The 125,352-nt window shown below is 34.4% G+C and overlaps 3 protein-coding genes and 1 long non-coding RNA gene across 5 annotated transcripts; 2 read left to right on the top strand and 2 right to left on the bottom strand.

Moving 5' to 3' along the window:
- The first annotated feature begins 24,848 nt into the window (after nt 1–24,848).
- Nucleotides 24,849–26,205, top strand: LOC141481505 (uncharacterized). The gene is made up of 3 exons (XR_012465027.1): nt 24,849–25,020; nt 25,331–25,406; nt 26,074–26,205. It is a non-coding gene; the product is annotated as an uncharacterized lncRNA (long non-coding RNA).
- A 16,908-nt stretch (nt 26,206–43,113) lies between these two features.
- Agpat1 (1-Acylglycerol-3-phosphate O-acyltransferase 1) lies at nt 43,114–118,504 on the top strand. Its single transcript, XM_074173007.1, is given in 6 exon segments — nt 43,114–43,477; nt 43,529–43,662; nt 81,550–81,731; nt 115,953–116,010; nt 116,013–116,117; nt 117,237–118,504. Coding segments are annotated over 6 exon segments (834 nt in total). The 5' UTR covers nt 43,114–43,292; the 3' UTR covers nt 117,407–118,504.
- Nucleotides 53,177–55,720, bottom strand: LOC141481459 (uncharacterized). Of its 2 annotated transcripts, XM_074173009.1 has the most exons (3): nt 54,560–55,720; nt 54,279–54,500; nt 53,967–54,221 (listed from the first exon to the last, which is right to left on the bottom strand). In XM_074173009.1, the coding sequence occupies exons 1-2, from the start codon at nt 54,728–54,730 to the stop codon at nt 54,312–54,314; spliced, it is 360 nt and encodes a 119-aa protein (XP_074029110.1). In that variant the 5' UTR covers nt 54,731–55,720; the 3' UTR covers nt 53,967–54,221; nt 54,279–54,311. The 2 variants fall into 2 exon arrangements, with proteins under 2 accessions (XP_074029109.1, XP_074029110.1); XM_074173008.1 differs by lacking the exon at nt 54,279–54,500 and having other exon boundaries at nt 53,177–54,221.
- Nucleotides 60,319–61,940, bottom strand: LOC141481460 (uncharacterized). The gene is made up of 3 exons (XM_074173010.1): nt 61,228–61,940; nt 60,917–61,003; nt 60,319–60,829 (listed from the first exon to the last, which is right to left on the bottom strand). Exons 1-3 carry the CDS (start codon nt 61,478–61,480, stop codon nt 60,717–60,719), a joined length of 453 nt encoding a protein of 150 aa, XP_074029111.1. The 5' UTR covers nt 61,481–61,940; the 3' UTR covers nt 60,319–60,716.
- Nucleotides 118,505–125,352: the final 6,848 nt, after the last annotated feature.

Consider the following 125,352-nt stretch of genomic DNA (forward strand, 5'->3'; position numbering starts at 1 on the left):
GCTGAAAAAATGGATAGAAAAGTGACCCCTGAGATCCTGGTAGTCGAAATGTTTTTCGAAGCGCAAGGTATAGCGGACTGTAACAACCGTATAAAAAAAATAAATCCAGAGATTCTTATGTAATGTATCACCATGTTAAGACAATTACGAATTTGTGCATATATGATTATTAATAAATGCATTTTGTAATATACCATCAATTCCTTGCGTTATTGATCAGATGGCATTTGAAGTTACTATGATAGAGGGAGTTGAAGAAATAAACAACTCTATATTAGTATAGGCAATACTCTCATCGATTCTAGATATTTCATAGAACTAGAATTTCCGTAACCATTAATATCCACAGGCTTGAAGTGAATATCGTTCTAGTAAATACCCAATTGAAAACAACTATACACCGACTGATACCACGCAGGATATTGAACTATTTGCCACAGAGATTTATGCAAGGTACTTCACTGAGATTAGTTTCGAATCTTGTAGACTGTACTGCTCTGATGATAAGTAATTCCCTCGAAACCGGTCTGTTCATTATAATGATCAGCCTTTTGAATTAATCAATATTTCTAACAAAAAATTTCAAAATAACAGAAAAATATAATAAATCCCATCACAATTCAGATTACCCAAGAAAAAAAACAAATTATCTAATAGACAACGCTTCAGTATAGGTGCATTTGTTCCTAAGCTGTCGACTATATCGTATGTCACTTACACATCTAGTCAATTTTTTAACCCAATCAAACTTCACAGATATTTCTCCGTTTGATATCCAAACAGTCCAGAATTTATATTTTGGGTTAGCAGCCTTCAGAATATTTAGTTTCCATTTACTCAAGTCATCCCCAAACCCTACGCCGCTGGACTTCAACATCTTCCAATTTTCAATAACTTTTTGTTTGTTTCTCATATTTATAAAACGGACTAAGATCGCCCGTGGTTTTTGTGTTAGTTCAAAGAACTAATTCTGTGATGTATTCACATTAATTTTCCCTTTCAAAGTTTTGTTAAACAGATTATTAACTACCTCGTCAACATTTTCTCCTTGCATTTACTCCACACCAAATATGCGAATGGAATTGGTTTGGTGAATCTGATCATTCTCTATAATTTGTTGTCTGAGAATTTGATTTTCAGAACTCAGTGAATTTGTCTTGGCCTCACATTTTTTCAATTTCTCCTGATGTTCACTGAGTATTTCATTCAACTGTTGACTAACATTCTGTTACTGAGTTAATGAAAGACTGATCAGAAAGAAGGGCTTTTGTAGCTTCTTCAATGAGTTTTTGAAAGTCCTATTCATTTTGAGCCGTAATGTTAAGTAAATACTTTTAGATAACGTACGTACTTTTTCGTGATAATACGGCCAATCAGCGGGTCACACACCAAACACGTCTACTCACCAAGAATGCTCATATTATGGCGATGAATGTTACAGAATGAGTTCTTTCAACAGTCAATATATCCATTTCAATCAGTTGAAATGAGAAATTTCCAAACAAATATATTTGAAAATAATGGTTTTTCATTTCCTATTCATAATTTTAGCGAGTAGCATTTTCTCAGGGGTGACCAAAACTCTTGATCAGTTTTTTCAGCGTTTAGATAATGTGAAGTTCGACTCACTGATATTCAGTGCTAGGAAAAGAGGGTAACAAAATGAACACAAGCAATTCTGAGCTACACGTAAGTTACATCTTCAATGACTTTCCGAACTTCAGGTTCTTATTTTATGATATCCAAACAATCCAATATTTATATTTTGTGTTAGCAGCCTTCAGAATATTTAGTTACCTCAATCTCTACGCCGCTGGACTTCTTCCCACCTTCTCCATAATTTCATGTCATATATGTTGGTAATTGGTAATAAGGAAGAAATAATACAATTTTCTCAACTATTTATTTTATATTTCGTGAAAAATTATATAATTTGTAATTAATCAATAAACAATGAATATGAATCAACTAACATTTAATCATATCACACTGTATACATGATCGTAGTGGTTGAGAGGAAAAAATTAAACAACTTATTCAGTATCTAGCCAGAAGAGGTGGATATAATGAGATTCTATTTCGAGATATTTATTATCTTATATCTGAATACTGTATCTCTCCTCCAAACAGTTTTGAAATATTTATTGATTACACCAAATAATTGCATATGTTTTAAATATTATTCATGTCTGAAACAATCGTCAAAATATTGAACAAAATGTAGTTTGAGTTGCTTTTTATGGTCTTCACAGCTACACTCAACTTTCATTATTAAAGCATGGAATTGAAATTATCACCATGTTAAATGCTGGAGTTGTTTCGAAAAGTACCTCCCACAGTCCTTTAATAACAAAAAAAATTGATAGTATGTTACAAAATGTATTCATTATTGAATTTAACAAGAACCTCTTGATTTATCTTATCCAATACGGTTGGTACCGTCCGCCATACCTTGCGCTTCGAAAAACGCCTCGACTTTCAAAAGTGCCTCTGTCCGTTTGAGTAGGCCGTTGCTTTAATCCATCCACATTGATAAATAATTGTGAACTGGCATAATTCAAGTTCGGTGTATCGTATTTACGATTCAAACCTTTACAGTCACATCCCCGCATGGCGACTCGACCACTAAGGACACTACGTCTTTCCATAGATTGTACAAATCTACTACCATTGCTGACTCCTTGTATACTGTTAGAGCTGAAAACATTCCCATTGATTTTAATTTGCGGAATTCGCGACAAATCCTCGAGAACGTTATCAGATTCCAATGTTATGGAGGAAAGCCCTTTTCTCAGATTCTCCATTTTGTCGCAAGGCACCTGTCCTTCCAATATATTTTGAAAATGTGTAAAATGTGACATGATATCATCATTGAAGAGATCTGTCCTGATGAATATTTTACATCTTCGTTCTCCGGCTTTTTGCATGTCAACCTTTTTTACGTTGATTAGGTTGTCCATTTTGATTATTATCTTTTCGATCTCACCGTTTTGTTCGAAAGGTTGCCCTAGCTCCTCATCTTCCGTTTGGAAATGCATACCTTCAACAAATACTTTCTTATCGTCTGCATTAACAATGTAATCTTCGAGAACGTTATTAGATTCCAATGTTATGGAAGAGAGCCCTTTTCTCAAGTTCTCCATTTTGTCGCAAGGCACCTGTCCTTTCACTATATTTTGAAATTGTGTGAAATGTGACACGATATCATCATTAAGGAGATCTGTCCTGACAAATATTTTACATTTTCGTTCTTCGGCTTTTTGCGTGTCAACCTTTTTCCCGTTGATCAGTTGGTCCATTTTCATTATTAACTGTTCGATCTCACCGTTTTGTTCGAAAGGTTGTCCTAGCCCCTCATCTTCCGTTTGGAAATGCATACCTTCAACAAATATTTTTTTATCGTCTGCATTAACAGTGTAATCCTCGAGAACGTTATTAGATTTCAATGTTATGGAAGAGAACCCTGTTCTCTGGTTCTCCATCTTGTCCCAACGCATCTGTCCTTCCACTATATTTTGAAATTGTGCGAAATGTGACTTGATTTCATCATTGAAGAGATCTGTCCTGACGAATATTTTACATTTACGTTCTTCGGCTTTCTGCATGTCAACGTTTTTCCTGTTGATTAGTTGCTCCATTTTGATTATTGTCTGTTCGATCTCAACATTTTGTTCGAAATGTTGTCCTAGCTCTTCACCTTCCGTTTGGAAATACATACCTTCAACAAATACTTTTTTATCATCTGCATTAACAGTATAATCAGTAGCATTCATTTGTGAATTTACAATTTGTTGATTTTGTTCTTCCACAGAAGGTATGTATGGTGTGTAATTCATTATGTATACGAATGAATAAGTTAACTGATTAACTAATTATATTCAACACTCAAAGTGCACAAGAAAGTTAACAAGAATGAAATGTATCTGTGTATCTCTCACTTTTATAGATAATACCCAATTAACATATTACCTGTAGAATCATAGACCAATTGGAATCAATCAAATTCATAGGTTATCCCCTTTCTTGTGGGCATATGCTAGGCAAAATTACCTGAATGATCCTTCATTATAATTTCCCAATTTAATATCATCAATGTTACTATTTGTACCTGAAAATTGGAAATTGTTGGAAATGAAATATCCATTGCACGAAGTGATACATCTACGTTTAGTTTTCATTATTGTTTTTATATAATAAAGGGATATATCAACAATGCCATAGCTGCCTCCCAATTCGATATAGAAAAATGTCCCGAGTAAAAGTCATGTTTCAAAAAATTCATCAGGGTTCAAGGTGTTCAGTAAATGTGTGATTTACAAAGGTTGTGTTTTTTTTAATGGGATATCCTATATATTCACACTTGGTTATTTGATCCAAACTAGGTGGTTCAGCAGTTTTGACAATTATTATTACAGAATGAGTTCTTCCAACAGTCAATATCTCCTTCTCACTCAATATAAATGAGTAGCATTTTCTCAGGGGTGATCAAAACTCGGGATCGGGATTATATAATTTGTAATGAATCATAATACAAGAAATATTAGCAAATGATCAATCACCCGGCTTCGAACATTTCGAATGATATTTATGTTGATACGTAATGAATCACAATACAATAAACGTGAGTCATATAAAGATCTCAGGTAATGAATATTTCAGTTTCAAACGTATTTAATGATGGTTCAGTTTTTCATCTCAGCAATCAACAAACGAATCAGTTGATCCAGTGAAATCTCCGGAGAAAATGACTGAATGATATCGGATACTCAACAAATAATATCATTCGGTTATTTTGATAAAATTCTATATCATTATGACCCCATGTAAGACTGTGGTATTCGGGATGATGAATCGTTTGTTGTCGCGGTATGATAATGCAACTTTGTTTTTCAATTCAGTGTACATACGCTTCTAAATGAGTTCTCTCTGAAGATCAATCTTTCCTCTTACAATTTTTGATAGTCTTCACATGCCAATTCATTTTTTACAGACCGTTTGACTCCTTCTGCCTTCTTGAATTCACTATTGGCAAATTTCCCATATAATATGTTTCAGCACTTGTGCCATAGACGCTAATTATTGGATCATATAGAAACTTATCTTTGAAATGACCCGAAACTGAATTTGTGACTGTAATTTGGAATTGGATACCGATATGCTAATTGGATATTTCAAACTTATATTAATTTTGATGACTTCATTAAAATTGTCCGTATTTACTTTTAGAATGATGAAGTCGGTATTAGTGTAAAGAGACATTTTCACCAAATTGTTGTTTGATACATATATACAAAAATCCTACATTACCGTTTTAGATAATTCTCATATAAAAAATCCCGATATTATTATAACGGTTTATCATAAGGAAAAGTAGTGGATGAACAATGTATGTTCTAGCACACTTCAAGGTCGTGCGTCGCTGGTAAGTGTTTCAGAGAGAAACTTTAATGATTGGAAGAGAGAAACGTGTGACGTTATCGATACAGGACGGAATGAGTATCGGAGAGATTCAAGCGTGCCCCCTTTGGTACTCCGCATCTTCGCTCAGGCCCTCTTGAGACTCCGCATCACCCCTCGGGCCCCCATGTCACGTATCAGTCACGTGCTCCTAATTAAAAAAAGTTGATCGGTATGAGATTTGAACCCAGGTTGTCCGCGTGATAGGCGTTGTCCTTAGAGCGCCCGTACACGAGCCACATTTTGCATTTGAATCAACCACACAATTTCAGTCGCGTTCCAGCGAACTCAAGCCGCCCATGAGAAATACTGTACTACACGTACACGGGCGTTCACAAAAGTCAAAACATGCGTCTGCAGTCAACTTGCTGCTGAACTCCGCCGAGATGTCATCGCGGCATCCGCCGTACACTGACCACAAACTTGTTGTCGTACCCTCTCGTATTTGTCTCACATCATTCAAGTTTTGATGTCAGTTGCCTCAACTGTAAGTGCAGTTTTTATGAACGCAAGTCGACCACAAAAATGTGATTGGGTCCAAGTGCAGTCAACGTGGCCACAATGTTGTTGTTGCCTCAACTGCAAATATGTGGTCCGTGTACGGCCGAACTTAGCCTCGACACCAATGTAAGATATTGGATATGATTGCGAATGGTTGGTATTTATAGCGTTAGTTTTGTCAGGACTGAAATTGACTCATTTTATATACTTGATGGCATTTTTTTGATTTCCGTAGAATGTTAGGGTAATTTTAATCGTCATCTCCTTGTAGAAGATAGGAAAATATACTTAGATTTGGGAAATTATGACTGATGACATAACTGATATAATGTCAGTATGACATCTCCTTAAATAATGATTGAAACAACAACGACATTTTGAATGAAAATCATTTATTTCTACAATGATAACATTCTATTTGTGAGCTCACAGGACCATAATACATTGTTTTTTTTAGTGATGACGCAGCTGATGTGGGTGGTGGTACCTCATGTCGATAATGGATGAAACATGCCAAGCATCCAATAATTCCCAAGGTTTAGCATTCTCAATAAAATAGTCGACTGATAAGGTTTTCAATTCAACATCGGTTGAATCTCGCAAAGATTTATCTCCAACCATTTTTTCAGACATTATGGAGCAGAAACTGTAAGCATAGTTGTCCGCAATTACTCTGATCAAAATTTTGATACTGATCATTGTTTTATGTAATCGTTATATCCCTTCCGAAATATCTTACCAATTCCATTGGAGGTTTGAGATTATCGAAACTATCAAAATATTGTACAGCATTGCCGTTTTTAATGGAAGCTACGCAATAAGTGTTTGCATTCAATTGAGAATCCAGGTTCAATACAGCACATTCTCGCAGCGGAGGTCCACGAGTTGGCAAAGTGGCACGCATAAAGACTACACCAAAATGTGGAATTCTCAGTTGACGGGCACATTTTTGAATTTCCGAATCGTATAGTGGTAGCTTCAATTGGTTTTTTTTTGCTTTTTCAAGACCTCGCCCTTTGCGTTGATGTTGTTTCTTTAGGACCAAATCCTCGAGGTGTTTTGCGAAGGTATAAACCGGAACCTAAATGTTCCATAGCTTTATTGTGATGTTGATCTCCTTCGGGTTTCTTTTTTGCATTTTTAGAATCCATTATGGTTTTTGCGATAGCGCCTGCCCCACCTGCCACCGAACCCAAAGTTGATAGGGCAGCGAATATTGGTATGAGTGGTAGGATTCCTCCAGATTTTGCTTCGAATGGTATTATTCTAGGTATCCGTATGTTTTTACGTCCTCCAGCTTGATTCAATGTCATTTTAGCAGCTCGCAAAGCCGAAGCACTAGATTTATCAATATTGATAGAATGTGGTTTCCAATTGTTAGTAATTTTTTTAAGCATATTACGTCGAAAGGACAACCCCATGAATGAAAATCATTCAATAAAACAAGACATTACCCATTAAAAATTTAGAATTTTTGAATGAAGCCAACAATAGTAGTATGGTTGGGAAGCACGGTATATTATTGCCCAATTCGTTTCGTGCACTAATTTGTGGGCCGAGTGGTTTTAGAAAGACAAACGCTATCTTAACATTGCTATTCCATCCGAATGACGCCAAATTTGAAAATATCTACGTATTATCAAAATCATTATATCAACCTGAATATCAAGTGGTTCAAGAAATTTTCAGTAAACTCAAGGAGTTGGGATATTATCCGTTCAGGGAAAATGAGGATATCACAATCCCTCACGAAGCCAAATGAAATTCCATATTCACTTTCGATGATGTCGCATGCGATGGCCAATAGAAAATTCGTGAATATTATTCTGTATGTAGGCATAAGAACATTGACGTCGCCTATCTTTGTCAAACACATTGAAAAATCCCCTAACGATTGATACGAGACAATTGCGATATGATTGTACTTTTCAAACAGGATGAAATGAATTTGAAACATGTATTCGATGAATACATGTACTTTTATGAATTCAAGAGAATGTGTGCCGAATGTTGGCAACATCGATATGGAACCGTTGTAATGATGAAAGATTTCGATGTGAATGGTAGACATTATCGTCAAGGACTCCACAAATATATGAGTATACACAGTGTGTGATGTAGTATCATTCACCATCATGAAACCGTTGAGTAAAGAAATTGATGTTATTCGAAAGAATAAAATCAACGAAATTGAACGCATCATTCGAAATAAATATTTGACTCTGAAATTGGGTAAATCCGAAGAAGATGAGTCATTGCAAAGATTTATCAAACCTCTGTCTATTCATTGAGGAAAATAGCAGATAAAACACAATCAGCTACTACCCCATTTAAAACTTAAGCAAAAACCGAAGTTAGACTAGAGACAGTGGAAGAGCCTGAAACGACTCCATTCCAATCCCTCGTACATGTTACAGGTACAGATGAGGATGATGATGATGATGAAAACGTCTTTGGTGGGTATGCAGAAGACAAACAGGTCGACAGACAGGCATAAATGAACAAGTTTTAGAAGAATATATCGATCAAAAACATTGGGGAAATGAAAAGGAAATCGACAAAGTTAACGGTCCCATATATGATGAGGTATCTTCAAAATGGATCCTAGGCCAAAAGGAAATCGATTTTGACAAGCGTAGCGGATACATAAAATTGACTGGGTATTACTGGAAAGGATCACCCGGTATATATGAACTGTTATTTCTCGACATGCCTGAAAATTATAATACTGATGATTTGAATGTATACAAAATGATTTTGGATTTATCGAGCGCTCACTAGAATTCCGCTGGGCATCTTAAAGGCACTCAGAGATACATGTACACCAACATAATCAAACAGTTGTTTCCTACAGCAGTAAAACTGGTACTGGGTTTTTTCAACCTGAAATACCTGTCACTACTACTACTGCGACGACATCATGTCTACCTGTTGCAACGACGTTCAATACGAAACCCATTGAATACATTTATTGGAACGATCCCAACGAGCTATGCGAACGTCTCAAATTATTGCTAGCCTCTCGAGATTCAGGAAATACTTCACACAACAATGAAATCATTGCCATTTTGAATGAACACAAAGAGGCAAAAATAATTCTATAAGATACACCACGTTCCCCAATACATTAGAATTTTCAAAATAGTTATCGATAAGTTTGGACGTAGCGACAGCAACTGAAAACGAAAATTGAAAACGCCCTCTGGAGGATGTTTGTTGCGTTACACATCTGATGGTAATATTCATTGTGGTGATGTGAAATTATGTCATGTGGAGAGCCCCAACACTGATAACGATGTTGCTAATGAAAAGTATTTGGATGGAACCGATAAAAAACGTGCCTTATTTACATATCAGCTAGCTAAGCAACACGAAAAAGAAATGACCCAAGTAAATGAAAAACTAACCAAATTTCAAGGTGACATCTCCAAACAAATCACCGAAATGAATTCAAATATAGCCAAGGTACAATCTATTATCAAGGAAATCAACAAGATACAATATCTAGTTTGAGCATTACCATAATGAAAGAGCGGGTTCTCACATCTTTACCATCAGTCGTCATGACTTCCAAAGACAAGATTTAGCTTGTAAACGAACCACATAAACCAATTAGAAAAAATTATCCTCGACGCCGTACAGTTATCAAAGGAATAGATAACTTATGGCAGATGGATTTGGCTGAGATGGGATCATTCGCTCACCAAAATCGAAATTTCAAACTGATTCTAGTCGTCATGGATTGTTTTTCGAAATTTGTGTGGACTCGACCACTGAAATCGAAAACGGGAGAGGAAATTACCAAAACGTTTGCAGATATCTGCAATCAGATCAAGGGAAAGAATTTTACAACAATAAATTTAAAACTTTGATGAAAAAACATTGAATAAGTCACTACAATACGTACAATGATACGCGACACTCGAAGACTGGCATACAACCATCGAAAATCACCAAAACCAACGAAAAACAAATTCCCAAATCAACATACACCCACCTGAAAATAGCTGGACCGAGGAAATTCAAAGTCGATGATGTACTGTAATACCTAGCAATGTCAGTATTTTAAAATATAGAATCATTTGCATGAAATCCACAAATTTCACCGGCGACGTTCGAAAAAAAAATTATCGCTTTGAGAAAAAAATAAACAAAAAATAAAACGAATTCAGTCATGAAGGAAATAACAGTTTAAAATTTATCGGCTAACTAGCGAGAAGGAGAAAATGTTTATGTAAGAACACTTGTGGGTCATATATTATTATTTCAAATACGGGACCGGTGGACGGAAATCTTGAATAAAATAAACAGCCTAGGTCATACAGACTTGTAGAGTGCCGACAGTAATATAAACAAAAGGCTTTCGAAGTTTTGCTGAGTGAACCATTTCGTGGGAAGTCGGAATTCTGAGACTTGAAACCGAGCTTAGCGTCCATTAAAAAAAAGGCGGGGTTATGGGTTGATTAATCATGATCTCGACTAATTGAAGTTGACCCCGAGAGAAAGAGAGCCTCCCGGAATTGGTCGAGGGAGGTGACGAAGATTTTGGAACAGGGAAACGGATCTTGAAAAAGTGGCCGGCGAGAGAGGCAGTGGGAAAAGAAAAGTCGTGGACGGAGGTCTTTAAGCGAGGGGATAGAGCGGAAAGAACGCGCGGTCGAGCGTCTTATTTGAGCGATAATAAGTAATGTTTTAAAGATTTGAGAAATAGCGCGATTTATAAGGGTTCATTAGGGAAATAAAGAAGTGTTAATCTGAGCGTATATCTGGCGGATTTATAGTGAAATTTCGAAATAATAATTTTGTCTACCGTGGCCGGTAAAGCGAGTGAATTCTCTCCGTGAAATGAGGTTTTTCCACGACATTGAATAACGGTTTACTACATCCACTCGAGATCGAAACTTTCGGATTAGCCGAGGAAAAATTTGAAAAATAGTCGTTGGTGAGATTTTATGTACTTGTCTGAATAACATTTGTATGAATTTTGGGAAGGAGTTAGCCAAAAAGTAGTATACAGAGTGGCGCAAATGTTTTTCGTGTGTTTTGATTCTATTAAAGTTTCAAGCCAGTATTAAAATGTCATAGGCTGGTCGAGCTGAGTATTTCAATCACTCTCCGTATACGATAGCATAGTCGGCGAAGGCACACAAAAATAGATGTTGACGTTAGGACGTAAAAACTAGTAGTACCTTCAGTACACGGTTTAGTTGTTTTTTTAGTTGTTTAGTGTCTTGCATACCAGAAATTTTCGTTTAGTTTATCATCCACCGATTCTTATTATTACATTTTTTTGTTGTGTTGTTGTTCCCCAGTTTTTTATTTTTTTATTATTCAATATAATATTTTATTTACAAAGTCGAGTTTTCTTTCAAAACCCCAACTTCGTAACCTCCTAGAAAAGAAAAACAAAAGCTGCGAACTCTCAAAATTCTAAGAAAAATCTACTTAAGACCTTTTCTTCGTGCAAAAGGGCGAATTCATGTTTTCTTTCGATCATAGCCTACTAATCCAAGAAAAAAAATTTGATGTGAAGTTAGTACTTCACAGAGTCCAAGAAAAAGAAACCCAAATTTTACAGTACGAATCAGTAAGGCGAAATACGTTTTCGATATATATCTCGTGGAAAAAGTCTTAAGGAAGAAAGATAAAAAAAATTACGTTAAATGGCTGGGTTTGGATAACAAACACAACAGTTGGATTGAAAATGTCGATTTTGTATAGAATCTTTTGTAAAACAAGCACACTGACAATGTATTTTGTGAAGAAATATTTGTGTGTTTAACAAACGCACAATATCTGAAATGGACCACGTGATCTGAAGCTATAAGAGCGCATGCAAACACAGATGAATATTCAGTTTGAAGACGAAAATGTCTCTCGATAGTGGTTACAGTAGTGAAGTTGAAGTAATGTTCGGCAGTGATGGTGAAGAGGAAGATTAATCTTCCTCTTGAAGATGATCACTTGATGATCGAAACACGTGTCGAGGTGTTAAAAATAACGATTTGGTGTTGGGGAAAAAACTCCAGTAATATTCGATATTTTTGAAAAAATAATGAATTTTTCTCAAGTAGAATTGATTATTTTTTGAATTCCTCATTCAATTTGGAATGAAATAATATTTCTGAATTCTGTCCCACGATACTTCGTTTCTGAGTGGAAAAATAAAAACCGTTGTATTGTTTGAGAAAGTATTGATTTTTTTTTAATTGGAGTGTTCAGTCTCCATGGTCAATTTGATGCTAGGGTGTTGAGCATTCATGTGGTATAAAAATAGGTTCAGTCTGTCTCTCACATATCTCCAGATGACGAAGATGTCATCCGTGTATCTTAGCCAAATGGTTGGTTTGAAATTGAAATCGTCAATTGCCTTCTTTTCAAATTGCTCGACGTCAAAGAAATCTACAATTCAATAGTGACATGCGTTCAGCCATTACCATCGAAATTTTCTACGGGTGCGTTAAATGTTTGTTTGCTTTTATCGTGCAGCCACTTCACAGGTAAGTTTGGAATTGAGTTTTTTTGTAACCATTCACCACAATTTTCATAATCAATTTCTAAATGGCAATCCCTTTATTTTGTGCCTTATTTTAATATAAGCCGACAATTAGTTATAAAGCCCTTGTCACCTCCTGCTTGGACAATGATGAGTCTCGGTCCCTTCGCAATATTTTTAAATAACCCTCTGGTTGATTTATCCTTCCAGTTCTTGAAAGATCTATGTCTACTATGAAGGTACGTTTCATCAAGAAACACAATTGGTCACTGTTGGTTACGAAAATAATTGGTAGGTACTACAATTGCTCTAATGTTTAATTTCTCTACTAAAATGTTTCTTATTATTTTGAGTCCTTCTCCATTTGGAACCTATTTTCTTCAAAACTCTACGAAGAGATGTTTCGGAAGCTACAATTCCTGATGAGTCATTAATTTTGTGTTGGAACTTGTTCACGACAACCTTCCGTCTTATGAAAGTCGTAAATGATCCATCTAATATTGGAATACTCCTACTCGGGAATATCAGTTACTGGTGTTCTTATAGGCCCCTATTTTCTTGGGGAGGAAAATGTTACTTCTCCGTTATTTGCAGAAATCAATTGCTCTCCTTCTTTAACCACTCTTTCAATGGTTCTTATTGAAATACCTGATACAAAATAAAGATTAGTGGTGAAATAGATAGTTTTCAAATTGATTTACTGTTACCTGTAGCGAGAGATGTTTTATTTTCCACATTTTATAAGGTAACCGACTCACACTCAACACTTTCATGATAATTGAACGCTTTAGGAATTGTTTCACGTGCCTGACTCTTGATGACTAGTTTTTTGTTAAGCGATGACATTTTTTCAGAAACAGCAGAAATTATTCAGACAATATTAAATGCCAACAGCATTGGAGGACAAGTAGTGATAGGCACCTGTACACAGCATTTGTATGTATTGTAAGAGCTTTAGTGTAATTGATTTAAATTGTTTTAGGATTCTAATTGTTAATTTGCCAATAGGATATTATGTACCAAAGGGTACAACCCCACAGGAGTTGATAAGTTCAAGTCTGCTAACTTTTTTGCGCAGTTTATGTTTTGAATATAATTTCGCGTAACTGATTCATTCATAGAATATCTTGGTGAAAAGTTAAGATCCATACTTCACATCTTCTACAAAATAAAAAGAATTCTTGGAATAAAGGATCATATAGTATTATTCAAAACTCTAATGGCACTTCATTTCAACTACGCGATATTTGCTTGGGTTGAAATTCTTCAAACCCATAATCAACCATTAGGAAACCTTATGAAGCGATTTTTCGAAGTGATTCTGCCTAAACCTAGTACATATTTGTCTGAGAAACTATACAGTGAACTTGAACTTCTTGACATGAGATTAACATACTTTTTCAGTGTTGGTCTTCATATGTTCAAATATGATATACCAATCAATATTTTGTCAAGTCGATATAACAGATTTGTTTTATCGTTTATAATTTTAACTTATTACTGTACTGTTCATTTCAACTTTTCAGAATAAGCAGTGTTTCTATTTCAACAGGAGCATTATTATTACTGTATTGATCAATGAATGTATATTCAATGTAAGTAAATATCTTCTGATATTTATTATTTTCTTGTTGATTCTTTCATTGGTTATTATTATTTTCATCAGTTGTACTATAATATGCCTGTTTTGATATTTTTATTACTATATTCCTCTACCCTATAACTTTCAAGTTGCTATTTCAACAACACGTCTATTTATGAAAATCCAATCATGATATATTTATAAACGTATATACTTTAATGTCGAACTTCTGCAATTTTTGACACTTGTGAGTATATTGACAACGTTTGTCTGACCTGTTACTTGTCAAATAAACCTTATTATCATTATTATTATTATTCGTATACACACATGGAATACACATAACACTTACCCTCAGTTGGAGAACAGGAATAACAAATTGTAGATTCGCAATTGTATGCTACTATAACAAATATTTCCGCCTCTGATGACACTGGTAATAAAAAAAAGCAATTTATTTCCAACAGGAGTACCCAGTTACAGGAAATGCTATTATTACAGAGTATATATGAAATAAATATTAAAAATAATGGAATATAGAAATGTATAAAAGTAAATTATAAAACAAAGTATATATAAAATATTCGTATGAGTAGAATTTCAAAAGAGAAATGAAAAATTGAGTATATAATACAAAAAGTTATAAATCATGCAATGTAGTAGTACAGACACGAACGTTATTTATATTATCATTAAAAGTGATTGTGGATACAAGATACCAAGGCGTTCAGAGAGTTGAGATGAATATCGCAGTGTTTACAGATTTTATTGAAGCTACTGCACATAAAATTCAATGGTGATCGTAGCATAACATTTGTGCGTGATGCTACGCAATAGAATTTCAGATTGTGTCGACCTTCACTTCTTGGTACTAAGAAATTGATCTCGGGTAAAAGAACCGTACTGTCAATATTGTTGTTTAGTAATTTATGCAAGAATTTTATACCAAGGATAACTCTCCTATTTTCCAAAGATGTCATATCAAATCGTATCAACAAAATGTCATGATCGATGCCTCTCGTGGGGTATTGATCATCAACTTTTAGATATAAGTATTTTAGGAACTTTCTTTGCACGTTCTCAATTGATGTTTTTGGTAGTTGTAAACTGGATTCCATATCACAGAGCCATACGCTAACTCAGATCTGGCAAACGCAAAATATAGCAATTTTAAGGTGGCAATACTTTTGAAGTTTTTGCCATTTCTGTAAATGAATCCACATCCTATTTGCATCAGCAGTCATATTCCTTATATGTGTTGCAAATATTAATTTACTGTCGTATGTTATACCAAGATATTTTATCTCATGTACGCGGTTGATTGTAGTTTTGATTGAATAATCGTACATTAAAGTTGTAAATGATATTATTTAACATTTTGATACGTTCAGTGTAGACGATTATTATCACACCAAAGTTTGATTACATCTAATTCATGTTGTACACGTTGGCAGTCAATGATGTCGTCGATTTTATAATATAGTTTCAGGTCGTCTGCAAATAGTAGGCTCGGAATATTCAAAGAGGTTGCCAAGTCATTAATAAACATTAAAAATAAAAGAGGTCCAAGATTAAAACCTTGTGGTATCCCAGATGTAACTACGTACTGGGCCGATTTGAAAGATTCATATTCGAGGAATTGTTTTCTGTTAACTAGATATGATTCAATTAGAGTATGCAGTTGGTTAGAGATTCCCAATTTTGTCCATTTGCTGAGGAGAACATAATGGTTCTATTTGATCGAACACTTTCTGAAAGTCTGAATAAACAACATCGACTTGTTTTTGCTTGTCCAGGTACGTACAGAGATACTGATTTGAACATGCAAGATTTGACATACACGATCTTTGTTGTACAAAACTATGCTGAGTAGGAGAAATAACTTTTTGAATATGGGAATACATAACATTTTGCACACATATCTCGAAGAGTTTAGAAAATTTACATAAAATTGAAATTGTCCTGTAATTTGTGATATCGCTAGAGTCGCTTTTTTTTAAATCGGACAAATTCGACCCGTTTTCCACTGCTCAGGGAAAGCACAAGTTGATAAAATTAAGTTGAATATGCCTATTAGAGGTATAGAGAGAACGTCGATACAGTCCTTCATCACAAGACTAGGAACATTGTCAACGCCTGCGGTGGGTTTATTCCTTAATTTTTTTGAAGCAGTAATAATATCGATTTTAGAGAAGGCAGGGATGTTTAATGTATCTAAATCAGAATCATGAGAATTTTCACGAAGCATATTCTCGTCCGAAACCAAGTATACACTTCTGAAGTACTTGGCGAATCCATTGACAATATCCCCAGGCTTATCAAATACATCATCATCAAGTTTCATTATACCCGGTATACGCGAATGACCTTTTTAACTGTGTATGAGAGAGCAGAAAGTCGAGCTCTGAGATGAAATATTATTTTCAGCTAAGTTTGTAAATTGACTATATGCTGCGGAAATTTACGTGTTTGAAAGAAGATGCTGTGTAATTTTTGATATAATAAATCACATGGCGAGTCGATATCAGTACATTCAGAAACGTCACACCATTCGGTTGTTCTGATCAGTTCATGCATAGCTGGAAAGATTGCTTTGCGAAAATTAAATTGCTTGATAGCATCTGTTATATTAATAGCAAAGTCATTGATATGAGGAGTCCGACAGTTCAACGTATGGAATTGGCCGCGGTGGTAGTGCGCCCGACTCACGATCGGAAAGCCGTGGGTTCGATTCCCGCCTCGACCAGATATTTTCCTCGAGAGAATTTATCTGGTTGAAGCTGGGATGATTCTACAACCGTGTTAGGAATCACACGTTAAAAGGTAAGACCTCGTTAGTCCTTAGCTCGCACAAGTTTCTCAACTTCTGAGAGTTGTCGTTCGTATAGCCAGTATACAATAAAAAACTAGAGATACCTATGTTATGAGAGATAATAAATAACTAATCCAAAAATATAATAGATAAGCTAATGATTGATACTCAATATGTAATTTTTCAAACCAGTGAGAAATTCTTAAAGGAGTTGGACAAAGCTGAGGTCGGACATTAATAATATATCATTTGTGACTTTCAACATCGTAAAGATTTGGGTACCTTGAGTCATGGTGACTAATAGAATTTCGCAAAAAGGGGTTAATCTTGTAATCTCAATAGGGTTTCTTCTTTTCATCAAACTACGTAACTGAGGACAGTTGAGATAGTTATTATAAATTTAGTAATACATTGCGATTATTATGTATAACTTTCTATTCTCTAAACTCAAAATTTCAAATTCGTTTCTGAGATCATTAGTTCTCATACAATAATAATCTAGGTAGACTCCCTAATTCCTAGAATATGAATGCCGTAGTAGTCTTTTTTGAATTTTTTCCAAATTATTTTCATTAATGAAATGATACGGGTGCCAAACGGCTGCACAATATTCGAGTTTGGGTCTCACCAGAGCATTATGTATCCTAATGACTGTTTGGTATTTTCTTTGCCTCAAAACAAAACTCAAACTCCGTAAACACTGCGAGACTACTATTTCAATGTGATTTTTGAACGACAGGGTTGAGTCATATCGTACCCCCAAATCTTTAACATTACTTACTCAGCGGAGCACACACCGAACACGTCTTCTCACCACGAATGATCATATTATGACAATCAATGTTACAAAATGATTTCTTTCAACAGTCAATATATCCTTTTCAATCAATTAAAATGGGAAATTTTCAAACATGAAAATTTCCCAATTGAAAATAATGGTTTTTCATTTCCTATTCGAACTTCAGTGAATTCTTATTTTGTACTAGAGCGAAGAAGTTATCAGGTTCTATTTTTTCCATTCCTTGACATATATCTAGATCACACAAATATGAAGGAATGAGATCTGCACACTTGACAACATCATCACTTATTTCAATTATCTCTCTTCAACTTTTGTATGACACACATCTTCCTCCCACCTTCTCCATAATTGCATGTCAGATATGGTGGTAATTGGTTGTAAGGAAAGAATGAAATAACTTGCTCAAGTATTCACTTTATATTTTGTGAAAAATTATATAATGTGTAATGAATCGATAAACAATGAATATGAATCAACTAACATATAATCATATCACACTTTATACACGATGTTAATCGGTTGAGAGGAAGAAATGAAACAACTTATTCAGCCGATATTAGCAGGAGACGTAGTTGTTTACCGGCAGACATTTACCATATATTAAGATTCTCGAAATATACTGTATCTCTCTTCCATACAGTCTTGAAATATTTATTGATTACCTCAAATAATTACATATGTTCTAAATATTTTTCACTGTCTGAAACAGTCGTCAAAATGTAAAAAATTTCTAGTTTAAATTGCTTTCTTTGCTCTTCACAGCTACACCTAACTTGCATTATTAAAGCACGGAATTGAAATTATCACCAAAAACTTGGATACTGGAGATGTTTTGAACCCTATCTCCCACAGTCATTTAATAACAAAAGAAATTGATAGTTTTTGAGAAAGAAAGCTTTTGGCTCTCTACTACTACATCTTGATACAAAAAAATGATGAGGGAATCTTCCAAAGAAAGGAAGGAAGTAATCAATTTGAAAATAAGTAACTCTATACATGGAAGATTCCCTCATTTTTTTTTGTATCAAGATGGAGTAGTAGAAAGCCAAAAACTTTCTTTCCCAAAAATTAATCACTCCTAAAAATATATCCCCTTCAATTCAAATAAGATTTCTTCAAATCAAATAGGTGAATGAATGTCATTACGATGTCATCGATGACATGAGCAGATCAAGCTTATTCCGTGACATTAAAAATCGTAATTCATTAATGAATTGTGTGTATTTTCTATAATGTTATCCAATTTGTTACCGAAGAGCCTTGGGGCAAGTGTCTTAAGGCGAAACATCGATGTATACCTGTGAGGATGACAGTGTTCCATGTAAGTGCAATTTGTTACCATTTATTCAAAGTAGAACTCATGTGAATGATATCTGATTTTTATTAAATGAGAAATTTTCAAACAAATATCTTGGAAAATAATGGTTTTCCACTTCCTATTCATAATTTTAGTGAGTAGCACTTTCTCAAGGGTGGTCAAAACTCGGGATCACTTCTTGATCAGTTTTTTTAGCATTCATATAATGTAAAGTTCGACTTATTGATTTCTATTGTAATCATGTGAGAAAGTATAGTGAAAAGTAAAGTAAAATGAAAAAGTATAGCAGTAATACTTTTGAATACTACTTAGTATATATATATATATATATATATATATATATATATATATATATATATATATATATATATATATATATATATATATATATATATATATATATATATATATATATATATATATATATATATATATATATAAAATAAATAGATAAGTACTTTCTTGGTTTTTCTCATTTTGTCTTCCATCGAGGACCGCCTGCCCGGTACTGACGATGCCCAATAGGCTGAAACAGCTGTCTACCGGTGGCTCTTAAATTGAAGTCAATATGGGAATGATCAAAAAGTACTTATCTATTTATTTTTTGATTTTCATGAAATTATTTTCCAGCAGCTTGACTGCATTAACCTTTGTAGATTATATATATATATATATATATATATATATATATATATATATATATATATATATATATATATATATATATATATATATATATATATATATAAATATAAATATATATATATATATATATATATAAATATAAATATAAATATATATATATATATATATATATATAAATATATATATATATATATATATATATATATATATATATATATATATATATTCACATGGTCGAGCTTTCGAGAATGTTTATTTCCTTCATCAAGACATCTACAAGAATTTTTAACTATTGCAACAAAATTGTGAAACAGATAGGTAGAAAATGTACTTAGGTACTAACTTGAGGTTATAGTAAAAAGTCTTGGGTGGCAATGAGAAACACAAAGTTAATACTTTTCATCATGTAGAAAAGTGTCACACATTTAATTTAAAATTACAAAGAAAAATACAAAAACTCATTTTATTTAAACATTTAAAAAAATATTTCACTGGCCCATGCTTGGCACTTACTCGGTAGCGTGGTAACAACCAAAGAGAGAGAGGAAAGAGGAAATATTTGAATTTTGATAATTGACATTCTGGAAAGACATTTGAAGTTTGATAATTTGACATAGAAAACGACAGGATTACCGAAAGCCACACCAAACCCATGGCTGACCCAACCAAAATCGAAAGTATATGTTTGACTCTGAATACAGTGCTGCCAATCACTCCCAACTGACGTAAATAGTTTTTGACAGACTCGGCACTGCGCCCAAACCCAAAACTATCTGTTGCTTGGGGAAACTGGAGGAATTAGCTCCAATTTTAAAATGTAATTGTGAATATTGCTGAGGTTGTTGTTCATTGTGTGTTTAGTGCTTTCTAAATATATATATATATATATATATATATATATATATATATATATATATATATATATATATATATATATATATTTATTTATTTTTATATATATATATATATATATATATATATATATATATATATATATATATATGTATATATATATAATATATATATTTATAATTATACGAATATGAAAGTTATTGAGTGTCTTGATATAAAAACAGAAGTTAATATCGGACATAGCACTCAAGAAAGTGGCAAAACATACTTACGAAAGTGAGGTTAAAATGAAGTTAACACATAAGTAACAAAGAGGATCCTCATATATGTATGTCAAGATTAAAATTGGTTAAAAACATGTAATATTCAGTCAGAATTTTGCAATAATGTGGGATGATTGCACGAATAATATGAAACAATGGATTTGAAAATTGAACTCAACAGGTAGTCAGACATGATTGACACAAAACATTAAGTTTGACAGAATTTCTTGTTCTGACCAATGCATTGCTGCCAATGAGATTTCACAGAACTGTAAAATGATGAATCACAGAGAGTGAAGGTAAGGCGTTTCTGTTCTGAAATTGTTAAGTATTATCAAATTTATTTTCTTCATTTAAGCAAAGGAGATAGGTATAAATCAGGCTGAGACTTTCAATGTCTGTCCTGGAATTAATAGTATTTGAATTTTTAAATATATGATACATTTCTAAGAAAGTTATTTTTTGAGTATTATTTTCCGAGTGTAAAATTTCAACATTCTCGAAGGAAAAAGCATGATCCAAATTTATGGTGTGATTAGAAAGGGTACATGACGGTTTATTACATCTTATGTCACTCTTGTGCGAAGTGATTCTGTCTTTTAATTTTCTACTCGTTTGTCCAATGTAAATCTTTTCACAACTGGAACATGGGATGGATGGGATGGAATTTTAACAATCACCTTGATGTAACGTTTAACAAAACGAAGAAATTTCTCAAAGACAATCCCAATATCAGAGTCATCAACTCTGATAAAATAAATGTCACTACCATTATGACAACTTCTCAATATGAGTCTCTAGCAAATGATATTCTCAAAGATATGAATTATTACAAAGTACTCCGTAGGGACTCTTTCAATACAATTCAACAAAAAGCCAACAAATTCATTTCCAATTTAGTCCAAAATAACATATTAACAGAAAATGAAGGCAAGACTTATAGAAATTACAATGGAGTGATTAATAAATTTTACGGACTGCCAAAAATACATAAACCCATTCTATTACTCCGTCCAATCATTTCAGGAGTTAATAGCCCCAACAGGGGAGTTGCACAATTGATTACAGATATCTTATCCATTGCTTATAATAATGATAATAACTTCTTTGTCAAAGACTCTTTTCAATTTTGCAATTTCATCAATGAATTTCAATTACCTCCCAACCACATTATCATTAGTCTAGATGAGAAAGCTCTTTTCAACAACATTTCTTGCACCACAGCCATAAATAGAATTACCAAACATTGGAATGACATTTCTAAGTGTTGCAAATTAACTCTTTCTCAATTCATTCAAGCAATAGAGTTCTTATATGACTCTACTGTATTTTCCTTTTCCAATAACATTTATAAACAAATCCAAGGCATGCCTATGGGCAGCCCAGTTTCACCCATTTTAGCACAATATGTAATGGATGATCTGGTAGAAGCGTGTATTGATAAATTATCCTTTCAAATTCCTTTTTTTAAAAAATATGTTGATGACATTATTCTCAGTATTCCACATAATGGAATCAATGAAATTCTGCAGGTTTTTAACCATTATGATGAACTGGTACAGTTCACTATTGAGGAAGAGGATTCCAACAGAAGTGTTCCCTTCTTAGATTCCCGACTAATAAGGCGAGAGGACAATTCCTCAATAACTTCGTGCTATAGAAAACCAGGATCATCTGGCAGATTTTCACACTATAACTCTTTCCATCAGGAAAAACAAAAAATAAATTTAATAATGGGGATGAAAAATCGAGTAGTGTGCACTACTCATAGCAGCCTTCGTTCACAAAATTTTAAAAAACTTGCAGAATTTTTTCTTCAAAATGGCTATCCAAAATCTCTCATTTATAAACTACTCTTCAACAGATCTTCCATTAACACAATTCTAGATAATAACAATTTGTATGAAAATAATAATTTGCATAATAATATTAATATTACTAACAATACCAATTCCCCACAAATGACATTCTATTTCTCGTTACCTCATCTAGGTAGCCTTTCATACAATCTTAAAAAAATGTTTAGTCAATTTGAACATGTGAAATTAGCTTTCAAAAATGTGAAGACTATTAAGACACTTTTTTCCAACTTGAAAGATAAAGAAGATATCATCAATTTATCCAATGTGGTTTATTCCATCCCATGTTCCAGTTGTGAAAAGATTTACATTGGACAAACGAGTAGAAAATTAAAAGACAGATTCACTTCGCACAAGAGTGCGAAGATGTAATAATCCCTTTCTAATGTACCCTTTCTAATCACACCATAAATTTGGATCATGCTTTTTCCTTCAAGAATGTTGAAATTTTAGACTCAGAAAATTATACTCAAAAAAGAACTTTCTTAGAAATGTGTCATATATTTAAAAATTCAAATACTATTAATTCCAGGACAGACATTGAAAGTCTCAGCCTAATTTATACCTATCTCCTTTGCTCAAATAAAGAAAATAAATTTGATAATACTTAACAATTTCAGAACAGAAACGCCTTACCTTCACTCTCTGTGATTCATCATTTTACAGTTCTGTGAAATCTCATTGGCAGCAATGCATTGGTCAGAACAAGAAATTCTGTCAAACTTAATGTTTTATGTCAATCATGTCTGACTACCTGTTGAGTTCAATTTTCAAATTCATTGTTTCATATTATTCGTGCAATCATGTCACATTATTGCAAAATTCTGACTGAATATTACATGTTTTTAACCAATTTTAATCTTGACATACATATATGAGGATCCTCTTTGTTACTTATTTGTTATCTTCATTTAAACCTCACTTTCGTAAGTATGAACACGTTGTCCATACCCGTTTGTTCATTCAATAATTATTGTAGAGTTCCCGATGAAGAGACAATAAACGCCTCGAAAGCTTGAACAGAAAAAAGAGTTTTACAATCTCTCTGCCTCTGACTGCTATACCCGATTCATTCCCTACGTTATTCCTTAACTTAGCCAGTCGAGCTAACCTTTCCTTCTATATACATATATATATATATATATATATATATATATATATATATATATATATATATATATATTACAATGTAGGTTTTCACGGATGGTAGAATATGATGTGTTGTTTTTCCGGGTGTTCATCCGTTGTGTACTATTCGATAGTCGACGTTTCGCCATCATCTCAGGTGGCATTATCAAGATGAGTTACTGCTTCGCTTCGAGAGGTGTAACTGATGTCAGGTTCTTCTTGTGGTAACACCATAAAACCATGTGTACCATATAAAACCATGTGTAACCATATAAAAACACCACAAGAAGAACCTGACATCAGTTACACCTCTCGAAGCGAAGCAGTAACTCGTCTTGATAATGCCATCTGAGATGATGGCGAAACGTCGACTATCGAATAGTACACAACGGATGAACACCCGGAAAAACAACACATCATATATATATATATATATATATATATATATATATATATATATATATATATATATATATATATATATATATATATAATATGTTTATTTGTCAATTGTTCACATGCTAATTTACATCGATTATATTATATATAATATACAAATAAATACAAATAAACACCAACACAGAACATCGCGAAAGCAGAGCTTGTATGCGATGAAACTGCCAAAATTTTCGATTAAAAAATATACGTATTTTATGAAATAAACTATAGCAACAAACAAAAAAGAAATACAGAAGAAATAATCTAGACAGTAAATAAAACTTTTGTATGTAGTAGTTAATAAAAATAATAATAAACAAAAAGAACTACAAACCATTGCAAACAACAGGATTTGCCAATACAAAAAAAATACTATGTTACTAGGACGTCAGGCTCTTAGTAACAAATTAATTTGATGTCGTTCGTCCAAAACGAATTTTTTAATTAATTTTTTAAATTTTTTAAAATGTTCTGCCTGTCGAATGGACTCCGAAAGTATATTATAGGCTCGACTAGCTGAATGCAAATGACTTCGATGATCAATTGTTTTGAGTGTCAGTTCTGTTTTGATCAATTTTTTTACTTTATTTCTAGTGTTATGTACGTGGTCTATATACTCGTGACGTTTATGTTTATATTGAAAATACACTAATTGTATGTAGTACAACTGACTAATATCAAATATTTTAGCCTCTTGATAAAGAAGTTTTGTAGGATACAACATGTCTCTTTTAAATATTATTTTTAGGAATCTTTTTTGTAGAGTCTCAAGTTTGGACAAATGACAGTTTGCGGCTCCACCCCATCCCAATATTCCGTAATTTAGCCTAGATTCAACCAGAGAGTAATATACAATCTTTATCACAGGTAAGTCTAAGTATCGGTTCAGAAATTTTATTTTATATAGCATAGGCCTTAATATTTTAATTACATTTTGTATATGTATATTCCATTTCATAGTATCGTCAATTGTTATACCTAAATATTTTATATATCTAACTCTATTTATTTCTATCATTTTATTGTTGACATATAACTGTACAACATTAAAATCTGGTAAACCATTTTCATAACAACTAAATGGAACAAAGCACGTTTTTGAGTAATTAACAGGTAATAAATTATAATCAAACCAGTCTATAATGTGAATAAAATCTTGATTAATTTTTTGTTGTAGGTCAGCCCATGACTCACTCTGATAAAAAACAGCCGTGTCATCTGCAAAACTAATAATGGAACCTTCAGTATTCAAGGTAAGTAAATGATTAATATAAATGGTGAACAGAGTAGGCCCTAGAACCGTACCTTGCGGCACACCATATGTTATTAAATTTTCTTCACTTGATTTATCATTTATTTTGACGTTTTGCTTTCTTCCAGCTAAATAGCTTACCATCAAATTATAAACACTGCCCCTGAAACCTAAATCCTGTAAAGTTTCCAATATCCTATTATGAGACACTGTGTCAAATGCCTTTGCAACATCCAAGAAAATGCATAATGATTTTTTGTTTGTATCTAGTGATTTATAAATTTTGCTTGTCAGAAAAGAGATTGCATCTTGTGTTGACCTATCTTCCCTGAACCCAAATTGATGTTCTGATATTAAATTGTATTTATTTAAGTATTTTGTTATACGAATTTTCAAAATTTTTTCAAATATTTTTGCAAAGTTAGAAATCAGGGAGATAGGTCTATAATTGGAAACTTCAGTTTTACTTCCTTTTTTATGTAATGGGACTACAATTGATAATTTAAAACAAGAAGGGTATACACCTTTATAAATAATATTGTTTATTAAATAACACAGTGGTGTTGCAATCTCATTTGCAATTTCCTTCAAACATTCTGCGGTAATTTCGTCGTAACCCGGTGATTTTTTGTTTTTTAAAGATTTTATGGTGTTAATAACTGTTGCAGGTTCCAAGAAAATTGAATGGGGTAGTGATTTGTAAGAATGTTTACAATTTGAAGTCCGCGGTATTTTATTAGCAAGTTCTGGTCCTACATTGGAAAAATAGTTATTGAATTCCGTAGCTATTTCAAAAGAATATATATATATATATATATATATATATATATATATATATATATATATATATATATATATATAGAAGGAAAGGTTAGCTCTCTCAGTCAAAAAGTTAAAAATCAAAAGTCTGCTTACTTTGCCAAGCTTTCGCTTCCAGTGGGAAGCTTCTTCAGGGCAGTAAAAATGAGTAAAAAACAATTAATTGAACATATAAATCGATGAAAAAAGTTAAACATTAATGGAGTATTTTGGTTTGACAAATATCATACCTTCTTAAATTAATTTTCTTGTAGATGTCTTGATGAAGGGAATAAACATTCTCGAAAGCTCGACCATATGACAAAGAGTATTCTTCAAACAACAGCCCAGTAATTTTGACTGCATCCTCAACATGTATTCCCTCGACAATATTCCAGTAAAAGATGCGGGTACCGAAAGGTTAAATAAGTCCTCTCTCTAGCTATCGTGCAAAATAAAAAAGACGTTATTTTCATGATCAAACACTTATTTTTAAAAAAAGGGAAATAGGAATGTGAAGAAGCAGATACAATATTCCTAATACATATATTTTTTCAAAAAATAGATCTCTTCACATATACCTACAGTGAAGAATTACAACCCATAATTCAACGTTTGTTTGAAGACACCTTCCTGAAACACATCAACATCGTAATACATTCCATCACTTTCACAATGGGCTCATTCAGGCTAATTTAGTTTTTTATTGAAAATTATATATTATAAAAGTAAATCATCTCTCAAGTATCCCACAAAATTTTCCGGTTTTTATGTCAATTAACAACTGAGCAAGAGCAATTGAAAATGTGATGTCACCCGCGGTACATCCTGACGTCACACCAAGCAATGAGCTTCGAGCGGTGGCCACCGGGCCTGTAAGTAGTTGGAGATTATTAATCGCTGCCATCGTTGGATTTTGTTTCATTTGCTGACTGGTTTGAAAACACCACGTGTTACATATTCACGCAGTTGATACACTGCAGTAAACAACACACAACTTGCTCTCTACGGCTTCAGTACACGTATGTATTTCGCTTATCCGCCAGCACTGGCGGCTGATGTGACGTCAAGTTTGACCACGCCCCGTTTCGGTGAACGCCACATTCAACTATTAATTTGAAGGGGAAGATAAAGAGTGAAAATTCAGATTTTTTGCAGATGTACTATTTGAAACATAAACTTTCAAATAATGAAATAAAAAAAAAATTGGTAAATGAGCCCATTGAGAAGAAAGTCCACAACGAATTGCCATTCTTAGACATATTGGTAAAGAGGACCGATACTAAGTGGGAAACATCTGTATACCGAAAACCCACTCACACGGGACAGTATCTGAATCACGAATCCAACCACCATCATTCAACTAAAACAGGAATCATCAAGACTTTATTAGACCGTGCTTTGGCCTCTGTAATATGAAGGAAGGTCTCGAGAAGGAACTAGACATCATCAAAAATGATCTTCAACAGAATGGCTACTTCAAAGCGGTGGTGGAACAAACTTTGGCTAAAAGACAGCAGGAGCATCGCAAGAAAGAGAAGCCGTCACAGCCAGTCCTTGCATTGTCCTACATTAGAGGATTATTGGAAGAGATAAGAAGAATTGGGTCCGAACAAATGTAATTCACCATTATTCAATTATAAAATGAACAATAACGTTCTCGTCTGGCTGACTCAAGTTGAATAACAAATAACTAATTGCACATCATTGATCTTCTAGCCGCCGTGTTTTTCCACCCATTTCGATAGTGACATGTTACATTCAGCCACGCTACTATTCCGCTCGATATTGAAGGGAAAACAATCAGTTGTCTCAAAGAAAAGGATACAAATGTAACTGTGGGATCATCAGATTCACTGACTCCATTTGCGAACTCGCATTCTTATAATCTTGTTCACTATCTGAGTGAGTAACCTGCTCACTATCACTTTCGTAATATATCGTGAAACACGTCGTCTGATCTACGGCATACACCCCTGTATACTTTTTTCGGTTTCTTACGTTTCTCGGAATGATATTTATCTTAGTAAGGGTGGTCCTAAGTGCATTACAGTCCATTAGGACTATGAATTGAAAACCTAACAAATGAACTCGGGATTGCTTCAGACTATTGACAGTATTTCCAATTCATATAAATAATAGCGTTGTTCCTGCTGTTTCTTCCCTTGTCGTGTGTAGGTTGAAAAACATGACAAGTCCGATTGAATTATATCCCCGTTTTTGGAGCAGAAGCCCATCAACACCAACCTTGGAAGCGTTGCTGTGAAACCCATTTCTGTTGTACCGTCGTAAAATGACAAAAAAGTTCTCATTATCAAGAGATCTTTCATATTTTCCAATGCTGTGTCATGATCTTCTTTTCACTACAACTCCAATCCCTTTCTTAGTGAGCTGGTTTATCCTAGGAACAGTCTTACTTGACGAATGTCGCAGGCCAACTTTTAACTACAGTAATTTATCTTGAGCCAGGCTTTAAGATCATTCTCTCGTATTTTGTGTCCCAGATACTCTAATCTCCTTCAAAAAATTACATATCTAGTTTAAGTATTCGGTTCGCATTTTTAGATCTTCTAGAATTTCCTTTAATAATTGAATGAAGCTTATCGATCCTTGATGAAAATCCATATGAAAACGAACTACTAGTTTACTGAACGATTTTCAGCTATAATATCCCAAGGACATTGATAACTAACGAAATAATTTTATCACAGTTTTCGAAAGCACGTTATTTGGTAACATCCCGACGCCGAAGGCGGAGGGATGTTACCTAAAATAACGTGCTTGAGGAAGTTGTGATAAAATTATGAGTTATTTATCAATGTTCGAGGGATATTCGGTGAGAAAATTTTTTGCAATTCGAACAAAATTATTTATTGAACACACAGTTATTTTAAGAACAATTCGTATAATGATATTCCGTTGATCTTGCTGTATTTGCCTCGGTTACTGCATAGGTGTTTCCACGCATACTATTGATTATTTGGTTATGATGTTCCTGATCAATATTCAAATAAGGTTTTATGGAATTTCCATTATTGTGCCCAGTAATTTTCAACAATTGCTGTTCTTGAACTCCACTCTTAGCTAGTTGACTGACTGCAGTTGCTCTATTAGAGTGATTGGTTATTTTTCTCTGTTTCGTATCCAAGCCAATTGCTTCAGCAGAAGATTTCGTCCATCCGTTGATTATATTTCTACCCAGAGGCATATTGTCATACCAGTTATCGCTTCCTGTCTTCCAGTGACGATTTGGCCTTAAAAATAGTCTATTTGTGCCTCGTTTTGATAATAATTTAATGAATAATCTGACAGGACAAGCATTGTTATCACTATTTTGAACTAACCATTTGCTAGAGGCGCAGTTCTTTGAACCCCCTTGGCAGGTTTTACTGAAAATTGGATTATATTCTATCCTATTAGTTGGAGATCCATTGTTGTCCTTTTCGATATGAAAATAATCAACTAAGCAAGCAGCACCTTCACCACCTCTCCAAGCCAATTCCACCGCTGCTATGTGATAAAATTTGCGTAGGAGTCCTATAGGGGTATTTTCATCCCAAAAGTTTATAATTTTACTCATTCTCTTCGTGCTGCGTCGCGTGCATTCCGCGCTTGTATGAATGCAACACTTTTAAAGGGGTCTAGCATGATATTATACTCCTTGTAATACTTTTCTTGTAATAATTTGCTTGTTATATTCCAAACGGTTCTAACAGTAGCCTCCTTAAACTCTGTGCTATCCTTTTTTCTCATATTAATCGCCCAATCCTTGAGTATTAATGCAAGCTCTTCGAGAGTACGATTTCCACCCAATTCATATTTTCTGGCGTCACAAAACTCCATAAATATTTTCCAAGTGTATTTTTTACTATTGACAGTATTTTTTGGTGTATTTTCTTCAATGATTTTGTCAATTGCCGCATCATTTTGAACATCAAAGCGAGGAAGTGACATTTTCGAAATAAATGGAATAAGTATAATTTATGACATTAAAAATAAAATAAATACAACAAATACAAATAAATTGAATTACTGAAATGTCAAACAACTTTATTGTGTTGGTTGCTTAGCAATGTCATGACATAAGTGATAACTACCCGTGAAAAATATCCATGGGTAGTTATCAGTGTAATGATGGTTTCATTGGTTATTTCGACACACATGACTAGAAATAGACAAATTTGATAGGATAATTTTTTTGGCAAAAAATTTTCACTATAACGAATTACAAAATCGCTTCACGTGTTCCGCTATACAATATGATATTTCCGACACTTTGAAAATCGTTGAGTGTTTGAAAAACCGAAATGCAGTGTCTTATATTCATGAAGGCTGTCAGGAAAAATGAAAGCAGTTTTTGTTTTTTCCTCTAACTATATCTGAAACTGGATGGTAGATGGAAACTGGTGAAAACCTACAGCGTTTCAACCTTACAAGGTGTTTATTATTCTTTGAAACAGAAATTGAAACTGACAAATGATGGATTTGAATCTTTAATGATAACTCTGAAGAAAGATTGGTTGAGTAACCTTTGTACAAAGGTAACTCGACGGTCATAATAAATAAAAATGAATTTCTTGAAAAGGCTACACACATTTTGAATGATAATGACACTTATAAGATTTCACCACATGATCCACCGAAAAAAATACAAAACAAGTCCAAAAATCTGATTAAAAAACTGCATGAAAATAATTATATCCATCCCAAAGGATGGAATACCTTTGGGATATATCGATAGTTTTGTTGATTCTCCCGTCTATAGGCTTTTGAAATGGATTAGCGAAATATTGACAAACGATTTCGATAAGGATGAATTTTATATGAAGGATACTTTTGAATTTTCTAATTTTATCACAATCTTTTCACAAACAATTTTTTAGGTTGAGAACGGGTAATTGTATGTCACCCATTTGTAAACTGAAATATCAGCTACTTTTCATAGTTTTTTTCCTAAACTGAAATTTACTCTTGAAATGAAAGAAAACAATTCGTTAGCATTTCTAGATACTAAAATAATAAAAGATGCAAACCGAATTTTAAAGACAGACTGGTATCATAAACGAACTAGAGAGTCAAATTATTTTTCAAAACATAACTTTCACAGTAAAATCAACATTATAGGAAATTTCAAATCAAGAGCAATTGCCATTTCCAATTCCAAATTCCATAACAAAAATTACCAAATTATTGAGAATTATCTAGTAAAAAATAATTTTCCGAAAGCCCTTATTAGAAAAAAAATTAAAGAAAGAAGTTTCTCTTCCAAAATACAGGGTTGCAACCCAAATATCACAAAATTCCATTTATAGAAAATGTATCTGGTAAACTTGAAATGCTACTCGGTACCGAACAAATTAAAGTGGACTTTTCAAATGAAAATACAGTTGGAAAGCATTTTTTCTCGATACAAAAAACAAAAACACCACAAGACATACAATCCAATATGATGGATAAATTGAACTGTGGAAGCTGTCACAAATGCTATGTTGTCAAACCAGACGGTATCTTAAAACACGAGTTTAGGAACACATGAGAGACTAAGAAACTAAATATGAAAAACCCCACAGCCCTCGTTGAACATGAAAGAGTATATGGACACATTTTGGATTTTGATCATCCAACTTTTCTAGATGTTCAACCATATTTATCCAAAAAACTCTTGAGCGAAGTGATATATATATATATATATATATATATATATATATATATATATATATATATATATATATATATATATATATATATATATATATATATATATATGTTGGCACTAGAGGTGATGTCGATGGTCTCAATACTGCATATTTCAATTTGATAAATGAAATAACTAAATAATTTACCCTTTTTTCATTCCTTTTCTTTCTGTCATTGATTAAAAACCAGACACCACCTTATCAGAATCACAGATAAAGTTATTCGTTGGTATCATGTTGATTTGTGTTGATGTTGTCTCGAAAATTTGGTTGATGCAATGTTTTTAATTTTTTGTAAATGTATCTAATATGTCTAATAGTTTTTAAAATAGTAATATTAACACGGATAAACTACTTTTCGGTGAGTAATTCAATTAAGAACTCAATATTTCTTGTAGAATTGACCCGATAATAATCGTGTATAAGTTTTGTGGGAGGTATGTTTACGAAAATCCATTATAACAGAGCCCTGAATTCGAAACGTTGGCAAGGAAACAATTGTTTTTTTAAAGAAAAATTGATCCTATTACCCAACCAATCTTTCTTCAGAAAATTATTGGATCACTAAACTAGTTAACTAATTTATTTGCGGCTGAACAACTTCTGGATATCTACTCTCTCTTTTCTCGAAAAACGGTATAGCCTATAAGTTACTTCGTATGTCGATACGATTTCCAAGTGAAGTTTCAACAACTATTGAGTTAAACAACTGTTTTCTTATATAGCCCTAAGAGCAGATAGCTGTTGATTCACAGATGTATTTAAATACCTTCAGTTTCCGTTAAAGACATATAAAGTCGCAGACCCAGGATAGGATACCAACCTGACTACAAACTATACAGCGATATTGCAAGCAGAAATTCACATTATCGATTCATATCTGGAAAAATTGGCGGAAACTCACATAAAAATCATTAAACATATTCTCGGACGGCCAAGTGGCTATGAAAGCACTCGGTACTCACCGAGTAACATCCAAGTTACTCGACAAACTGTCCCTGGGTAGAATTCCTGACTTTAATGGCCTGGAACTTGATGACTCCTGTGCAAGAGAGGGTGCTACAGAACCTGATACTGATATGGCTTTGACCCTTAGCCAACGAAGACTAAGTAACTGGACTGTACCTATTTTATATATTTGATTAAATCTACTAGAATTAGCCCTACTCCTACTCCTATCCTAAGGCATTTATACTTTCTCCGAAGTATGTTCCCGGTAGCCGGTCGGGTTGACGTGGGTGGTTTGGTCTACTCACTCAATCAACCGCTGTGTGAACTGCTGGTTCAAGCCGCGAGGCCTGACAATCGATTTTCACTTCCTGTTGGCAACACGTGCTAAGAATCACACGTTAAAAAATAAGACCTCGTTAGTCCTTAGCTCCCACAAGTTTCGACTATTGAGAGTTGTAGTTAGTAGGGAGGCGACAGCTGGTTAACAGAAAACCAGATTTAACAGACAGAAAAAATTGCTCTTGATCATAGCTGGGGTGAACTATGTTGCCTAATTGCCACTGTTATCTGAATCATCATATAAAGAGCTTTGGACTGTGGGATCACAGTGCAAATGCCGTATTTATTTGAAAGATGATGATACAGCAGAGCACATACTTCATGTCTGCCCCTCTGCAACCAAATCAGTTTCTTATTGTTTGACAGAGTTTCATCATCGCCATCTTACCTAAGTTTTTTTCTATGAATGTTGTCGCTATTCTAAACATTCTATCGGCCTTCGGTCAGATGTAGAACAGATTCTCTGGTAACACGAATAACATGTTTCTAACGCACAACCCAAAACGGATGAGTTGAAAATATCGAGCATATATAGACTAGAATGTCGTGACTGTCCAGCAGCTTATGCAGGCCAGACATGCAAAAATTTCAGCATAAGATACCGGAAACATATATTATCGGATAAAAAATCAGCTATATATGAACATCTACAAGAAACAAATGAGACAATAAATAAAGAAAACATGAAAATTCTTCATTCGTGCAATAAAGAAATGGAGATGAATTGGTTGAAAGCATTGGAAATGAATGAATTGTACAAAAACCTCAATTTCAAAATGCTCAATGATGACCTAGAACTATGCAGCTCGCCCCTTTTGAATTTGGGAATTTTGACATCTAGTTTAGGATCCATTCAACAGTTGGTAATCTGATATATTATAGAAGATAATTAGTTATTGTAGTACTGGTATTCAGGTAACATTTGTTATTTTAGGTACATATTACAGGTACCTGACCTTATCAGTGTATTTTTTTTAAGTACTTGTTTTGACTTGATGTATCAGTTACTTGAAAATGGTCTAATAAACCGAAACCGGTCATAACCTAATAAACTAAGTAGAAATTAGACAAAAGGTATTTTCTTTTGAATGTTTGAATACACAAGTACAATTTAATAAATCATATATTCCTTTACATAGACGACTAAATTAACCAATTCAAAATCAACATATCCCAAAATACCAATTGAATAGTTCTTTGCTCACCTTGGAGAACTTTTGTGTACTGTGGTAACTACATATTATGTCATTTGTCGAACTAAATATGTTCTATGATGATGACCTCATGTCAATGTCAAATTTTCACTTCCTTCTACTCCTCGTACTCGTCTTTGAGCATGCTGGAAATAATTTTACAAAAAGGTTTGAAACAAAATATTAATGTGTTAAACCCAAAGGGGCACTTTTTGTAATGTTAATGTTCATGTCTACCCAGAGTCGTGTTTTATGAAGGTTTTATACTTTGATTCTACAGGATCTTCTTGTATATACTTGACGAGTAAGTAATTCAAAAAAGAATTTAAAGTTCAACATCAAACAAATTTCACGACTATTACTTACTTGCAGGTATCGCACTGATTGTGGCGTAAAAGCCGAAAGCACTTTGCAATTTACAAATAAATTATTCACACGAAATACGTGTATGCAGCTTTAACAAATCTCACCAAAAATAAAATTCACCACTGAAAGGGTGGTAAATAATACAAAAAATTACCTTGGCCTAACTATTTCGAAAATTTATAATAAACATGATTTTGAAATTTTCCACAAATCATATTATACAGACACTGTCATACATAATTCCTCTACACCAACTTACCAGCATAAAGTGGCTTCACAGTCCATTGAACATTCCACTGTTGAAAAGTAATATCCAGTGAGAACTGAGTTTCATCAAACAAAACACTGTTACAATGGTTACAAAGTAGATACTACCGACTCTATTCTTTCCAAAAAACACAAAAACAAGCCATGGACCAGATCTACACAAATTCTAGAAACGATAGCGTTCCGATACAGGACATTGTCATATTTTGGTGAACTCACCAATAATATCGCCCATTTTTGAATGATTGGACGTGGCTTAAAGAAAAATAATAATTGAAGTTAATTTATTAAAAACAATAAAGACAAAACTTCTGTAGATCAGAAGTATATGAGTTGACTTCAAGAGCCACAATATCGAAAGAAAGGCACGAAACCGTGTTGACGGTTTCGTGCCCCCACTGTCCTCGAAGCCATTGCTAGTTCACCGGAAGGTAGAGGCAGTAATGCATTTGCTTTCCTACACTCTATTCTGTCGTTAGAGTATTTCAATTAGAGTATAGTACTCTTGGTTGAGGTACTTGAAGAAGGGTTACCCTTAACTCGCAAACTCCAAGCAGAACACATGGATGTGTTACAAGCTTCGCAACTTGTAGCAGCTAAAATACAATGCAAACAGGAAAAACGAGACAACAGCTCTGACACCTTTGAGAAGCTTTATAACCAAACGGCTAATTAGGCGATAGAAATGGGCACAGTAATTCAAATGCCTAGGACAACTATCTCGACAAAAAACCGATCTAATGTACAAACAGACTCACCTGAGGTCTATTTCGCATGTAAGTGTTCATCTCGTTTCTTGATATCGTTATAAATGAACTGATGGCAAGGTTTCTCAAAAAGGAGATGGAATGTGTAGGCAAGCTGCAACACCCGATATACATGATGCCTACATTTGTGACTTTATTCAAATTATTCAGATACAAAGAAGATTTATCATGCTTTTTGACCTTGAAAGATGACTTGCAAATTTGGAAACGAATGTGTAAATCAAATTCCGAAAATAAGTTACCTAGACACCCGGCGCAAGCTCGCAAATTTACCGATTATCTTCCAAACATCAGAATATCACCTAAGCTGTTGTGCACTCTTCCTGTGACTCCTAATACAGCAGAGTACTTTTTCAGCTTTGAGTCGTTTAAAAACATATATACTCAATACATATCTACCAATACAATGAAAGCTGAAGAAAACTTGGACGTATACAAAAGAGAGCACGAGAGAAAATTAACTCTGAAGGTGTTATAAAAAATTTATATATCAAAAATATTATGTTCATATTATGAAATATCATTATGTTCGACCATTAATGAATTTGAGTACTGAAAAGTCATTATATTCTACTTTCTAGTTCATTATGCTTGTATCTGAATTTTCTTATTAGTCAGTGGGCTATGCTTGAAGACTGGCAGTAAACAAACTAAAGAAATGAACTTCAAACGTACAAATCAGTCTCGAATATACCTACACAGTAGGTTGAATGGACTGACGTCTATCAGAAAACTACTACTCCCCTGGCTAACGCCGTTCGTAGTATTAGCCAGGGGAGTAGTTAAATATCACTGGAGTTTTTCCCAACACCAAATCGTTATTTTTATCACCTCGACAGGTGTTTCGATTACCAAGTGATCATCTTCAAAGAGGAAGATTAAAACTTGAAACTAATGCGAGCTAACCCTATTTATGCTATAAAGGTAACCCATACAGGTAAACCATCCAGGTGTACCAACCATACAGGTATACCAACCTAAATAAATTTCACAATTTTACATTTTTACATTATTTTACATAACATTTTTTTTTAATAATAATTTAGGTTGGTACGACTGGATGGTTTACCTGTATGGGTTACCTTTATAGCATAAATAGGGTTAGCTCGCATTTAGTTTCTAGTTTTAATCTTCCTCTTTGAAGATGATCACTTGGTGATCGAAACACGTGTCGATGTGTTAAAAATAACGATTTGATGTTGGGAAAAAACTCCAGTAAAATTCATTACTACACCAAAGGTTCCAAACAGTGCATCAAAAGTAGGGGAGTAGTTGTTTTCTGATAGGCGTCAGTCCATTCAACCTACTGTGTAGGTGTATTCGAGACTTTGATTTGCACCTGAATTGCTTTTCACTGAATGCTAATAATGGTGAGGGTAATAACACTTGCAAAATAAAAATCATGGTGAGGGTTATTTTTAATATACATATTTTCCTTATTGTTACTTGTAATACAATATTTAAAACTAAGCAATGGTTTTAATTTTTTTTTCAAATGTTTGTTCCTGAATGCATACTACTCAAAACTTCTAAGGAATTTGTGGAGGGGTTATGTACCCATACTCTGAGTTTTAAACTGGGCCTCCTTCAAAATAATTTTCAGGATCCGCCACTGGGCTCTTTCCACAACTCTATACAGACCAAACAGAAAAAACAGTTTCCCAAAGAATTAAAGAGAATAAAAGTATCCTCTTGAAGGAAAATACCAATTCACATATGTTCATTCATGAAGACAAACCTCAAGAAGCTAATGTATGCGTTTTTGTAAAACTGTTTAGTAAAAATCTCAAAATAAAAGTATTTCTTATTATCTGAGATGTTGGTTATGTCAAAAAATTAATAATTGTGGTAATAACAAATGAGCTTATAAGAATGACTTCAAAACCTCACAGAAAAAAACTTCATCACTGACTCAATTTTCAATTTTTTTTAACTTTAAAGAGAGCTTCCTGTGTACTCAAAATAGAAGACTACGTTGAAATTAGAAAGTATGTACCTACCTGTTATCGGTTACAAATTAAAGAGGACAGCACCTACTGAATGCTAAAATTCATTAAATATCTTTATCATTTTTGTATCAAGAGCGCCGTAGGTTAAGAGTTTTTGACAAAATATTTTGCATCTGCAAGAGTTAGAAATGATCACATCAGGGATATTCTATCCATCTTGCTAGTGGCCTTGATTTCAAATCAGGTGAACACTGAGGAGCACGTAAAACAGAGAGAGAAATATTTCTCCTCAATGTGAAAATTCACTTCATTCGAAAATAAGACCCCCAGAAAGATGATTTTTCGTATGTTATATGGTTGAAATAATATATACTTACAAGAAAATATATCGGTTCTCCATCTTCATACCGTAGCAATACGGTGCATGATGGTTTGCAAATGTCAGTAGGAATAAGGACTAAGGCCTGTAGTTGGAAGGGACATCGTTAGGTCCTCCCTTATAAAGAAGCATTATGAGAGAAGTCGTCAGATTAGTATTCTGACCTTAGCTGTCAAACTGACATACAGAATATTTTTCGCTTCGATAATTTCAAAGTTTTTTCCACAAATACGACTATTTCTGGTGGATGATCAGCCATTCATCGGTAGTTACATATCTCCTATTAGTGAGTGCGTTGGTTGTAGTGCACAAGGACCCTCCAGACTTCTGGTGAGTGCGGTCAAACTATCACTTTCACGGAACTGTTCATCGCCTATCCTTGGGATATCAAAGGGTGTGAGTTTTTTGACAGCAGTATGGAGGAACTGCTTGACAGCCTGATGGCCAGGGACAGTGGTGAAGTAATTACCTTCATGGGTGTATTGCTTGATCGCCTGGGCCTGAGTCCATCAGGGCTACTAAGGTGCAGCCCCGTGGCGGCAGTGCGGAAGCCCTCTGGCCCTCCACCAGGGGCCAATGAGCTTCTCTCGAGCGTTTCGCTCTGAACCAGATGAAGAAACTCTTCATTCAGTTCTCCGTACACGAAAAGATGTTTATGGTGAACACCAACGTGCTAACTGGAACCTGTTAATGACTAGACAACCAACATTGCCTAATTCTCTTAAGGTTGTATTTTGGAATGCCAACAGTATTTCAAACAAGAAATCAGATTTTGAGAATTTTCTAATACAACAAAACATCGATGTTGCACTGGTGCAGGAAACCCACCTGCACAATGAACCTTTTGGTATTCCAAACTACCGTTTTTACCACAGAGAACGTGTTGGACGTGCTGGAGGAAGAGTTGGCATTTTTGTCAAACGTAATCTTCCTCACGTACAATTCGGCATTGACTCGGATCAGTAACATGGAACGGAAGCTGTGGGCGTTGAGCTCCAACTGAGAAGAGGTCGTCATAGACTAATCTCAGTTTACAACCCTCCGCGGAATCATCTACTCCCAGAATCACTGGATGAACTGCTGATGTCAACAAATACCCGCACAATTGCTGCTGGTAACTTCAACGCCAAGCACAATCTGTGGAGCAGACAGGCATGAGTATCGAGCGATGGATCCAGATGAGCCCACGTTCTACCGTGGGGATTTAAGGCCTGACATGCTTGATATCGCACTGCTCAGGAACGTCTCCGTGTACTGCGAAGTGTACACTTTGTCGGAACTTGACTCAGATCATAATCCAGTCATCCTGATGCTGGGTGATGATCCCCTTCTCCAGGATTAACGCATGAGATCATCAACGGATTGGAAAGCCCTCAAGGCCCACCTAGTGGAGACACGTACAGACCGTGAGGCGCTTCAAACTCGCAACGGTCTCGACGCGGCAGTGGCAGATTTCGAATTATCTGTGAACAAGACTTTCCGCGCAGCCACAACCACAGAGTATTCTCTGCGGAGCTGGAGCAGGTGGGTTTCCTGCACCAGAGTCATCCACAGGCTCGAGAAGAGGAAAACCGCTCCCTCCCCTCTTCACGGACAGCGCGGCATCTGCTACTCCCCCGCCGAGAAGGCGTTGGCCTTTGCAGTTTCGACTTAACGTTAATCTGGATGATGATATTGACCGTGATATTCGGCTGGAACACCGGGTTCGGCGTATCCTTAGGGAAATAGTTGACGACGTGATCCGTCCAGCTTCGAAGGAAGAACTGAGGGGGTACATTAGGGCCTCCAAACCCAAGAAGGCTCCGGGATTTGATTCAATCAACAACAGGTTGTTGAAGCAGCTCCCGGAGAACTTCATCATATACTTGCTGGACATTATCAACAGCTCAATCACTCTCAGATACTTCCCTCGAAGATGGAAGCATGCCGTAGTTGTCTTGATTCCGAAACAGGGCCAGAACCCGCTGTTTCCCCAGAATCATCGTCCGATTAGTCTGTTATGCTCAACGGCTAAGTTGGCTGAACGTGTTGTGCTGCAAAGGTTAACAGAAGAAGTTGAATACCGAAATGTTCTGCCTGACGAATAATTCGGCTTCAGGAGGGCACACTTCACCGAGCTGCAGGCGCAGGCCCTGAGACTGGTCAAAAATTCCATCTCAGAGCTGAACAACAGGAAGACAGGCCATCTCGTCCTCCTGGATATTTCGAAAGCCTCCGACCGAGTCTGACACGAAGGCCTGCTACACAAAATGCTCGATTTCGATCTGCCTCGGGATCTGGTCCGGTGGATTAGATCCTTTCTGAAAGGCAGAACACTTCAGGTCCGAGTTGAAGGAACCCTGTCTCCCGTCGAGAAATCGGAGTGTCTCAGGGAGCTGTGCTGTCTCCGCTACTGTACAGCCTTTACGTGAGCGACCTTCCGAGGTTCGATCACGTGAAGGTTTCCCTTTACGCCGATGATACGGCTCTCCTCGCTTCTTCCATGGGTCGGGCGTTGGCGGTCGTCTACATGCAATGCGTATTGGACGACCTCGAACGCTGGTACCTTGACTGGAAAATTCAAGTAAATCCAGAAAAAACTCAGGTGATAGACTTGGGGAGACGCAAAGTTTCTCCAGACACAAGGGTCACGATTTCAGGCAGGGAGATCAAATGGCAAACGCAATCTTAAAAATAAGATTTTACTATACAACACGATGTTCAAGCCTGTCATCATGTATGCTTCAGGTGCTTGGGGATAAACCGCCCCGTCAAGCCCCTCCATTTTGGAAAGGTTGCAAAACAAACTTCTCAGGATGCTGGTGAATGCTCCATGGTTCGTGCGGAATGAAGTCATTCGCAGAGATTTGAAGCTGTTAACTATACGGCAGTCCATTCAGTCAAGGAATCAGAGAGTTTTCGAGTCAGCGGAAACTCATGATAATCCATTAGTTAGGGAAGCTGTAGATTACACTATAGACGACCCAACTCGATTCGGAAGGCCCCGTTGCTCGGTTGAGTGAAGGCCCCACGACGTCTATTAAAATGAACAATTTGTTCATCAAAAACCCCAGTCAGGAAGGGGTACACAAGGACAGAGCGGCATAGAGGTCATTGACCTATATGTCGCCACCTGACGAATTTCAATGGAAAGGGAAAAAATTTCCAACCTGATGAAAATGAAGATGACTATGATAAGTCGTCAGATTGGCAAATGTCACTCTACTTGTTTGTGCAGTATTCTTTATTCATTCGCATTTCATTCGAATAGATTTCGACTTAGTTATACATAATTCGAATAGAGGTCGTCCTTCGTCTATCTGAAGAAATATTTTTTTTTCATTTCAAACACTAACTAATACATTACAATGTATTGCCTATTTAAATATGGCTTTAATCATACAGAAAATGTCGAATATAGGAAAGTCGAATCCGAGTTTAATGCAAATATCGAAATTTTTAATTCAATTTCAATTCAATTTTTGTTTTCAATTCGATATAACAAGTTACTTAGATATACATACATTTTTATAACAGTTATCCTTTAGTATCGGAATGTATCCGACTTTGTATAGAATTTATTAAAAAAAAACATATTTCATCTAATAAACGAATTGGTTATATATAGATTCACATATTTACAAATAACATGTATCGACTACCAGCCAGAATCTAGCGCCCACGAGCCACTATCATGCGATCTGTAGGTAACTGATGAACAATAATTGTTATTCGCCGTAGTTTACGTTGAGTGTTTATATTTCAAACGATAATTTCTTTGGCATAGAAGATGCATAATTTGTGTAATATAGAATAATATTTCAGTTATGAAACTGTATCCGATTATGAATTTGGAACAAGTAAAATAATACAAGTCGACGCGACGCTTCAAAAACAATTGTATTATATCTACAGTAAATGTAACAGTGAACACTGATGCCCGTATTCGCCGTAAGTATACCAGTAAGCGAAGTTTAAGGGGTAAGCTCGCTTAACGCTTCAGTTTTGTATTCACCATATCAAAAAACGCTTAAATGTAAGCGGCCAAATTCGGTGGCTTTATATGTAAAGGCAAGCTTATGTAGACATCATAACCTCACTTATTATTTTTAAGTTCTGGAAATAATGCACGTGTCGTTTTGCTGAAATGTTTTAGTAAACGGACTTGTGAAATTAAAATCATTTGTTGCAGAATTATGGAACTACAAGATGAAATCATGATGGAAGACAATAATGGCATCTTACAAATCACTGATTTTGGATATCCACAAAAAATTTTCAGGAGGCCCAACTATTTCGAGGAAATGGATGATATGGCCTTTCATAGAACATTCGGACTGACCAAGTTGATAACACTATATTTACTGGAGCTCATAGAAGATGCTTTAGAATTTGAAAAATATTTGTGAAAAAACATTCAATTGTTTTAACTTTTTTTTTATACAATCACATAAGATATAAATGACCACATGTAAAATAGCAAATTTATAAGTGGTTTTATAGTATTATTTTTGTTCAGCACAGCTGACCATCGGTCGAGATGCAGGTAGTCTGAGTAGAACATTTCTCTCTATAGGTGGTCAGTTACATCTTATTTTGCAATACAGGGGGCTATGACGCCTGCACTGACGCCTGTCGGATATAATCCAACGCCCTTCGTGGTATTAGCCAGGGGAGTAGTTGTTTTCTGAAAGGCGTCAGTCCATTCAACCTACTGTGTAGGTATATTCGAGACTGGCTTGAACATTTAAAGTTCATTTCTTTAGATAAGCTACGTTTATTGTTCTGTGGTGCATATCGTAAACATTTAAGCTTGGCTTGAGTTTTAAGTGGGATTACGCAAGCTTCGCTTCACAGAGAAAACAGCGAATACGGGCATAAATTGTTTAAAGCATATTCATTTGGAAACATGTAGATTACCATTGGTCAGATACATTAGACATCACTGAAAATAAACTTGATCCGCTTAGAGGCTGTTGTTCTTCGATACTGTTGTGTTCTATGATATGGTGACAGGTGACAAAAATTGTAATGCGCATGACAACTAGTTTGACCTATGATAAGGATAAGATATTTGTTTACAATAATTTGAAAATTGATTTTTTCGGGTGGTGGTATATAAATATATTATATGGTAATGTAACGAGTTAGAGCCAATTTAGTTGTTGCAGTGGTCGGTCGTATACCCTTGTGAAAAGCAACAATGACTGGTTCATACCCAGAAATTATTTTAGCTATATGTTTACTGATATTGCCATTTTTATATGAAACTAGTCATGTATTCAGATACCACCTTAAGTTTTTCTTAGCGTACTCAATTTTCATATTCAATTCTGTAATCCTGTTACCAGTGTTTTGTTTAAGGCCTCGGAATGTAAAAAATTTTCTGTAAGTTCAATCATATTTTTATAATATCTTTCTACTTTTTTATTTCTGTAGAATTGCTTCGGATTTTTGCCGTTGGATTTCAACTTTAATTGGATTGCGTTGGATTGTGAGAGGTAAAGAACACCTAGAAAAAGATCAAGCTTGTATTATAATTGCCAATCATCAAAGTTCATTGGATGTTTTGGGTGAGTGCGAAATCATATAGTTACAATAATCATTTTTGTATATGAAAAGATTGTTAAATTCACTTACTTCTATTAAATAATTCGAAGAGTCTATATAATCCATATATTGTTTCAGTTTGGTTTCAAAACACTGTTTTCGAAATCATTATATGATTACTTATGAACGGAAACTTACGACACGTAAATGAATTTTCCTGTTGGAAATTAAAAATCAGCTTCTCACAAGATGAAAGTTATTATGACTCATGGCTTATTGAAACTGAAGCATGAATCCACCCTGAATAAACACATTTTTCATTTGGATTTCAATGTAAGCTTGAATACTCTGACAGCCTAACAAAACATTCAAATATGTCACGAAAATTAAAGAAATGGGTTTTATATTGTTTTTTCTGTTGCTACACATACTTCATCCTCTTTCAAAATTATGTTCCTCTATTACAATGGAAACTAGCATCAGCGATTTTTATTTACTCATTTTAAAAAATAACTTTTTTTACCTTATAATGAGTCATCTAAAATTAAAAAAAAAATACACAAAATTCATCTTACCAAATAAATTATGGATAACATGTTGAAATCTAAAAATAAGATACAAACTTAGTATAAAAAACTTTGAGTTTTCTCATTGGCTTTTAACTTCCCATTGAAAGCTTTTATTTTTTGAGTTGCTTTGTATGCATGTACATATGCCAGTTCATGTCAAATCTTGCACCTGAATTATCAAGCACTCAAATGATTTAGCAAAGATAGTTTGATGGTGCTCGAACAAATGCTCTAGGGATTGACCATGAAAATATGATCGATTAAATGATCAATGAATCAACCAATCAAAAATACTTTATTGTCTGAAGAAGAATACATCTTATAGACGGAGTCTTATAAATATTATAGGTGAGAAAAATCTATATAAAAATAACAACTCACAATTAAATTGTATAAATACAATATATATGAACACAAAAATAGGAAATACACGGAGAAATATTCAACTATGAATTCCAAGGAAACAAAATAGGATTCGTTAGAATCGGTCAATAGAATTTCAACTACTATTTCTGAGTTTGTAATAGATAAAACATAGCATCACTAGTACCCTTATTTGCTTGGAATCCGAATTGGCGAAAAGGATGTTGAATATTACTGGAGTTTTATTACAACATCAAACTGTTATTTTTAATAGCTCGACACGTTTTTCAGTCACTAAGTGATCATCTTCAGGAGGAAGATTAATCTAGTTCAGTCTTCCTCTTGAAGATGATCACTTGTGATTGAAACACGTGTCGAGGTGTTGAAAATAACAGTTTGATGTTGGGATAAAACTCCAGTAATGTTCATTAGTACACCAAAGGTTCCAAACCATGCATCATGAGAAGGGTGTTGTTATCATTACAAAAGGATAAGATTCTGATTAGTTTTTCTATGATTTTTTAAAGGGTAAGAATAAAGGCTCTAGGCCTGTAGTAGGAAGGGATATTGTTAGGTCCACCCTTATAAAGAAGCATTATGCGAGAAATCTTTAGAAACAATGGGAACTCATCAGGTTCAAAAGACTAATTTATAAGTTGTGATAAAACAATTTAAGTTGACTAAGATAGATTTTCAAAGATTATAACAGAAATATCGTCTATACCCTTACTATTTTTGTTTTTGATATCTCTAATAACTGCTATTAATTCCTTGAGGTTTGTTTCATAGAAGGAGAAACTTTCGGATATGTCAACATTGGAAAGAAAACAGAGGATTTACAGTTGATAATATATTCTCTGTGAGATTGTCCATTATGGCACAATAGAAATCATTCAATGAATTGGGGTATAAGCAAACTTTACCTGAATTTTTACTGGCCTTTCTGAGATCATTGATGATGAACCAGCTTTCCGTTGATTTATTTTCTGCCCTTTCTAGTCTTTATTTGTATTAGATTTACTCAATATGCTTCAAAGTTCTTCTGTAAATTGACTTATATTATAGTGATTAATAGTGATTAATAAAAGAAGTTTGGGTAAGATCTATAAATGTTCTTATGTTATGTAATGATATTAGATTCTTGGTAGAGATTTCAATACCATTTGTCAACCAGGGTTTTTTGTGGAGGAAATGATTCATTCAATTTTTTTAACAACCTTGAAGGGGTGAAAATTATCTAAGAGGAAAACCCAGTTCGTTCAGTCATAACGTTGATAAAACCTATAATAGTTCTGCTTGCTAAATAAATGACCCCTTTCTTCACAATTTTGAAAGAAATTTGGATGTAAAACCTTCAACTTCATGATCTAATAGCTCAGAAGGGATAACAGAGCAGTCATTGTTTGTGTGATCTAAATTACTGCAAATAGTCTTTGAAGGCGAGTATTGAGAGGTACGAGTGGGACAGATTATCTGCATGGTTAGATTAAAAGATGTGAGGAGGAGGTGGAAATCTTCAAAATTGATATTAAGATCGCCAGTAAAAATAACTACTGGAATATTTGGTAGTTGCAAGTGTAATAATTTCAGCTGTTTTGAGAAGAATTTTATGTCTGATGAATGAGAACTATAAACACTTCTGAACAATATAGGTATAATGCAAACTTCAAAGGTTGAAGTTGTCAATGTTGATGAAGGATGATCCGTCTTAGCCTTTTTTGAACAAAATTAAAGTTCCACCATGAATGTGGTCTGTTTGGTTAAATTTGGAGATTATTGAGTATCTTGGCATATGAAACGACTACTTGACTGAGCCAGTGCTCAGTCAAAAGGACTAATTTAGAAAACTTCTGGCTTTCTAAGAAAATGAATAAATCATCGGTCTTGTTGCGTATTGATGGGATATTCAGCAGTAAGATTGTCAATTGCTGTGACGAATGAAGTTTATTAGAATTAGATGCTGAGTTGTTAGTGACCCAACAAACATAGTTTCCAGAAAATTACATCCAGTATTTTATAATTTCAAACCATATAACGATATTATTATGTAAATTTAAATGATCTTCCTTATATCAGTGAGGAGTCAAACCTTTTTTAATTTGGTGACTTGTTTTATTTTATTGACACGTTTCAACTATTTAAATGTAACATTCTTTTTGACACGGCCACCCTCACTAACACTCTTCCTTGATAATGATAATAAACTTTATCGAAATATTGGAATAAATTGTGTTATAAGAGTATAAGATATATATATATATATATATATATATATATATATATATATATATATATATATATATATATATATATATATATATAATATAGAAAGGTTAATGCAGTCAAGCTGCTGGAAAATAATTCCATGAAAATCAAAAAAATAAATAGATAAGTACTCTTTGATCATTCCTATATTGATTTCAATTTAAGAGCCACCGGTAGACAGCTGTTTCAGCCTATTGGGCATCGTCAGTACCGGGCAGACGGTCCTCGATTGAAGACATAAAAACTTGGCAAGTTGACTTGGGTGTCACACCAATAGGTGGTTCCATTTGTGTTTCGCTTGCGTTTACGTAGCTATTTTTATTAAGTACTTTCTTGGTTTTTCTCATTTTGTCTTCAATCGAGGACCGCCTGTCCGGTATTGACGATGCCCAATAGGCTGAAACAGCTGTCTACCGGTGGCTCTTAAATTGAAATCAATATGGGAATTATCAAAAAGTACTTATCTATATAATAATATATATATATATATATATATATATATATATATATATATATATATATATAGAGAGAGAGAGAGAGAGAGAGAGAGAGAGAGAGAGAGTAGTCTTTGCTGACTAGTTACGAACAATTCCTTGGAGTTATTTGGGATAGCAGCGAAGCGCTATCCGACTGGTACAGAAAACCAATAAGTTCAAGTAGATACATGAACTATTGGTCACTACATAAACAATCAATAAAAGTTAATTTGGTCAAACAGATGAAACAACGTGTTATCAGAATTTCGGACTCGTCCTTTCATTTAAAAAATTTCAAAATCCTTTTAAACCTCTTTTTACAAAATTCATATCCTAAAACCTTATTAAACAAGATATAGTTTAACACGTCCCCAAATGAAATAGATCATAACGTTCGTCACATTAAACAATGGCAGTTATTAACATAGGATATGAATTTTTTGCGTAATTTGTTTATTAAATTGTTTTAAACAAATAGAGAAATTCAATAATTTTGAAAAAAATTTTTTGCTATTTTGTTGTCTAGAGATAATTATGATTTTTTTTTTAAATGTTTTCCTAATTTTAATTTTTAATTGTTCAAAATCGATTTTTTTATATTTCGATTGTTTAAATATTCAGTTGAGAAATAATTTTGCTTTAAAAAATCATAATTTGCACTTTTAAATAGTTTGTCAAAAAAAATTTTTATTTATTATTTAATTGTTTATTAGTTTAACAATTTTTTATAAACAAATATTGACCAACGATATATTTTTTTTCTGAAGCGGAAAAAAATTATAAAAACAGCTATATATAATTTTTTTTATTCATTATAATACTTTCTAATATCTATTATAATATTTTCTAATATCTATTATGATAAATAAAAATAAAATTTTTAGGCACTTTTTTATATATAGCTGTTTTTATAATTTTTTTCTGCTTCAGAAAAAAATATAACGGTCAATATTTGTTTATAACAAATTGTTAAACTAATAAACAATTAAATAATAAATTAAAAAAAATTTTGTTGACAAACTATTCAAAAGTGTAAATTATGATTTTTAAAAGCAAAATTATTTCTTAACTAATTATTGAAACAGTCGAAATATAAAAAAAATCGATTTTAAACAATTAAAAATTGAAATTAGGAAAAATTTTGTTTTATCATAATTATCTCTAGACAACAAAAATATTGAATTTTTCTATTTGTTCAAAACAATTTAATAAACAAATTACGTAAAAAATTCATATCCTATGTTTATAACTGCCATTGTTTAATGTGAAAACAGACATAGCAACTGCCATTGTTTAATGTGAAAACAGACATAGCTAAATATCAATTGAAAAAAAAATTATAGACAATTTTTAGATATTTCATTTTGCAATAGTTATAAAAAATTATAATTAACAAATTAATACATGTTTATGAACTTTTATCGCAGGATCGTATGAAGTATATATATGAAAAGGGCTCCACAAAGTTTAAAATGTATAGGCCAATTATTTATACCTTTTATCCCATTATTTATGCCAACGGAGATTGGGAAAAAATTTGTTAGTTAACAATTGAATAACTTTTTGAAAAATGATGATAAAACTTTTTTTCTACGGGACCCGATTTATTCAAGTGTTAAGAAGATACTAGATTTTTTCAAATTTTTAAAATGACATTTTATGTTATAAAAAAATTATTTCTTTTGATAAACTCTCTTTAGAGGTAGCGCGCGCATGCTGTAACAGCCGCGTGGAACCCTATTTTCAACGTCAAATTGAAATTATAAATAATGGAGATAGAGTTTTAGGAGTCGGGGCTTTTTTATCGGAAATTTCCTCCTCTTCAACGAGCTTTTTTTAAAATTGCTTAAATATTAATATTTTTTGAGAAAAAGGAAAAACTAAATGTACCTAATGGTTCAGAATGATCAAACTTGGAGGAAAGGTCACTTAATTCAAGACCCTACAATGTGGTTGATAAGACTGGAAAAATGTTTAGAAGAAACAGTAAATATTTGAATGAGACTCAGTTCACTAGTTCTTTTGATAAGTTGCCTTTGATATATGATTATGAATTTGATAATGACACTGGTCATTCTCTTTCTTGTAATTCAGACTGTCTGCATTCATCAAATATCGATCTAAATTATGATAACATTACATCTGAAGCCAATTGCATTGAGTTTGAAGAGTCATTTGGAAATGAAGTTGTACTATTGAGATCAAATAAGAAAGGAAATCGTAGAAAACCTACATATTTGAAAGATTATGTTACTGATTTAGATTCAGATGATGATTGATTTGTTGAAATTTGCGTTTTGTTTCGTGATTATTATTAATATTGTCATTAATTTAAAATTTGTTTAAAAAAAGGGGTAAACGTGTTATATGTCATATTACCCTGTAATATGACGGCAGATAGCAGGAATGGAGGTACAACTGGAAGGTACAAAAACTGTTGAAAGAACTAAGAGAATGAAGTTTGTTCCCTTTATTGATGTTTCAAAAGGCTAATAACAGAACTAATGAGTATTCTGCATGAGGAAATATGAATATATAAATTGGAAAGGTATATTTTTAGGAGAGAATAATTTATAGGAACGATCTTTAGGATTATTTTCAACTGGATAGAATGGCAACAGCACTCGAACTAAAAAAAAATACAAAGGAAGTATTTACCGTATACCAATTCAATCAATAATGATTCCTCCACATCAACTTTCTTTGGAAAAAAAGCTCTTTACCACTCCCGTAATACAAAACATTTACAAAACTTCAGAAGAAAGGATTAAAGTTATCAACATCAATAAAAAGTCTTCATAAATACGCTGTCGGTTCAAAAAATAACTTGATTTTTATTTCAACGATATCAATTTTGTCTCCTTCAAAGTAGTCCCCCTCAAATATCATATACTTGTGCCAGCGTTTTCTTCGATCCTCGAAGCAGTTCTGATATGCACTTTTTGGTATGTCCCTGAGCTCCCTCAGCTATTTAGTTTTTATCCCCTCAATATTCTCAAAACGCCTTCCTCTAATGTGTCTCTTCAATCTTGGGAATCTGTTGAATACGGTGGCTGAGGCATGATAACTGGGTTGTTTTTGGCCAAAAAATAAGCAATGACGAGCGAGCTGGTGCATTATCGTGATGGAAAAGCCATAAATTGTTTTACCAAAATACCTGACGTTTTCTTCGTTTCTCGCAAGCATACCTTATCCGCCGCCAACTCTTTCTACATTGTTTTTGATTACAATTACGTAATATTAGAGAAATTTCAAATCTTAGTGTTTTATTCAAATGTGTCATTATCACTTTAAAGACCTGAATCTATTGTTATGAACAGAATTGGTTTCACTAATCAATTTAAGATAACATGTTTGGTAAAATAAATATCTGAAATCATACAGTTCCACGGTTCAATATAGTATTCAATGTTATAGATGAACAATCAACACCATTAAAAATTATGACTGTGTCAATAATAGAAATACCTTTCAAATGAATTAAACTGGAACACAATTTATTTAGATCTATTTTTTTAGTAGGTTGAAGTGAAGATGCTATTTTCATATCAGATAATGCCATTTCTCAAATAAAAATTGAAGTATTTCAAGATGTCCCTAAAAAATTACTAATAATGTAGGAATTCAATTCAATTCAATTCAATTTTATTTGGAATATGTTAATATACAATTTATTAATATTATGGTTAGTACCACTAGGAGTTTGAGGAAAGCAGCCTAAGCGCAGGTGGCTTGTAATGTGCTTTCGTCTGTCTCCCTGTGGAAGTACTTTAAAAATATATCAGGCACAAAGGTAACAAAAGATTGAATAACTGTTGCAGTTGTATTAGTGAATAGACAGAGGAAGCTGGTATATTTTATGAGAATAAGTACCTATAATTATCTATACATCAAGGTTTACATAATATTGGAAATAGGTACACATACACTGAAAGACACATTGGAAGATTAGAAAATGTACTGAGTGATATTTCTGGGTTATTGGGTATGTTTGAATAAACTGTTTATACGGGTATTATTTAAAATTATGAATTCTTTTGTATTTTTTTTATACTTTAAAAATGTGGTATTTATCTTTATTTCAAGGGGAAGCATGTTATACAGTTTTGGAGCGAAATAGTAAACCGAACGTTGGGTATGACTTTTTTTGTAAAGAGGTATATCAATGGATAAATTATGTACATTTCTGGTGTACTTTGTATTTGCCTTAGAATAATTGATATTGTTTGAGTATATCCATATAAGACACTGGTGTGCATACAAACTTCTTATATCAAGCAGATTAGTTTCAGAATAGAGTTTTTCTGTATGAAATTGTCTGTTTTTTTTCAACATTATTTTTATAACTGTATTCTGGAGCACCTGTACAATATTTAGCACATTCTCAAACATTCCACCCCACACTGTGATACAATATCGTATAACTGACTCAACAAGAGATTTGTAAACAATAATTAAGCTTTTTTTTGTGAGTATATCCCTGAGTTCATACATTTTATAGCTAAGATGTCTAAGTCTTTTTACTATATATTGCAAATGTTCATCCCATCTCAGATGTTGGTCCATTACAACTCCTAAATACTTTAGTTTTGTTACTTTTTCAATATATGGACATTCACAAATGGTTTCAGAACACTTTGGCATATGTAAATAAATTTTTTGTTGGACAGGTTGGTGGTTGCTCAGAAGAGTGAAAGTAATAAATTTCGATTTTTCAACATTAAGGTTGAGAAGATTGTTACTTAACCAAATTTGTATTTTACTCAAACATTCTTCTGCTACTTTATATACCTGTTGCCATGTATCACCTGTACAGATAATTGCAGTATCGTCAGCATATGATATGAGGTGCCCTTTGAAATTATTTATGCGACTTAAACTATTAATATATGCTAAAAATAGTATTGGGCCTAAAACGGTACCTTGAGGTACGCCACTAGAGATTTTAGCCAGTTCACTAACATTGTTACCTATTTTGACCCGTTGGGTTCTACAAGAAAGATAATCTCTAAAAATATTATTTGCTGGTCCTCGTATTCCATATAAATTCAGTTTATTCAAGAGTGCTTCATGAGAAATTGTATCAAAGGCCTTGGCCAAATCAAGAAAAATTGCAAGACACTTTTTTGCAGTTATTCTTCTTGTAACATGCCTTTTGAGAGAGAACGAAAAATGAAAAATAATTTGATCACAAAGACAACAAAAAATCTTCTACATAAAATTTTACGGCAAAATGGTAATAAAAGCACAGTTTCAAAAATTTGAAGATGTAGAAATGTAATTTTATAAAAAGAAAAGAGATTATCTGAAAAATGGTGATAAGCAAATTTGAAAACTTGGCAAACTAAATTGAAAAAGTAGTTATCTGAATGTACTAATGAACAAACTAATTTGCTTTGTCAGTTAATAATAATTGCCATAAAAAGTATAAAAGCAACTCTCACTTTTTTTTAACTGTCAATTTCCTGGTTATGATGAAATTGCAACTGAATTCGTCGATTTTTTTAAATTACCTGTTAGTTCGTAATCACTTAGTTGAATATTACTGGAGTTTTTTCCCAACACCAAATCGTTATTTTAACATCTCGACACGTGTTTCGATCTTCAAGAGGATGAGTTGAAGGAGTTTGATCTTCCTCTTGAAGATGATCACTTGTTGATCGAAACACGATAGAGGTGTTCAAATGACGGTTTGGTGTTGGAAAAAACTCCAGTAATATTCATTACTTCACCAAAGGTTCCAAACAGTGCATCACAAGTATCACTTAGTTGGATAAGTTAGGTATCTTTCTAACAGATTTTGAGTACCTACCTACTCTGTTATCAAAACTGATCTACGAAGACAAAGAAGGGCTATAAATGATTTTGAAAAATAAAATAACTAAATTCCCAGTTTGAAGAGTTTTAATAAAACCATATCTAACAGTCCAAATATACTCAAATTGCTGTGGCAAAATAACCAGTGAAATGTATGAGTGGAATCAGTTACTGAAAGTATTTAAAAACAACGCGTTTATGCATTATTCATTTAGCATATACACCTGTAGATAATGTCTATTTAAAAAGGTGATTGAGAATGTGGCAGTAGATATTCACAGGTAATTAAGATTTTCATTTCTGACCGGGATATTATAAGCTTATATCGTCATAGTTACGCTATCAATAAAGAGGGTCATAACTCCCTTGGGACATTATAGATTTTATAATTCCCTCTACCTTTCACAAGTAAAAATTAATAGAAATGAAAACTGAACCATATTTTATTTATTCACGTCATTACAAATAATAAATGTACAATTTTGAAATGTTCCCTGAAAATTACTTCCGCCACTGGAAACAATTTCTTCTTTTGTATGGCTGGAGCTTCTGTTCACTACAGTCGAGGTACCTGCCTCTTCTGATGACAAGTAGACAACATACGCGCCGTTTTATTTCTCAATTCGATGCTATCTTCCAAATACCCCTCCGCCACCGTGGAACTTTTCCAACCTCCGTGTCTTTTTAAGTTAGTCATAGTTGCTCCTGCATTGGCTAGAGCAGTAGCAGAAGTGCGACGAAGGCAATGTCCCGTATAGAAAGATGAGTTTGGCAATCCTAAATACATTGCGATTTTGCTGGGGATTTTCCCAAACATATTTTTTTTCCAATTGGCTGAGATGTACATTTATTTTGTCGGAAGCTCAAAAAAAATCGTTCAATACTTTTAGGACGCAAAGACATATAAAGTCTTAATAAAGGCAAAGCGGAGAACTCTTTTTCATCCACAACTGTAAATTTCTTCGATACACCAGTTTTACTTTCCGGTACGTTCACTACCATAACGGAATCCCGGTCCTCTATATCCGATATCTTCATATTCAAAAGTTCCTGACTTCTGCATCCTCCAAAATAACCCATAATCAAAACAACCTATAACAAAAAAAAGGAAATAAATACACACAAAAAGGAAAATAAGAAAAAAATTACCTTATGCAATAAATGAATATCATTAGGAGCGTCCTATAGGAATCTGATAACATCTTTAGGAGATAAAACAGCAGACTTTTTCGGCTTATAACTCTTACTCTTCCGTTTCAAAAAAGCCTGTAGTTCATTGAACTTGGTGATATCTCGCTTCTCATGTATAGTCACCATCGATTTTAGCATTGACCATTTAGTCCATAAAGAATTCGGACTATACGTTTCTGACTGAAACGAATAAACACAATTACTACCAAATCTACCGAAAAACATAGAAAATTCCTTACCAGTTCTTGAAAATATGCCAGAAATACAGTTTCAGTGACATCTTTTGGCATAACATTTTTCCGTGTCAGCCAGTCCAGATATATCTTGTATTCTTTTTGGTATACGGCTTCACTTTTCGATGGAATTAATGATTCTCTTGCTTGTTCAGCTTTTTTCAAAATATCCTCCATTATATTTGGGGTAGAAAACACGTTTTCACCGCAAACACAGCTTGATAACAAAGTTCTGTTTATAAACAAGTAACATAGCAACAACCTAGCAACAAGAAAACTCTACTATAATCAACGGTACCTGATTCAAATATACCGGGAAGGTAATGAATTGGTACATTTTTCCGTTTCAAAAATGAACAAAATTTTATTGAAATCGGTCAGAAATAAAATTATCTATGTACCACGGGAATTAATGAGCCTTAATAACCTCAGGCAATTGCTGTCCCTCGGGCCAGAGGCCCTCGGGACGCAAACTTTGCCATCGGTAATCAAGGCCCTCCTAATTCCCTTGATACATAAATAACTATTTTTATTTTCATTAAAAATATTGTTATTCATAATAAACAACTATCACAAAAACGAATGATATTCAATACAATTTCAAATTTATAATACAATAAATTTTTGCATTTTTTGACAGTTCAATTTGACTACACTCATACCAAAATGAGTACAACTCATTAAAACTATTTATTAATTAGAATTCAGACTTTGTACTTCAATATTTCAACTATTATCAGCTACAATCTCGAGGGACTATCATTTATCATATTTCACTGTTTCATCTGTTTCGTATTTGTTTTTCAAATATCCATTATAATAATTCATTTTGAAGTAATGTAATGGAAATATTCTCTTCGAATATGAAGGGCGTGATACGCCCGAAGAAGAAAGAAGTTGCATTCTCACCAAAAGTGATTTTACTCTCTAGTCTTTGTAAAGCAGTCATCAATGGATGCCAGAGTTGCGAGGAAAATCCACTTGAAGTTCAGTCATTTTGTGTTGAGATTTCCAACGATGCGGATGACGGACTGTGACTGTATAGATCATTCTTAAAATATAAGGACATTAGGGAATAGAAAAAAGTGAAATGTAAATACAGAAATGTTTTTGTATGATGTCAATGAATTCGCAGCAAAAATGTTTTTAAAAATGTGAAATATATTGCAAGTATCCCAAACAAAGAGAAATATTTTTGATTCACCATATACTTAGCAAATCTTCATCCCACTGATTATTCATTTTAATAATGACACGGATAATGATAGACGAAACTCTTGAATTATTCAAAAAAATAATTCCGAATATGCATGGAGATCTCAAACAAGGTGAGTGAGAGATAGAGAGTAGATCAGAAAACTACTGTAGCACTTTTGGTTCCGAAGATATACGGGAAAACCCCAAAAATTCAAAATTTTAATTTTTGATGTTTCTTCTTTATTACGGGAACATTACTTTTTTAATATTATTTTTTCAACAAAATGTTTACATAATATTGAGAAATTAAAGCTTCGATATTCATGAGAGTTCAGCTGAATCGATGATTGTCAGGTAAATTATTTTTGATGTTGAACATCTATAGCCGTACTTGAAACCGATTGCTGGCTTGGCGACGCGTCGCCATGCGCAAGCGACTGTGCGATTTTCTTCCACTGGCTCGGCGTTACGCTCCGAAAAATAGCGGTACGTAGAAACAGTGATGAAAAGGAAAACATCATATGTAAACGCACCCCTCTTACCCCCACAGGGGGGCTCCCAACTGGAATATTCGACAATCCTTTCTTAGTGCTCATCTAAGACCTAAGAAGCATCAAATACCAAATTTTAGCTTCCTAGGACTTACCAGTATGGATAAACAGAGACATGAATGAGTGTTGAGTGAGTGAATTTATTCATAAGTAGATATCATCAGAGACGCAAATAAAACAATTGTGAGCCGTCACGGGACGTCTGGCAAATGTGAAACATCAATAATAATATTTTGAAGATGATCACTTGGTGATCAAAATAGGTGTCGAGGTGTTGAAAATAACGTTTTGGTGTTGGGGTAAAACTCCAGTAATATTCATTACTACACCAAAGGTTCCAAACAGAGCATCACAATTATGTATCAAGTCTTTCATTAAGTTTCCTATCTTTATACAATACAAAGTGTGTGTGAGATATTATCGACATTGTTCATTCGTTTGAAAGATCTATTGATGACATTATTTGTGGAATATAGCATCGTTCAAATTTACGCCACGGGTTGAACGCATCGGAATCATCCAATTATCCATGACTCTGGCGCATAAATCAAGCTGAATTTGATTGATTGCTTTGAAGACCGCCGTGGTTTGTGTCTTATTTACATTTACTTGCGAGTTGAGAAAACCTCACAAGAAAAAGTCTAACGGGGTCAAATCGCGCGACCTCGGTGGCCAGTTCACATCAACTTCACGTGGGATAACCATCCCTCAAATCGCTCGAACAGAATATTTAATGTGACTTGAACTGTGTAGAACGTAGCGCCGTTCTGTTGAAACCACAGGTCGTTGGTGTCCCGATCATCCAATTCAGGCCAAAAGAAGTTGGTAATCATCGACCTGTAGTGCTCGCCGTTGACAGTGATGGCCTGGCCAACGTCGGCGTCGTTTGCAAAGAAATATGGACCGATGACGCCGCCATCCCAAAATTCATACCAAACAGTGCCTTTTTCGAGATAGATTGGACGCTATTGGATCTTATTTGGATCGGTATCGTCCCAAATTCGACATTTTTGTTTGTTCACGTACCCATTCATCCAGAAATGGGCCTCATCGCCCATTATCGATGAAAATTAGGGTGAGTTGCCAACTGCTCCAGAAACCATTCAGTGAACATACGTCGTTGTCTATGGTCGTTTACCTTCAGTTCTTGGGCCGTATTTAGATTTGGATAACCTTAATAAAAGTTTTTGGGAAAGAAAGTTTTTGGCTTTCTACTACTCCATCTTGATACAAAAAAGAAAAAGAACGATGAGGGAGTCTTCCAAAGAAAGGAAGGAAGTAACTCTATACATGGATGTGTAGATCATGCAAAGAAGTAACTTTCAGACACAAACTGAAAGAAAGTCCTCCTGAAACAGCTACTTTCATATAAACATTGAATTATACGAAAGAAAAAATTATTTCGAAACAAATACTTCTATATGAACACTGAATTATACAGGAGATACTTTTCTCTGAGTAGAGAAAAGTATCTTCTGTATAATTCAGTGTTCATATAGAAGTATTTGTTTCGAAAGATTTTTTTTTCGTATAATTCAGTGTTTATATGAAATTAGTTGTTTCAGGAGGACTTGCTTTCAGTTTGTGTCTGAAAGTTAATTCTTTGCATGATCTACACATCCGTGTATAGAGTTACGTCCTTCCTTTCTTTGGAAGACTCCCCTATCCTTCTTTTTCTTTTTTGTATCAAGATGGAGTAGTAGAAAGCCAAAAACTGTCTTTCCCAAAAATGAATCACTCCTAAAAAATATAACCCCTTCAATTCTTAATAAAAGTATTCATAGGATTTATAGTAGACTTCAGAAATGAAACGGAAAAGGGAATGTTCTATTTGAAAAATCACAACTATGATTTACTACCTTTTTAGGGATACTCTGAATATTTGAAAATAATTTTGGAATGTGGAAATAAGGCACCTACAGATATTGGTTGACATGAAATATCATTGAGAATATATTTCGTGTAGCTTTCAGGGACCATCTCGTTTCTTGCTGGTTACCCTATATATAAAGGGCCACACAAAAATTACAACATATGGATTTTTTTTATTAATAGATAACTATAATAAACATTTTTATTATCCCTTAGTTTGAGCTCAAGAAATGAGTGATACATATTTATTTATTTTTTGTAATTTTCCACTCTGAAATCTTCAAAAAATCAGTTTTTTTAGAAACCTCAAAAAATGTAGAGAAAAGAATCGTCCGTTTTCCCATGTTTTGCCTTTCCTCCAAATTTGAACTCCCTACTGTCACTTCGACTTTGTTAAATTTTGTAATTTTGATGAATACGATACTTGGCCGGAAAATATCCATATTGGCCTGTTACAAAAAAATTTTAGGCACCTCCAAAACATCATCTTTGTTATTGCAAAGTTTATCTAGAAACTGATTCGAATTTTAATGTATGGTAATCGAGTAAACGAGTTTCCCGTCATTCTTATTACAGTCGTTATCATTTTTTTCAACAGGTTCGCATCCAGTTTGATTATTTTTAAACCAAGAATTCAACTTCAGACAATCGTGGATCACCTTTAGAGGTCAAATATTATTTGAAGAATAATACTTTTCTGTAAACTAAACAGTAACAATATTTTTTTGGGAAAGAAAGTTTTTGGCTTTCTACTACTCCATCTGATACAAAAAAAAAGGGATGAGAGAATCTTCCAAAGAAAGAAAGGAAGTAATCAATTTGAAACTCTATACATGAATGTGTATACATGAATGTGTATACATGAATGTGTAAAGTTTCAAATTGATTACTTCCTTCCTTTCTTTGGAAGATTCTCTCATCCCTTTTTTTTGTATCAGATGGAGTAGTAGAAAGCCAAAAACTTTCTTTTCCAAAAAATTAATCACTCCTAAAAATATAACCCCTTCAATTCAAGTAACAATATGTTTCATAACATATAATTTCCGTCAATTCAATATTTATAAATTGAAACTTTTGTTTCACTGTTTTGAAGTCAACATGATATAAAATGTAATATTAAACAATACAAGACTAATGCATCATCTCAGGAAGGAAATACCAATGGAATCGACAATCAGAACACGCTGGGCGCTCCACAGAATTAGGCCCCTGAAGCCACAAGAAGTGGCTTGTTTGGATGCGGAGGTTTATAGTGTTCTAACAGAAGAGGCTGACATCTGGCAAATCAACACCGCCGTGTATAGCGTCGTCCAATCGCTTTCCGAATCGAAAGGACGAAATCTCGGCCTTGCGATTTGGAAGATTGAACCACAAACCACCTACTATATAGACTCCCCACGGCAATGGTATTGGTCGAAGGTGCTTTTGTAGTTCGTTGTTTCAACCTGTAGATGTCACAGCAACGATTTGTCAAATTATGAGCATGCGTAGTTGACGACAATGCTGTCAGCTGGCAACGATTTTCAGCTCCCTCTATAACTTAGAATCGGAACTAAACAAATAAGCGGGAAACTTAAACGCAATCATGGAAACTTTTCCTAGAGATCAATTACCCTAACACCAAACTGATATTTTTTGCACTCGACGCGCTTTTCGCTAACAAGGTTAGCATCTTCAGAAGAAAATTGATACAGTATCAATTGATAGATGAAGATGCTAACCTTGTTAGCGAAACACGCGTCGAGTACAAAAAATGTCAGTTTGGTGTTAGGGTAATTGATCTCTAGGAGAAGTTTCAACTTTTCACCAAAGGTTCCAATCTCATAGTTTATTAGCTCAACCGTTGTTTACTTTGAAACTGTTACATATTCTAATTTGCTACTGAAATCAAAATAAAGTCTTTGGGATAGAAAGTTTTTGGCTTTCTACTACTCCATCTCGATACAAGAAATGTGGGAATCTTCCAAAAAAAGGAAGGAAGCAGTCAATTTCAAAAATTAACGATATAAAGTCATTGCTATGGTTGATTCCAATAGCAAGATAGAAATAATATTCATATGTAACAGTTCATGAAACATAATTCGCATATAAAGGGTAAATAATTGTAATGTTATAAAGTTTGGCATAGTAAATAAAACAGGTTAATCAAATAAAACAATAATATAATATCAAGCACCTAAACTTTTACATGTGGTGGCTTTTTCAGTTTTTTTTTAATTCTATTTAAATAGATTTTATATGCCTGAATCTTAACTGAATTAGTACCAGTATAGGGTATGGATTTTCCTTGCATAATTTTATTCACACTTTTACAGAAATGGTGCAATATGGTTCTAATTGCAATTCTCAAAATCAAATCAATAACGCTTAATTTATGTTGATTTTCACATGTTAAAAATTCAAAATCAACTTGTGCATTAACAATTTGTTTGATTAAATAAACCAGTGTTCTTGAATGTGGTTGTCTATCAAAACAAAAGTGTATAATTTTATAAATATCATAAAAACATGAAACAAATGAAGGGGACGGGTAACAAAGCCTTCTAGCCCAGCCACCACCATCTATTTGCATCAGATTCATAATTGGTTGAAAACATTGTGTTTTTGCAATTTGAACATATTATACTTTTCCTGATCAGACAACCAATAGCATTTTCTGAAAAAGAATAATGTCAATTACTCCACCAATAATTCGTGAAAACGCAAGATATGGTAATGAAGAAATAACCAAACCAGTACATACCATTAGAGGAATCCGGTTCCAAAACCAATGTCAATGGCACGGTTGAAGAAGTTGACGGCTGATCTGGATCGAATAGATCAATTTCATCTGAAAATAAAATAGTAGGCAAACTTATTAAAAACTGCTTAGATGAAGGTTCAAAATAATTGTGGCAATGAAATATTCAAATTGAGATTTTTACGCATCTCAGAAGTCACGCTAATATGAGGATTGAGATGTCAGAACTGACTGTTAATGACGAGAAGAATAATTTTACCTGAATTGTTTTATTGTTTGGACGTTCAAGAATTGAATGGAAATGTTTTTCTTACCTCTCAAAAATAATGTAGGCACAGCCATTGTTTGAAGTCTACTCGACATCGATGAATGGTATTTAGCATCGAAATGTTTATGACAAATTCTTTCAGAGTGATACACCATTACTGGGTCCATTTCATTGATATCCCTGTCATTGATAGAGTGCACCCATATTCTGAATTTTTGTAGATATTTTCCAGGATTTGGAAATTTGTGTAGCGGTGCAGATGCTGAACACTTTGAAATGCAGCATTTCCTACACGACATGGTTGAAAACGAAGTTCACTAAGAATGATGAAAAAATATTAAATGTAAGAATGTAATAACACTGGATAAATATGTTTATATGAGATACAAACTAACTTATCGGAGAACACTAATAAAAATAATACGTATCAAATTCCTTCCAAAGGAAAAATGTAAACAATCAACAATCGACATAACCTATAATATCTGCAGAGACCCCTATAGGACGAAACAATGAACTACAAAAGCGACTTTGACCTTGATCATCTGCGTGAAACGTCTAGAGAGTAAGTAGTTTGTGGATTGAACGGCGTGTATACAATATGGAGGCTAAGATCACGTCGGCGAGACAACACGCGTCTCGTATCCAATGTGTGATGGATTACAGGGCGGCCAACACGCCCGCAGTGCGGCGAATAGCCGCCAAACTACGACGTATCCATCAAACTTTAAGTCAAGGAGTGGTGCTGACCACCAAACAGCACTGCCTTGACAGGATACGAATGCTAATGGCTGCTAAGAAGTCACTAGGGAGGCGAGCAAGAAGTATCGCGGAAAACCTTAGGTTCCGCGAGAAACCTTCTCGCTTATTTCAATAGCCTTCACGTGTTGTGGATAATCCGCCGACCGCTGATCAGGTGGAATCCTTCTGGAAGGATATCTATGTACACCCGCAGCCACTCAACTTAGACACTCCAGCCCTAGCGCAATTCGAAGCTTTCAACAGAGAGCTTCGACCGCCTGAGCTCAACGAACTGCGCAACCCGATAACCCCGGATGACGTTCGAAGGGCCCTTGTGGGTTCCAAGAACTTTGCTGCTCCAGGCCCAGATGAGCTGAACACTTATTGGTGGAAAAAACCAAATACCCACCGCCATCTGGCCAGAGTTTTCAACTCATAGCTGGACGGAGAGCAGCTGATTCCGGATTGGTTTGTCCCCAAAAGCGGAGATTTGTCGATTGCTAAGAATTACAGACCAATAACATGCTTGAATTCGTGTTGTAAGTTGTTTACAAGCATCTTATACACACGAATACTCACCGCAGTTGAACGAGTGTTCGAACGGATATATGAGCAGAGAGAGTTGAAGAGAGGAATCGCCGGATGTAAAGAGAACCTGCTCATCGATAGGTGTGTAACGCTGGACTCTATACAATATAAGCGCAACCTCTCTATGGCCTGGATCGATTACCGTAAGGCATTTGTTACAATATCGCATAAGCTCATGTTGCATTTGCTCAGATACCTTGCGGTACCCGACAAATTAGTTAGATGCATTGAACAACTGATACCACTCTGGCGAATTCGCTTCACCATAACATCTGGTCAAGCCAGAGTCCAAACAGGGTGGGTCACTTTCAGAAGGGGTGTATTTCAGGTCGATTCCCTCAGTCTCCTTCTCTTCTGCATCTCACTATTGCCATTATCCGTTGCGCTCAGAAATACTGAGTGAAATACCGGGTGACCTTGTGCCCCCGGAAACCGGAGGCACAAGGTCACCCATTTGTTTTATATGGATAATCTTAAACTTCATGCCTCTGGAGAGAAGGATCTTCATCAGTCCTTGAGGGTGATGGAAGAGTACACGCATGCTATCGGTATGAATTTCGGGATAGACAAATGTGCAATGGTCCATCTCAAAAGAGGACGATGCGGGGCTACGGAGAGGATGTGCAGTTCGTTGATGGAAGCATTCTACACCATCTGGATGCTGGAGAGACGTATACTTACCTCGGGGTGGAACAACACCACTCACAAGAGGTAACAGCAGTGAAAAACTCTCTCCGCGGCAAGTATCAGCACAAACTTCGACAGATCTGGTCATCGGAACTGTCGGGGTAGAAAAAGTTGCTGCAACAAATATGCTTGCCGTTCCAATCTTACTCTACTCGTTTGGAGTAGTGAAGTGGACTCGGGAGGAGCTGTATCAACTCGACGTAAATACCCGAAAAATGATGCATCTCTATAGGAGGTTGCGTCCCAAATCGTCCTTCCCCGACAACAGCGAGTCCGTGGACTTTTTAGTTTGGAGTATCTACATGACAGAATGGTACTGGATATAGCATGTAAAGTCGTCAGGAGTTCGGATCCCCTTCTCTGCATGGTCCGTGACCATGAGTGAGCAGGAATTGGAGCATTTCTCTTCAGGGCAGCTGCCCGAGCAGCTGATGAACTCGGTTCAGTTTTCGACACTGAACGAGGTGACCACAACTCTGTCACCGAGTTGAAACCCATTCAGCAAAAAGCTCATATAAAAGCCGCAGAGATCACCTCACCTCTGCGGAAACACAAGGATAAGCCAATGCATGGGGTCTTCTTCAATAACATTGAAGACCTTGGCTTATCAAAGCGCCTGACTTTCGCTTTCCTCAGGTCGAGTGGGCTGAAGTTGGAAACTGAGGGGTTCATCATGGCTTGCCACCTTGGTCTACCGCAGTCGCGTGATGGGTATAGAGGTTCCTGACACAAGGTGCAGGGCCTGCCGAGAGGCGCCCGAGACCCTAATGCACTTGCTATCAGCATGTCCAGCATATGCGGTCTCGGCCTATACCCATCGTCATAACGCGGCCCTAAGAGTGCTATATTACCATCTACAGCACTCGTTATTGACGAGACACCGGTGTTGCCCTACGCTCCGGGGAATATTGAATCCGTTGTGGGGAACGAAAAGTGACGAGTTTATTGGCACTATTCGTTTCCCACCCTCAGGCTCATACAAGCCAATGAGCCTGATGAAGTCATTTTTTCTCTCTTTTGATTGCTGATGAAGTAAAATTTCTGAGTTACTTATAGTATTCCCAATTGGGAAGTGATTTTGTTTTTTTATATTTATTTCTTTCTTGTTTCTTGAGACAATAAACCGAATTGAATTGAAATTTAACGCGCTTTATCTCTCAATCTCTGCATAATTTCAATATTTTCCGTTATCCATGGTTGTTTTTTATTTTTAGATCTGAAAGATTTCGTTGTAAATGGTGCATATGCATCTACTAAACAAAGAAGTTTATTATTCAGAAAATCAATTTTTGCATCAATGTGATTGATATCATAAATGTTGTTCCAGTGCATAACTTCAAGATCTATACGAAAATCATTTGAATTTATACTAGATAAGTTACGAAAAGTTATAGTACTGTGCAAATAAGTCGTTTTGGGTAATTCGAAAATGCAATAGATTAAGAAATATCTCACCAAATTTGTGTCTAAAACGCCAAAATCATGAACCTCAAAATTGATGTAGGGATGGTAAATTAATGTCATTGAACTATTAGTAATATATGTGGGTTCTGAAATGATTTGATGCAAACTTAAAGAATCAGTAATACATATCAAGTCATTTCTTAACGTTGAGTTAATATTCATATAATCGATATTGAAATCTCCCTTGCATATTATTTTATCAAAATTTGTGTATTCTCTAGTTTATTTAAAAAAAGTTGAACTATTAGTATTGGGAGGCCCATATATAATACCTTAAACATACATTTCTTTACTGGTTTTAAGTTCTTACCAAATATACTCTGCTGCTAAAAAATTAAAATCTATATTGTTTTTAATATATACGGCTACCCCTCCACCGCGTTTATTTAGACGGTCGCAACGAACCAGTGTATATCCATCAATTAATATTATTTTGTCATCAATCCCTGGATGCAACCAAGTTTTCGTAATTCCAAAAACATCGAATTTTTTAAACAAAATCAATTGTTTAACATCATTTAGTTTGGAAAAAGGTGAACAAATATTCACATGTCCTATATTGATATACATTTTTTAGCTATATATAAACTAAATAATAAAAACATTGATAATATCTCAAAAATTTCTCAAGGTTAAAAACTTTTCCACCAGGTGACGACTTTTGGCTGTATACGAATCGTTCTCTCCTATGAGATTTCGTTTCTGAATTATCCTTTTGAGTGCATCTACAGTCGTCCTCTTCTGACTCAGATTCGCCTAAAGATTGGTTTTCCAGCTGTAACAATTCATCAACCGTATAAATGTCATTTCCAATCACTAGTTTGTGGCCTTTAATAACAGCATTCAGGTTCTGATTTCTTATGATGCTTTCTTAAAATTTTTCTCTCCTCACGATCTTCGAAACAAAGATCATTGGTGATCGCTATACCGGATCCTTTCAGTTTAGAAACTTTTTAAAAAATGACTTATTTTTTCAAAAAACTTATAAATTTCAGTATGACGCCAGAATTTTCGCTGTTGCCAACCTTATAGATATTATTGATATCACTTTCCCTGAATATTTACTCTTGAGATATTCTTGAGTTTATTCAGAGCGTCTTGTAAAAGATTTTCCTTCTTAACAGTCAAACCAAATATAATGATATTATTTATTCTGATTTTCCTTTCGATCACTGGTTGTTTACTTAATCTCGCCGATCAACTTCAAAGCTTTCTCAGTTTTGTTATCCACCTCTTTCAAACTATTTTTTATTTCTTCTTTTAGAAGGTTTATTTGTTCTTCATTTGCTCTTGTTAATTTTTCCGTCTGTTCTTCATTTGCCTTCTGTATGTATCAATTTGAACAACTTATCCTCGGGCATATTTTGAATTGATTTCAACCGTCGGTGGAAACAGAACAAATGCAAAGTGGAATCTATCAACTTTTTCAAGTGTCAAGTAAATGTGAGCCTTATAGATGAACTAATCGGCCGTTATTTATTTTTCGAAAACTGAACATAGAAATTATTTTCCTATTGCAAAGTACTGAAATATTTAATAGGACAAAACACAATTCAAAGTGATAATCGACTTTCATGTAGTGAGAATGTACCGTATTGATATGTTGCTTGTATTTTCCATCATTGACAACGGAGAAATACACTGAAGAAATATTCACTTCAGTATCGTTTAAAGAATTATAAAAAAATTTAAGAAACTGGCTCCAGACAATCGTGTCAAGAAAGTGAAGGCTTATACCTGATTTTAAAAACTGAAACATTGTTACTCATAAAAGGGGGTATAATAATAACTATATTAAATGGCCTTTATTTTACTTGGTGAAGTTTAGCATACATAGCCTATATTCTTACACTCAACCAAGTATATATAATGAAGAAAAGAGAATTGAAACTTTCTGTTTTTTACCACTATTATTTGTAACTAACGTTAGTACTGCAGTTTCGTCCTATAAGGACATTTTCAAACTTGAACTCTAAACTTTAAAGTTTAAATTACGAATTTCGTAGTAACGTAGTAGCGGCTACATCCATCAATTTATCGAGTATACAGTGTGTAACAACGAAAACTTAACAGAGCCGTTTTTGAATATAAAAAGTAAGATTTTTAAAAAAACTCGGACACGTCGATTTCTAATTAAAGGGGGACACCTTTCAGACTAATCAGAATTTTTGTAGTACGCACCCTCTCGGAGGGGTGTGTCCGACGACCCTTAATTTAGATAGGGAAAGTAGGTCGAGTGGCACCTTATTTTAAATATCTTTCGAATACCTTTACAACTCTGTTAAAAGAGAATTGTTGTAACGATTAGTTTTCGAGATAATTTGAAGTCAAAATTGCCATGTTAATAATACATTAGACAGACCACTCGGTAACTTGTATGCCTAAATAAAAAAAATTTCGAGCAGTTCTTCTTATCAGTTTTTTGTTAAATAAAATCCCTTTTTTAAAATCAATATCCACTCATCTTCTTCCAGTTTTCAGTAGTACATCGTTCAATTGTTTTGTTTAAACGGGTCGTGTATTGTTATTTGTTTAAAAATACCTTACACTACTGCTGAAAGGGTTTCAGTTATTGCTTTATTTTTTGGCAACGACCAAAATGCTAATAGAACATCAATTTTATTTAACGAGCAAAACCCTAGTAAACACCTAAGCAGAAATCACGTTCTGGATTTGGTCACAAAATTCAGGGAGACAGGTTCGGTTTTAAATAAGAAAAGAAATGGTCAGAGAAGGGTAGTGAATGACGATAATGCGATTGGAGTGATTGGTCAAGTCATCGCCAATCCCAGGTTGAGTACCAGAGATTTATCAGCAATGGCCGGAATAAGCCATATGAGCGCATGGAGAATCCTTATAAACCACAAATTCCATCCTTACAAAATTAAACTTGTTCATGAACTTAATAAGGATGATTTTGACCGAAGACATGAGTTTTGTGAGGGCATGAGTGAGAGATCAATGCAAAATCCCGAGCGGCTTTATAACATCTGTTTTTCGGACGAAAGCTCATTTTATTTAAATGGTTGCGTGAACCGTCACAATTGCCGTTATTGGTCGGATGAAAACCCAAGATAATACGCAGAAATAAATACCCAACATCCCCAAAAGTTGAATGTCTGGGCCGGAATATTAGGCAATCATATTATAGGTCCATTTTTCATTGATGGAAATTTAACCGGTGATTCTTATTTACAACTTCTTGAAGAGGCAATACAACCTCGTATAGTTGAAATAATTGAACAGAATCCAAGATGTCAAGATGAATTTATCCATTTTCAACAAGACGGTGCACCACCTCATTATGCCCAGCAGGTTCGAAATTTTTTAAATAATCATTTTGAAGGACAATGGATTGGCAGAAGAGATCCAATTGAATGGCCAGCACGATCACCAGATTTAACACCACTGGACTACTTTTTGTGGGGATGTCTAAAGTTTATGCTACACAGCCAGCCAATTTCGATGAATTACGTCGTAGAATTATTGATGAATGCCGAGCTATAACTCCTGAGATGTTGAATAATGTAAGAGCAAAATTCGAACAAAATCTTTATTGTTGCATGGAGCAAAATGGCGCACATTTTGAACATAAACTCTAAATTTCCTATGTGAGCTACCCTTATTAGGTGTTACTTTTTTTGTGTGTGCTTTAAAAACAATTATTGGGATTTATTTACCCTGCAACAGTTTTTTAAACTTTTCTGTGTCTTCAGCATTCAAGGAAATCAGCAGGTTGTATTCGTTGTGTAGGTAAGTTTTTAGTATGATTCACTTTTTTATCAGAAGCATAAAATATCCACGTCAAAAGGCAACCTTCATAAGGAGTTGCCACTCAATTTGCCTTAAATGTAAGGGTGATAACCAACCCCATCCCCGAAAAAATCTCCTCGTAATAAACAAATAATTCTTACTTTTCTACGAAATCAAATGGACACGTATTAGCAGGTTGTCATAAAAAGCAAAAATTTATTTTTTTTTATGAAAGTTCTGAACGTAAAGTGTACCTTAAAAACAATTTGATTCATTTTAAAAAGAGTTGAACTCAATAAAAATAACTTTAAATTTTCAAATTATCTCGAAAACTAATCGTTACAAAAATTTTCTTTTAACAGAGATATAAAGGTATTCGAAAGACCTTTAATACAAGGTGCCACTCGACCTACTTTCCCTATCTAAATAAGGGTCGACGGACGCACCCCTCCGAGGGGGTGCGTACTACAAAAAATCTAATTAGTCTGAAAGGTGTCCCCCTTTAATTAGAAATCGACGTGTCCGAGCTTTTTTTAAAAATCTTACTTTTTATATTCAAAAACGGCTCTATTAAGTTTTCGTTGTTACACATTGTATATAATTAGATACATACAAATACAGTTAATACAAAATGATTTTCGGGAAACTGTTAAAAATAAACTAAAACGTAAAATATTCCGAAGATTTTTTTTGATCGAGTCTGTATGTCAACTTCTTCACAAGATATTGAGGATACTGTTTTACTCTGAGGTTATGAACGAAGATGCAATTTTCTTCTGTTAAACATTTTCTGCCACCTAATCTGATGTATGAAAGGAATTATATCATGCCGCCACCAGAGAAGAAGCGAACTCAGCATTATCTCCTAACTCTGCAGAATTTACTTGTTTGCTCATTTGTTTCATTCAATTCAGTCAGTAACTAGCATTCACACTGTTAACATCGTTCTTTTGAGCTGAAAGTTGTATTTCATAAATAAATAAATCTTTTTAAAAAGGAATTTCCATCACTCGTTGATGTTTTTGGCGCAGTCGGTAGGATAATCAGAATTGTGACGAATCGATCGCGCAGTTTTCGTGTTAACGATTGACTGATTATCGAACTCGAAATTGAATTTTGGTGATTAGTTTGTGGACTTGGATTACGGAGTGGCTTCTCAAACTTCAGAAAACCCAGTCTATTGGAGACCCGTACCCATTGTCAACAGCCTTTCATCGAGTTTTGGGACCAACATAGCCCAATTCTGCAAGGAGCACTGCCTGGAGAAGACAGAATAGCCGATCCAGACACAACCCCTTATAGTGGATAAGTAGATGAATACCATGCTCAAAGTCGTACTCATATTGCTGTAAGTACAATTTTAATGTCGCTCAATCAACTGTTGAATGCATTAGAAAATTTGGATATAAATACTCCTTCAACTGACTCACAAAGATTTTCAAACCCTACTCCTACACAAAACACAATCCTGAGACCACCTCTTCTCAATATTTTGCCAAATCAACTCCCTGATATAAATATGGCTCAATTTAAAGCAGAATATTTAAGTTGCTTGCCAGAATTTGATGGCAACCCCAATGACCTTAACAGATTTTTATCAATTAGTGAATCACTTATCACAAACTTTTACGATAATATCAATGTAGATAATTTTCAAAACATTTATCTGCTGAACTCAATCATTTCCAAATTAAAAGGAAATGCAAAGACTATAGTAAACATTCAAGGAGCCAAAAATTGGCAAGACTTGAAAACAATATTAACTAGAAATTTCTCAGATCAAAGAGACGAGGTTTGTTTAAATAGAGACCTTGTTATGCTCAGACAATCTCATAACGAAAACGCTCAATCATTTTATGATAGGTGCTTGAATATTTTGAATTTGCTCTGTAGCTACGTAAATGTTCATGAAACAACAGATGTTGCCAAAACTTTAAAAAGAGAACTTTATCAAAATTTAGCACTAAAAACATTTTTATCCGGACTCAAAGAACCCTTAAGCACCACACTGAGATGTATGAAACCCAATTCACTTAGTGAAGCACTACAATATGTAATACAAGAGGAAAATGTTCACTATTTTCAAAATTTTTCAAATAGAAATGTTGCAAAATCTGTTGTAAATCAAAGACCGATACAACAAAGATCAGGGAATATCCCAAATAGTAATAATACCTCAAATTTGCACAATCAAAACCATTCATTCAATTCTAACACTCCAAATAACTTTTTCCAAAGACAAAATAATTTTCCTTCCCAGCCTATTAATATTCAACAAAGGTCTAGACCTCAACCACAACATTTTCCAACAAATGCACAGGTTTTCAAACAACCGCCTCAAAATGTTTTCAAACCTCAAAACAAACCGCAACCGAGACCTTCCCCTATGAGTTTATCAACACGAAATACTCGTTTTCAACCAACACAAATGAGTGTTTCCACAAGAAATACTAATTTTGCACAGCCATCCACGTCTTTTGCAAATAGGAGACCACAGCCTCCAAGAAATTGGATTAGTGAAGAACTATTTAATACAGAAACGGACGAAATCAATGAACCCGACCAATCTTTTGAATCCGATGAATATTTTGATACTGCTCAAAATATTGCCATTGATAATCAAGCTGAATCATATAATGAACATTTTATTTCCGAAGACATTGAACCACCAGAAAATGAAAACATAAATTTTCATTAAGAGCCTCGGAAAATGTCAATACGAATCCACAAATAATTTCTTTCAATTCCTCAAATTCAAGTGAACTATCATACATAATTTTTCCAGAATGCAACCTCAAACTTTTGATTGATTCCGGTTCAACCAAATCATTCATTGACCCCGAAATCGCCTATAAATATTTTCCAAATTCAATTAAAAATGACCCATTTATAGTATCTACCGTTTTTCAAAAATCTGCTCACAAGTACAGTGCAGAACTTCCTTCCTCACAAATATTCAATTTACCAAAACCAATGAGTTTGAAATTTTTCTTATTTAAATTTCATAACGTTTTTGACGGTCTCATTGGCCTAGACAACCTTAAAATTCTACAAGCTAGTATTAACTTCGACAAAGGATATTTAATAACACCATACACAAAAATAAAACTTTTATTTTATCAGACTAGTAACGAACTTAATTTAGTCACAGTGGCGCCGAGATCAGAACAAGTGATAAAAATCAAAACATCTATTCCTAATGGCGAAATTGTAATACCTCATTATAAAATTCATAATTGTCAAATACCACAATGCCTCAGTACAGCAAAAAACGGTTTTGCTTTAACAACCATTTTAAATAACACAGTTAAACCAGTAACGTTAGATTTTTCGAAACCTTTCTCAGTCGAAAAATTTGATAGGAATGAAATCCAAAATATTGACTTAAACAATTTTGAAATATCTACCAACCGAAAGTTAGACCTGTCAAAGATAAGAACCGAACATATGAACGAAGAAGAAAAATCAAAAATTCTTGAAATTTGTGAAGAGTTTTCTGATATATTCTATAAAGAAGGAACTCCCTTGACTTTCACAAGCAAGATCAGACACCACATACGAACGACAGACGAAATACCTATTTATTCGAAATCTTATCGATACCCGTTTATTCATAAACAGGAAGTCGAGAATCAAATAAAAAAAATGCTTGATTCAAAAATCATTAGACCAAGTAATTCTCCATGGTCGTCACCCATATGGGTCGTTCCCAAAAAGGCTGACGCTTCAGGACAACAAAAGTGGAGGGTAGTTATCGATTATCGGAAGCTCAACGAGAAAACGATTGACGATAAATATCCCCTTCCAAACATTCATGATCTCTTGGACAAGCTTGGGAAATGTCAATATTTCACGACATTAGACCTGGCTAGCGGTTTCCATCAGATCGAGATGGAAGAAAAAGACATCGAAAAAACGGCATTTAACACGGAAAATGGACATTATGAATTCCTCAGGATGCCATTTGGTTTAAAGAATGCTCCAGCAACTTTCGAGAGGGCAATAGATAATATTTTACGAGGAATCCAAAACGAAAAATGTCTCGCCTACCTTGACGATATAATTGTATTTTCCACCTCTCTTCAAGAACACTTGGAACGACTTAGATGCGTATTCCAAAGGCTCAGAGATGCTAATTTCAAGATACAACTTGACAAATCTGAGTTCCTACGAAAGGAAGTTGCCTACTTAGGTCATATAATAACTCCTGATGGTGTTAAACCTAACCCAGACAAAATTAGAGCTATAAAACATTTTCCCCTTCCCAAAACTACCAAACAGATCAAAGGTTTCCTTGGTTTGTTAGGATATTACCGTCGCTTCATTAAAAATTTCGCGAAAATCACAAAACCTTTCACAAAATGCTTAAAAAAGGGTGCTAAAATCGAACACAACAATGAATTTATCTCCTGTTTTGAAACATGCAAAAACCTCTCAATGAACGAACCCATTTTGCAATACCCTGATTTCACGAAACCCTTTAACTTGACAACCGACGCCTCTAATGTAGCCCTAGGTGCCGTCTTGTCACAAGGAACTATAGGTAAAGATTTACCTGTGGCATACGCCTCAAGAACCCTAAATGATTCCGAGCAGAATTACTCCGCGATTGAAAAAGAATTATTAGCCATTGTATGGGCCACAAAATATTTTAGGCCGTACCTGTATGGACGTAAATTTAATGTCATAACGGACCACAAACCACTACGATGGTTATTTTCACTAAAGGATCCCAACTCTAAACTACTGAGATGGAGAATCAAACTAGAAGAGTTTAACTTCTCTATAATATACAAAAAAGGCAAACTCAATACCAACGCAGACGCCTTGTCACGCGTTGAAGTACATACCAAAGAAACAAGAACTTTTTGGGAAGAGCTAGATGACATACTCCAGGAGTCCGAGCGTCTAGCAGGCCCATCTGTTTCTTTTAACCCTCAAAATTCAATTAATACTAACTTAGATACCCCAGACTACCAACCGTCTTTAGATATCTTAGAAATTGGTCAACCTTTACAAGACAATGACAACATCTCTATGGTAGTAAACGTAGAGGCACCCAACACTGAAAACCAATTCGAAGAACTATCTATTCCCCTATTAAATAATAGCAACGAAATCGAACAAACTCACGAAAACAGTACAAGGATAGACAATGAAACCACCCTAGAAAATACTCAAGAAACCGAACAAACCGATAATCATACTGTTCATTCCAACGCGGACGAAAACCCAATCGTTAATATCCCAATAGTAAATTACGCTGTTAATTATGGTCAAAACCAAATCGTTATCTCATCAGTTTTGCACTCCCCAGCTAAACCAAAGATCACAATATTATTTGAGAAAAAGAAAAGAATTAATGTTCAACTTTCTAAAAATAATTTGGAACAAGAAACTATCAAATTTATTAAAGAATATATTGTACCAGATAATCAATACCACCTATTCTTCGAAGATCCTAGTTTATATGAGCCTTTCTCATTGATCTTACAAAAATATTTCAGAAGTACTTCACTTAAATTCAAAAAATGTAATAAGAAACTTCTAGATATCACGAAAAAACGGGATATAGAAAACACAATCAGAAATTATCATGAAGGAAAATCAAACCACAGAGGCATCGATGAAACACTCCAAAGAATAAAAGAAAAATATTACTGGCCGTATATGAAAAACTCGATTCAAACATTTATTAACGAATGCGAGTTGTGCCAACGATGTAAATATGATAGAAACCCCGTGAAAACACAGATGAATGTCACACCCACTGCGGTAGGTCCTTTTGAAATTGTTCACATAGATGTTTTCACCTTTGAAAAATCCAAATTTCTCACAATAATTGACAGTTTCTCAAAATATGCACAAGCATACTTTCTCGACGCTGTCGCAGGTACTGAAGTTGCGAATAATTTAATTAACTTCTTTTCACACCATGGCATTCCTAAACAAATAATTTTAGATAACGGAACTGAATTCAAAAATGCAGTAGTTACGGAACTACTTGCTTTACATAAGATTAAAGTTCACTTTTGTTCTCCAAATCATCCTCAATCAAATGGAGTCATTGAAAGATTTCATTCCACCATTTCCGAGCATCTTCGCCTTCTCAATACAAAAGGATTTTCAAAAACACCAATAAAAATGAAAATGATATATGCAATTCTAGCTTACAATCACTCCATTCATTCGGTAACTAAATTGAAACCTATTGATGTTATCAATGGTCACACAACCAGTAACGAACCTTTTGACATGAAATTAAACCAAATACTTCTGAATGACTACGTCGAACAACACAAAGAACGTGCGAAACTACTTTATTCAAAAATAAATTCCGACATTATTTCGAAGAAACAACAAACAATTTCCAAACTGAATAAAAATAGAGATTCTCCAGAAATATTTAAACGAAAACAGAAGGTATTTGTTAAAACTCACGTACGGAAAAAGAACGCTAATAAATTCGCTAAACCCAGCAAAATTACATCAGTTAATAAAGACAGAAAAATTCTATCTACTGCACATCAAGCAAAGATTCACATGGACAATGTCAAACGCCCACTTCGAAGAGTTTACTCTTTCGACAACTAAACATATGTTTATCGTTTCAGATTACCCGGTGTTCTCGCGACCCAAGAAGCAGTAACACTTCGAAACCTTGAGAATAATCCCGGCTTGATTCCCGTAAAACTTGGCTCAGCAAAAGTACGAGAATTTTATCATTCGATTATTCATTATTATGATTTGAATCCGATAATAACTGAAATTAACAAATTGAAAACTAAATCATACAATCTAGAATATTTAATTTCAAAAAATGCAGATTATTTGAAAGACACCTCAAACTATTTGAGAATTTTAAAATTTGTAGAAGAAAATGCTGAAAAGAAGCTTATTGAAATACTACCACATCCAAGCAGAACTAAAAGAGGTTTAATAAATGGCTTAGGGTCAATTTTTAAAGCTGTTACCGGCAACTTAGATGCAAATGACGGTGAACGTTACGAAAATTTAATAAAACAGCTGCAGCAAAATCAAAATGCACTGACAAATAATATAAACACACAAAATACTTTAGCAATCTCTTTGATTGATAAATTCAATAAAATGGTTCAGCAAATAAATCATAATGAAGAAATGTTGGCAGAAAAAATAAATCAAATTTCAAAAATAGTTCAAAATCATGCTTACAGAGAAAATTCAAATTTTATCAAAGATATAATGAATCAATTAATCAATATGTTCGAAATGATTATATCAATTCTTCAAGACATCGAAAACTCGATATCCTTTGCAAGAATTGGAATCATGCATTCAAGTGTAATGAAAACTAATGAACTAAAAAGAGAACTAGAGTCTCTTGAAATTAAGTTCAAGAAAAATCAATTACCGATAGAAATTAGTTTAGAAAATATACCTTTGATTGAAAAATTAATTAAAATTGATTGTTACATACTCAACAACAAGATAACCTATATTCTCCATGTGCCAATAACCTATTCCTCTGAACTGAACATTTACCATCTTTATTCAACTCCTATTTATACAGGGGGTCAGTTTAAGGCAATAGTACCGCGAAATAAATATTTACTAAAAAATGAATTGTACTACGCATTCATGAGCGACGCTTGCATGAAAATCCGTCCACAGTTATACATCTGTGAACAAGCTGACCTCTTCGAAGCAAAAAACACCAACCCTTGTGAAATCCAGCTTATAGACATCAAGGATCCATCCAGCTGCCAACAAATAGATATCCACCTAACCCAATCAATGTTCAAACGTCTCGAAGAATCCAACCAATGGATTGGCCTCTTACCAAATGAAGAAACCATTAAAATGAAATGCCATCAACAAGAAGAAATGACCAAACTGATTGGCTCATTCTTAATCGGGATCCCAAATGGTTGCCAATTGACGACATTCCAAGAAGTCATTTCCAATGAAATTCGTTTAGCCACGCAGAGTAAGCCGATTTTATTTCCTGAAGTAAACATACCCAAGCAAATTTCAGCAACAAAACTGAACCTGAGTCTTCATCTGGACCAAATTGAATTAGACGAGCTACACGACATCAAGTCGAGAATAATTGAAAACCGTCTTCTATCAAGAACAGACTTTATTCCATTTACCCCCAGTGCATGGACTGTCATCATATACTGTATTCTGGTAGTCTTCATGACTTACTTCATCTACCAAAGAGTGCAACGAACCAGATCGAAGTCCAAGGAACCTTTGGAAGCGCCAATAGAACTTCGAACCGTTCAACTTCCTCAGTAACCCTCCGAAGTTGAATCTGCGAAGGGAGGAATTATATCATGCCGCCACCAGAGAAGAAGCGAACTCAGCATTATCTCCTGACTCTGCAGAATTTACTTGTTTGCTCATTTGTTTCATTCAATTCAGTCAGTAACTAGCATTCACACTGTTAACATCGTTCTTTTGAGCTGAAAGTTGTATTTCATAAATAAATAAATCTTTTTAAAAAGGAATTTCCATCACTCGTTGATGTTTTTAAGGAGATACATCATCTCTGAATTTCAAGAACAAAATCATTCTTGTATTCTTATACATGTATGCTGAACTTTCTGTTGAAGTGCTTTGCCAAAATCAGGAGTATACATAATTACTAAAAAATTATTCGATAAATTTTTGTGAGATCTGTAAGATTTTGTCAGAACAATTACAGGGCTACTCACTCGACATTGCTCATTGAGAGGACTCCTAAACAATATAAGGCTGTACAACAGAGACCACCTCAACTGCTTGCAATGCGACAAAAGTGCAGATACAGCTCGTCATATTGTTACGTTTTTCCCCGTGGGTTGATCAATAATTGACTACACTGAATAATCAAACTTAACTTTATTTCACTTCAAATTCAACAAACACTTCAACTAAAACTCCAACTATTATTTGAATGTCTATCGCCTTACTAGATCACTTCGCGTACTGCACTGTAACGTCCACTTGACTGTGTACTTAAATGTCTCGATACGCTCGCAGCCAGCGTGTAAGTATCGTAATCGAATGTCGTAGAATTTTTGCTGCTTCTTGAGTGGCACTACGTCACGTCTGGTTTATGGTTACCAGTGGCGGCCGGCGTTATGTCTTTTCGGGTATGATTTACAACAATATTTTATGTGAATGAGGGGCATTGGATCACAGAAGGCAAACAATTTGGAAAACCTAAATTATGTCTCAAATAATAGGACATACATCCAGTAAGGGATCTGTACAAACTAGTATAGGACATACAGCTCCTTAAAGCCCCTTATAGAAGATACATCCCCTTAAAGGGGTTACATAAAATTTGTATAACAATTTTTTTCACAGGCACTGAAAAAGTTACAATATTGAAGTGAACCTGACGTTTTGTACTACCAAAAATACACTTAGCCAGTAATTTATTTGGTTTACCCCATGGTTGTAAGGGGTGGAAAACGCATCCCCCAAAATCTTTCTCCAATGTAACTTTTTGTCTTATTATTTGTTTACCATTCAAAAATTTATTTTCGATAGCCTGTTTCATTCTAAACAAAAAATGTCTCTTTGGGTTTTTGCCCAAAATTAACCAGTTCGCAGCAAAAAATTATTTTACGAACAACTACAGAGATACATCGTCATAAATACGAACTGGATTTATTGTTATTTTGTATTTAGTACCTGCATTAAACGGTTAAAGGGTAATAAACAAAACTAATTTATTAATAACAAAACACACATGTAGAAATCATAGTAAATGTTCAATATGTCTACCTTCAGACATTACGCATGCGTCTAGAAGTCGGCGCATTGAGTCACGTATTCGCTCAAATATTCCTGGAGTCTCTCTGATTACCCTGCACGCATCGATGATGCGGTTTCTTAAGTCCTCTACATCGCGAACAGGAGTACGATAAACCAAATGCTGTAAATGACCCCAAATAAAGAAATCGAGAGGATTGAGATCCGGGGATCGAGCGGGCCAGTTCTGTGGTCCTCCTCGACCTATCCACTAATTTGCATATATTTCAGTAAAATGCTGACATGCTACTTGGCTAAAATGGGCGGGAGCCCTATCATGCATAAAAAACATATCCCTTCTGACGCCCAAAGGAACTTCCTCCAGCGGTACTGGATGCTCTTCTCTTAAAAATTGAACGTATGCCTCACCATTTAATCGAGGAGGTAGAAAATGAGGCCCAATTAAATCATCCCCATAACTCCGATCCACACGTTAAGAGAAAACTGTTCTTGATGGTTAGTTTCGAAAATAGCAATGAAAATTAATAATCTTGTCCCGAGAAAAACTACATTCGTCTGTGAATTCTATCGTCTTCAGAAAGTCACAATTTCTTCTAATCATTTCCAGCATCCAACAAGTGAATCATTAAAGTAACAAATTAAGAACAGAACAACAACACCCAATTAGTATTAATTCAATTTCGAAAATTCATAAACTGACAGCGTCATACCAATTTAATTGTCAATATCGCTGATAGCAACCTACTAGATAGATTAGTTTCATATTTTCGCATTTATGACGATGTATCTCTGTAATTGTTCGTTAAATAATTTTTTGCTGCGAACTGGTTTATTTTGGACAAAAAATCCAAGATAAAATAAATTTTTAAATGGTAAACATATAATAAGACAAAAAGTTACATTGGAAATAAATTTTAGGTGTTGCGTTTTCCACCCCTCACAACCATGGGGTAAACCAAATAAATTACTGGCTAAGTGTCTTTTTGGTAGTACAAAACGTCACAGGTTAATTTCAAAATTGTAACTTCTTTAGTGCTTGTGAAAAAAAATGTTATACAAATTTTATGTACCTACCCCCTTTAAGGGGATGTATCTTAACAAGGGATGCTCCAATGAAATTTCTTTATATGAAAGATTCTACCTTTTTTTCGATGAGGAATCACCTCCTTAAATGTTTTACACTTATTCAGTTACGCCTTGTATATATACTGTACATACACGGGAAACTTTTTCAATTCCGATTTGAATTTTGTTTTATGATTTATTTTTAGTTTCTCTGGAAGATTATTATATATTTCGACTCCTGAACGAAATATTGATTTCTCCCCAAGTTTTGAGCGATATGATTTAACTAGTAGCTTTCTAGTTTGTCTTGGATGGTATTTTTGCTTGTCATCGATGGTATTTATTTGATTGAGATCCAGACTGGAATGTTTATGATTTTTCAAATGAAAAATTGACTGAATATCTGAAAGATCACGTGGTATATATAAATTTGACCTAAGTTCAAGATATGGTAATTTGAATATATATTTTATTATTTTATTTTGCAGTCTTTCGAGAGGATATATTATTGATAAATTAACTGTTCCCCAAATTGAAATTGAATATTGTATATTTGAATGTACCAAACAGAAATGTAGATATTTTAACCGAATGAAATTTCTAACCCTAAATAATTTTCCTAAAATTGGTCCGATTTTTTTTTTCAAATATCAATATGAGTATTCCAACAGAGACATTCATCAATGTATAGTCCTAAAAATTTTGCATTTGTAAGTACCTAGTGGTTTAAAGCTGGAACCTCCCAATCACCAGAACTGAAATACTCTTGTTGACGTGCGTTTCCCCAACTAAGTTGGCGTCTTCAGGAGATGAAGAAAAGTGAAACGCGCTTTCTGGTGATTGGGAAAAGTGCTTGTTTTGAATATGTACATTATTCAATAGTAGCAAATAAACACTGTCAGGGTTCTTTTTCTAATTGTCATTAGTGAAATTTGTCCCTATCACGTATGTAGATGAACTTTTTGTTTGCTGCCATTTTTTTTCCGATGTAAATCCTAGAGATAGATCGTAAAACGTTTCTCCCAAGCGATCAGTTGTACGACTAGTGTCGTTCAGTATGACATCAATAGTAGTCGCATCATTTTTAAATTATACTAGTAATAATTTACTTAACGAACTACGCACCATGAAACCCATAGATTTTCAGACTCACCTAGGAATGGACGAGGAATCATTCAAAAATTTATTAGAGGTAGTACGGCCAGCATGACTGGGAAAGAAGACTTCAGTTTAGAAACAAGCTATTTCGTACGAAACCACATAGGTTTCAATTATTATTCAAATGGCTGGATCAACAAAAATATTGTGCAACAAATTGTATCTCCGTTGAACCGTTAAAGAGGTTCTCAAGAAAATTATGCCTAATACTGACTGAATATGACAAGAAACGAATGCCTTCGAAATCTCACTTATCATAAATGGAGAATTACAATCAAATTGTAAATACCTAAAAATGTGTTCATCATGCAAAGGAAACTGTATTCTATTATATTCTAAATTTCAAAATACGATCCTCTTTTATACGTCCAAAACATGTAGACGAACATGTAAAGGAAATTATATCAATCCATTAGGCATTTCCGAAATGCTTCATGTAAATTTTTATATTTCGATTCGTAAAGTTTAATATTGTGTATGTTCTCCGTTTTATTCAATCTAAGAGTGTTTATCTCATGTGCCACGCAACTTTCAATTCCTTTTGTTGTTGAATTTCGGTCAACATAAAGATTATTTATAAACGTTTATTTCTGTTCGTATCTTGAAATAAATATCAATCTGCTTTTGAAGATCATCGCAAATTAAACTTAGTTGACAATTGAGTATTAGTCCAATTAATAACACATACGTATATTTTTCCTGCAATTATTTTGAGTTCTTATGCACCCAGACACGGATTTGAGGGGTATATGAGAGGTGGCGAGAAGTCGGCAAAATCGCCAAATGTCAGCAAAATACAAATTTTAATCTCGCGATGTATAGTAAGCACTATAGGATTTGTACATCGATTTAAATGGACCCAAGAATCACACTGTTGACGTTTACGGTGTATTAGGTTGTCCAATAAGACTTATTGTGAACATTTGGAGTTTTTTGTTTTTCATTATAACTATTATATTTCTTTCTTATATGAAGTTATTTGAAGAAAAAAGATCTATTACAATTGAATGTATGTATATTATTTAATCACAATAAGAATTTTGAAATTTGATATTATTTGATAAAACCCCCAAAATAGTATAGTCAACCCCAAGGAGATGGTATCGATCCGTCACTGGATGCACCTCATTTCTGTAATGGCAAGTGATGTTTCTTATTTCAGGATTAATGGACTTATGGAGATATATGGTCAAATGTACCGTGATAGCGAAACAAGAATTACTTTATTCAGGACCATTTGGATTCGCGGCTTATCTCTGTGGTATTATATACATACCTAGAGTTCATACAGATAAAGCCAAGATCATTATGAATGAAGCGGCTGACAAATTAAAGGCAGAGAAGGTAAAAAAAAGTTCGTACTTATTATTTTTTTTTTCAAATTCTTTCACAACTGGTTGTTATTCGTTGAAGCGTTATTTTTATATTTGTTAATAAGTGACATTCAATGCAATACAGGTAAATAGTAATATTTCACTTCATAAACAAAGCAATATTCGCAAAACCTGAAATGTTTCTATATATTTGATGAAATTGCCCGATTCCTATTGAAAAAAGGGCTTAAACTCTGCTTACAAAACGAATAATAATTAATAATTTGAATAACAATTTTAAAAAAACTTCACGGTGGGATAAATCGTCAATATATAAGATGACTTGTGGTTTTGGTGCCATACTTTATATTGGACCAACGGGGAGAATTTTCTCCATAAGAATAAAGAAGTAATTTTTTTATCAAAAAGACCAATTCAACATTTGCAAACAATTTTTCAGAGGGGAGCATGAATTCAGTCATGACAATGACGTTACACTATGAAGGGAAACGTTTGAAACTCATTCTTTCACAGTGTCAGTAGATTCATGAATTCTTAACTTTTTCCCAATGATTAAATAAAATTGATTGATTATTCTGTTCGATGCGCGTTTTCCTAACCAACCAAATTAGTATCATCAGGAAAATTTTTCTTTCATAAATAGAAATCTTTTCAATGATAATGTCACTCTTGTCATTACAATAAACTTTGAACATGACATTATCAATATAAGATATCTGAAAAGTATGACATTATTACTGACAATACTCCAATTTTGTAAAAAAGTTTTCATTCAATAAATAATTTTCAATTGTAAAACTTAAATTACTTATAAGTATTGTCCATTTTTTTAAGATCTTTTCTATTGTATATCATTTTAGCGTCCTGACGAAGTCCTGTTAATTCCTACTTATATATATATATATATATATATATATATATATATATATATATATATATATATACAAATAGGAAAGTTATTGAGTGTCTTGATATAGAAAGAGAAGTTAATATCGGACATAGCACTCATGAAAGTGGCAAACCATAGACACGTGTTTCGGGCTTTTGGCCCATCATCAGTATGGTGCAGCCAAGTGTGAGGATGGGCAACACTTGGTTACCAAAAGATAGAAATACAAATGCACGGAGCCACCAACAGGAGCCAACCGCACATTTGTGGTTTCAGATGATAGATCTTGTGTTTACAAGAAAACTATCAAAATCACCACAGAGGCAGTTACAGCTACCTGCGTGACATCCGGGTCCAGGAAATTATACAAATAGGAAAGTTATTGAGTGTCTTGATATAGAAAGAGAAGTTAATATCGGACATAGCACTCATGAAAGTGGCAAACCATAGCCACGTGTTTCGGGCTTTTGGCCCATCATCAGTATGGTGCAGCCAAGTGTGAGGATGGGCAACACTTGGTTACCAAAAGATAGAAATATAAATGCACGGAGCCACCAACAGGAGCCAACCGCACATTTGTGGTTTCAGATGATAGATCTTGTGTTTACAAGATTTTGGTGATTTTGATAGTTTTCTTGTAAACACAAGATCTATCATCTGAAAGCACAAATGTGCGGTTGGCTCCTGTTGGTGGCTCCGTGCATTTGTATTTCTATCTTTTGGTAACCAAGTGTTGCCCATTCTCACACTTGGCTGCACCATACTGATGATGGGCCAAAAGCCCGAAACACGTGTCTCTGGTTTGCCACTTTCATGAGTGCTATGTCCGATATTAACTTCTCTTTCTCTATATATATATATATATATATATATATATATATATATATATATATATATATATATATATATATATATATATATATATATATATATATATATATATATAGATATATATAAGTTATTTGCACGAAATTCGGTACCCGGGGTATTTTTGACGTGGGAAATCATAATTTCGTATTAATATTCATGAAACATCTGGAGGGCGCTGCGTACGCTGTCATTATTTATTTCAAATTGCCCAAACTTTTTCGGCAGTAAATTTTCGGTACTTTTCATGAAATAACCTAATTGCCACACCTTTTCCAAGTAAAAAAATACAAGCTTCTGCTCTCCTCATCAAAGAATTCCGCACCCGTTGAAAAATGCCCGGAGTGTTTCTTATCGTTTCGCAGCAAGCTATGATGCGATCCCTCAACATTTCCTCGTTTTCAATGGGGCTAGCATAAACTAGTGATTTTAGGTGTCCCCAAAAGAAAAAATCAACGGGATTGAGGTTCGGTGACCTCGGGGGCCAATGCTCAGTGCCTCCTCTTCCTATCCATCGTTGGGGATATGCTACGTCTAAAAAAATTCTTGCCATCACACTAAAATGAGCAGGAGCTCCATCGTGCATAAACCAAGAGTGATTTCGGAGACCAATGGGAACATCTTCCATAAGTTGGGGTAGCTCGTGTTCCAAAAAATGTAGGTAAGCATCTCCATTCAAACATAAGGGGAGAAAATAGGACCCAATTAAATAATCCCCAATTATGCCTACCCATACATTAAAAGAGAATCTTTCTTGGAAATAAGTTTGCGTTATCGCATGTGGGTTATCTTCCGCCCAGAAGTGGTTGTTATGGAAGCTCATGATACCATTTCTTGAAAAATTTGCCTCATCTGTGAAGAGGATTTTCGATAAAATTTGCGGATGTTGTTCGACTTTTCTTTGAAGCCATTGAACAAATTCGATACGTGTTTGGAAATCACGTAGCTTAAGTGCCTGGACACGCTGAATATGATAAGGATATAATTGCTCTTCCTTTAAAAATCTGTAAACTGTCATGTGACTCACATTTAAAGTTTGATTAATTTCTCTTGTACTTATCTCTGGATGTTCACTAGTTTCTTCGAGAACCGCCTCCTCCAATTCTACAGTTCTTGTAGTCCGTGACCGTCCTGCTGCAAAATTTGTTTGTTTCAAATTTGTTTCAAAGCTTCCAGATTCGGAAAGTCGCCGGAAAAGATTCGCAAATGTCGCTGCACAAGGAGTCACGCGTTGGAGATACCTTTCCTGATAGATGCGTCTGGCCTCGCTTGAATTTCCGTCAGCCAAGCCGTATGCAAAAACCATATCAGCCATTTCAGAATTCGTAAAGTCGGGCATGGTACCAAAAAATGACTTTATAAACTCCGAACTGTGAATTTGTCAATTAATAGTTAAAAATATGACAGCGAACTTCTATTTTTATAAACAAACTTTCATTGCCAACTCGATTTAATTAACTCAATTTGCAAGCGGAGAGTGACAAAAATTATTGAAATCAAATTTGGCTATAAATTAATATGCATCGATATAAAAAATTGTAAATATCTCCAAAACGATCACCTCCAGCGTTGTTGAGGAGGTGTATTTTTTTACTTGGAAAAGGTGTGGGAATTAGTTTTTTTTCATGAAAAGTACTAAAAGTTTACTGTCAAAAAAGTTAGGGCAATTTGAAATATATAATGACAGCGTACGCAGCGCCCTCTAGATGTTACATGAAAATTAATACGAAATTATGATTTCCCACGTCAAAAAAAACCCCGTGTACCGAATTTCGCGCAAATAACTCATTTTTTGCAAGAGTTATTTTCAAAAAGCGAACAAAAAAATTCTATTTCAACATCCTGTATCTCCGACACGAAACATTTTCGGACACAAGTTCATATAGACTCAGGAATACGTCACTTGAATATTCTAACGTACTTATGTTACATCCTGTATATATATATATATATATATATATATATATATATATATATATATATATATATATATATATAATATATGGCCCGAATCTAGGAGAACAAGCCGGGACCTATGCTCCGCGCGGCAAATTCACACTTTTCACGTTAAGAAGAGAATTACGTCATTTTTGGTAATTTTGTATATCCAATATAACAACGTTAAAATTCCCAATGAAATGCGTTAAATAGCAATGAAACTAGTAATATTTCATTTTCTAAGTTGCTCAACTGTTACTTGCTCAATGAGTTAAATTTCAGACGTAGCTGAATCGAAAAAAAGAAACTCGAAAACTGTCAGTCTTTCTTTATTTTTTCAGAACTAATCTTTTTTTTTATGAGATCTGCATATATTCAATATGCCTAAAGCATTGTCGAAACAGTCTCAACAAATTTGTATTTCAACTAAGTGAGGTTAATAGCAATAAAACAAATCATCATTACAAAAGAATTTGAAAGTTCGAAATAGTGCACATGTTGGCAACGCTGTAACTTGTCATTTTGTGACGTCATTCTCTCCTTAACGTGAATATCCTATATTCGCGAGACGCCTAGGCATAGTTCAAAATACGCGTCTGGTCACAGTGCATGCGAAAGGGATGAAGCTATATTTAAAAACATACTCGTCCAGTTGAAATACCATTCTAAATGACATCAAAGCAGCCAAATACTAAACGATAATGTTCGACTACACTTCAGATGTGTCCCATACATAACAAATGAGCCAGGTAATTCGATTTGTGAAAATGTCGTGGCTTATACTTTGGTAATGGGTCCAATGTGGCTGGGAGTACAAGCCGGGATTGCAGAAAGGAATGACTTGGCCGAGTTCTTACCGTGCTTGGCTGACTCCTTGAATCTTGTAGGCGTTCATTCTGCCTCATCGTGTCAGGGAGTTATTTCATTTGAACTGATTCAAAAAGTATATTGTTTTTTGTTGGCTCCACTACTAGGTGAGACATTATGAAAATATATGTTAAAACAAATTCAAAAGAAAGTGATCAGACGAGATGGTCAGCGAAACATGTTGCTGCCCTATTAAATAAGGCAGGTCATCCCTTAATTGCTATAAAGAATTTCGTATTCATCGTTAATTTAAATATATGGGCGAATATTCTCCGCGAAATCAATCGAGTGAATATATAAATTCAGAAATAAGGTATTATCCTTGTCCATTCCGTCGCACTAGTTGATGGTTTGCTCAAAACGTTGTAGAAAATGAGACAATCCAATGAAATATTGGATAAAAGAGGCTGGAGAAGTTGCTGAAAAAACTGGTGTGGAACCTATTTTGCAAAACAAACGAATTCCGAAACGTAAAAAAAATTCGATGAGATGTGTAAGAACAAATTACAAAAACTCCAATCTGTTCAACTATTTTCTAAAGAAATAATGATGGTATTAAATCGAATCAAACCAAAAGAGGTTTGATTATGCTTCCATGCTGAATTTGAATTTTGCATTTTCTAATGGTACCACTATTATGAAACTGTCAATTGAAGAACTGCAAAAAAATGGAGCAGATCTGGCTCGAAAATAAGAGTGAGATTTAAGCATCATTGGATTCTGCCAGGAACTCAACGTCTCTAAGTTTTTAAAGAGCATACTTTTATTTGATGATATAGAAAAGGCTAACGGTGTCTATCTCTTGCAACAGATCTATGCTCATGACTTGCAGGAGGCTATTCCTAATATTTGTACTGACCTGCGAATTTACTATATGCCTACTACATCCGCAAGCTGTGAGCGAAATTTTAGCAAACTAAAACTGATTAAAAGCTATTTGCGATCTTCTATGAGCCAGGAACGCTTATTTTGGTTTTGATTTATTTGTGGAAGTCCAGGGAAGGTTTTAAAGGTGAGTAAATGTGAAAAAGAAAAATAATAATAAGAAAAATAGTAATAATGAAAGTGTCCAAGATGGCTGGACCAATTTTTATGATTTTTGTGTTTTTGGATTTGTCTTCGTCGGAAATAGGATAATAAGTATCAATATATGATAAGTACATAAAGGAACGAACAAATTCTGAAAACACATACATAAAAAATTAATCAACACAAAATACATAAAAAGACCAATCTTTCATGATTGGAATGGAACCACACCTGAAGCGAGTTTCTAGCTTCAGGTGTGGTTCAGTAAAATACGCTTCACACGTTTCAACTTCAGGTTGGGACAACATTTCTTAGGTAACCAACTCAAAAATAATGTAAATACAAATAGATCATATTCTCATTAGATCAATACCAATTAAGAAAAAACATTAAATAAAGTTTCTCCTATACACTTGAATAGTAAACATAGTCTTAGTAACAAGATTGATGACCTAAATTTATTTTTATCAGAAATTTCTTATCATCTAGTGTGTCTCAGCGAAATATGGTTGACAACAGAACAAGTATATTCCATTGGAATTAAGAACTACATAATAGTGAATTCTTATTGTAGGCAAAATTTCAAACATGGAGGTGTGGCAATATTTGTAAAAAAATCTTTCATCATAAAAAATTGATGTTAGTCATTTCTGTACGGAAAAAGACGCCGAATTCACAGCTATAGTTATTGAAAATACTGTTATAGTGACAATATATAGATTTAATCGTGGTGATTTTGACAAATTCTCAAATTCTATTAATAATATCTTGGAATTCATTACCAGGAACCATACTGAAGTTGTACTACTAGGGAAATTTTAATGTAAATTTTATCCCGCACAGCAAATAAAAAAATACTTCACAAAATATACTCGTATATCATAATTTTAAAACTCTCTTACGTGAACCTACTAGGGTTACCGAATACTCCGCCACATGTATTGATAACATCTGCGTAAATTTCAACAGCTATGTAGACTTTGGAATCATCAAAGAGGACATATCAGATAATTTCGGGCAATTTATCAGTGTTAAAATGAATACAGATTCTATTTGGGACAACAAAAAAATGAAAAAATTCAGGCTAATAAGTGAAATGGGCATAGCAGAGTTGAAACATCATATAAACAAAATAGAATGGACACAATTTTACTTATCTAACAATCCATATATCTTAGCTAAATTCTTGTGTGATTACATAACGTATGCGATTGAAGTAGCATTTCCTCTAAAAAAAGTAAATCAAAAAATTCATTAACCAAAGTGGTTCACAGACGATCCGAAAAAATTAAGAAATTAACTGAAATTACATTCATAAAATGACGGGGAATCCAAAATCAAAACACTTTTGTAATTCAGCAAAAAAAAGACAACTGAAAAAATAAACAAATTTAAAAGGGAGGTGTATGAGAAGTGAGAACTTTTGAAAATGAACCTTGGTATTTCTGAGACCCACAAACGAGAACGAAATTTTAACACTTTTGAGAACCTTAAAAAATAGGAGTAGTATGGATGCATACAATATCATTTCGAAAATAATAAAACTTTTTAGAAAACGGAAAACTCCTAGATGATCATCAGTATGGTTTTAGTTCTCTCAGATCAACCTCTGAAGCTGTCACCGACATAGTGCACAAGATAGTCAAAAATCAAGATGTAGGGATACATACACGTGCACGTGCACGCACTATTCTATCTGATATATGAATAAAATAGTGCCTAGAGGATGACAGCACGACCATTTGTCGAAAGCGCTCGCAGATAATCAAATAGAAGGCATAGAGCTTCAAATCCTTTTTGTAACTTACAGTAATAGTGAAAGACATCATATATATATATATATATATATATATATATATATATATATATATATATATATACTGCTCAAACTGGAGTAGAGCCTTGAAGATGATAGCACGACAGCTGTCGAAAGCGCTCACATAAATAGGAGTTATAAAACTTCAAATCCTTTTTGTAACATATATTAATATAAAATATATATATATATATATATATATATATTTATATATATATGAGTGGTTTTTCGGAGATTCGGTCTGTTTAGTAAGTAAATGATACTCTTTTTAGCTGCCCGAGGTTTCACTAATGTTAATTAGCTTAATCGAGGGCTGTAATATAAAAAAGAACATAATGATCATTTTTTTAATTTTTTATTCAATATTACAGGATGTATGAATCCTGTTGCTACGCCATTGAGTGATCGCGTCAGCACACGTATCACTTTACAGAAATAGTCGCTTGACAAATACTAAATGCCTCCAGTATGTATATAATATATGTCGTAACTCATTAATTATCAATATAGCGGGTCACGTCCATATCAAGGGTGATTAGCTTCGCGGTGACTCTGTGTAATATAGTTTACTGAATAAGGTCCTGTTTATGATTTTTGAACAATAACTTTTGCGGAACACAAATCGCAGTGTTTGCACCATTCTTGTACGACTTTTTGGAATTTTTTCCGGAGGTAGCCTCCACGAGTTATTGCCAAAGGCTTTCGACTCTAAAATTTACTCCCTGCACGGCTACAGCGAATCTGTTTGAGCACGTTTAGGATGCAAGCTGTTCGTAGAATTAACTGAAACTTGTGCGTTTACATTTTTATCATCTAAAAATCGTATACGGTACCATTTTAGCCAGTTATTCGTTCGCTGGTTGACGGTGCTTGAAGATTAACCACCTTCAAGACTGAAGATCATGCTTTCTTTTTGAGCCAATCGTTTATGAATGCGAGCGTAAGGGCTGCTGTAAACGCACCTTATTATATACCCAATAGATTTATATACAGAGACTTAGACCTGGACACGCAATATGTGGACGTGTATATGAGAGAACATGCAGAAAGCACGTTTGATAGAATCAGATCGCACTCAAATCCAGCGTTCCGCGATCTACACGATACGTTAAATATGGATGACCCCAGATTCCGAGTAAGGGACAAACATCCCAGGCCGACTAAACAGAATAACAGACCGCTCCCGTTAGTCGCCGTTAGGCGACTTAGGTAAGTATAACACACCATATACACTCTCTTCCAGGTAGGTTCAGCGAAGAACACTTCGACCGCGATCGCGACTCTAAAAATTTTTCTTGGATGCACTGAGAAACGCTCGATGCATTAACACAAAGCCGCCGGTTAGTTTTTGGGGGCCCCATGCTCAAATTCAGTTAGGAATAGTCAGATAAAACAACGATTCGATAAGAAAGTAAAAGTACCTAAAGGCTGACTTTCGACCAAAAGAGGTCAGATGTCAATCTTGCTGAAGTGCCCATCAGCAAGTTGAGGACCGCTCGGAGAGCGGGGGTGGATGGAGTGGGGTAGTAGGTTCTCCTCGCTAAATAGCTGGGGGGGGCTTCTACTTCAGGGCACTCAACCCGGGAGGGGGCATGGGGGCGCCGTTGGGTTGTCTATTATTTACCTGGGCGAACTACTGGTTTGTCAGGTATAAACAGGTATATCGATGCCAGTTACTTTCACTAGATTAGATAATAAAAAAAAATGATATCATCATTAGCGCTGTTTCATTGCGAACACGTTGATATAGGGTTGTCTCCAGAAAATTCGGTCCTATTAGGGGTTTGCGAACTTTAAAGATTTGAATTTCAATGCGCGTGGAAATGTATGACAGAGAGATCCGAGGTAAGTATACTGTGTAATAATAAAGGACCCAACATCGTAGTTGCATCATTCAAATATATATATATATATATATATATATATATATATATATATAAAGGATTTGAAGCTTTATATCTTTTAATAATTATCTGCGAGCGCTTTCGACAGTTGGTAGTACTGTCATTTTCTAGGCACTCCTCAAACTGAACTTGTCATCCTGTCGTCTGCCTCTTTATACGGTCAGAGCGTCTTAACTCAGGTATTTCAGGTACTTTAGGTAAATTTGCCTGTATTTGTACTGCATCAGGTACTCTTCTTTGTGTTAGATCTTCTCTAGGAATGTGTATGATTTTGTTTATTATATTGAATGTGAGGTCTTGTTGTGTTTTGATTTGTACTTGTTCCTCGATAAGTGATTTATGACTGTTAAATTTATGGATGTTCAAGTTTTCCCAAATGTCCATGCGGTTTCCCTTGTTGACTTGTTTTATGAGTTTTATGTTCTCTGGTGGGGGAAAATTATGTATGTTTTGTATGGCGTGAGTTGCGAGGTTTGATTCATATACTATTGGATTTATGTATGCCTTTTTGTGCTCATTGTACCTTTGGATCAGTTTTTACACAAGACTACGATGTTGGGTCCTTTATCATTACACAGTATACTTACCTCGGATCTCTCTGTCACACATTTCCACGCGCATTGAAATTCAAATCTTTAAAGTTCGCAAACCCCTAATAGAACCGAATTTTCTGGAGACAACCCCATATCAACGTGTTCACAATGAAACAGCGCTTATGATAATATAATTTTTTTTTCATTATCTAATCTAGTGAAAGTAACTGGCATCGATATACCTGTTTATACCTGACAAACCAGTAGTTCGACCAGGTAAATAATAGACAATCCAACGGCTGCACATTCTATACGTTTTATACTTCAAGTAAGGACAAAAATTTTCTTATTATCTTGATGTTGCAAAATTTAATTAAAAATCTTTTTTCAAAAAATAATTAAAAATAGTCTGTCCAGGATTTTTTTAGCGAACCCATTTTTAACATATTTTCTAATATACTGAATTCATTATAAAATATATTTCATTCTATTATCAGCTCGGTGAAGGTCGATTTAGGTTCGGATCTTCTACCATCATACAGTAGGACGAGTGTCTGAGAGAGAAATGGTACTTTAGTCCGAATACAGTAGTTCACATCGTTCCGATACGTGGCAAACCCCGCTCCCACCCGACTCCGATCCTGCATTCAATCATGATCCGATAGTGCAGCCTATTTGTTCTCCAGCTGCGGGATGGGTATCGCTTGGAGTTTGTATGATATTTGAGTTTTTTGTTTTCTTCAAATCAAATTTAAAAAATGTCATTTAAACCAGAGGAGCTTATTGAACAAATCAGAAAATATCCAGTTCTATAGATATGACCAGACTGAAGAGCTGTACCGCTGTTCTTTATGAGGGGTCTCTGATTTTCCTCATTTTCTTCTTCCAAACAGAGTGCTGTAATGGCTAAATCGCAGTTGTTAAAATTCTAGAACATTTTGCTTAGAGAACCTTCCTATATATTGTTTGAATCGACACTGGCGAGAGTGGCAAGTGTATCAAGCCGGAGCGGTAAATCGGAAAGAAGTCGGAAGTATGTATGACAAGTGTGATTACCCCACTGGCGATCTTGCACCGATCCGCTCTTGGGGAAAAATCAAACCGGAGTCGGATCGGAGAGGTGTATGAAGAAGTGTGTCCCGGCCTTAATTTCATGAAGTGTTGATTCTTAATGGTGAACTCGAAACGAAACGACATTTGTCATCATCACGTTCTACGCTACAGATAACCTCTTACATTTTATCGATCTGCTTAACGTTGACGATATAAAATCTTCATCAAGAATCGATCACATTCATTAAATATAACTAGGACAAGACATTGGGTTGTATTTAACTAAATAATAAATGAGATCAAAACTAGTTCAGAACGTAAATCTGAAAAATAAAGATATTTGATTTTGTTATATTCGACTAATATTCAAGGATTCTACTCTTCTATTTCACTAGAATATTATTGGCAAAACACCTGGTATACAAACGGGTCGAAAATCAAACATGGGCGGAAGATGGAGTATACCCTGCGGACAGAAATTCACCATGCAATTAGGCACCATCTATCTAGACGAATGGAGGACATGTCCCTTCTAATTGCCATGTCAAAAATATTAAAATATGAAAATGTATTAGATCCGTGATCACAGAGCATGGAACTTTTCGAAGGTGTCGTGGAAAAAAACCTGTAATTACCATTTAAAATTTGAACAATGTGAATTGTGAAAGGATAATTTGAAATTTTATATACACATTCGTTGAAGCGTTGAAGATATAACCTCACTTTTCTAGTTTTATAACGATATTCGTTCCATATTTGTTCACATGTTTCATATTAATATTACACAATTGGATAATGAATTTTTTTCAATTTATTTAACATATATCTTAGAATGTTTCAATAAGACCTTCCATTACTTGATAAGAATCTGTGTACTTTTAATGAAACTGATTCACCTCAGCCCGTGTCCTTCCTAACTTGAAAATGAACTTTTTTGTGCGCTCAAATTATTTTTTCAAGAAAATAATGTTGATGGAACGCGTTATTTGTCTTGACAAGTTTTAGAAAATGAGCGAGTATTGACAATTTGTGAAGCCAAATTTCACCAATCAATGGTAAAGACACTCGTATTTCACAGAATCAGGGCCGTAGCTAGGCGGTGGCGATATGGGCCCTCGCCATAGCGCAGGTAAAAACAGATCGCAATATAACCCTTTTTTTACTGGAACAGTTTATATATTTTATGTTATGAATAGAATCGTTGGACTCAAGTGGCTCCTTATTAATTATTACCAAAGTATTTCACAATCATCTTTTCAAGTAATCAAAAACGTGTTTATACATTCACAAATTATTAACCATATTTCGGTGGATAAACAAATTTCAAATTTTGACAGATGAATCACCACAATATCTGTGTTCATGAACTTTTTCATTATCAGCAAGGTGATTGAGTATATGTTTTTTTTTTAAATATAAAGGGTATATTCTTTAAGAGAGATTAATTTTAGGGAAAGGTTTTGGCTTTCTACTTCTCGATATTGATACAAAAAATGGGGGAATATTTTTCTTCCATATTTGCTACGGAAGAGCCGATAAGGCAAGTGTCTTACGACGAAACATCGAATGTAGCAGTTAGGATGACAGTGTTCCGTGTGAGTGAAATTTTTCGTCTTTTATTAATTATATTGTATAAGAATCCTGTAAATGATATTTGATACGATTCCATTACGAATGTTTGGAATACAAACGAAATAGAGAAAAGTGTTTTTTTTTATAATTCGGCCTTCATATAAAAGTATTTGTTTCGAAAGTATTTTTCTTTCGTGTAATTCAATGTTTATATGAAAATAGCTGTTTCGAGATGGCTTTTTCTTCCAGTTTGTGTCTGAAAGTTACTTCTTTGCATGATCTACACATCTTTATTTATAGTTATATTTTTGTATCAAGATGGAGAAGTAGAAAGCCAAAACCTTTCTTTCCTCAATGATTTTTTTGTTTTATTATGTGTAAATGAAACGATAATTTTTTTGGCAAATGTTGAAATACCTGACCATGATATTAGAATAAAATCACAATTAATTTACACCATCCGTTTTACACTTCTTTGATTACCGGTGTGAGGACAGGGAACTAACTTAGCAGACTAAATCTGCGGAAACGACTAAACGCGCTGACCAGTGGCCTACGAGTTCATTTACATATCTATGAAATGCATTGTTAGGTTATTCATGTATAATATAAAATCAAAAATAATGTTTATCCAAGGGGTTAGGTTAGGTTAGGTCCAAAGTGAGTGGGTCTATTCGACCCTCCACCGCAACCCGCAAGGGTTTATTGTGGCTCAAACATTTTCAAATTCAACCAAATAAACCCAGGTTCTTAACGAAGCCGATTAGTTTGTATGGTCAAATTGTAAGAGTACGGCTTTGCCGAACTCTAAAAACTTGATTTGTACCCCAGCGGGGCAGGCACAAAGTATAAGCTCTACTGTTTCATCGTTAATGAGGTAGTCGGATAGTCAAGGTGCAAGATTCTCACCTTGATACCCATAACAACCTTACCATATGAGGGTTTTTGCACGTCAGCTACACCTGACGATGCCTTAGATTCAACCGTGCAGGGCTTTTTCGCCTCTGGTTTCATTTGAGCGCAAACGTTTTCTAACCTGCTCATGGGAGGGTTTGATCCTCCACCTAAGATAGATTCTTCGTACACCGCTTAAAAATTTGGTGCAAGGCGATTTCATAGCGGGGTACGCTCTTAAGGAGACGACTCAGTCGTTTCCTGGCTGCACCATCAAACCTTTTTTTTAGGATCAGTTATTGGATCAGGAGTTGGAGAGTTGAGAAGCTCTCGCTCCTGATCTAAATTTACAGGGAGGTCAGTTGGAGTCGTAAGCTGGACATCCATCTCCTCTGTAGACTCAGCGTCAGAAAGAATTTTTTATTTAACTCTGTCCATAAAAGTCAATCACGGCAGAGCCCCGCATTACCATGACAAGGCGATGCTACGACGAGAGGGCGCCCGGTATCTCGAAGGTTCCGTAGAGACAGCTCATAGGACGGTGTCATTCATCCTCTCGGCACGGATACACACACCTTAGGATTAAGCCATCGTTGGGATGCCATTCAGTTAGGGAATAACAGAACCACAAGTGATTCTGTCATTCCCGTATCCAGCGGAGCTACGTGGAAGCAAGCATCCGATGACCGGTTTGCTCAACCCCCACACCCAAGCCAATGCACTCGCCGAAAACAGCATGTACAGTGGTTTAGGCAGTGAAAGATGAACAAGAACAGCCAACCCGCCTTGTCCGAGGGGACTAGGGGTATTGATTTCAACCCTCTCAACAGATTTTTTTTTTTTCGTGAAAAAAAATTCTTGCATATGCGCGTGTGCGTGCGTGCCTGAGTGTGTGAAGTAGATGCAATTATTATTACTGAATTCTGTAATCTCCACAATACGTTTAGAAAATATATTCGGAGAGGTAATTTTTTGTTTATATATATATATATATATATATATATATATATATATATATATAATTGATAGTGTAACGGCCGTATGTATATATAGAATGGTAGTTTTTCGGGGATTCGGTCTGATTAGAATAAATATTTACTCTTTTTAGCTGCCCGAGCTTTCGCTAATGTTTATTAGCTTTATCGAGGGCTGTAATATAAAAAGGACATAATAAATATATATATATATATATATATATATATATATATATATATATATATATTATATATATATATATATATATATATATATATATATAAAACATAATAACGGATAAAACAGAATACCTGTGTTATGTGAGAATATTCAATTTGGAAATTTCCTTTTTTGAAAGAAGTCTTCAACATCAAAATGACAACTTTTTGACATTGAATAATGTGAAATACTTTTTCAAATTTTTTATTATCGTTTATTATGGGGATTTATACTGTGTTAATATTACAGGATGTATTCAGATTTATATTTTTTGTTAGTAAAAATGAATAAATTTTGCTGAGGTTGTCGATGTCTGTCTTTTTGTTGATATTGTTTTCTTTAATTTTGATCTCAGCCATTTCCAGAAATTGCCTTTTATTTGAATCTGGTTCGAAATGGAGAATTTTGGTGTTATTATAATTGGCTGAATGATCATTATCTAGTACACGTTGTGTGAGTTTTTTTAAATAAATTGTTATATAATACTTCATCTAATATCATCAACATCAGAGAGAACAATAAAGCTGAAAATCCAAATTTCAAATACTTTTCCATTCCTTATGTCCCTGAATTGTCCAGCAAAATCATAAACGTATTTAAACAAGAACAGAATATAAAAATTTCACAAAGAAAAGTTAAACCCTTAACTAAACTACATTCAAAATTGAAAGGCGAAGATCCGTTATTTGAAAAGTCACATGTAGTTTACGAAATTCCCTGCAACAATTGTGATAAGATATATATAGGTCAAACAAAAAACAATTTAAAAACCCGCATAGCTCTTTCTAAAAGTAATTGTAAAAATTTAAAACGAAATTCTTGTGCACTCACACAACATGTTCTAGATAATGATCATTCAGCCAATTATAACACCAAAATTCTCCATTTCGAACCAGATTCAAATAAAAGGCAATTTCTGGAAATGGCTGAGATCAAAATTAAAGAAAACAATATCAACAAAAAGACAGAAATCGACAACCTCAGCAAAATTTATTCATTTTTACTAACAAAAAATATAAATCTGAATACATCCTGTAATATTAACACAGTATAAATCCCCATAATAAACGATAATAAAAAATTTGAAAAAGTATTTCACATTATTCAATGTCAAATGATTTATATATATATATATATATATATATATATATATATATATATATATATATATATATAAATCAAAAATGAAACAATTAGTGGTCATGTTAGATGTAGCCTGGGAATTCTAGGTCTTCTAACTGGAACCACAAATGTGCGGTTGGCTCCTGCTGTTGACTCCGTGCATATGTGTTGTTTCCTGCTTTCGGCAAACAAGTGTTGCCCACCTTTACACTTGGCTGCACCGCGCTGATGAGGCCAATAGCCAGAAACACGTGTCCGCGGTTTGCCCCCTTTTTGGAGTGTTATGTCCACTAATTGTTTCATTTTTGATTTCTGAGATTGTCCTTCGTTCATTTTGAATGAATTTCTCAATGTTTCGACGACACTAGTAGTTGGCAACTTCTAAAGTACAAACACACTTTTACTCTGGCGCTGAAAGTATTTAATCTCAATATTTTGCCCTGATCTTGTAATCCCTGGTTAATTAACGAGTTCTGTTTAAAAAACATTTCGCTTTATAATTCAACTTCAAATATGTTTTAGGTTAGAATATCTCGAAATCTTGATGTGATACTTGAATTCATATTTAGCGGGATAGCATAATTCTGGTCTCTGATATTAAAAAAATGTGGCCTTGTAGTATAATTGATGCGAGAATAGTTTCATCTAATTTTATACTATCGTGTGAAACAATCTTAATAAGGTTAGTGATCCGTATGCCCAAAGAATTATATTAAAGTTTTTAGGATGTTTTGAAGCAGAATTTTTCATTGCAGTAAATCCTAAGTATTCTAAAATGCTCCACAACATACTAAGATCATTCTTTAAAAGACATTTTTTGTAGAGGGCTCAATACATCTTACTGATTTTTTCGGTATATATTCTTCCACAATCTGAAAAATAAATAAAACATACACTTACTGTATAATATAAACCACTGAAGGCCAAATTGATTGAATTGCAAAAATAGTTTCAACTTTGGACCTAATTACCGTTATATAATCAACAGCTCAGAATTTACCTACAGAAATTGCTAGTGATTTCAGATCTGATTGCAAAAGTGTTCTTTCTCGACCATATCAAGTAATCTTAGTAAATTTGGAAGTATTGCACTCAAATCTCTCAGATCCGACAGCAATATAAAAATTATTCCCGCAGATAAGGGTAATGCAACAGTTACAATGGAGTCCCATGAATACGAAATACACAATACATATTCCACTGTTACAACTGTTACAACCATGAGTGTTCACAAAAAACTGAAAAAAAATCCAACAAAATCAGTAGAACAAAAGTTATATAGAACTCTAGCCAAACGCAAAAACATTCTCTGAAAAACAGAACGTACTTTACTCATTTCCCACTATAGTAAACATCCACATTGTTCCCTGAAACCAATTATCATTTCAATAAGACCCCATTGTCAAAAACTTGCGAAATATCTTTTCCAAATTCCAAAATCTTCATCCGGAAAAAAAAACAGTTTCATAAAGAATACTTCTGATTCTCTTGGTGAGTTTCGATACAGAATTCTACGATGAACCTTTACCGATATAAAAGGCCGGCTTCTTGTCCAGAGAGGGCAGTTGAGTTTAGAAAGTGAATCGAGCGGTTATATAAGGAATTTAAATAGTGGAAATGAATGTAGCGTTAGTTGCTAAGTGTTGAATATAAATTAGTTTGTGATAGTGAAATATTGTTAGAAAAGAATTTGTTTGAGACAGTTAATTCTTTAATTTGTTATAATTGGTGATCAGAAGTGGATTTGTAAAATAAATCTGTGAGCGCTTAGTGGACAATCTTTTTATAGCGATGAAATTGACTATAAGACTTATTTGTGCGCGAAGAGAGACTGGTGATTCGTTGTGTTTCGCGAAGTGGACAGTACCGGTTAACGGAAATATAAACTGATAGACCTTTCTCGCGAAAAATAGACATGTGAAAATATAAGTGTTTTCGGACTCGATTAAAATAAACAGTTTTGTGGAAAATAGACAATAAGAGACAAAATGTGTTCGAGGAAAGTGCACCTACTGGACCTGAAAGTCACCGAATTGAAGCAAGAATTGGAGGATTATTCCGGAAAGAAATCAGTACTCCAGAAGAGAATATGGGATAATTTGACTGAATCAGGAGAAGACCCCGAAACATATTTATTTGAAGTTTCTGGGGGTGATTTGAGTTCAATAATGTGCAAACTCGATGAGAATATCAAATCGCCAAAAAGATGAACTTCAACAAACTTGGGTAAGTCTGGAGGCGAAACTTCTGGAAAATTCTAAGAGTTTGGAAGACAAGCTTCGCGAAAATTCGGTGAATTCGAAGAGTTTGGAAGACAAACTTCTAAAAAATACGGAAGGCTCAAAGAAAGAACTTTGTTGCGTGGCGAGTTTACTCGAAGAAAAGATAGGAACCATCGAGACAGAGATAGACAAAATCAGGAAAGAAATGAACACGGAAGTTGAGGAAATCAAAGGGGAGATCAAAGATGAAATCGGGACAGAAATGAAGAGAATGGAAAAAATAGGCGATGAAATCAATGGCGGTGAAAACAGCCATTGTTCGGAAAAACTTCTTGGGCAAATTACCTCCGACAATTCGAAGCTGCGGCCAGAGCAAATGGATGGAATGCAGGAGAAAAGTCGGTAGCATTAACACTGGCGTTGCGTGGAGAAGCAACAAATATTTTGCAAACCCTCACGGCCCAAGAACAGGAAGACTATGACCAACTCTTAAAACATCTTGAGCTACGGTATGGGCAGGCCCACTTAGAGCATGTTTATCATTCACAGCTGAAGAACCGCTGCCAGAAATCAGGAGAATCTCTAAAGAAATTTGAAGCCGACATTGCTCGATTGGTTCGTCTGGCATATCCTGCTACACCGGAAAATGTAATGGAGCGGTTAGCAGTTCAGGCATTTTTGGACTGGCTTCGCGACCAAGAAAGGAGGCAGGCCTTGACACTAGCTGATCCCAAACATCTAGTTGACGCACTGGCAAGAGCTCTGGAGTTTGAGGCTGTGAAACAATCCTGCAAGAGCCAGAGCAAAGTTCAAACTATCGAGGAAGATGGACAGGTGCCTGCTGATATTGAGGCCACCATTAGAAAGGTGATAAAAGAAATGTTGCCTGAGAAAAAACAAATAAGATGCTGGAACAGTGAGAAAATTGGTCAAGTGCGTAGCAAATGTCCAAGTATTCAAAGAACCAACACCAAATCAAGAAAACTAGAGAGGTTCGATGAGAAGGGGCAATCGTCAGCCTGTATCCAGCAAGCCCCCGTAAAAAACACAAATGCCCTGTCACGGAGACCATGTACCGATGATTGCTCACACTACCGATGAGCAGAAGAGAAGGAAGCAGCTATTTGTAGAACTACAGCTGTAGACGACAACTGGGAGGACAATAAGATCAAGAAAGACCAAGAGAAAGATCCAGATCTTGGTTTGGTCCTCGGATGAAAGGAAGGTAATCCATGACCATCGTGGCGTAAGGTAGCAGGTTATTCGCCAGCGATTAAGTCCTACTGGGCCCAATGGAACTTCCTTACCTTGGAAAACGGGAGTCTGAAGACGGTGGAAAAGAAAGGCGCCAGACAGTAGTACCCAGAAACAGACGACGGGAGGTGCTCAAAGAAATCCATGATCGAGTCACTGGAGGACATCTGGGAGTAACGAAGACCTTCCAGAAAGTAAGACAACGATTTTACTCGGTTAATTGTCAAGCCGACGTCAAGGACTGGTGCAGAAAATGTGCTGCCAGTAACAGACCTCGGATACGACAAAAGTTCCAATGCGCCAGTTTAACGTGGGTAGTTCCTTTGAGAGAATCGCCATGGCCCGTTCCCGAAGTCCGATCTTGGGAACAAATACATCCTGGTAGCCATGGACTACTTCAGTAAGTGGGCAGAAGCCTATGCCTGCCCAACCAGGAAGCCTTTACCGTCGCTGACGTTCTGGTAAAGGAATGGATATGTCGATTCGGTGTCCCATTAGAGCTTCATTCGGACCAAGGCAGAAATCGTTGGACATTCGAAAGACCAGAACCACAGTCTTACATCCACAGTCCAATGGAATGGTGGAACGAATAAATAAGATCATAAACCGCCACTTGTCCAAGGTAGTCTCTGACCATCAAAGAGACTGGGACCAGTACCTCCACCTGTTCCTGTTGGCCTATCGTTAGGCAGTGCACGAGTCAACCGGCCAAATCCCTGCCCTGCGATCTGAAATTCGGGACGCCGTCAAACCAAGACACTGCGGGGGAAGACTATATCAGCAAGCTTCGACAGAGAATGGACGACATCCATGAACGAGTCCGTCTGAACAACTGGAGTGCCAGCGATAGGATGAAAAAGGCCTATGGCATCAAGGCGAATGATGGAGAATTCGAAACCGGTGACCTAGTTTGGCTGTACAACCCTAAGCGACGCCTTGGTTTATCACCGAAGTTGCGGAACTCGTGGGAAGGTCCGTACAAAATCATAAAAAAGATTAATGACATCGTCTACCGAATCCATAAGCCACCTCGAGGAAACCTAGGGTCGTCCATTTTAATAGACTAGCTCCTTATACTGGAAATCATGACCAAGTTCGCGCCCTCAGATCACCAGAGGATGAAATGACGTATCAGAAGTTCATGTCATTATATTCGAACGCACAGAGAAAGTCGTACATGGGGTAACTCAAGAAGACTCACGAGACCTTTTCAATGTTCCAGTTGAATACGCACTAGCTCACTGCGTGGCACAAGGTCTCCAAATGTCCAGGCGTATCACTGTGGTATTCAACAAGAAAATCGGTCAGCTCCAAACAATACGAGAACAGAATCCTGAAGTCGGAGGAGTGCTACAGTTGAAGAAGGGTCAGTGAAACATTTTCTACTTGGTGACCAAAAAGCATTCTCGAGACAAACAGTCCTATGAAGATGTCTGGAGGGACACGATGCTCGACCAGAATCTCGTGGACTTGGCAATCCCGAAATTAACCTCTGGGCTCGACAGGCTTGATTGGAGAATTGTGAGAAGCATGTTGGAAACGATCTTCAGATCCAGCGGCATCAAGATTTTGGTGTGCGGTAACTATCTTCCACGACAGAGCATGAAGACTGTGGAGTGTTACTTCCATCTAACTTCAAAGTGCAGATATGGGGAGTCCTGCAGGTATCGACACACACCAAGGATGACATTTCGAGGCGAAACGTCTTTAAAAAGGGGGCTATGTAACGAATCTGAAGCCGCTCCTGTCCCATACGCCAGCCAATTCATCGAATAATACATGACTCACCGTGAAAGAATGCAGTCTGAAACCGCCGCGAAACGTCTAGGCGAGTACCAAACAGACTGCAGAATTCTACGATGAACCTTTACCGATATAAAAGGCCGGCTTCTCGTCCAGAGAGGGTAGTTAGTTTAGAAAGTGAATCGAGCGGTTAAACAAGGAATTCAAATAGTGGGAATAAATTAAGCTTATTGTTTAATCATCTAAAAATGTAAATTTTAACAGGTGATATTGCCAAATATGCGCCAAACTAACTGACTGTTATAAGGAAACAAGTATTGCTGAGGCACCAGTCAATCTAATAATAACACTGATGATTTTCAAACATGAATCAACCTCTGACGTAAGCACCAATCTTTTAAGAATGTTCGAAATAGATGAACACTTCAATCTAGCAGACCACTACTATAATATTCATGCAGTCATTGTTTCATTGTCATTGGCTTTAGAAAAAAGAGATCAACTGTGGAGGCAATCCCGAACTTTTACTGCGAAATCATTGAAAATTTTGAAAATAAAAAGTACCCTGTAGGAGTTTTTTGTGACCTAAGCAAAGCATTCGACTGTGTTGAGCATGACTGGTTACTCTATAAACTGGAAAAATATGGTGTTCATGGCATTCCATTCCACTGGTTTCAATCGTACTTTAAAAATAGAAAACAATATGTCGAAATAAATAGTAATGATAACCAAAACAAAAAAGTCAGAAACCTCCACCATTAATATAGGGGTACCTCAAGGATCCATAATTGGACCTATAATATTTATTCTGTACACTAATGATTTACCATGCTACATTGGAAACCACAACGTCACAATGTATGCAGATGACACAAATTTTCTAATAACTGGTTCAGATTCCCTAGATACAGAGGCAAAAGCAAACCTTGCTCTGAAAAAGGCAAGTGAATGATTTTCTGCTAATAATCTGGTCCTGAACACAACCAAAACGAACAAAAATCTATGGACCATATATATACTATAATTATAGAACCAGAGCACCTCATGCAAAACAGCTCAACTAAATTTCTAGGGGTATACCTAGAGGAGAACCTGAAATGGGGAGTTCATTGCTCTAAGCTAATATCCACTCTGGGTCAAAAAATTTATCTTTTTAAAACTCTTAGAGAATTTTTAAATGACTCAATGACTATATCTATCACAGTGAAATTGAGTCCCGGCTGCGTTATGGTAGGTATCTGGTTGTGGGGGACTTCATCTGCAGTGAATAATATTCTGACTGCCCAAAAACGGATAATTAGATGTATGACTTATTCTCATTATCTTGAACCATGCAAACCACTTTTTAAACGCCTAGGCATTTTAAAAGTGGTCAACCTGTATATACTGGAAATAGCATGCTTTGTACATGATAGAAAACACCGAACCAACTGTCCAAATAATACACTCCCATATTACACAAAAAAAATACAAGAAATAATTCCAAACCACACCCTACAAATTACCAGCCAGAGTCCCACAGTTATGGGAATTAAAGTGTACAACCATCTACCCCCTACTCTGAAATCACTTACCACCTGCAACTTTGAGTTTAAACTCAAAAGAAATACTCATGAAATTTTAGTCTAGTTTCAATGTTATATAATTTACTTATATCAATACACCCACTTCATACACCATCTACTACTACTTTATCTCTATATAACTCTAATATTATTTTAAATTTTATTTTATAATGTACTCTTTTTAACTACTAATGTGACTTATCCTATGTCTGCATGTGACTTTATTGGATTAATAAATATTCTTATTATTATTACTGTGGTTCTGGCGTTGAATTTGGTTATTATTACGTCTTAGTCAAAGACAAAACGGACTGCTTTAATTTTGACGATAGTCGTGCCACAAAGTGTTCTCGCGATGTATTGAATTTATTGAAGTCTCTGGAGACACCTTACATTCTGTTTTATGAGAGAGAGGATATTGGCAAATCAAGATCTTCAGATGATGTAGTGCTGCAGGTTATTCTGGGTTTTCCTGCAGCTGAAAAAGCAAATGCGCCACTGGGATCAATAACTCGCAGAGCATTCCAAATCGTAAGTGGGACTCAAAAAATGAGTAGTAGGCAGTATCTGAGTGAAAATACAAGTTCGCGAGAGATAGCATCAATAATATTTAATATAACAACCTGAACATACCCTTTTTCTGAGAGATGTTATGTGAGTCTCAAACTTTAATCTGCTATCAATGTGCAAATTTTGTAACAGGTGTACAGGTAATCGTTTGTGTCTCTGATGTTACTTGTTCTAAAATCACACTTGAATGTTATTAGGTTGGTTTTCGAAATATTCAACAAATTTGCATTACACCAATTTTTTGTATATCTTCGGAGATGAATTGGACTCAAGCATTACGATCCTCGTTGTGCCAAGAAAGTGTGGTATCGTCTGCAAACAACGTAAAGTTTCCAGAAATATCAAGGCTAGCCATATTGTTGATATAAAGTAAAAAGAGAATAGGACCTAATACTAACCCTTGGGGGCGCCATGTAGATTTTTTTTTTCAAAGCTACTCATTCCCATCGTTACTCTTTGATTCCAACCAGTGAGGTATGATGTGAACCAATCTAGAGCTGTACATCGGAAACCATAATGAGAAGTTTCCGCAACAGAACTTGACTTACATAGTCAAACGCTTTGGAAAGGTCAAGGAAAACTGCTGCAGATGCCACCTTTTCATTTAGGTTCGTGTAGATTCTTTCAAGAAGGTAGAAAATAGCGTCTTCTGCGCTTTTCTTATAGCGGAATCCTAAAAAACCCATTATTCTACATTCAACATGCTTCTCAATGATTTTAGATAATGTTGATAACTTAGATATTGATCTGAGAAATTGAGAAGCATTGGTTATAGATATAATGTAGTGTATAGTACTTGAGATCTCTTGTGACACCAAACTAAACCCGAAGGTACGGTTGAAAAAACGAAATATTCTATTCACAATATACCTTGTTCTTGTGGAAAAAGTTACATTGGTAAAACCTCAAGACCCCTAGATGTGAGAAAAATGAACGTCGTAAATATATAAGGAATAGACATGTGGCAGGTAACTCTATTTCAAATAGCTCTGTGGAAATAGATCGTACCTGGTTGCCATTACTAAGAAAAAAGGTTGTAAACAGAAATGCGAATCTCAACTGGTTTCTCAAAAAATATCCAGTATATGTATTAATGTAGACTATCGCATATGATATATAACATTTCATTCTTTTGAAACACTCGCCAAAAACCTCACAGCGCTAGAGCTGTGATTTTTCTAAGGCGTTTGATTGTGTATATCATGTCATCCTCTTATATAAATTAGAAAGATATGGTATCAGAGGTATTGCACTAAAGTGGTTTGCCTCATATGTAAGTGCTAGATATCAACAGATTAAATGTAATGATTTAGTTTTAGAATCGAGGCCTATAGATATTGGCGTCCCTGAAGACTCAATTTTAGGACCCACCTTGTTTTTAATTTATGTAAACGGTTTACTGAAATCCATGAAAGAACAAGTAACTAAATTGGTAGGTTACGTGGATGATACTAATCTTCTGTTTGTCACAGATAATATTGCAAATGCCATAAAACAAGCCGAAGTAGCGTACACTAATGTAATCGAATAGAATATACCTGAAGTGTTTTCCCAACACCAAATCGTTAGTTTTAACACCTCGACACGTGTTTCGATCACCAAGTGATCATCTTCAAGAGGAAGATTAAACAGTTCAATTTTGGCTGCACTTGTGGTGGCTTAAATCAATGTTCTCTTAAGATATTCGTTTTTTGCTTTTTTGTCACTGCGGGATGAAATGTTTGCTTTTCGTCATTTGTATGCGGGACAAAAGTACCTCGGTCTCTCCCGGTTAGATAAAACTAACGCGCATGCTCTTAACTTACTTTTTCTCACTGCGGAATTGAAAAAATGTTTCTCCTTCAATCAGCTATCACACCCCTACGAACGACAACCCTCAGAAGTCTAAACTTATGCGAGCTAAGGACTAACGAGGTCTTACCTTTTAACGTGTGATTCCCAACACGGATTAGACGATAGCAAGTGAAAATCGAGCGTTCACCCTACGGCTTGAACCATCGACTCACACATCGGCCGATTGACTGAGTGAACAAAGCACACACGTCGAACCGCCCGGCTGCCGACCGAAAAGTTCGCTTTTCGTCTCCTGTACGTGGGACAAAAGTGCCTCGTTATCTCCCGGTTTGAAAAGTACGGCGTCCTCGCCCGCAATTTTGACGAAATTTCGCAGGCGAGAATGCCGTACTTTTCTCCCTAGGTGCGTAATATACTAATTCCTATATTAATAAGCATTTTCCATAAAAAATTTTTGGGAAGTCTATCGACTTCAAAATCTTATACCTCCTAAAATGTTCCTTATGACTCTTCATGTGAATATTTGTATTAAATTATTGTACACATCCTCAAAGAAACATGTCGACTGATAATCCAATATTGAACTTTGCACACTATCTAGAAATCAATCAGTTATTTCAGATTATATTATAAATATAATAATAATATAAATATTAAAATAATTGAATAGAACTGGCCGATGCTTGATGGAAATCCATATTGAAACTAAGTTCCCTTGACTTCTTTCTGATATAAACTTTGAAAAATATTCATTCTGTCATGGATATAACAGAAAAATTCAAATCGTTAGTCATTAACCCACAACCACCTAAACTTAATTCGTTGATTAAATTACACAAAGATAACTAACCGATTAGACCGGTAGTTTCTTTTGTCACAGTTCCTTCAGTTAAAATATCCGAAAAACTCATCGCAATTATTCAAAATCACACCAATTTCAAATCAAAATTCAGTTTGAAGAATTCATACGATTTGATCAATGAAATTCAAGATCTTACACTCCCGGATAATGCCAAATTGATTTAATTTTATATAAAGAATCTGTTTTCCAGTATTCCTCCGAATGAAACGATTACTATTGTAGATAATCTATTGGACGAAAGGTCTATCAATCTAGTAGTGAAAAAGGAAATATTAGACTTGCTTACGGTTACTTCCAATTTCAATTTTACTCATCCTGCAAAGGTCTCATAATGGTAAACCCACTTAGTCCCATTCTGGCAGAGATTTTCATGGACGATCTGGAGGGAAAAATACGCAGTAACCCACGTAAGAAGTTACGAGTATTGGTATAGATATGTGGACTTAGCTCGCACAAGTTTCTCAACTTCTGAGAGTTGTCGTTCGTATGGGGGCGACAGCTGATTAACGGAAAAACAGATTTTCAAACAGATTTTTCAAAACAGATATCTAGGTATGTTTCACTGGAACGAACAGACAGATGACTAAATCCTTGAATTTCATCAATTCTCTCCACCCTTCTATCACGTTCCCTATGGAGATGTAAAAGGACGACTCTATAAAATTTTTTTGACTTGACAATAACGAAAGTTAACAACAAACATGATTTTTCAATTTATCGTAAATCAGCACATACAGATATTATCATTCATAATTCAACCACCCACCCGTATTAGCACAAAGTAGCAGCTTTCAACAGTATGATCCACAGAATGATAAATGTTCCTTTGTCAGAGGCGAATTTGAATAAAGAACTGAACATAATAAAACAAATAGCCATCAACAACGATTACGATAGCAGTCTAATATATTCTCTATTATCAAAAAAGTTATACAGCCAAGCTTTGAAGGAAGTTTACCCAATTCGAAGAGATGAGGATAAAAGTTATAGAACCTTTACCACTCAGGCCAATCCACTACAAATATTTAGACACTGCAAATGTGTAAATATTGCTTTCAAAACCAACAACAACTTAGACATTCACATTAAGAATAACAAAGTAAAAGTTCAGTTTCAGAAAAATCGGGAGTGTATAAATTATCATGTTGGTCATGTCCAATGTTTTATATAGGTCAAACTGGAATAACGTTTATAGCCCGCATAAAGAAACACAGAATGGAAAAATTAATTCCACATATGCCACTCATTCAATCACAGAGGGACATGAGTTCAACCATGAATTCAAGCCCATCATTTTCAAAAGGAAGGATTGAAACTTAACCTGTTGGATAGTATGGAAATAAAAAAATTCAAAAACTCTTAATATCCTATGAACGATCAAACTGAACTGAATAATTCGCTATTATTGAATCTGTTTATTTTCATGTAAGAAAAGTCCAACCTATTTACAGTACCTTCAAAAAATGTTATTTATTCATATAATTAATGAATTCGTACCTTACTTTTTCAGGTAGATTCATTCATTAGAAAGTAGGCATACAAGTAGGTAATATGTTACAGTATAAAATAGTTGTAATTTAGAAATAACTTTCAGTTTACGTTTGAGAAAGCTGTTATATAGCGAAACACGTGTCGTGGTTTTTGTAAAACCCTCTATAGTGAAAATCATGCAATAAACTGTAATAATTAGTATTCGGACAAGTCAGTCCTACTGTGATTTCGTCTGATTTAAAGTCAAATAAACCAAGAATCAAACTTCAACTATTTTTAATCTTCAATTTCAAAATTATATTAACAAGTCAATGTCATAACAAATTTTTCTTTTTTTTTTTTGTAAACATAAAAACAAGTGATAAATACTGATTAACTCAATTAAAATACATGTTGATTCTAACAGCAACATTCTCCCCCTCGTGATGAAATCACTACAGCATTGAATTCGTTCTTCAAACATTTGTATCGTTTTTTCCAATTAATTTGCATATTTTGGCAACAGGTCGTTTATAGATTCCTGTTTGGGTTTTCACTTCGACAACTCGAATTTTTCCGTCCTTCCCTTCATAAACCTTCTGTATTTTTCCGATGGGCCACATATTTCTGGGAAGTGTGTTGTCCACAACAACTACAATGTCATCCAGGGAAATATTTTCTTTCTTAGAAAACCATTTCGTATTTTTGTTCAAGTTGACCAAATATTCTTTTTGCCATCGCCTCCAAAACATATCCGCTAGCGCTTGGGTGACTCTCCAATGTTTTCTGCAGTTTGCGTCGCTTATCTCAAATTCTCCTGTAGGTGGTGCAGATCCATCAGAACATTGAAGTAGGAAATGATTGGGGGTTAGGCTCTCAGGATCCAGGGTATCGTTCGTAACGTAAGTCAGTGGTCTGCTGTTCACCATGTTCTCAGCTTCAGCAATAAGTGTTTGAAGTACCTCTTCTTTGGGATGTCTCTCTTTTAATGTAACTTTCAGCACATTTTTAACCGATCTTACAAGTCTTTCCCAACTTCCACCCATGTGAGGTGAAGATGGCGGTATAAATTTCCACGTTATAGATTTGAAGCATAAAAATTCCGAAATTTTTGTTGAGTCAAAGTTTTTTATTGCTTCTATCAATTCTCGATCAGCAGAACGTAGATTGGTGCCATTGTCGGAATGTATTTCTCTTGGATATCCCCGTCGACTAATGAATCTTCTGATGGCCATGATGGCACTATCAGTATCGAGCGAATGTTTAATTTCCAAGTGGACTGCTCGAATACTCATGCAGGTGAAAAGCACGATATATCGTTTTTCAGTTATCCTTCCAACAGTTACTACCATTGGACCAAAATAGTCCATCCCTGTAATAGTGAAGGGTCTTGTGAAACTTTGTAGTCTGCTTTCAGGTAACTGCCCCATTTCAGGTACTTGAGGTTGGACTCTTATTTTCCTGCAGAAGAAACATTCGGTTTTGCATTTGCGAACTGCACTTCTCATTTTCAAAATCCAAAATTTCTGGCGGAGTTCATTCATAATGAGTTCTTGTCCTTGGTGGTTAAAGTTAATATGATAGTGCCCAATTAGCAAATTTCGTGAAACAATGTTTTTGATCAAGTATTGCTGGATGTTTCTGGAAATAGGTGAGATCTTTGGCTTGCTCAAGTCGTCCTCCTATCCTTAGTATTCCTTTATCATCAAGTAATGGCGTCAGGGTATATATACGGCTTGATTTACTGATAGTCCTTTTGTTTTGTAAATCTGCAATTTCTTGATGGAAACATTCGTTCTGTACATATTTTATATACATTTCTTCGGCTTTTTCCACTTCTGAACACTCCAAATTTGTGCATACTTTCCTTTTTCTGCAGTTGTTGATGAATCGAAGCATCCATGCAGTGGCTCTAATTAGTCGTCGGTATTTGGAAAATCTGTCTAGGCTGGGCAAATAACTGTGTGTAATTGTTGTTGTCAGTATAGTTTCTCTTTTCATTTCCAATTTCATTTCTTCTAGGGGTTCATCAGTTTCTTTCGGCCAATGATTCTTAGGAAATGTCAAAAATTTTGGTCCAATAAGCCATAGACTTTCATTTGCACGGAAAAGTTCTCTCGTACTTTCATCTGCCACGTTATCTTCTCCAGAAACCCAGTGCCAGTTAGATACATCTGTTATCTTAGTTATTTCTCAGACCCTCACTGCTACAAAAGTTTTATGTCTTTTTGTCTGAGATCGAATCCAATGTAGTACAATTCTGGAATCCGTCCATAAGTAAATTTCTGATATGTTGATTTCTAAACTTTCTTTCACAGAATTTATCAATCTACTTAACATTACAGCAGCCTGTAGCTCTAGTCTGGGTATTGTTATTTGTTTTATAGGTGCTACTCGAGTTTTTGCACTTACAAATGATGTATAGATTATATTTTCGTGAATAAATCGTAGATAAACGACAGCTGAAAATGCTTTCAGCTATAATATCCCAAGGACATTGATAACTAACGAAATAATTTTATCACAGTTTTCGAAAGCACGTTATTTGGTAACATCCCGACGCCAAAGGCGGAGGGATGTTACCTAAAATAACGTGCTTGAGGAAGTTGTGATAAAATTATGAGTTATTTATCAATGTTCGAGGGATATTCGGTGAGAAATTTTTTTGCAATTCGACAAAATTATTGAACACACAGTTATTAAAAGAACAATTCGTATAATGATATTCCGTTGATCTTGCTGTATTTGCCTCGGTTACTGCATAGGTGTTTCCTATTAGTTGGAGATCCATTGTCCTTTTCGATATGAAAATAATCAACTAAGCAAGCAGCACCTTCACCACCTCTCCAAGCCAATTCCACCGCTGCTATGTGATAAAATTTGCGTAGGAGTCCTATAGGGGTATTTTCATCCCAAAAGTTTATAATTTTACTCATTTCATTTGAAGTTAATGGTACTGAGCTTGTTTTGCGTTTAGTGGGATCTGTTTGTAAATTTCTTCGTGCTGCGTCGCGTGCATTCCGCGCTTGTTTGAATGCAACACTTTTAAAGGGGTCTAGCATGATATTATACTCCTTGTAATACTTTTCTTGTAATAATTTGCTTGTTATATTCCATACGGTTTTAACAGTAGCCTCCTTAAACTCTGTGCTATCCTTTTTTCTCATATTAATCGCCCAATCCTTGAGTATTAATGCAAGCTCTTCGAGAGTACGATTTCCATCCAATTCATATTTTCTGGCGTCACAAAACTCCATAAATATTTTCCAAGTGTATTTTTTACTATTGACAGTATTTTTTGGTGTATTTTCTTCAATGATTTTGTCAATTGCCGCATCATTTTGAACACCAAAGCGAGGAAGTGACATTTTCGAAATAAATTGAATTACTGAAATGTCAAACAACTTTATTGTGTTGGTTGCTTAGCAATGTCATGACATAAGTGATAACTACCCGTGAAAACTATCCATGGGTAGTTATCAGTGTAATGATGGTTTCATTGGTTATTTCGACACACATGACTAGAAATAGACAAATTTGATAGGATAATTTTTTTGGCAAAAAATTTTCTCACTAATGTCACAAAAACCATGTGGTTCTACTTCTTCACTGGCAAATAAATGACAACCATAACATCTGGGCACGCATGTTTCCTTGATGTTGTTGAGGTTCTCCAATAACTGTATCCATTTGGTATTCATATTTTCTGATATCTCATCATCCCAACTGATTCCCTTTTTCCAGAGTTCTTGTAGAAAGATTTTGAATTTTACAACCACTGGTGATAGGAAGCCTAGTGGATCAAAAACGGACATAACCAATTTAAGAACTTCCCTTTTCGTTGGTATGTTGGTTTTTCCTAGAATTTTAGAATCTATATTTCCTTTATTCAGTGTCTGATTCAGGATTCCACCAAAGTCCTAGTACTCTTTCTGCAGGTTGTTGAACAAATGAATTAAAATTTTTCTGAGTTCTGTATCTTAAATGTTCGGGAATTTTGTCAATAACATTTTGAGAATTGCTGATCCAGTTGCAAATGCTGAATCCTGCTTTTACATGAATTTCTATTACTTCCAAAATGAGTTTGACGGCTTCTTCTTCAGTTTCTACACTATCTAAGTAATCGTCAACATAATGTTTTTCAATGATTGCTTTAGCTGCCTTGGAAAGTATGTGATAATGTTCTTCAGCATTTTTATTCTTCACAAACAGAGCCATACAGGGAGAAGATGTCGCTCCGAATGTCATGGCCTTCATTTCGTAAACATCAGGATATTTTGATCGATCCATACCTCGCCAGAAAAAGCGTTGAACTGAGCAATCGTCATCTCGGATTCTTACTTGATGGAACATCTCCTTTATATCTGAACAAAAGGCGATCAACTTCTGACGGAATTTCCAAATAATTGCTGTTAAGTTTTTTAACAAGTCTGGACCTTGAAGAAGATGATCATTAAGGCTAGTTCCACTCGACCTTGCTGCGGCATCAAATACCAATCTCAGCTTGCCTGGTTTGTTGGGGTTTACCACTCCAAAATGTGGTAAATACCAAGTTTTTTGGCCCTCTCTTTCAGCTTCAGTAACGCTCAGCTTTCGAATATAGCCTTTTTGAGTATATTATTCAATTTTTCTACAGTAGTCAGCTGCAAATTGCTTATTTTTATCCATTTTCCTCTCCATACATTTGAGGCGATTCAGTGCTACAGGTTTACTGTCTGGTAATGTAACATTTTCGTTTCTCCATAGGAGCCCAATCTCAAAATGATTTCCAACTAGTTGAATAGTATTTTCCATGATTTTCAAAGCTCTTTCGTCTTCTCTAGATCTCCCATTTTCTTCTATGCATATTATTCCAAAATTTTCAATTCTAAATGAATCTTTCACCAGTTTGTGGATATCTTCATGTGCTTCTTCTTGAGACTTACAACAAACGTGAAATATCAGAGAATTCTCAAGAACCTTTCCTTGTGGATATCTTCCATGTACTACTCATTCAAGTAGAGTTTTATAAATAAAAGGCGCATTCCAATAACTATGATAAATTTTCCTGGCAATTGTTAAGGCACATTGGTCTTGGCCAATAAGAATAGTTGGTTGGGCATCATAAAAAGAAAGAACTGGCGTTTCCTTGATGTATGGGTAGGTTTTACTCATATTTTCCACATCAATTGTTTGCTTTGGAAGTGAAAGTCCGCTGACTGTTCTGACTTCATTTATTTTGTACATTTTTGAGTTTTCTTCTATTCCAGATAGCTCTAAAGTCACCTTCTTCGAATTTTCTTCATTTTTTGTTACGTTGTTGAGCCACTGATAGCATAGTGGTTCTACAGGTCCGTCTAATCCTATTTCTTGAGCGATTTTGCTGTCTATCATTGTTGTTGTCGCTGTTTCATCTAACAAAGCAAATGTATAAATTTCCTTATTAGGTCCTTTTAGTTTCACGGGAATTATTCGAAGTAGTATTGTAGGATTTTCTTCTTGAAAAAAGTTAATTTTTTCCACATGAATGTCTGGATCGTCGTCCTTGTTCAAGAGTGAAACATTATTCACTGAACCTTCCGCCGCCTTAATTTTATGATCAAGATTGTGAAGTATGTTGTTATGGAATTTTTGGCAATTTTCTATTCCACACTTTTGTTTTACCCTGCATGAATATATATTATGACCTGACTTTAGGCAGTAAAAACAAAGCTTCTTTGATGTCACAAATTTCCATTTTTGGTCGATGTCAAGTTTTTTGTAGTTTTGGCAATCTGTCAAAATATGATTATTCTGGCAGTTGGGACATTTCTCATATTTTTTTGTAGAAAATACATTTATATTTTTCCTGCTTTGAAATTTGTCTTGTTCAAATCGTTTTTCAGGATAACTATAACTGTTGAAATCAGCACAACTTGACGCAGCTACAGCGCATCCATAGTGAAAATGTTTTTAAAGTGATGGTTTCTTCTAAAGTGGATTCTTCAGCCCATTTGAGTCTTAGAAATGGAGGTAATTTCATGATAATTTCATTTAATATTGATGGATTCGTCATGTGTCCAGTATTTTGAAATAGTTCCATAGTTGTAACCAAATTTTCGATAACGTTTGAAAATGGCAGGTACGTTTCAAATCTTCCCTCGTTTGGATGAGTGGCTCGTCGAACTTTTTCTATCAAATTGAAAACAATGAATTCTGGTCTACCGAATGTTATTTTCAAGATTTCAATTATTTTCGTTACATTTTTAGGGGCGATAAGGAGTGGTTGCACTGCTTCTCTGGCTCTCCCTTTAAGGCATCTTTGCAGACGCATAATATTTTCGTCTTCACAAATATTGAAAAGATTAGTGGAACGCTCGAACTGACTGAGAAACAACGGCCAGTCTTCTGGATTTCCATCAAAAGTGGGCAAATTTGTTTTTGTATTATCTGATCGTTCGGAACTTTTTGATTTGTTGGAGTTCTGCTTAAATACATCACAGATCTGGTTGAAATTATCAGCAGTCATTGTAATGAAATTATTTGCCGTCGGCAAATCGGTGTTAATACCCGTTTCTTCAATTTTCCTGTTTGCTATCTTTTCTTGAATACTCATTTGGTCTAAATCGATAACACAATCAGCATCGTAAATTGTAGACTTTTTGGACGAACCTTCCTGTATCAATTAACGTTTTAATTAATTTTGAAAATGGCAATATTTAGATGAATAAAAATATTCATTATAGTAGTTGTGGAGCAGCAATTACAGGTTTGAAAGCTGTTGTAATTGCAGGTTTGAAAGCTGTTACATTTACTGTACAGAGTATCTCAGGGCATACGGCATAATAAAAATATAAAAATAAAGAGACATCTTTCGTCACATATATTAATAGGTCTGCGCCTTTTGGTGAACAACTTACTATCAGATCATTTTCCAACAAGTTTCTTCTCAATGTAAAGAAATGACCGCTTTCATAGTATGTGGTCAGAATTTTGCTAGAAATGCAATATCTCACTCCAATTATTTATAGGGAATCAAATCAATCACAATATCATATCATTCCCTCTCGAAGACTGAAAACTACATTGATCTAATCAATGGCTTTTTTTTTCAGATCAAACTTTGGGTTTTTCCTGAAGGAACCAGAAGAAATAATGGAAAAATTCATCCTTTTAAAAAGGTGCTTTTCACATGGCCATTTCGAAAAAAATACCCATTATACCATTAGTTTACAGCAGATACTACTTTCTAGATGATAACGCAAGACGGTTTGACTGTGGTAAGTGTCCGTAACAAAACATCATTTGCATCTGTTGAATAAATTATATGTGGTTTCAAACATGTTATTATCATACTGATTATTTTATTTACATCCAGAATGAGGTATTTTTTATCTGAGTTGTTTATCCGTTCACATTAATTTGAATAACTGTGATATTTGTGCAAAAATAATTTGGTTGCAGCTCAAAGAAAATTTTTCTTATAAGAGTACATGCAAAATGATTTTATAAAAAATGATATGTGCGAATAGCATTACAATATCCTCATAGAATTTTAATAAGGAATTGAATCTACTGAAACAAATTGTCATAAATAACAACTTCAACCCAAACTTAATTCATCACATCCTTAATAAAAAAACGATAATGATTCATTTATTTTCCCAAGGAACATAGCAGGAAAAAATCAATAATTCAATACTAACTGTAACATAATTGTATAAAGTATAAAGCTCTCAAAGGAACTTTGATTATGCTTTACAATGTGACAAGACAAACCAGAAATTTTCAACAGCCACTGTAATTTTTTCCATATATTGGTTTCATTGTGTACTTATAATATCCACCTAAATAAGTTCTAAATCAATTGGAGTTTCAATATCTGAATAATAATTAAATTAATGACTTATTTTTCCAAGAGACATACATGTTTATAATAGGAAAAAAACAATAATTCAAAACTATTACATAACTAAGTATGAACAGAAGAACAAAAAAATTAATCAGAACTGAAACTTGAATATACTTTCAGAGGGTCTCAAAAACGATTATAAACATCATACGCATAAATACACACATCAGAGAACATATTAACACACACTGTTATACACAAAAAGAGATACATACATACAGTTTAAAAGCAATAATATTTTTCAAATTTTTGTTCATTGAAGTTTTTTGAAGCATTTGGTTACTCATCGTGAAACTTGATAACTTTATAATAAATCAAATTTGTTCAATGTATAAGATTTTAAAAACCTGTATCCCCAAATAGTTTTACTAAAAATGTATTTCTGAAAGGATTAACATGAATCGGTTCAGCAATTAACCTGAAACCGCTATATGTTAAACTATATTCTCTTTTTTTTTTGTTTATGAAATAAAAAATACAATTTCAGGAAACATTATCATCACTGCTCTACCGCAGATAGAAACTAAAGATTATACCATGGATAATTTGGAAGAACTAATGGAGGAAGTAAGAAGCGTTATGATCAAAACGTTTAACGAAACAAGTAAAGAAGTTGTCAGTGACACCATTTCTAACTCTAATGTTGATGTTAATTGAAAAACCTGTATTCAAAGTATTCTAAACTAAGCAACATCTATTAACTGATTTGAAATATCTTTTCACAAGAAAATTAATTTTTGATTTTGACACAAAATCTATTTCAGTATGGAACCTGAAATATGTCAGAAATGATCTGTCCATTGATCAAAAATATCTCTACACCTCATGAAAGTAGGTAATAACTGTACCCAACTCAAGATATTTGCTTAGCATTATATTGTGTAAGTACACTATTTCTTATGAACATTCTGATCCCAACAAAACAACCATTTTTGTACAAAGGCCACTTTCTGTAAAAAAGTGAATTGATTAATTGGTTGTTAGTTGTACCCTATTGATAAGATGAATATGCCATGTCAATCGAGTTGTAGGCCAATTTTTCATATGTTAGAACTGAATTCCATTTCAATTGGTCATTTTAATTTTAACCCACCAATCTTTGACTTTTACTTTAGTTTAAAATTGTGCTAGAGTTGAGTGATACTCTTATTGAGTTTCAGAGTCCCTCAGTTTGAATTGCTTTCTAGTCTTATTTTTCATAAAGTGCCATACAAATTGAAACTAAAGTCAAGTCGATAGTATGTGGTGTAGCCAGAGTTTTTCCGTCCATCTATATACTCTCTTTAAATTTTATTACTTTAGGAATAAAGCAAATGATTCAAATATTGAAATATTCATTAATGACTTGCTTTAAAGTGATATCAATTCATGTAATTACTACTGATCATTTAATTAGCTTTCTAATACTCCCTCCTACTTAAGGAGGAAATTTCTACTCTTAGTAAAAACATAATCTTCCAATATGTGTGACTGGTTGCTATATGTCGAGTTTCAAATTGAATATGATATTTTGAAAAGTATTATTTTATATGTAAGAACGCACATACATCACAACAATACATATATTTGCAAAATAATTGACTGTTTGTTAGGCAGTTTTGTATGAAAAAGACATTTCAAATCATATTAAACTTTTCAATTGTGAGCCAATAATTTTCATTAGGAATTAATAAGTATTGTTCATTTATTGTAAAACAATGTGATTTTTGTATCTTTTGTAGAATGTGTCATGGAAGTAAAGTGTTTTTTCAATTATATTTTGTATTCATACATATCAAAGATTTTCAATAAATTTCAACCTTTGCCTTTCTTGATCTTTCTTGACACAAAAATACAACACATTAAAAAAGTATAGAATACCAATCAAACCCCGCCGGTACCGCCGCAACCGCTTTGTCCCTGCATTTCAAATCTGTAATTTTTTCGAAAATATTCATTTAAATTACATGCTATAAGGGGCCACATTGACCTATATTAAATGCACTTGATGTACTTAATGGAAAAGGAATAATGCTGTATTGCTTAAAATCGCTTCGCCATTATTTCTTGTAAAATGTAAAGGATAAAAAATTGTTATTGTGGGTTATCTCTAAGATTGACATACCATCGAGGACTTTTTTGTAGACCTTTTTAAGGTGTAACATGCTGTAGTACATTATTTTGATCTATCCTAGTAGAGTTCAACCAGCGTTTGCAGTGTAACCGCAATAAATGTGTTTGTTTAGGACGTCACATTAGAAAGCTCTGAAATTATCAGTGTTTCTCTACTATATTATGCATGTTATATACATATAAACTTTCCTCTTGAATCACTCTATCTATTAAAAAAACCGATGCTTAGTCTTAAACATCTAATATACATTGGGACAGACAGTAGGGAGCGACTTTGTTTTATACTATGTAGCGATTATTCGGCCCTCCACTGATCGGAGAGGGTTATTGTGCATTTCTGATGGACTTCCGTATCTTGCTAGGAATCAGTTAACAGATAAGATCTCGTCAAATCCTTGTTCATGCATAGTTAATCTTCGAAAGTTTCCACTCATAGGGTTAGTGGCAAATGGAAATATCTTTGATCCAACTGAAGTTCAGAAACTCTAGGGCGCTGAGAACTTGTAGAACAAAATATATTAGTAAACGACCACAGGAAAACAACTCTCACAACACATCTTAAGTTTCATAGCCAGCTGCAGCCAGAAAAATTCATTTTGTGGAAGCAAGTGATTGAAGCAGAAAAAAAGAGCGACTCTTTTATTTGATTAAAGCTCAAATTTTTCATGTTTTACTATAAATGATTCAAAATTGAAATACACTGTACTTGATAAATTATTATATATTTCATGCCAAAGTTACATTTTTCTAAATTAAGTCAAATAATCTCTCTCCATCAAATCAATATTTTTTCATTTTCAATACCTTTAAGCCGAGTGTACCATAGTGTTGATGAATTTTTCTTAGACTATCCAATATTATAAGTTTTTGACATTTCAATAAAAAATATATAATTCATTCGAATTTTTCCACTGCTAACTTAGTTAACGAAACGCGCTGAGAAACAACATTTTTGTTCTGGTGTGAGGCAAATGTGTTTTCCATAGATCTTCAAGGGGTGTTATTGAATGTCTATGATTAACAGCACCCAAGAAAGATTGATAGCAAACCGCGGACAAGTGTTTCTAGCTATTGGCTTCATCAGCTTGGTGTAGCCAAGTGCAAAGATAGGCAACACTTGTTTGCCGAAATCGGGAAGAAAGTACAAACGAACAGAGTCAACAACAGGAGCCTACCGCACATTTGTGATTCTAATAAGGAGATCTACAATTCCCAAGATATCCTAACATTATCACGGAGGCAGCAACAGCTGCCTCCTAATCAGCTGCTTTCTTGATTGCATACAAATTGGAAGTGATCAAATAGTACTTATCTTTTGATTTTTATGGAATTATTTTCCAGAAGCTCGATTCTGCATGAACATATCTTGATTTAATTTCATATATATATATATATATATATATATATATATATATATATATATATATATATATATATATATATATACAGTGTCACCGATAAAGTCCGCATCAAATGGGAAACTTTTTTATTTATCGTTTTATGTGAAATTTGATTTTGGCAGTAGATTTTGCTTAAGAAATGATGTCAAATGGCGTCTACAAAATAGGTCACGTGATTTCCTTAACCTGTCAAAATTGACATTTAAAAAAAGAAACATTGAAAAATGACATTATTCTTCAAAATATCCAAAAATATCAAAGGATAAAAACATTTTCTTTAGTAATTTTATACCCACACACCAAGTTTCAAACCCATAATAAGTATTTTATATTTTCACTATTTTTCCGCACTCCTGCTTTTTCTACTTATCAAAATTTAAGCACACCTGTACTAAATCATTTATTTTAACTAAACTCGTCACCGAATTTCTTTTTTTGTAATATAATAATATTTTAAGAGCCTCTTTGATGTTAAAAACAAATTTTGAAAAATAAAAGTTGTCAAACTTGATGCAAAGTTCATCTAGTTTCAACGGGGCTTTCAAAACTATACAGTACTTGAGTTTTTTAATGAGCAAATGGCCTCACAATATGAATTAGAACAAAACGGAACATTAGCAAACATCATTTCGTGATTCTTGAAGCCCATTCAATAAAAGAAAAAAACTCATGTATTTACATTTACCTACTCCGCTAACAACACTAATTTAAAAAAACTGGGTAGGCTGTGAAAAAATATGAAACTACGTAATGTGTTTTAGAAAACGTCACTGTCACTGAATAAATTAATGCCCGTTAGTTCAATGTAATGTATGAAAATCAAAATAATATGTTATCTTTACAAGAAAAAATTGAAATTGTGCTAATTTGTGGTGAAAACACATTGCATCGACAAGTGGCTGATATTTTTAACGCAAGACATCCTGGTAGACATGTACAGCAATCCACTGTAAGTAGGATTTTAAAAAAATTTAAACTGACTGGTTCAGTTGAAAATACTTTTAAAAAACGTCATAATCCATCACGCAATAATGATGAGGTTCAGTTGGCTGTCTGCCTGGATGTTATCGAACAGGGAAAATCAAGTATTACCAATATTGTAGATAGAACTGGCGTTAAAAGAGAAAGCGTAAGAGCAATTTTACGTGCAATGTGTTTTCACCACAAATTAGCACAATTTCAATTTTTTCTTGTAAAGATAACATATTATTTTGATTTTCATACATTACATTGAACTAACGGGCATTAATTTATTCAGTGACAGTGACGTTTTCTAAAACACATTACGTAGTTTCATATTTTTTCACAGCCTACCCAGTTTTTTTAAATTAGTGTTGTTAGCGGAGTAGGTAAATGTAAATACATGAGTTTTTTTCTTTTATTGAATGGGCTTCAAGAATCACGAAATGATGTTTGCTAATGTTCCGTTTTGTTCTAATTCATATTGTGAGGCCATTTGCTCATTAAAAAACTCAAGTACTGTATAGTTTGGAAAGCCCGTTGAAACTAGATGAACTTTGCATCAAGTTTGACAACTTTTATTTTTCAAAATTTGTTTTTAACATCAAGAGGCTCTTAAAATATTATTATATTACAAAAAAAGAAATTCGGTGACGAGTTTAGTTAAAATAAATGATTTAGTACAGGTGTGCTTAAATTTTGATAAGTAGAAAAAGCAGGAATGCAGAAAAATAGTGAAAATATAAAATACTTATTATGGGTTTGAAACTTGTTGTGTGGGTATAAAATTACAAAAGAAAATGTTTTTATCCTTTGATATTTTTGGATATTTTGAAGAATAATGTCATTTTTCGATGTTTCTTTTTTTAAATGTCAATTTTGACAGGTTAAGGAAATCACGTGACCTATTTTGTAGACGCCATTTGACATCATTTCTTAAGCAAAATCTACTGCCAAAATCAAATTTCACATAAAACGATAAATAAAAAAGTTTCCCATTTGATGCGGACTTTATCGGTGACACTGTATATGAACCTATCTTGATTTAATTTCATATATATATATATATATATATATATATATATATATATATATATATATATATATATATATATATATATATATATATATATAGTGGCACAGCCAAGAGCGTCCAAGTTATTCCAATATTTCGATAAAGTTTATTATCATTATCAAGAAAGAGCTACAAAAATGTGATGCAATAATATAAATTCTGTTACAAAAAAGTCTCAACTTACTGTTGGTGAGGATGGCCATGTCAAAAAGAATGTTCCATTTAAATAGCTGAAACTTGTTTTATTTTATTGACATGTTTTCGTTGGGTAAGTTGAATAAATATTTATTCACAAGCTTAGGAGGATATGAATTTTCCATTAGAATATTTTTTACCAATTTCAAATCAAGTTGGTTTTCATCTTTGAAGGGTGCTGTGAAAAAATAACTAATGAACCTATTGCTACATATAGATTTTTTGTGCAACGTAGTATTAAGAACGTTTCCTTCAAACCTGATGATTTTTCATGTCAAGGAAAGGTAAAGATTCATTAACTTCTTTTTCACAAATGAATTGAAGATGTGCATTGAAAGAGTTGAAGAAATCAAGAGTGTTTTCGATTAGATCTGAAGGTATATATCATCAATATATCATCAACATATCGTTCAAGAGGGGAATATTACATTCTAGTTTACTTAAAATTTCTATCAGAAGGTCATCTACAACAAAATTACAAAGAAATGGAGAAAAGTGGAACCCATAGGTGTACCAAAAATTTGCTTATAATATTGATTGTTAAATTCAAAAACAAAGTTCCATAAAATAAGGAAATTGTTTTTGTCTACAGTGACATATTGTTCAATTTCGTTCCAATGATTTTCAATACTATGAATTATTGATGGTAATGAAAGATTAGTAAATAGAAAAACAACATCAAAACTTTCAAAAATTTTGCAATTGGGTCGTTAGGACAAGAAATAAAGGAAACAATAGGTCTCATTGGAATAGATGGTTTATGAATTTTAGGTAAAGTGTAAAATCTGCTAGCAGTAGCTAGCAGATTTTGCCATTATGTCATCTAATTGTTTTTTATCAACCAACTCTGAAATTGATTCATTAGCTTTTTGTTGCAATGTACAAACAGGATTACCTCTTAGTTTAGTGTAATATTGTGGATTAAGATCGATGTAAAACTTTTCTCAAGCACCAATATATATATATATATATATATATATATATATATATATATATATATATATATATATATATATATATATATATATATATATATATATATATATATATATGTCTATATATATGTTAACTCGAAGATTCTCACGGATAAAATATGATGAGCTGTTTTCTCGGGTTTCGCTCCGTGTTCTGTGTATTTTTTCCCCATAAGGATTATTTTCACAACGTTTCGGCAGTCTCATTTGCCATCTGTCTGGTTGAAAAAACCAGACATCACCAGAGAAAATACACAGAACACGGAGCGAAACCCGAGAAAACAGCTCATCATATATATATATATATATATATATATATATATATATATATATATATATATATATATAAATCAAAAGGAGGAAATTCGTGGACATGACACTCAAAAAATATGGAGGCAAACCGCGGACACGTGTTTCTGGCTATTGGCCATATATATATATATATATATATATATATATATGGCCAATAGCCAGAAACACGTGTCCGCGGTTTGCCTCCATATTTTTTGAGTGTCATCATATATATATATATATATATATATATATATATATATATATATATATATATATATATATATAAATAAATAAATAGATAAGTATTCTTTGATCATTCCCATATTGATTTCAATTTAAGAGCCACCGGTATACAGCTGTTTCAGCCTATTGGGCATCGTCAGTACCGGGCAGGCGGTCCTCGATTGAAGACAAAATGAGAAAAAACCAAGAAAGTACTTGATAAAAATAGCTGCGTAAACGCAAGCGAAACATAAGTGGAACCACCTATTGGTGTGACACCCAAGTCAACTTGCTTGACTGCATTAACCTTTCTAGATTATATATATATATATATATATATATATATATATATATATATATATATATATATATATATATATATGCTGCACTGGTCTTTCCGGGTATTTAATAATATGTGATATTATCTCTAATTTCACCGACGTTTCGACAAAATCTCATTTGTCATTATCTAGGTGTGCTGTTACGTGTTCAGAAGTTAGTTGACCCTGCTCGACTCACTTACTTACTATACTGGTAAAATGGTATTCGTTACGTGTTCAGAGATAGAGTGTTCATAAACACTCTACTACCTACTACTTAAATGTTGTTGAGTTTTACCTGAGTTCTTCTTCTTAGTTGACCTCATCTCCCCGTTAAGGTATCGAATGTTAAATCTGAAGTTTTCTCGGATATGACTATGCTGAACTGGTTTTTCCGGGTATTTAATCCGTGTATGTGATATTATCTCTAATTTCACCGACGTTTCGACAAAATCTCATTTGTCATTATCTAGGTGTGCTGTTACGTGTTCAGAAATTAGTTGACCCTGCTCGACTCACTTATTACTATACTGGTAAAATGGTATTCGTTATGTGTTCGTTACGTTACCAGAAATACAAATGCACGGAGGTTATCGAGTGTCTTGATATAGATAAAAAAAGTTATCAATCAAACATAGCACTCAAGAAAGTGGCAAACCATAGACACGTGTTTCGGGCTTTTGGCCCATCATCAGTATGGTGCAGCCAAGTGTAAGGATGGGCAACACTTGGTTACCAAAAGAAAGAAATACAAATGCACAGAGCCACCAGCAGGAGCCAGCCGCACATTTGTGGTTTGAGTTATAGATCTTGTGTTTACAAGAAAACTATAAAAATCACTTTCTTGAGTGCTATGTTTGATTAATAACTATTTTATCTATATCAAGACACTCGATAATCTTCGTATTTGTATTATTTCCCGGATCCGGATGTCACGCAGGTAGCTATAGATGCCTACGTGGTGATTTTTATAGTTTTCTTGTGAACATGTTATCTTTTGAGATCATGTCATGTTATGGATTATCAAAATACTAACATTTTAACAGTTGAA

Source organism: Leptinotarsa decemlineata, unplaced genomic scaffold (assembly GCF_025532065.1).
Source record: "Leptinotarsa decemlineata unplaced genomic scaffold, Ldec_3_MD MMD2_tig00000199_RagTag_RagTag, whole genome shotgun sequence".
NCBI lineage: Eukaryota > Metazoa > Arthropoda > Insecta > Coleoptera > Chrysomelidae > Leptinotarsa > Leptinotarsa decemlineata.

Excerpts from the sequence above, each read along its gene's own strand:
- LOC141481459 (XM_074173008.1), bottom strand. The coding sequence starts at position 54,730 with ATGGAGGATATTTTGAAAAAAGCTGAACAAGCAAGAGAATCATTAATT. Across the intron at positions 54,222-54,559 it reads TGGCATATTTTCAAGAACTG|GTTGTTTTGATTATGGGTTA; the intron begins GTAAGGAATTTT and ends TTTTTGTTATAG.
- LOC141481460 (XM_074173010.1), bottom strand. The coding sequence starts at position 61,480 with ATGTCGTGTAGGAAATGCTGCATTTCAAAGTGTTCAGCATCTGCACCG. Across the intron at positions 61,004-61,227 it reads GCCTACATTATTTTTGAGAG|ATGAAATTGATCTATTCGAT; the intron begins GTAAGAAAAACA and ends TTTTATTTTCAG. Across the intron at positions 60,830-60,916 it reads GGAACCGGATTCCTCTAATG|AAAATGCTATTGGTTGTCTG; the intron begins GTATGTACTGGT and ends ATTCTTTTTCAG.